At 45.6% G+C, this 120,279-nt stretch overlaps 19 protein-coding genes across 23 annotated transcripts; 9 read left to right on the top strand and 10 right to left on the bottom strand.

Moving 5' to 3' along the window:
* Positions 1–4,752: 4,752 nt before the first annotated feature.
* LOC4332578 (kinesin-like protein KIN-14F) lies at positions 4,753–10,873 on the top strand. The gene is made up of 19 exons (NM_001417596.1): positions 4,753–5,096; positions 5,225–5,391; positions 5,500–5,646; positions 5,800–6,042; positions 6,132–6,203; positions 6,334–6,402; positions 6,532–6,627; positions 6,783–6,893; positions 6,979–7,060; positions 7,152–7,247; positions 7,363–7,536; positions 7,614–7,720; positions 7,846–8,024; positions 8,145–8,306; positions 8,395–8,648; positions 8,742–8,905; positions 8,990–9,178; positions 9,352–9,848; positions 10,463–10,873. Exons 1-19 carry the CDS (start codon positions 4,976–4,978, stop codon positions 10,593–10,595), a joined length of 3,063 nt encoding a protein of 1,020 aa, NP_001404525.1. The 5' UTR covers positions 4,753–4,975; the 3' UTR covers positions 10,596–10,873.
* Positions 10,874–15,343: 4,470 nt separating this feature from the next.
* On the top strand, positions 15,344–19,053 carry LOC4332577 (probable protein phosphatase 2C 33). The gene is made up of 7 exons (NM_001402142.1): positions 15,344–15,845; positions 15,951–16,122; positions 16,223–16,440; positions 16,547–16,654; positions 16,743–16,868; positions 16,969–17,207; positions 18,394–19,053. Exons 1-7 carry the CDS (start codon positions 15,633–15,635, stop codon positions 18,614–18,616), a joined length of 1,299 nt encoding a protein of 432 aa, NP_001389071.1. The 5' UTR covers positions 15,344–15,632; the 3' UTR covers positions 18,617–19,053.
* Positions 19,054–19,667: 614 nt separating this feature from the next.
* On the bottom strand, positions 19,668–23,003 carry LOC4332576 (calmodulin-binding protein 60 D). The gene is made up of 8 exons (XM_015773942.3): positions 22,772–23,003; positions 22,579–22,660; positions 22,427–22,479; positions 21,526–22,013; positions 21,266–21,426; positions 20,945–21,142; positions 20,585–20,750; positions 19,668–20,486 (listed from the first exon to the last, which is right to left on the bottom strand). Exons 1-8 carry the CDS (start codon positions 22,870–22,872, stop codon positions 20,230–20,232), a joined length of 1,506 nt encoding a protein of 501 aa, XP_015629428.1. The 5' UTR covers positions 22,873–23,003; the 3' UTR covers positions 19,668–20,229.
* Positions 23,004–24,963: 1,960 nt separating this feature from the next.
* On the bottom strand, positions 24,964–25,757 carry LOC136355778 (putative zinc finger CCCH domain-containing protein 21). The gene has a single exon (XM_066308771.1). It carries the CDS (start codon positions 25,505–25,507, stop codon positions 25,172–25,174), a length of 336 nt encoding a protein of 111 aa, XP_066164868.1. The 5' UTR covers positions 25,508–25,757; the 3' UTR covers positions 24,964–25,171.
* A 118-nt stretch (positions 25,758–25,875) lies between these two features.
* LOC112938307 (putative zinc finger CCCH domain-containing protein 21) lies at positions 25,876–27,129 on the bottom strand. Its single transcript, XM_026024293.2, has one exon. The coding sequence runs from the start codon at positions 27,098–27,100 to the stop codon at positions 26,102–26,104; it is 999 nt and encodes a 332-aa protein (XP_025880078.2). The 5' UTR covers positions 27,101–27,129; the 3' UTR covers positions 25,876–26,101.
* A 1,361-nt stretch (positions 27,130–28,490) lies between these two features.
* Positions 28,491–33,601, bottom strand: LOC4332575 (exonuclease DPD1, chloroplastic/mitochondrial). Of its 2 annotated transcripts, none has more exons than XM_015777671.3 (4): positions 33,509–33,601; positions 29,985–30,611; positions 29,350–29,555; positions 28,491–28,987 (listed from the first exon to the last, which is right to left on the bottom strand). In XM_015777671.3, the coding sequence occupies exons 2-4, from the start codon at positions 30,509–30,511 to the stop codon at positions 28,779–28,781; spliced, it is 942 nt and encodes a 313-aa protein (XP_015633157.1). In that variant the 5' UTR covers positions 30,512–30,611; positions 33,509–33,601; the 3' UTR covers positions 28,491–28,778. The 2 variants fall into 2 exon arrangements, with proteins under 2 accessions (XP_015633157.1, XP_015633158.1); XM_015777672.3 differs by lacking the exon at positions 33,509–33,601 and adding an exon at positions 30,939–31,171.
* On the bottom strand, positions 31,156–33,917 carry LOC136351110 (pentatricopeptide repeat-containing protein At5g50990). Of its 2 annotated transcripts, none has more exons than XM_066308770.1 (2): positions 33,509–33,917; positions 31,156–33,260 (listed from the first exon to the last, which is right to left on the bottom strand). In XM_066308770.1, exon 2 carries the CDS (start codon positions 32,908–32,910, stop codon positions 31,243–31,245), a length of 1,668 nt encoding a protein of 555 aa, XP_066164867.1. In that variant the 5' UTR covers positions 32,911–33,260; positions 33,509–33,917; the 3' UTR covers positions 31,156–31,242. The 2 variants fall into 2 exon arrangements, with proteins under 2 accessions (XP_066164867.1, XP_066164866.1); XM_066308769.1 differs by having other exon boundaries at positions 31,156–32,939; positions 33,509–33,601.
* A 5,307-nt stretch (positions 33,918–39,224) lies between these two features.
* Positions 39,225–41,605, bottom strand: LOC4332574 (COBRA-like protein 7). The gene has a single exon (XM_015772481.3). It carries the CDS (start codon positions 41,578–41,580, stop codon positions 39,565–39,567), a length of 2,016 nt encoding a protein of 671 aa, XP_015627967.1. The 5' UTR covers positions 41,581–41,605; the 3' UTR covers positions 39,225–39,564.
* Positions 41,606–48,492: 6,887 nt separating this feature from the next.
* On the top strand, positions 48,493–49,023 carry LOC9271674 (formin-like protein 3). The gene has a single exon (XM_015774522.3). It carries the CDS (start codon positions 48,493–48,495, stop codon positions 49,021–49,023), a length of 531 nt encoding a protein of 176 aa, XP_015630008.1.
* Positions 49,024–54,742: 5,719 nt separating this feature from the next.
* LOC4332572 (probable galacturonosyltransferase-like 7) lies at positions 54,743–56,776 on the bottom strand. Its single transcript, XM_015777620.3, has one exon. It carries the CDS (start codon positions 56,167–56,169, stop codon positions 55,063–55,065), a length of 1,107 nt encoding a protein of 368 aa, XP_015633106.1. The 5' UTR covers positions 56,170–56,776; the 3' UTR covers positions 54,743–55,062.
* A 7,252-nt stretch (positions 56,777–64,028) lies between these two features.
* On the top strand, positions 64,029–65,543 carry LOC4332571 (uncharacterized). Of its 2 annotated transcripts, none has more exons than XM_015773375.3 (2): positions 64,029–64,148; positions 64,332–65,543. In XM_015773375.3, exons 1-2 carry the CDS (start codon positions 64,053–64,055, stop codon positions 65,091–65,093), a joined length of 858 nt encoding a protein of 285 aa, XP_015628861.1. In that variant the 5' UTR covers positions 64,029–64,052; the 3' UTR covers positions 65,094–65,543. The 2 variants fall into 2 exon arrangements, with proteins under 2 accessions (XP_015628861.1, XP_015628862.1); XM_015773376.3 differs by having other exon boundaries at positions 64,055–64,153.
* Positions 65,544–67,557: 2,014 nt separating this feature from the next.
* On the top strand, positions 67,558–69,045 carry LOC4332570 (uncharacterized). Its single transcript, XM_015773039.3, has 5 exons — positions 67,558–67,820; positions 67,940–68,018; positions 68,104–68,174; positions 68,319–68,375; positions 68,502–69,045. Exons 1-5 carry the CDS (start codon positions 67,680–67,682, stop codon positions 68,652–68,654), a joined length of 501 nt encoding a protein of 166 aa, XP_015628525.1. The 5' UTR covers positions 67,558–67,679; the 3' UTR covers positions 68,655–69,045.
* A 4,865-nt stretch (positions 69,046–73,910) lies between these two features.
* LOC4332569 (probable pectinesterase/pectinesterase inhibitor 21) lies at positions 73,911–76,299 on the top strand. The gene is made up of 2 exons (XM_015774644.3): positions 73,911–75,801; positions 76,092–76,299. The coding sequence occupies exon 1, from the start codon at positions 74,062–74,064 to the stop codon at positions 75,757–75,759; it is 1,698 nt and encodes a 565-aa protein (XP_015630130.1). The 5' UTR covers positions 73,911–74,061; the 3' UTR covers positions 75,760–75,801; positions 76,092–76,299.
* A 1,231-nt stretch (positions 76,300–77,530) lies between these two features.
* On the bottom strand, positions 77,531–78,524 carry LOC4332568 (pathogenesis-related protein 1). The gene is made up of 2 exons (XM_015775619.3): positions 78,245–78,524; positions 77,531–78,076 (listed from the first exon to the last, which is right to left on the bottom strand). The coding sequence occupies exons 1-2, from the start codon at positions 78,429–78,431 to the stop codon at positions 77,781–77,783; spliced, it is 483 nt and encodes a 160-aa protein (XP_015631105.1). The 5' UTR covers positions 78,432–78,524; the 3' UTR covers positions 77,531–77,780.
* A 431-nt stretch (positions 78,525–78,955) lies between these two features.
* On the bottom strand, positions 78,956–84,523 carry LOC4332567 (uncharacterized). The gene is made up of 12 exons (XM_015775617.3): positions 84,342–84,523; positions 84,086–84,235; positions 83,883–83,998; positions 83,557–83,711; positions 82,725–82,813; positions 82,061–82,595; positions 81,765–81,932; positions 80,935–81,113; positions 80,734–80,813; positions 80,528–80,636; positions 79,438–79,512; positions 78,956–79,342 (listed from the first exon to the last, which is right to left on the bottom strand). The coding sequence occupies exons 1-12, from the start codon at positions 84,435–84,437 to the stop codon at positions 79,181–79,183; spliced, it is 1,914 nt and encodes a 637-aa protein (XP_015631103.1). The 5' UTR covers positions 84,438–84,523; the 3' UTR covers positions 78,956–79,180.
* A 59-nt stretch (positions 84,524–84,582) lies between these two features.
* Positions 84,583–89,004, top strand: LOC4332566 (uncharacterized). 2 transcript variants are annotated; one of them, XR_010739936.1, is made up of 11 exons: positions 84,583–84,938; positions 85,044–85,127; positions 85,216–85,349; positions 85,422–85,519; positions 86,075–86,163; positions 86,251–86,344; positions 86,421–86,578; positions 86,669–86,739; positions 86,925–87,039; positions 87,621–87,841; positions 88,509–89,004. XR_010739936.1 is itself a non-coding variant. In XM_066308412.1 (10 exons), exons 1-10 carry the CDS (start codon positions 84,690–84,692, stop codon positions 87,786–87,788), a joined length of 1,260 nt encoding a protein of 419 aa, XP_066164509.1. In that variant the 5' UTR covers positions 84,583–84,689; the 3' UTR covers positions 87,789–88,166. The 2 variants fall into 2 exon arrangements, 1 of the variants encoding a protein (XP_066164509.1); XM_066308412.1 differs by lacking the exon at positions 88,509–89,004 and having other exon boundaries at positions 87,621–88,166.
* A 2,236-nt stretch (positions 89,005–91,240) lies between these two features.
* LOC4332564 (probable xyloglucan 6-xylosyltransferase 1) lies at positions 91,241–93,385 on the top strand. Its single transcript, NM_001417595.1, has one exon. It carries the CDS (start codon positions 91,741–91,743, stop codon positions 93,085–93,087), a length of 1,347 nt encoding a protein of 448 aa, NP_001404524.1. The 5' UTR covers positions 91,241–91,740; the 3' UTR covers positions 93,088–93,385.
* A 1,108-nt stretch (positions 93,386–94,493) lies between these two features.
* LOC4332563 (probable LL-diaminopimelate aminotransferase, chloroplastic) lies at positions 94,494–97,908 on the bottom strand. Its single transcript, NM_001402141.1, has 10 exons — positions 97,749–97,908; positions 97,564–97,652; positions 97,242–97,309; positions 97,015–97,131; positions 96,654–96,716; positions 96,142–96,246; positions 96,014–96,064; positions 95,519–95,839; positions 95,212–95,418; positions 94,494–95,133 (listed from the first exon to the last, which is right to left on the bottom strand). Exons 1-10 carry the CDS (start codon positions 97,826–97,828, stop codon positions 94,840–94,842), a joined length of 1,395 nt encoding a protein of 464 aa, NP_001389070.1. The 5' UTR covers positions 97,829–97,908; the 3' UTR covers positions 94,494–94,839.
* Positions 97,909–109,414: 11,506 nt separating this feature from the next.
* LOC4332562 (uncharacterized) lies at positions 109,415–114,702 on the top strand. The gene is made up of 2 exons (XM_015775921.3): positions 109,415–109,752; positions 112,714–114,702. The coding sequence occupies exons 1-2, from the start codon at positions 109,732–109,734 to the stop codon at positions 114,523–114,525; spliced, it is 1,833 nt and encodes a 610-aa protein (XP_015631407.1). The 5' UTR covers positions 109,415–109,731; the 3' UTR covers positions 114,526–114,702.
* Positions 114,703–120,279: the final 5,577 nt, after the last annotated feature.

The raw sequence follows: 120,279 nt of genomic DNA, 5'->3' as shown, positions 1-120,279 counted from the left end.
GAAATGGACCCCCATAATCTGCACCTAACGCCGGAAATTGAGAACAAATTAAAAGGGACGGCGACCATTGCCAGTAGTGCACTTTTAGGCACGATGCTATGCCAACAAATGATTCATAGGAAACAACATTATGGGTATAGGCTTGTAGCACACTATTAATTAGTTTGGGGGTTGTTACATCTAAAGAAAAATGAACAGAAAAAAAAATCAAGGAGTTGCCCTAGGTTTTTACGTTTTCGCTGTCCTCGGTTCTTCGCATATGAACAGAGTATGCGGGTTGGACGATTATCAAAAGCAGTTTATAATTTTTTGGTTCTACTAGGTGGGGAAAAAAAATTCCGCCTTCTTCCAAGTTCCAACTACTACCAATCAGGACCTCATAGTTTTTTTCAAGAGCAATCTTCTTTTACGGTCTGCCGTGTCAAATTCACCTGGTTATGTTGCTACTCATTGTTAAAGTCATCGGTGGTTCAGTACTAGGACTAACCAATCCCAGCTTTGGACATGATTAGAGAAATGCCCATTTCCAGGTCGGACACCTTGTTTACCATGTCCTTTACATTTTTCTTTCCTTTTCTTTGTATAGATGCTTTTCATTGCTTTCTACTGGACGCTCGATTGCTCTCGGCCCCTTGACCCACTACTGTTGTTGTTTACCCACACAAGTCCAGACCACCATTCACCAGTTCACCACGCGTCGCAAGTCGCTACAGGAAGAAGAAGATCCGAAGCTCCCACCATGCGCTCTGACACGGCGGGCCCCACGCCCGCCACCACCACCGCCGGTAGCTTTCATGGGACGGCAACCACCTCGCCTCCCATTTTTTCTCCTTACCTCCGGCTCACGGAGGCCGGCCTCCCTCCCAAAGACGCGCGCCGGCTGGGGCCGATCTCTGTGGTGGGGCCATCGCTTTCGTCGCGCGGGCCCGCGGCGGAAGCGGAGCCAAGCCGAGCGGGCGGCGGAGTGGGAGTGGGAGCGTGCCGTGCCGTGCGATGCGAGCCCCGGTTTAAATTGTGGGCGACCGTTGGAGAGGAGATTAGCGGAGCGAGAGCGTGCGTGGGGCCGCAGGCGATCAGGTCCGACGGGGATTCGACTACTCCCCCGTTTTGGAGCTTTTGGGTTACAAATTTGACCGAGTGCAATCTAAATACTTCTCCTGGTTTTTCTTTATAAAAATATTTTCGGGGCTGTTTGATTCTCTACCTTACCAAAACACTGGTAGTAGCAAACTTTTGACATGTTTTGGTACTACAATTTTTTTTGGTAGGGTAGAGATTTATTATACATATTTGGATTACTACCAATATGATGCCAAATATTGATGATATAGAGAAGAAGGTTCTAAATTAGTGACAAATTAATCATTGACATTACCAATAATTTGGCTTCAATACAAACCCATACTATTACTATTCAAGGTACCAATAAAATTGGTAAGGCACATTTTGGTACCAATCCAAAATGGCCCTTCATTCCTGCCACTTGCATGCCTTAGCGCAGTTTCCTACAGTATACAACACAACATGTAAATATATTGTACCGTGAAAGTTGGTACTAATGTTTTATATTCAGTAATAGTAGTAAGTGTAAGGCAATAACTCGTATTGTTATATATTCACAAACATTTGTCATTTTTTACATAACTGATATTTACCAACAAAACGGGTATTGTATTTACCGACAGAACTAAGAATTTTACTCTTATTACAATGTTCAAGTAACAAAAACATCCCTAGTGTCTCCCATTGATGGTTTTCTCATCACAACATATTGCAAACGGCAAAAAATCTGTTTTTCTTTGGAACAAACAATAGTACTGATTATTTTTTTCAAAGAAGCCCTAAGAAGAAAATGGAAAAAAGTTCGGTAAAAAACATGCTATATGTAACAATTACTATTGCAACCTATAGTACTCCACTTAATTTGATCACATATACTAGGCATTAGCTAGTCCTTTATTGGGACAACGTCCCATGATCCCATCTTATAAATGCAGTACTTCACTTCAGATCATGCTTGAAATTTAAGGCAAAGTACATGAGAAGTCCGTGACACACTGACACTTGACCTATCGGCGAAGAAATGTTGTGAACCGATACACTTCGTTTTTAAAGCTGATGGGTCAAGACAAATTTGCAATGTGTCCGAAGAAATTTGCACTCCGTTGGTTGTTACATGAATTAATCGAACTCCTTGTACTGAACTGTTAATGTTGTTAGTTGACAGGACGAACGAAAATTCACCAAAACATACAACATGCAGGTACTACTACTACTACTACTACTCCAGTATCTAGGAATATTCATTACCAAACAAAAAGAAAAAAAAGAAGAAAAACCGGTGTTACAGAAAGAGAAGTGGCAATATGCACTACTGTGTGGGGGTGGCCTGGTGGATCAAGGCAAGGTCAAACATGGTGAGTTGGTGATCCCGAGACAAATTGTACAACAAAGTTAGTTAGTGATGACCACGTAGGTACGGCTGAATGGAACATTTCACCTCTCTTCTTTTTTTCCCTCCAAACCAGTAATATCAATATGGAGTCACTTTACTTGCCAAAAACATCGTTCTGTGCATAACCTTCACGACCCCTTGTCATTTGAGACAGTCGTTTTCAGAGAATGCATGAATGTTGGAGTTAGCGGAAATGACGGAGTAGTTTCACACATAATAGCAGATAAAAAGGTAAAAAAAAAAGAACTTATTATAAGTTTGAAGAAATGCTGAAATTGAATGCACTCGATTTTTTTTTAGAAAAAAACATTCCCACGCTAGTCTCTTTAAAATCCACTAGCAATTCTACTTTAATACTAGGCTATTTTAGTTTTACACCTGCAAGTATGTGAAGTGAGATTAGCTAAATTGGATGGGTTACAGTGGGATCTGCTCACCTGGGTTCAAGTTTACAACTAATTATTCTTTTAGTGGCATGTAACGTACCTATCGATAGCGAGACATCTGTGGTGACTTTGTCAATCTCAAGATATCCTGGCACAATATTTTAGAAGTGCTCGTAGAGACAGGGTGTGAGTGTACGCATGTTTGAGTGTTTGTGTTTATACCGTATAAGTATGATTTGCTAGGAGGTGCTCATAGCGTAAATCTCAAAATATAACGGTGCAGTCTTTTGAAAAGTGCTCATAGTGGTAGAATGTACATGTGTGCGTTTATATGGGTGGTATACACCTGTTTGAGCGCCTACATTTGTACGTATAAGTATGATTCACTACAAGATGACATATATGTTTTCAGGAACTATAATACCTTGCAAAATCCTCTTAGGAGGCTATATGAACAAATGTAATTGGTTAAATTCAATAAAGCTTCCATTGTCTTTAGAAAATATGAACAATATTGTAAAGTTTAGAGAGTTAAATGGACATTTTTAAAGTTTATGGTGATTAGATTATTAACTTAAAGCTAAAGTTTAGAAGTGGTATATGGACATTTTCCAATATAAAATATACTAGTACAGCAATAATCAAACACATATGCGAAGTGAGCATAGCTTGACTGGTTAGGTTCCTTGTGGTGGAACCAGCCCACCTGGGTTCAAATCCTAGACGGGTGCCGGCCTTGTGAGTGCCTGCGTTTTGTATTGTGTTTCTAAAAAAATAAAATAATCAAACACATATACATAACACATTTCACCAAATGGTGCATTTTTTAAGAAAAACTTTTCGTATTAAAAGATTAAAACAACTCAAAATTTTAACTTTGTACTAGCTAGCAGTTAGTTAATCGTATACTAATTGAGTGTCTTTCCTGATAAGCTAAGCGGCTAATCACCAAAATGCCGAAACGAACGCGGTTTATCTCTAAAATATTTTTGCATTGTTTTTAGCTACTTCACCGATTATTTTCACGTCTTAGTTGCTCCACGTAGTCTAAACCAAACCTTAAGTTTCATAGTGATCAATGCTATATTTGAATAAAGCACATAATTGTATTTTAAAAAAGAAAATACCATGTGCAGCGTGGACCAATCTTTATCATTTCGTTATGAAAAAAAAATTAACAACAGAAAAAAAAACAAGCGGCCCGTACTGTAGTTAGGGAGCACCGGAGCAGAGTACACTTTACTCAAACAAAACGCTCTGTTTTGTATTGTGTTTCTCAAAAAAATAAAATAATCAAACACATATACATAACACATTTCACCAAATGGTGCATTTTTTAAGAAAAACTTTTCGTATTAAAAGATTAAAACAACTCAAAATTTTAACTTTGTACTAGCTAGCAGTTAGTTAATCGTATACTAATTGAGTGTCTTTCCTGATAAGCTAAGCGGCTAATCACCAAAATGCCGAAACGAACACGGTTTATCTCTAAAATATTTTTGCATTGTTTTTAGCTACTTCACCGATTATTTTCACGTCTTAGTTGCTCCACGTAGTCTAAACCAAGCCTTAAGTTTCATAGTGATCAATGTTATATTTGAATAAAGCACATAATTGTATTTTAAAAAAGAAAATACCATGTGCAGCGTGGACCAATCTTTATCATTTCGTTATGAAAAAAAATTAACAACAGAAAAAAAAACAAGCGGCCGCCGTACTGTAGTTAGGGAGCACCGGAGCAGAGTACACTTTACTCAAACAAAACGCCAGAGCGGCGAAAACAAAGAAAAAAGAGCAGAAGATGAGAAGACAAAAAAGGGGAGGAAATGAAAACTGAAATCCACTTCCACTAACCACAATTTTTAAGCCCGAAGCAGCCGAAAGAAAAGCGCGCATACACGCAGCGCAGGCATTGGCGCATCGCAAAATCGCAATGCATTGCAGCTAACCACAAAGCTCCCACCTCTCCGTCTCCTCCCCCCTCCATTATAACCACCCCCACAAAACCACCACGCATCGCCCCATTAATGGACTCGCCACCTCCCTAATTCCACCGTCCATTTCAAACCAGACAGACCAGCGGAGCGGAGCGGAGCAGCTGCAGCGGCGAGGCGGCACCGCGCGCGAGCCACGGATGGCGGAGGCGGCGGCGCTCTTCTCGCTCTCCGCGGCCGCCGTGGTGGAGGACGTGCTGCGGCAGCACGGGTGCCGCCTCAGCGACCGCGACCTCGCCTCCCGCAGGGCGGAGGAAGCCGGTGCGTGTGTCGTGTCGTGTCGTGTCGCTTCGCGTGTTCTGCGTGGAATCGTGGTGGTCTTTTGCCAATTTGCCACCCGCTATCGGCTGGCTTCGCTCGCTCACGCGACATTGTTTGGTTCCGTGCAGCGGCGAGGCGGAACGAGGCGGCGGGGTGGCTGCGCCGCACGGTGGGGGCGGTGGCCGCGCGCGACCTGCCGGAGGAGCCGTCGGAGGAGGAGTTCCGGCTCGGCCTCCGCAACGGCCAGATCCTCTGCGGCGCGCTCAACAGGGTCCACCCGGGCGCCGTCCCCAAGGCATGCGCACACGTTGTGTTCGTTAATTTGATTCGCTCCCGCTGCGCTGTTTGCCACTGTAGCGTGATGGTTGGTTGCTGTGATGTTGCGCGCGCGCGCGCCCCGCAGGTGGTGGTGAACACGGCGGCGGACTCCGTGCTGCAGCCGGACGGCGCGGCGCTGTCGGCGTTCCAGTACTTCGAGAACGTGCGCAACTTCCTCGTGGCGGCGCAGGAGATCGGCCTGCCGTGTTTCGAGGCCTCCGATTTGGAGCAGGTTCGTGTCGGAGCGCGCCACCCGGCCCCCATGCGCCGTTGCTTGCAGCTGCAGCAAAGCGGCCATCACCCTCATCGTCGATTGCTTTAGGCACACTCTCTTGTGGAGCCTGTGATTTTGACGCGCGCCTTTTTTTTGCCTTTCTGGGCGCAGGGAGGGAAGAGCGCCAGGGTGGTGAACTGCGTACTGGCATTGAAGTCGTACGGTGACTGGAAACAATGTGGTGGCACCGGGCCATGGAAATACGGGGGGAATTTGAAGCCGTCGGCTTCCGGCAAGTCGTTCGTGAGGAAGAACTCCGAGCCATTCCGGAGGTGCCAATCGATGAACGAGGGCGAGGTGCCTTACGAGGAGGCTGGATTCAGCGGTGATTATCATCTTGATTCCGGTGACATGGTTAGCTCCGTGCTTCAATTTTGAAGCTGCTTTGTATTTGTCTTGTTTTGCTAGACGATATGCGGCTAAACGGTTAATGCTTCGTGCAGTCGACGTCACGCCCTTTGAAAATGTTGGTTAGTGCAGTTTTGTCCGACAAGAGGCCCGACGAAGTTCCACAGGTAGGCCAATCAGGTTCCCCATTTTTTAGTAAGCTGTTTACTGGTTCAATGGGATACATGCAAGCAGCTTTCCCTTTCATGTGATGCTTTACCGGTTCCTTGGAGTTTTTATGCTATTGTTTGCCTGCAGCTCTTGGAGTCCATGCTGAGTAAACTCGTCGAGGAATTCGAGAATCGATTGACTAGCCAACATGAATTGGTAGATATCATCTTTGTACACTTCTTATCTGTTGTTTTTGAAATCGTTTTCTGCGTGACATATGGCAATATGTAGACTGGGCCGCCTGGAAATGATATAAACAATCAAATTTTTAATTCATTGGAACAGGTGAAGGCGGCTCTGAAAAATGGTACAGATGGCACCAAATCCTTCTCGAAATCAAAGGTTCTGGTTGAAGCCACCCCAAATTCTAATGAGAAAAAGGCAAGCTATAAATTTGCTCTTATTTAGTATGTTCAAAATATTTGTTTTCAACCGCTGTAGGAATCTCTGTTGCAATCACAAAAATAGATAGGTGTAGGTTGCTAGCAGCTACTATTTTTAGTTTCCAACCAACATTTCTTTTGCTTCCTCTATAGATGGATACGATAGAGGTTTACTCCAAACATAGACAAACCAAAAAGGAAGCATATGGAGAAGTTACACTGAAGCAATATTCAATGCTACAACTACAGTCAAAGCATGTTGAGGTATTATTTTAATTATTCATTTTATTTTTCATTGTCTTGGTGGTGATTAAATATTTATATTACTGCTTGTGGTTCTTTTCTTTAGGAACTCAAGGCTGATATTAGAGCTACAAAAGCTGGCATGGAGTTTATGCAAATGAAGTACTCCGAGGACATCAACATCTTAGGTAAAATGGGCATGCCCGAGGTGCTTAATTAAACTAACTATTTTAATATAACGCTAATAAACAAAGTATGCATTTGCAAATTTTATTCCAGGAAGGCATCTGTTTAGCCTTGCACATGCTGCCTCAGGTTATCATATAGTTCTTGAAGAAAATCGCAAGCTGTACAACCAAGTGCAAGATCTTAAAGGTATGCTTGTTATATCGAATATTCATGCCAAGTGTTTCTGGACCAATTAAGGATAAAAATGTGCTGTGAGAAGCAGAAAGAAAGCATGTATTTTGATTATTTTCCATGTTTATAGGGAGTATCAGGGTATATTGTAGAGTACGACCCTTTTTACCTGGACAAGTAAGTTCTTGTGCTGTGGGTTCAATTGATGAGGGCAATATAACCATCATCACTCCTTCCAAGTCTGGAAAGGAAGGTCGAAAGACTTTTAGCTTCAACAAGGTGTTTGGCCCTTCAGCAACACAAGGTTTTCTACCTGTCCATTTCTCAATTTTTTTTCGAGCTCTTGAATGGAAGAAGATCGAATGGTTTTTTGTCGTGCAGATGAGGTGTTCTTAGATACCCAGCCCCTTATTCGCTCAGTACTTGATGGATACAACGTTTGCATCTTTGCTTATGGCCAGACCGGTTCAGGGAAGACATATACAATGGTGAGTACAGTAACAATATTTGGTCAATATATATGACTGATATCAATTAATAGTGTTTCTAAAGCATATACTACCATGGATTCCCTTCATGTACCATTAACATCTTCTCTATTTCTTTTATGTAGAGTGGGCCCAAGAACATGACTGAGCAAACCCAGGGTGTAAATTATCGGGCACTAAGTGATCTATTTAAGCTTGCCGAACAAAGGAAAGGAGCATTCATTTATGATATTGCTGTGCAAATGATAGAGATTTATAATGAGCAAGTCAGGGACCTCCTTGTCAATGATGGTCTGAACAAAAGATATCCTCACAACAGCATGTTTCTATCAAATTGTGCCACTTTATTTGTGTTATAAATTGCTTTCACAAGTAAATTATTTTGTACTGCTGAAGTAAATAGTCTTCCTTAACAAGTATATACATTAGAGATTCGAAATAATTCTCAGAATGGACTTAATGTGCCGGATGCAAGCCTTGTCTGTGTCGCATCAACAATGGACGTGATGGAATTGATGAATGTTGGGCAGAAGAACCGTGCAGTCGGCGCCACTGCACTAAATGACCGGAGCAGTCGTTCCCACAGGTAACCCAACCTTTTCTGTGTAAAAAAATCACATGAAATAATTTGAATTGATAAATGAACATAATGAAATATTCTCTTAATCTTGCAGTTGCTTAACTGTACATGTTCAAGGAAGAGATTTGACATCAGGGACCATTCTTCGTGGCTGCATGCACTTAGTTGATCTCGCAGGCAGTGAGCGGGTTGATAAGTCAGAGGTCACTGGAGAAAGGTTAAAAGAAGCACAACATATAAACAAATCATTGTCGGCTTTAGGGGATGTGATTGCTTCACTTGCCCAAAAGAGTGCGCATGTACCTTACAGGAATAGTAAATTAACACAACTCCTGCAAGATTCTCTTGGTAAGATTTAACCTTCTTGCAATTTCTTAATGTGCTGTCACTGACTGCTGAGTATAATTTATATTTCCTCGAATTTTAACAATGCGTCTACAGGAGGTCAGGCCAAAACCTTGATGTTTGTTCATATAAGCCCAGAAAGTGATGCTTTAGGAGAAAGCATAAGCACATTGAAGTTTGCCGAGCGTGTATCCACTGTTGAACTTGGCGCTGCTCGGTTGAACAAAGAGTCTGGAGAAGTTAAAGAACTTAAGGAGCAGGTTTGTTTCTGCTACTATGCTTTGTATCATATTTTCTCACTGCATTTGTTGTTTAAGGTATGCATATATTCTATCTCTATCCAGATTGCTCGACTCAAATCATCATTAGCAATGAAAGATTCAGGATCAGAGCAAAACATTAACCGTGACCCTGAGGCATTTAACATGAAGATGCCTTCACCTGGCTTTTCAAATAGGCGACAGGGTAGTTGTGAGTTGGTGTCTAGCCAAACTAACTTCAGACAACCAATGGAGGACGTTGGAAACATAGAGGTACTAATGCCTTGCATTATTTCTTCTATAAACCTTTCTACGATTCATATTTGTTTGACATTTACAAGTTACACAAGTGATATTAGCAAATTATGATAATACAACTGTCCTTTCAGCGGCCATGCTGTTGTTAACGTTTTTGTCCCATCATGTTTGATCTGGTTTTTATACAGGTTAGAGCCAATCCAACATTAAGACAGAAGAAACCAAGCTTTGATCTCCAGGACTTATTAGCGTCAAATGATTCCCCATCATGGCCAGATAGCATTTCAAGGGCAAATTTTCAAATGGGAGAAGAAAGAGTGACTATTGGTGGGGAATGGATCGATAAGGTTGTAGTGAACAACAATAACTCAGTAGGTGATTGGGAAGGCGACAGTGCAGCTTTACCTGACTTCTTTTACCAAAGGTACCATTCAGGTACAAGAGATAAGCAATACCTGAGAAATAACTCAAGAAAAAAGGACGGAAATGAGTTTGAGCAGCAAAGACCAAGATTTTATTCCACAAATACTGATGATTCTGATGACATTGACATTGCAACAAGTGATTCCTCAGAATCAGATGCACTATGGCAGTTCAATGTCCAAAGCATCAATAGTTCAATTAGCGAGAATGGTTCAAAGATCAAGAAACCACAAACGAAGCTAAGAGAGAGCTCAGATACCAGGTAACCATTTTTTTTACATTAACAACTTTTTTTTACAACAAACATTATTTTTTAAGAATAACAGGGCTAATAACTCCCTTGTCCCGTTTTTGTTGAAGTAAAATCATCCTACACTGTTTTAGCACCCACAATACTCATGGTATAAAGCAGATATAAATAATTTAACTATGATGAACTGAACTTGAATAAACAGTCATATGGACTTGGATATTAGCGTATTACTTGGGACTACACTAATTGTGAATTGTGGGTTATGACTAATAGTGCATGGATGGAAAATTATCTTTATGTTGTTATTTAAAGATATAGTTCACCTCATGCATAATAGTGATTGCTGTGAATTTCAAGATTGTGGTCTGCTAAGGCTAGTCACAGAGTTGCTAATTCTCTGAAATTTAATTAGTATGAAAAATGTGTACTGGAAGTACATATCTATTAAATATTAATCCCATTAACTTTTGGTTCTTTTATATTTGGTTGATACTAATATTTATTTAAAAAGAAAAATATATAATCTAAACTATAACATACTAAACTATTCGCATAAGATATATCATTTTACTCCATGAAAGGCTGATTAAGATATTCCATGCTTCCATGTATTTACTCATCAGGACACCACTCCATTCTCAAATACCATCTGCTTCGAGAAAAACCTCCAATGGAAATAGATCTGGACGGCAACCTTTAAGTGGTAGCGATAGCAGAAGGCTCTCATCAAATGGTAGACATGCTGGTACAAAGTAGGGACTACTACAATGATCATGTGCATTTTTTTTTCTTGGCTTTCTTTCAGTGTTTGTCATGAGAGATTGCGAGGTTTTTCTCGAGTACAGCAATGAGTGACAATAAACCCAATTGATTGTCTCAGTGTGGTGAGTTGTGATCTCAACAACTGGTGTGTGAGGCCATTAACCTTTTTTTTTATTTGGCCTATCAGGCTATGTTGAGTTCTTGCTAATTCTTTGTGTATTGTTCATAATATATATAATGAAGAGAAAAGAAAGAGAATTGGTTGATCAAAAGCGGGTGCATAATTTCTCTCTTTGAACGCTTTTATCTTTTGATAAAGGTTCTTTCCAATGTCCTTCGTTTATTATTCTCCAGTATTCTAACAAGTACAGCTTTTGCTTTGGTTGGAATTCTCTTCCACGGGTCCACGCTCCATGAAGTTCATGTTCATGTTCTTGTACATTGATATTGATTTATGTCAGCTATCGTGTCATACAGTGACACTGCTAGCCAAACTTGTGCTGCTGATCATCCTGGAAACCTGGAAACATGTTTTTGCTGCAGAGGTGATGGTCCTGAAGTCTTGCCTTTTGCTTAAGTTCTGGAAGTGCTCGTTGGATTGTACATACCACTTCATTCATTCCTGTAAGTGACCATGCAGAATCATGTCTGTTGTAGCTGTGGTGCATACCATCTAATACATTGCAGTGACATGTTTTACAATTTTACTGTCCAACATATATCTGAGCTTTAGACAGAATGACTACAGTATAGTAGCTTTACTTTTTCTTTTTTTTTTGAAGGGAGTTGAGCTTACCTCTTAGTGCAATAAATGTTACTCCCTCCATTTCATATTACTATAATTTATAAGTCGTTTGACTTTTTTCCTAATCAAACTTATTTGACCAAGTTTATAGAAAAATATAATAGTATTTTCAACACAAAACAAACATATTATCAAGTATATTCAATGCTAGATTTAATAAAACTAATTTGATATTCTGGATGTTGCTAAATTTTTCTATAAACTTAATCAAACTTAACAAATTTTGATTAGGAAATAGTCAAACGACTTATAATATGAAACGGAGGGAGCAACACATTTGTTGGAGGAGAAGAGCATTGCTTGGAGGAAATTCATTATGCAGTCTTGGAGTTCCATGGAAAAAAGACCTTAGCCGAGCCCCACAAGACCAAAATCCCAACTATGGCATGAAATGAGAGAAGGGAAAGACGAGGAGGAAGAAGATAAACATGGTCTTTTACATATAGGTCTCATGGCATTATTTATTTATGAGTAAATTTCAGAAAACTGCAACTTTAGTGACAAAATTATCAGTTTGTTGTAACAATAGCGTGGGAAATTATCACAAAACTGTAACTTTTACGTTATATGCTGCTACAGTACATATAGGTGACAACTGTAGCAGCATATAATATAAAAGTTGCAGTTTTGTAATAATTTCTCACGCTATTGTTACAGTAAACTAAAACATGTCGCTAATGTTGCAACAAACTGATAGTTTTGTCACTAAAGTTGTAGTTTTCTAAAATTTACTATTTATTTATTTATTTTATTGATTGTAATGCAACCCAAGTGCCACGTAGGTGCCAGATGATACCAGTGTGAACTGCATAGGAAGGTAAAATGAAGAATTGGTATTGATAATTGAGGGAGGTTGTATACATGATTTTTCGATTGCGAGGAAACTCAGATTGTAATATAGACTTTCTTTTTCTAATACTCACCAGGAATCTTTGGCCCAGTTAGTCTAGCTACAAAGCACTGCCTAGTAGTTCAAGGCCAGAGACTGGTCCACTAAGCGTTGTGCCCAGCTACATAATCATGGTTCAATGCCCAATGAGGCCTTTTCGGAAACTTAGAGCATAATCTAGCAATTTTCGGCGACTATGCAACACGCTGTGCATGCATGAAGAAGGATCGAGTTCAGTTAAGATTCAAGAGCACCGATCTTACAAGAAAACCATCCGCGTATTCAACGGGCAAGTAGACAACAACTACGCAAAGTCTAATTAAGCAGCGGCGACCCAAAGCCCATGTTTGCCAGCCGAGGCCAACTCACCGCAGGGAAAAGGTGAGCTGTCCTACCACCAACAAAGCCACGCCGCGCGACCGTAGAAAGAAAAGCCTACGCGGCTACGCCGTTTCACCGACGACTGGACCTCTCCTTCACGGCCTCGTCTCACCCAACCCTAGTTCCTTTTAGGACGAAAACGGAATGAATACGGAAGTATAATGCTCATATCATATTTGTTTTTATATTTCTTTAAATACGAATACGGACAACTCAAAATAGAAACAAATACAGATTACTTCGAATACGAATAAAAATCGAATATGATCGGACACGAATACGGAAACAATTTTTTCTCGGAACACGAAAAATCAAATCAATTTCTAATATAAACAAATATCAACATATATAATTAGTTCATTTTATTTAAAATGTAGTATAATTTATAAATATTTATTTAAAAAATTAAATAATATTAATAGTGTGGACTAGTATTAAGAGATGAACTTCTATTAAAATCTAAAAATGTATATTGAAAGTCATAGAGTTATAAAGATTTGGGGTATGTCTCATGGCTTCTGCGGATATCCGAATAGCATTGTTAGTCGGATATCCGAGTTATTATCCGTATCCGGCGGAAACCCTGATACCATATCTGTATTCGTATCCGGGAGGAAATATCCGTATTCGTATCTGTATCCGAGCTATCTGAAAATTATCCAAACCGAAAGATATTTGTATTCGCTTTTCTCTGAAGCAGCGAAAACTATTCGCTCTGTTTCTAATAGGGTTGTGATTTTGTTCTCTCTTGTTCACCTTAAGTTGAGTAATCACCGCCACAAAATGTTTCAGGCGATTTTGTTTGCATGATCGTTTGGACTTGGGGAATGTTGTAAAGTGAAGATTTGTTTCGCTACTCTCTCTATTTTTTAGCGTACCTTTTAAACTGCTAGACGATATGTTTTATGTTAAAACTTTTTATAAAAAATCGTTTTAAAAAATAAAATAAATTATAATTCATAATTTAATTTTGAAAAATACTCAATTAATTAGGTTTTTCATTTTACATGCCACTAATTAGCCATTTTCAACCTGTGGTTGTTAGAACAGCCCTTAGGTTAATGGATAAAAGCATGCTAGTTGTGTTTTTACAGCCCGTTGTGTCAAAAACTCGGAGGTCATGAGCAAATTTGCATTTTTTGGGATTTGAATTTTAGAATTAATTTGTTAATTTTTTCATTGCTTTCATTACCTAGACTTCCTTTTGGACAACTAAGAATTAAAATGTAAAAATATAACCTTAATTATTTTTGCTACTTTGATAATCTATTTTCGATTTATAGACTGTAGCAAAAAGAAAAAAGCTTTTCAAGCAGTGATCTGGGTTCACCAGCTGTACTCACCACTAAGGCTATGTTCTTCTCCTAGTTTTCCCTCTTTTATTTTCCGCGCGCACACTTTGTTTTTTTTACCAGGGCGCACACGCTTTGTAGAAAAATTCTATATGAAAGTTGTTTTTAAAAAATCATATTAATTTATTTTTTAGGAAAAAATAGTTATTAATTAATTAATTATGTAATAATATATATTTCGTTTTGCGTGTCGGGAGGAGGGCAGCACCTAACTCATGCTCCTACTAGTTTTTGTTATATTTCTTGTTCATTGAATTTTCTCATAGAAAGGGACATTATGCTTGATCTGGTGGTGTTTGGATCAGGGACTTAACTTTAGTCTCTATATTTAGACACTAATTTAGAGTATTAAATATAGACTACTTACAAAACTAATTATATAAATGAAAGCTAATTTGTGAGACAAATTTTTTAAGCCTAATTAATCCATAATTAGAGAATGTTTACTGTAGCATCACATAGGCTAATCATGGATTAATTAGGCTCAATAGATTCATCTCACGAATTAGTCCAAGATTATGGATGAGTTTTATTAATAGTCTACGTTTAATATTTATAATTAGTGTCCAAACATTCGATGGAATAGGGATCTAATTATAAATATTAAACGTAGAATATTAATAAAAACCCATCCATAATCTTGAACTAATTCGTGAGACGAATCTATTGAGCCTAATTAATCCATGATTAGCCTATGTGATGCTACCGTAAACATTCTCTAATGCTAAAGTTCTTGGATCCAAACACCACCTAGCATGCATAGGACGAGGCATTTAATTTTACTTATAACGAGACGTGCCAAAAAATGATATCCACATAACGGCATAAAACTAAACAGCTGCATATGAATGTAAAGACTAAATAAAATAATTGCACCAAATCTTAAGTTTTTAAATGCATTTTTGGAAAAGCTTACTACTGGTACTACTATTCTTGTACTCATATGTGGAGTTGTGGACTTGCAAGCAATAGCACATGGGTCCATAACACCTGACACCAAAACCACCTGTGGTCAGTCAAACATATCCATTTTAGCAGCTGGCAACCATACATTCAAACATGCTTAAAAAATCTTAAAAACATTACTAGTAGTCCTCAGAACCGGACAACCTGCGGCTAAATCCACAATATGAACACACTTTTCTTTAATCCAACTCAGATTTCTTAATCCAAAAGTTGCTAACCACTATCGACCAGCTGGCCTCGCTGCTGCTGCAAGCTTGCAGAAATGCAGGCATTTGGCAAGCACATTTGCACCGAGGCCCCCTATTTCACCTACGAATTACAAAAAGATCCCACCTCTTCTACTATCGTCAGCTAATTAAATCGTTGTTCCTCAGTTCGGTACTTCTTCTTCCTTCACTCTCCCCACCAAATTCCCCCAAATCGCAGCTGTTCGCCACCCGCATTGCGCCGCCATTGCCTCCAAATCCGAGTACTCCTTGAGTAATCTCAGATCCATCTCGGGTTCCTCCCGCCGTTGGCAGCAGCCGGAGCTTTTTTCCGCGGAAGAAATGGCGCCGTTTCGGTGAGTTCTTGGCAGTTTGGGATGATGCTTGGTGGGTAGGAGGACTAGGAGTGCGGCGGCTCGGGGAGAGGCTGCGATGGAGAGCGCCGCCGGGGAGGAGGGGAAGGCTGCCCCGTCGCTTCCCCTGGCGACCCTGATCGGCCGCGAGCTCCGCGGCGGCGGCTCCGAGCGGCCGCTCGTCCGGTACGGCCACTTCGGCTTCGCCAAGCGCGGCGAGGACTACTTCCTCGTCAAGCCCGACTGCCTCCGCGTCCCGGGCGACCCTTCCTCCGCCTTCTCCGTCTTCGCCGTACGTGCCCTCCCCCCGTGTCGCGTTTCTGGTCTCGTCTCGGGATTCCGTGATGCTGATGGCGTGTCGGGTTTTGTTCTTGTTCTTGGATCTGCGGTTTGGCAGGTGTTCGACGGACACAATGGCGTGTCGGCGGCGGTGTTCAGCAAGGAGCACCTGCTGGAGCACGTGATGAGCGCCGTGCCGCAGGGCATCGGCCGCGACGACTGGCTGCAGGCGCTGCCGCGCGCGCTGGTCGCGGGCTTCGTGAAGACGGACATCGACTTCCAACGCAAGGGTGAGAGAGATCCTCGCAATGCCGTTGAAACTTGAAAGCCTGGACCATCGCCGCTGTGAAGATGTTAACTTTGGGGGATGTTGTGTGAGTGTGATTGCAGGGGAGGCATCAGGGACGACAGCGACGCTGGTCGTCGTCGATGGGTTCACGGTCACGGTGGCGTCTGTTGGGGACTCCAGGTGCATATTGGACACGCAGGGCGGTGTGATCTCGCTGCTAACCGTGGACCATCGTCTCGAGGAGAATGTAGAGGAGCGGGAGCGCGTCACCGCGAGTGGAGGGGAGGTCAGCCGGCTCAACCTGTGTGGTGGACAGGAGGTAAGCTGCTAGTAAATATTCTTGGAAAGAACTTCAAGGATACATTCAATGCTGTCAAAGCATTTCTCATTATGGGTTTTGATGTGAAATCTTGCTGTTGTTTTAGGTGGGACCTCTCAGATGCTGGCCAGGTGGATTGTGCCTTTCAAGATCGATTGGGGATACTGACGTTGGGGAGTTCATTGTGCCAATTCCACATGTCAAGCAAGTGAAGGTGAAATTTTAAGAGTTTGATCAAATGCAAGGAGTAGCTTATCGCAATGAACTTAACTGTGTATGCTTTTCATTCTGGGAAATTGTAGCTATCAAATGCTGGAGGGAGGCTAATAATTGCATCAGATGGAATTTGGGATGCACTGTCCTCAGAAGCTGCTGCTCAGGCATGCCGAGGATTGCCTGCAGAGCTGGCTGCAAAGCTTGTCGTGAAGGTAGTTTCACGTGTGGTTTCAGTTTCTTGTTTATATCTTACTTTATATGGAATGCTTCACTATCTTGATCATCCAACTGAGATCCATTCATATTGTACAGCAAGCACTGAAGACAAGTGGGCTGAAAGATGACACCACCTGTGTGGTTGTTGATATCATCCCATCTGATCATTCTTCAACACCTCCATCACTATCTCCAAAGAAAAACCAGAACAAGTTGAGATCTCTTCTTTTTGGTAGGAGGTCACATAGTTCTGTTGGAAAGCTTGGAAACAAGTCTGCTTCATTTGACTCTGTGGAGGAATTATTTGAAGAGGGTTCCGCAATGTTGGATGAAAGGCATGCATCATTTTCCTGTTGCAGTTCATTTTGTTATCCCCTGTTTAGTACCTTACTATGCATTATTAATCACTCGGTTGATTGTCATCTGTGTATTTGTTATCGTCATTGATTCCTTTATGATTTTTCCCTTATCACATGTCCCTGGCTTGGTTTTATAACATATGATATATTTTTGAAATGGGGAACAATTGGGGGTCCCCAGCCTCCACTAACCACTAATTGAACTTTTCCATCCTAAGTTCCTGATGCATGGTTGTCTTTTTCTTGATCAGTTGTCCAATATCATTTGTGGCTTTTTTTTCATGAAAAAACAGTATAGTAAAACTACATGAATACTTCATAATTTTCTTTAGTTAGTGGTGTGTTTCCACTCCCGATTGTGGCTCATTAGTTGAACTCAATGCAATAGAATCCTGGCTTGTCAATTATATCTTGTGGGCTTGGCAACATGATAATATGTACTCATACTAAGACCTCCCTGTTGCTATTGCCACTTCTTTGGTTTCTGTTGTTCCTTTGTGTGGCTTATGGCACATAAGGAAATTGCTGACGAATTAACTTTTGAAACATTTTTTTTGTTATTATGTTGCATTGCATAAATATTTATGATATTGTAGTTAGACCAAAGCAAAAGGGATTGAGTAGCTAGCTTGGTAAGGATAGATTGGCATACCTTGATATGGTTGATATGATTTGGAGACAACCTCTCTTTCAATGCAGAAGTCATGTAACTTCTACTTTGCTTCATGCAGTTCCAGAACTTTTGTGACCTTCAAGAATGAAATATCACTTCTGTTAGTTTGCGTTTATGTTGCAGCCTAAGTTACTATGTCATATTTGAGTTGTATGCTACTAGAGTCCTAGACTATACAGCACCATCCTACTATTTTATCTTCTCAATTGATGGTCCAAGTTCCCCAGGTTGGATAGTGCTTGAATGAACATATTGCACCAGTAGTTAGAAGAATTTTACTTGAGCTATGCCATGGATAATATGTTTTCTGTTGAATTGTTTTCCTCATTATCACACGCTTCTTTATCACATTGTCCAATTAACTGTTGATAACTAAGATATATTACTGATTGATGTTCTGTTTGTCGAGGAAGCCCACTCTGTTGTTACCTCGTCTCTGCATTTGAGGCTATTGAACAGAACCTTAACAGCCTATTTATACTTTTGCAGGTTGGGTAGGAATTTTCCATCAAAAGCAAACTCGTCCCCATCTCGCTGTGCAATCTGCCAAGTGGATCAAGCACCTTTTGAAGATTTAGTGACAGATAATGGAGGTGGTTGCTGTTCTGCCCCATCGACACCATGGGTTGGCCCTTATCTTTGTTCAGATTGTAGGAAAAAGAAGGATGCAATGGAAGGTAAAAGATCTAGTCGCTCAACAGCGTGCAGGTGAAATTGCCAATAGGACTAACTGGTCCTTGTTCGTGCAAACTGGTCTCCTGGTTCGGTTGTCTGCCACATGTAAAAAGAGGATAATAATCTGTTTGCTGCTGGATCCAAGTATTATTGGTGAAACTAACTGCAATCTAGCCTGAACTGAACAAATTGGGCTACTAACAATCTTGGGAGTCTATCAACAGCGCAGATGAAAATTTCTGTTTGCACTGGGAAGATAGCTCACAGGATTTCAACCCCGTAGTTTTTTTTTTTTTTGAACCTTAGTATGTAAAGTGAAATGTCTAGCTTAACAATGTTTGTAAGAGATGGCAATTGGCAAGGCTCCTTGTTCTACCTTGGAATGTATATGCTTGTGGAGCCGAACAGACTAATTTATTTATCTCATGCTATCCTAATCAATGGTAATGTCTTTCGGTGTTCTACGTGGACTGATTTTCATTGTATTAGGCTTTTGGGCATCTGGTGTTTCCTTTACCTTCTAAGTTCCTGTGGAATTTATCCACTATGAACGGGCATGGCATATCCCTAATCTGTGTTGGATTATGATATTAGGGATATGCCGGCATGTTGCTGGTTTCTCTTTAGCATGTGTCGAGGAACGCATTCACGGGGATGTGAATGTGATGTTGTGTGTAACTATGTACATGTGCATCTATCGTGTAATCGAGAAATCTATCGTGTAATCGAGAAAAAAATCTACGTTGGATTCCGGACTTCTGATTCTAGAACTACGGCATTTTCGCTGTCATTGATATTGATCAATTGCACCTCTCCTTGAAGCCTTGAACGTCTCTCTCTCTCTCTCTCTCTCTCTCTCTCTCTGCAGAATTGTCAACAAATGAATTATTACTGCTTTACAAAAGGGGAGTGTATTATGTGCGCACAAGGTGCACTGGCCCTGCACACTAACTGAAAATACCTTGTATATGTACAGGATATGTTCCCTTACGAAGGAGGACGCCTTGCTGGTTCACTGCGAATGATTGATGAATGCATTTATATGGCACAGCATTTTCGGTTGGCAAGTACTGTACAAGATACAAGGGTGGGTTGGGGACTCATCATGCCGGCCAATTGCCATGGTCTATAAATAGCTGAAACGCCAAAGTAGGTGCTTACATAATCCAAGTACTGCCAGCTATGGACCCATCCAAACTCATTACACCACATAGCATATCTATCCACCGACGAGCCTATTTCATTTTGCTGTTCTTGCAAATGAATTGGAAAAAAAAAACTGAGAGAGCACTAAAGAAAAGACGATGAGACAAAGAAGCACCTTTTACACAAAGGAGATCCAGGGTTTAGCACTAAAAAAAATCTCCAGACCAGTGCTTTCTTGTCATTTTACATGCCACAAAACAGCACAGATTAGATCACATACCCTACCAAATTATACCCACTTATTGTCTTCTCTGCATCATCATCTCTCTCTCTATATATCCCACCCAAAACAACTTTGTGAGTGTTAGCAGACAAACAGTTAGATGGACCCCACGCCACTACCCTCGAGCTTAGCTTAGCTACAATGGCGGCGCCATTACTCGGCTCCATGCAAAGAGACGGAGGCTTGCATTGCACATTGCTGCACACGCACGCGTCTCGTCCTCACAATCTGGCGCCGCTGCTGGAGAGCAGCAGCCCGCACGGCTGGGAGCCGCTGAACTGCACGTCGAAAGGGTCCCTCGCGTCGACGAAGCCGCCCGCTCCGAACGACGACGCTATCCATGGCAGCTCGCCGCTACCACCCTGGTGTTGGTGGTGGCTGCCGCCGGCTGTCTGGAGGACGTCTTCCAGCGCCTCGTTGAGCGGCTGGTACTGGAGCGGATTCAGCAAGCAGTCCTGTGAAGAGCTCGGCAGCTCACCTGTACACCAAACAGTGGCGAGTTCTTTCTCTGTCAGTGTTGGATGATCTATGAGGGCTTTGACCTAGCTAAGACACCTGATGGAAAGCAATGGGCACCTTGAGGTAGGTTCAGAATCTGTGCGTTCTCTGAAGCCGGCATCTGCACGGACTGGGACTGGATGGTGGTTGGTGATGACTGGCTGGTGCACTGGGACTGCACCTTGAATTCCACTATGCGGTTGGGGAACTTGTAGGCGTCTTGCTGCAACTTCACCACCAGCGCCTGCAAATTAATTAGCAATATTAATTGGGTGACAAGACAATTATACTGCCATGCATCTGAATCAATTAGTAACTACTTTTGGACGCTGTCCAGGTGCTGCTCATAATGAGGATGTCCTTTCATCTGTGCATCAGGCATCTTTCGATGCCATTGATGGCAACTTGCAAGTCTTTCTCAGAATTTCAGGTGTTTACCTTCTGTGTTGGAGTAAGAGCATTCAGAGTGAAGCAGTGGCTTCCAACGATCACACCGACAACCTCATGGATGCAGTTGAAGAGAAGGATTATCCCATGCCCGCTGCAGTAGGAGTAAAGCTTGTCGTCCAGAACGCACTCCCGTGCATGCTCAACGGTTGCTTCCCACATCTTGTTTGACATTCCACTGCCAAGTAACTGAAAAATGGACATGCAGTTCAGGATGAGAATATATGCATGGAAGCTACATTAAAGTTGGACAGAGAAGTTTATCTAAAAAAATAGAAGTTTTTATTGTAAAAGGGATGATTAATTTCTTACACTACGTAGTCCATATTGATCCATCACCAAGTTCCGGAGGAAGTCTTGAACAGTGTGAATTCCAAAGTCTGCAAGCTTCTTGTGGAAAACGCCGTCTTTCCCAATTTTCTCCAAACGCCAAACGTCATCAGCTAGTGCAGGAGGATGATGCTTCTTGTAAACTGAAACATGAAAATTTTATCATTAATTTCTTCTTTAACACTGCAAGGATAGAACTGACGAACAGGTTGAGCATGAAATGAATACCAATAAGGACATACCTTCCCCACGGTGATCCTTCACGAGAAAAGGATTGCTGACAGCTTCCTGCACTCTTTCTTCGATGGAGCTGGCCCGAGAGATCCTCGCACCAAGTCTGAACTTCCTGCTCCTTATCCAGCTAGAGTTGTCCGTGAAAGAAATGTCGCGGATAGATGCAACACCTTTCTCAAGCACAATGATCACCTCGCCGGATAACAGTGGCCTCTTGCCTTCCCTTTCAAAGACTATGCTCTCGCTGAACTCCTTCTCGGTGTACTCCAAGCGCTCGTCAGCGTTGAAATCGCCATCAAGAACGAGGAGCTCAACCTTCATGGAGGACAGCGGGCCGGAGGTGATCGTCTGGTTACTGACAGCGTCGGTGAGAACAATTCGGAGAGGCTGCTTGTTCTCCCCTTCCACTCTGTTGCCTGTGAAGAGGGTCAGAGGCAGGTTGCCCTGGAACTGCAGCTTGTATCGTTTACTGCTTGTCTTTAGCTGAAGGGGAAGCCTGACGAATGCAGGACAAACATCAAGTCAGGACACATTCCAACCACAAAAACAGGAACATCTGAGTGGGCATTTTTGGTAAAACTGATATAGCAGTCAAAAGGTGAAGGACAGCACTGAACTGACAGCATGCATTCAGAAATTAGTATAAGCGACAGCTTGAAGGAATTTTAGCATGAGCTGAGAATTGAGGTTCAGAATGTTTCATACGATAGTGACATTGGAAGTTCCAGAAGAATTAAATTTCAGAGATAACATGGAGAAAATATAAACAGGGTCTTGAACTCGTAGATGCTCTATGTTGTCATTAGTAGTGCCACAGCAATAAACTTCTGTAAATGGAAACAAAAAGGAAGTACTACTAGTCTACTAGTACTATGAAACACTGAATGCAAATAGAATGTAGAGGCCAACCTGTGTGCCGAATCAATGTGGCGGATAAGAACATTCTGCACCTCTTCCTGCACCTGAATTCAGGAGAGTGACACCATGAGAATTTAGAATTCAGCAGAATCTAACTCGACAGGCAGCTAACCGTATAGTAGCTGCTACAGAATGTTGCTTACAACTCTGCGCAGAAACGGCTCCAGCTTGGGCAGATGCCTCTGCATGTACTGCGCGCCAATGGCCTCCTGCATCGAGCTATTACTGCACAATGAAAACGACAAGGGACAAAACGTCAGTCAGTCAGTCAGAACCCAACTCATGAATCCCAAGAACTTAACCGAAATGCCCAAATGCAATGCCATTTTCACTCACTTGATGAAAGTTCGCCGGCGCTTGGCCTCCGGGGAGGCGAGCTCGTCCTCGTCGCCGTCGACCACCTCTTCCTCCACCTCCAAAACCCTCTTCAAGTCCATCAGCGCAATGCAGCTCGAATCAACAAGCTACACTACACTACACTACACTACCCTGCACTGCACCAGACTTCAGTTGAGTTGAGTTCACCTGAGATGAACAAAACCGCCGTAAAACCCTGGGGAGAAACCACGTCGGCTATAAATAGCGGGGGCAAGAGGAGAGGAAGCAGCGTGGAAGCTTCTCCCCACGGGCGGCGGCAGGAGAGGGGGGGTCGGTCTCGTCACGGACACGCTCCCGGTAGGAGGAGATGACGAGCTAGGCCTCCCCGGCAAAAAGATCGCAAAGCGGCGAGCTCCTCATCAGAATCCCTAGAAATGCCAAGATTCGGCCACACCCACCCTCCCTCCTCCCCGCCTTTTCTCCTCCTCCCCCTCACCTCGGCTCCTCTCTTTCAGTGCCGCCACCAAAAAGGGCGCGGAATTTTGTCAGAAAGCGGCAAAGCGGGGGGGCGAGGTCAGAGCGCCCCGGAGTTGTTCGATGGAATGGGCATACGCCCGGGCCATCGGGGTGCGGGCCGTGCTGGTGCACGGCTGGATTTGGAGAAGCTTCGAGGAAGCAGAGAACGGCCATGGTGGTGGTGGTGGTGGTGGCTACTACGGGGAGGATGGGTGGTAGTAGGCTTTCGTGGGGGGATGAAAGATGGGTACAAAGGGGAGCTTTTCGCGGCCTCGCGCGCGCGGTGCAACACCGTAGAGAGGGAAGAAAGGAGATTTGAGGAGGAGAAAGCGCAAAGCAGAGGATGAAAAAAACAGAGTGCGGGGTTGCGATTCTTCTCCTCCATCTCTCGGGCGTTCGTGTGCGTTCGTACGTGTGCTGGTTTTGCATGGCGAGAATATGGAGGAGATGAGGTGATAGGAGCCTTTGCGTTTACTTTTTTTTTTCTTTTCCACTTTATCTCTCCTTTGCTCCATTCAGCGGTGGAAATGTGAGAATAAAATCGAACGAACACTGTTGATCAGTTCATGATTGGTTCTACTGAAAATTGCTGTGTTGGAACTTGGAACGGAAGAAGAATGGTGCGAGTTCAGTAAGTCAGTTCAACGATCAGGGCGTGTATTGTCTTAGTAATTTGTTTTGTCCTGAGCAACAGAGTATCAGCATCACTAATCTGATCCTCTATCTAGGCACTGCCTATCTGCCTCTTCTAGTCTTCTTCTCTGCAGATTTCCTGATGTGAAGTCTGCAGGTATGCAGTGGCCGACTGGCCATGCAGACGTGCAGGCGCAGGCATCCAAATGGATTTCTCATTTCTATCATCCCCCCAAATTCCCGAAAAGGAATCCTAGAAAGTGCGAAACCAGGGCATCTGCAGGCAGGCACACACAGACTCACACACACTTCCCCAGGATAACGAAGCAGACGACATGGCGGCAGAGGGGAGAGCCTCTCATCCGCCTCTACCGTCGCCTTTGCCCCTAAAAACTGAAAAGCGGCTTACATCATGCTCCTCCTCCTCTAGGGCTTTCCTTTTTTTTTCTCTTGCCACACACTGCCATTGCTGTCTTCAAATCTCCAGGAAAGCAATTCAAACAAAGGCGAGGCATCCTAGCTCTCCCCTCGTCCATGTGGGAAGAAAGGGCAGGTCTTTAAGCACACGATGCTGATTCTCCCCTCGCCCGCTTTGGGCGCGCGCTCGGCCCTTTGCTGTCCCTGGGCTCGCGCTTGGTATCCGAGGCTGCTGCTGATGCTGATGCTGCTGACTCGGTGTCGTCATGAGCTAAGCCGGCTAGGAGACATGGCCGACACACAGGTGTGCACAAAGAATGCTAAGTGCTATACCCTGATGTTCCTAGCAAACTGGAGGGAGCCCTGGAGGTCTGTAGAATTACTGTGTTGCTTACTTCCCTTTGTTTTTTTTACTGTTTATGATTCGCCAGCTTCGTGCATCGAGTTGATCCTTTTACATGTACAGACACGGGCAAAGAGGTGGCTATAGGCTACTGAATTTGCTATGCAAACAGCTTTCCGGTCGACCTGATCCGGCACATGCAGATGCAGCAACGCTGCTAACCTACTCCCCATGGTGGCAGAAGCATCGAAACATGCAGGGGCACGCGCAGGATAAAAACAGGAAGGATCCAGGCTTTACATAGAGCCCAACCCAGTATGGCAGTATCCATGTGATGGGATGATAAGAAGCCCAGGGCTATATAGGCAAAGCATATCACATACGGCCCATTTGGCCCATCACGTGGCTAGACACTACCACGGCCCAAACGAGCTACAAGCAACGAGGCTTAAACATGAACAGCTTATGGGCTCAGGGAGGCGGCAAGGCGTGTTTACCTTGAACGCGGCCTAGTAGCAGAAGGACTCGGCGGCGGCGGCGCGGAGCGGGGAGTGGCGGAAGTGGCAGCGGTGGCCGTAGGGGCAGCCGGAGGCGGCGGCGAACATCTGGCAGGGGAGGGTCTTGTAGCGCGGGTGGCGGATGACGGGGCGCAGCTCCTGCAGGCCGTGCGCGAACCGGCAGCGCGCGCCGTAGGGGCACGCGCCGCGCTCCCACTTGTTGCACAGCTCCGTCTTCGCCGCGCCCTGCCTGTACGCCTCCACCTCCACCTCGCCGCCGCCCTTGTCCTCCTCATCCTCCTCATCCCCTGCTGCCGCTGCCTCCTTCGGTGAACATTGATTCCCCATCACAAAAATCAAACAGTTGGGGTGCGAAATCTTAAAGAAGTTTCTCCAGATTCAGTAATTAGACTTTCAGAAATATTGACAAGGCTGAAAGTTATTGCAAATGCAACTTAGAATTGAATTCAACACACTTTGATGCTTTGTATCATTGCTAACACAGATTGCCAGAACACGTGTAGTTTTGCAAGTTAAATGTTGACATTGTTACCATCTAATCAGTAATCACAGGGATGAACCAATTTGCAGGAATTATTAGAAATCTGAATTATCTGTGAGGGTTCGTGTGCAAATATCCAACGAGATTCACTAACTAGACTTTCAGAATTAAGAGATTGACTGCTACCGCATTTGCAAATCTAGAATCGAGCATATCCAATTCAACATTGCTTCCTATCATTGCTAAATCACAAACAAGGCATCAAATTACCAAAGCATGTGTGGTTTGCAAAGTTTAATGCTGACAATGTCACCATCTAATCACATATGAACCAACTCTAAATTATCTGTGAGGATTAATGCTGGCATTCTCACCATCTAATCACATATGAACCAACTCTGAATTATCTGTGAGGGTTCGTGTGCAAATGTCTGACGAGCTTAACAAGCAAGGAATTGGGGGCTCACCTCCATCGCCTGAGAAGCGCGAACACGGAGGCGCTGTGGCCTGGCCTGCCCCTGCGGCGGCTTCTGAGAGAGGTAGCCCGGCGAACGAATGGAGATGCTCTTCGGTGCGCCCCCCTGTGCTGCTTCGTCCTCCTCTAGCTTCGGCGGAGCCATGGCGGATGCCTGCTTCCGCTGCTCGGACTCGAGCTCCTCGAGAAGGAGGGAGAGGTGGAGGTTCTCGGCGGCGAGACGGAGGCGCTCGCGGTGGAGGTCTGAGAGCTCGGCCGCGGCGTCGCGCAGGCGGAGGAAGCAGTCGTCGTAGCGCTCGGCGATCGCGCGCAGGAGCATCTCCGCCTCGCGCACCTCGCGCTCTCGCTCCGCCGAGGCCCCGAGAGGCGAGCTGTAGCCACCGCTCCGGCCGTCGGAGACGCAGGATGAGGGCGACGTGAGTGGCTTCTCCAGAGATGATGCCCATGGCAGAGAAGGGAAGCCGTCAGCGTTGCCGACGCCGCGGCTGTCGGAGACGCACGATGAGGGCGACGTGAGTAGCCTCTCCAGAGACGACGCCCATGGCAGAGAGGGGAAGCCGCCAACGTTGCCGACGCCGCGGTTGTCGGAGACGCACGTTGGGGGCGAGATGAGCAGCTTCTCAGGCGGGAACGCGCTTGTCGGCGAGCCGAAGCCACCGCCGCGGCCGTCGGAGATGCACGAGGAGGGCGACTCGAGCGGCTTCTCCAGAGTTGACGCCCATGTCAGAGAGCTGAAGTCGCCAGCGTCGCGGCAGTAGGGGATCTGCTTCTGCAGCGGGGACGACGCCCGTGCCGGTGAGTTGTAGCCACCACCACCACCTCCGCCGCCATCGGAGACGCTCGATGTAGGCGAGCGGAGCAGCGCCTCCACCGTCGACACCCACGTCGGGGATCCAGAACCGCCGCCCTCGAAGGAGAAGCAGGACGACCTCGCCGGCGAGACGAAGCTGAGCTCCCCCTCCATCGCCTCGCCCGCGCCACCCGAGATCCCAAGCTGCAAATGGAGCAGCAGAAGAGAGATGAGGCTAGGGTTTGGATCGATTCATCGAGAGGGAGACGACGAGCTCGCGGCGGTTACCTTCATGTGGTCGTTGGGTTGGGGAATTGGAGGGAAGCGGGAGGCTAGCTGCGGTTTGAGACTCGGGGGAAGTGACTCGATTGCCCCCGCCTTATATAGAAGTTCAGAACACGCTTCACCGCGGAAACTTTGCAATTGACCATCGCAATGATCTGTAATGAGATAAAAATGTTTGTTTGCAGTTAAAACCCTTGTTGTGGTATTGTCATAGTATATTTTAACTCTGAATAAGCATGCTATTAATTAATAGCAAAGGGTGAATACCCAATATGATCCTTGAACTTTCGCTTAAGGATCAATTTAGTCCCTGACATTTTGTATTGTCCAAACAAGTACCTTAAGTTCATTGTGTGATTCAATATAGTCCTTTGACCCTCTAAACATGCCATGTGTACATGCCACATCATCTATGCATGCAAATTCAATATTTAAATGTCCTTTACACCCTTATGTTTTCATAGGAAATAAAGGAAAACTATTGAGAAAACACACAAAAAAAAAAGCTTTTGACCATTGGCAAAAATATATAGCATTGATAGATAAAAAAATTAACATTTTTCTTTGTTTTATGATTGCTTCTTCTTATTTTACTTTTCTTTATTTGATAGAAAATTGAAGGTTAAAATGGACATTTAAATGTTATCTTACATGCACGAATGACGTGGCATGTCCACGTAGCGTTTTAAGTGGCTCTAAGGACTATATTAAGCCGCATGATAATCTTTAGAGTCTTGGTTGGACATTATAAAACATGAAGGACTAATTCGACCCATGAACAAAAGTTGAAGGACTGAACTGGCTATTCACCCAATAGCAAAGGTTTTCGCTTACAGCCAGTGGCGGAGCAAACGCCCAGCTATGTCCCAGTAAATTAATCCTAATTACCTTGCTATTGCTAATCATTTTAATTACTAAGTCACTGACAGAAGCAGTAGTATAGTGTACATACATAATTAACATGCTTAGAACAAACTACAACTAACAAAGCAAATGCTCACCCCAAAATAATCTATAGATTTGTATATAATTAGGTACATTTTATAATTTATTGTTAGGCTTGCCCAGTCCCATAAAATTTCTAGATACGCCACTCTGCTTACAGCCCAGCATGGATGAAAATGAATTGACAAATCACTGAGCTCCTGACTCCGCTAGTCCGCTTGCGGAGATTACTCCGCTAGTACTCCTACTCAACAAGGGCAGAATAAATTTCTCTTTGTTACTTCTACATGTCAGTCTATCACACAGGAGCTCATAAAATTGTCTGGAACAGGAGTACCACAGTGACTACAGATAGTCAAGAACGTTTCATTTCTTCCAGGTTGGAAACCAGGACATGTTTTGGTCTTTACAACTTTGAATAAATGTACGTCTAATCAATGTTTCAAGGGGCAACAAGTATCAGTACTAAACTAAAAATGATTAATATCACGGTAACGATCAGGCCTGCCTTATTCTGTTGTCGGAATAACATATGAGCTGGGATCTGAAACAACAGCACTGGATACAAGGACAATGAAACAATCCAGGTTTCTGTGTGATCCTTTCGGCGAGGCAACTGCAGTCATTTTCCAGGGCGAGGGATTGAAAGATCGGAAACCCGGAATGACCTCTCAAGGAGCTGAGGAACAGTTAGTTTCAGCTCGAAGGTCAACTTCTGGAGAACATAGCAGAGGGTGATCACATCCTGCATTGCTCGATGAGCGCTCCCTGCCAATGGGATCTTGTAGTGCTCCCTCAGATTGTCTAAAGATACAGATTTCAGTTTTTCCCCTGCAAATAAAATAACAGGAAGGTTTTACTTTCAGTCACCTGCTTTGCTCCCATATTATGCCTTCTCTCTTGCAGTAAAAAAGAAAAAAAGAAAAAGAATCCAGTGATAAAAACTGAACTTTCTTTAGAGAAGACCTAATATTGCTAACTTAACTTTATTTTTGCCTCAGGATTCAACATAACAATTAAAATCACATGAATGCTTATGAAAAGTTGGAAGTTGAATAGCAAAACTAGTTTGTTTTGCTAGTTACACTGTAATATCAGGGTGAACTGTATATAGCTCTAATCTCTAGCAGTGCAAATTAGTCAGAAAAGTTAAGTTCATGCAAGTAAACAGAACACTTGACAAAAGAACGTACCATCAGAACCAATCAATTGCCTTGCAATTGGAAGTGTATCTACAAATAGCCAGTCACCAGGCATCTCTATTTTACTCCGTTGGAATTCATACATGAGAAATGGTACATCAAAGCTACGTCCATTATGAGCGACCCACAGAACTGGTTTATCAGCCATTTGACGACTCAAAACATACTGTAATAGAAGAGGGATAAACTCCCGAAATCTGCATAGCCAGAAAAAAGAACTTCTATAATTATTACAGAACATAAAAAGTCCAACGTAATCAAGTTTTGGCATCCTAGTGCTCAATGACTGAAGCTTATACTAAAGGGAGATGATTAAAAGAGGCACCTATCCCAGAAAAAGGAAATGGAATTTTGATATCAGTTCACATTTCTTCTAGCACCGAATTTTCGGAATATCTAGAAGAGGGAACCTTTTTTTCAGAAGACAGCATCACAATAAAAAAATGGCAGGTCAATGGTTGCAAGCAAGGAAAGATACAATATCTAGTTTGCAACTAGTCCACTGTTCTCTCGGATGCCCTTTTACAGTTTTACTTCCATACTTTCCTTATTGCATGAAAAGTACAGTTTGCATAAGAAGAAATAATTTAACAATATCAGCTGAGCATCTGTTGAAAATGTCATACCTTGGTATATCAGGTTTGCAGACCATGCTGCTGCTAATACCATGAACATATGCATTTTTTATCTCTCTCTCAGGATTTATGAGTGTCTGGATAGTGCTATTCTTTCCTCCCATAAGATCCCGAACAGCAAACTCAATGATTCTTTCATAGCGGCGTGAGAAGCCTGTAGTTTCAATATCAAAAACAAGGATAGTTGCAGGCCAATCGGTCTTCACTCCGGAAACCTTTTGTGGAATATTGTAGCATTGAAGTGATTTAAGATGCTCAAGATCTGACTGTTTGAGCACTTCAATCGATGACTCAACCGATTCACTATGCAAATGACGGCTGGTTTTGAATGACTGCTTACTTTCTTTTCTTGTACTTCTTGCTAGTATTGTCGTACTGATTGGTCGAGTTTTATTTCCTCTGTTCTGAAGTACAGTTCTATAGATTAATCCGCATTTAAGCAAACCGGTACTAGAACAGCTTCCTATTGAATTCCTTAGTTGATGGAAGTTCCCACAGAAAATATAATATAAAGACATTGCACAAACAGTGTAAATGGGGCATCAAAGGTATTCCTACACCTATTTATTTGTAGAAACTTGATATTACTGAATACAGAATGTCCCCTCACTGTTAATCCTGAAACAATAAACAAAGAATAACTTTAGTTGGAAAAATTAAACTAGTCGGAGAAGAGATGTACAAGAATACAACCAAACAGAAAAGAAAGCAGCCATCATATGCTGTGAGCCTGTGACACATCAACTCCACGAAAGCAACCAAAAAAGTGCGAAGATGGCAGAAGTGCAGAAAATGCCATACTCCAGTAAAAATTTTCCATGACACACATGGAAAGCCATAAGAGCATCAAAGTCAATTAGAAAATACAAAAAAATCCAGAAGATAATATTTTGATCTTTCTATTGTGGGTGACAGGCTTCAAGTCTGTAGGATACTTGTACATACTTGGTGGGTGCGTGTATAGTACACAATTTCATGTATGTGTGCGCTGGTTTACCCATATTTCCATTGTTTCATGTCACCTGCTGTGCAGACAAAATGATAATACCATGTATTATAGGGGTCATATATTGGCATAGTCACATAGACCACCCATGACTCCACAAGGGAATGTAGTTATATCCACTGGTTCTACTTGTACCTCCTGTCAGAACTGTTGATATGATGCTAAACAAATCAATTCTGTAGTTCTCCAAACAGTACTGACCAACAGTCTTTACAGGAGCAGCATCTGTCTCCAAAACAGGAATTACCAATAATCTTTACAGGAGCAGCATCCACCTTCAAAACGGTGAAATCGAACTCTATCCCTCATAATTATAACACGACAAAGTACCTTCGAGACTATCTTCATCCATTCATGACAATCACTGCAAGTCTGCAGATTCTTTGACACCATTATCTCTGTCCTTGGCATTGTCTTAAGGATACTATATGCCACCGCTAGCTTCTCACTGTGGACGGTAAGGTTTTCTTCTCTTTCCTCCTCAGAGACATCTTTGGACACTAGTTCAGTCAATGGAATATATCCTTCACTCTTGGCCTTGTTTGATAACCGATGCAACACTTTATAAATGCCATCAGTGTCAGGATGAGATCGGTCACCAGCTTTAAATTCATGGGTGCTCCTCCCTAACTCAACCCAACTCAAGCCCTTGCTCTTCCTAATTCCCTTTTTCTTCCTCTCTTTCCATACTTCCTCTGAATCTTCCCATCTATTCGCAGATGAGTAGATGTTTGAAAGAAGGGTATAGTCACCACTGCCCTGGAACGCTATCTCCTTGACGGTGATCTCACCTAGTTTAGTTTGCCGGTACCTGCAACAAGCACTGAGTAATGCCCTCCATATCACAGCATCAGGTTTCACATTCATTGTCTTTACCAAGTCATATGCTTCATCCAGTAGCCCAGCTCGTGACAAAGTATCCACCATTGCACCATAATGTTCAATCCTCGGAGTGATAGAATACTTTGTAGTCATTGCTTCAAAGTATTGACGAGCCTCTTCAACCATGCCGGAATGGCTGCATGCTGTCAAGAGTGCAACAAATGTAACCCCATCAGGAACAAGACCTTCACTTTCCATCTCACGGAAGAACATCACCGCATCAGATCCAAGACCATGTGCTGCCAGGCCACCAATCATTGTGTTCCATACAGAGACATGGTTTCTCTTAATTGTCATGAATATCCCAATTGCCACGTCAATTCTTCCACATTTTGCATACATATCAACAAGTGATGAACTTAAAATATGGTTCATTTCCAATCCCAGTTCAGCCATTAGTTGATGAACCCACATACCATAACAACGGGCACCAGCTTGAGCACAAGCTGATAGGACTGAGGAGAATGAGAAGCCATCAGGCACTAGACCTGAATTGACCAACTTGCTGAAAATATTCATTGCATCTTTCAGGCACGAGTTCCTTGCTGTACCTGCAATCATTGAATTCCATGAGACCAAATCCTTGACAGGCATCCTCTTGAAAATCTGATATGCCTTGTCTATCTGTCCACACTTCAAGAATCCCATGAGCATCAAATTTCCATAAAAGGGTTCGGCACTCCACTCCAGCATTAGCCAAAATAGTTTGCAAGCTTCCATCACGCGACCATGATCAATGTATAATTTGAAGAGATGAGTTACTATACGTTGATTAGATAGCAGGCCAAGTTTAACGAGATGGGAATGGATTTCCATGATAGCATAGATATTTGAACATTTTGCACAAGCCTTGAGAAGGAGCACATATGTTCTGTAATCAGGGCAGAAAGCAGTGAAACGAAGCATACTGTTGTAATCTGTCAGTGACTTTTCCGGAGATCCTTTCTCCAAAGAAGCTCGGAGGATGGCATTAGTGTATGGAAAGATGGCTCTAACTGGATATCTCCTCAAACAGTTTGTGTAGGACATTGTGCAAATAAGCTTCTCAAATGCGATCACTACAATGCAGACACAAAATAGGCAATTTCACCAGGCAGGTAAGTGTATAAACATTTTCTGCAACCTAATGTAATTCACAGAATACCATCAACGAGACAACGATAACCAGGCAACATGGATAAGATGAAATTCAAACATCATGCTGAAAATTCACCCTGCTTTGAGTAGTGAACATGCTTGGTTCACACAAGATGATTGCAAACCCATTCCAAATCACAACTCACAACACTTGATTACCAAACTTATTCACGGTTCACACATCAAGTAGCCAACCCCGGATCTAGATCATGACCAGCGTACATTGCTATGAAGGGGACATGCTGAAAGAAACACAGAAAAAAAAAACCCAGAATTTTTCAGGACCGCTAAAACTAGGAAAAGGGAAGATACACACAACAATCAAAATGCACGAAAAAAAAAAGGAGCACCACCAGAGCTAATTACAGATCAAACAAACAAGAAGGCCTCCAATGCCCCAACGCAGCACAGGTGCTCGACGGAATGCCTGAACAGAGACTAACCAAAGCAACACAAGCCAATGCCCACCGGCAGCGAAGGGATGACGCACCTGAGCACCCCGCAGGGCCGAGCAAGATCCACCGAGGCGGCGGCGACCACCGGGTTCCGGGATCACGGAAGAAAGAAGAAGGCAGGACGAAGCAAGAGATGGGAAAGCGACTGAAGCAAGGTATATGCCCAACCCACCCACGGAGATGCGCGGAGCGGAAGCGTGGGGTGTGCTCAGGAACGGACACCCATGGGCGCCGCAGGGGTGGGGGTGGTGGTTGGGGGCGGAGGAGGAGGAGGCGCCCGCTGTTGCCGGATCAACCGCACCGCCAACGTGGGCGCGTGGGGCGCGGGGGATGGGTGGGGGGGAGGGAGGAGAGGAGAGGAGAGAGTGGCGCTTCCGCCGCAAGTGGCAAAGCGAATACGGCGTGTGTGCGCTTCAGAAAATGGAGAGAGGTTTTTCTGGCTTCGAAATGGTTGGCTGGTTTTCGGTTTGCTTCAAGGCACGGCGCTCTGCACGTGGTCCGTGCCGTTTTGGTTCTCTCTCCAGATGTGGGCTTCTTGTTGGGCTGGGCTTTTGAGGTTGGGGGATTTGGGTGGGGAATAAGTTCACTTTGGGTACTTCTATTTGTCGTCCAGTCCGATTTACGGACCCTGGTCACAAAACGACGGGTCCCCAACTTACGAAACCGTTTAAATGAGGTCCCTCAGTAGTATTGTGTCCGGTTTTAGCTGAGGTGGCGCCTATGAGGCTCCTTTTGACTATGTCTTTGTCCAACGTATCATTGATGTAGTGCTTACGTGATAATTAGATAAAAAAAATAATAAAACCCGTGGGACCCATATGTCAGTTTCACACAAAAAATAAAAAAGGTGGGCCCTATGTGGACCCACACATCATCCTCAGAGCATCTCCAGCGTGAAAGTAAAATCGATTTAAGGCGGAGAAAAGCGAACCATACACATTGTGGCAGCCGACTCATGGTGTCAGAAAAAAAAATCGAACTCTAAGTTGAAGTCGAACTCTAGGGAGAAAAAATATTTGTTGTCCATACATACATAGAAATTAGACACACTGATTGATTGATGGATTCTTTTTATGGCCCCACAAATTGATTTCACACTGCAGCTATCGATTTCACTCTCCATTCGACTTCGATCAATACAATGGTCGAACCAAACACTGTGGTTGCTCTCACTACCATCTTCTCTCTATCTTCTATGTCTATCCTCTCTCTCCCTCTTCTCTCTCTCCAGCCGGCGGAGCGTGGTGGGCGGCAACCGGAGCAGGCGAAGTCACAGCGATGGCCGGAGGGACGCGGGGCACCACCGGCGAGAGGAGAGGAGCCGCCCGCGGCCCGTCGCTGCTCCGCCCTCAGCTCCGCCCACTGCTGAGATGGTTGTCCTCACCGGCGGCCACTCCATCGGCAAGGCCAAGTGCTTCTTCATCGAGGTCGACATGGCCCCATTGACATGACCTACTGATCCAACATCACCGCCTTCTGCAACGGCTAGGACGGCTACATGGGAGCCGTCCCACTTGATCCCATCACCCCCAACCTCGTCAATCCCAACTTCTTCGACCTCGTCATGGCCAAGAAGATGCCGCTCACCGTCGACCACCTCATGGGGATGGACCGAGGACGTCATCCGGATCAGCTCGCTAAACCTCGAGGAGATGATGGGCTCCTTTGAGCCGGCCAACGAAAGGCCCCTTCCATCGTCTCGAAGTCCAGGAAGGTGGCAGCAGGCGGCGCCATGGAGGAAAGAATGGCGGCCGGTGAGGCGAAGACGGTTGCTACGGACACTGAGAGGAAGCCAACCAGGACGGCGCCGACTGTGAGGAGGACAACGTCGGCTGAGGAGAAGACCCCTCCTAGCGTCTACAGGTCGGCAAGCTCTGCCCTTTTTCCTCGCCGGCCACTACTCGTCCTCCCACCCTTCCAGCCGCCGCCGCATGGATCCCGGAGGAGGAGGAGATGGGGAGGCCACCGCTGGGTCGCCGCATTGGGGAGGAGACAGCGAGATTGGGGAGGAGGACTGGAGGAGACGTGGGTCCCACCGTAAATAATTTATTTTTAATCGAACAATCACTTGCATGGGGGTCCTAGGTTTTTTTGCCATGTCAAACGCCACGTAGGCGTCACGTCAGCTAAAACCAGGGACTATACCGCGCGAGAGATCTTGTTTGCACGGTTTTTGTAAGTTGGGGGATGTGTTGTATCTGGTTTTGTGCTGCAGGGACGAAAATGAGACTGAGCGACAAATAGAGGGACCTAAAGTGAACTTATTCCTTTGGGTGGACGCCGAATTCATCTCGTTTCGTCTCTAATTCTTTCTCTGCGGCAATAATAAGGATTGGTGTTGCACAGAACAACCGCATAGTAGCGGCTGCCGGCTGGTACCCAACGGCTAAGTCGACGCGCCACCGCCTCTCGAGTCTTGACTAGGTTTCTGAGCTTCTACGCAATACTTTATGCATCCCATATTAAATTTGTTTTAGCTTCTTTCATTATCATAAAATAACTTTATTTGTTAAGTAATCATTGCATTGAAGTTGTGAAAGTAGGGAATAATTATATTGAGAATAGATAAAGTGATGAATGGTTGCATTGTGATTTGATAAAGTAGTGGTTTTCTAATCTTTTTTTATTGATATGTGTTTGATGGGTGAAAAATGAACATATTTTGGGACGGATATACTATTTGGAAAACTATAAATTGTAGAAAACTAAGAAATTGTAGGGAAAAAATAGAAAATAGAAAAGATAACAGGATGTTAGGAGCCATGCGTGATATTTTGGCATGACCTTTGCTATGCTTTGAAAATTAAAATAACATAAAAAACTACTCTACAAAATCCCATGGAAATGGGATAAGTAGATAACGATTCAGTCTTATTCGAGCCTTCGTTATCCTCCCCTCCTTCCCCTTTTTTCCCCTCTCCTCCTCTCCACAAAGAGCTTCCCTATGTAGACATGGCAATGGTGGAGCAAGCCCCCAAGAACGGATCTAGAGGCATGGGCCCTCTTCACTGCTTTGATCCAGTCCGAGCGCATGTCGGCAACAAGGATAGTGGACGGCACCAATCTCGTGGCCTCCTCCATCTCATGCTTTTGAGGCATGGCGACACCCATTGGAATCTAGCTCTCATGGTAACCAGGGGCAATCAGAAGAAGTGAAGCCATTAGGAAGGACGTTGATTGGCGTGGGCTTCTCAACCTCCTCCTTCTAGGCATGTTGTCGAGAGTGATGGAAGGGTGTGACCAATGAAGCTTCTAGATATGGTGTTTTCATTGGCAGCGACATGACGGTGAGCCATCATGCTTCTCGTTGGAGTTTGTGCAGGTACGTTACATGATATATCGTTCGTAGCGGTACAATAGGTATCATACATAGTACCCTAGGTACCAGGATGGCAGGATTAGTACTTGCGAGGTAGCAAGTACCAAGCATCAGCGTCTCCTCTCATATTCTCCTTTTTTCTCGACTTGACCCTTGTTCCTTACTACTGCTGTCGCGCTGGCTCAAGGCGCGAGGACGCAAGCACGAGGAGTAGGGGCAGGATGACGTTAGCCTCCATAAAAGTATCTCGTTCGAATGGTATCATGTGCTCGTCTTGAAATAAAGTAGGAATCACATTTTTCCCTCAAGCGGACTTTAATGGGCTTCATGAATAGTGTTCACTATTGGCCTAGCCCATCTGTCTATTTTTTCTAATTTTAGTCTCAGTTTCAGTTCGGCTGCAATACATGGAGTTAACTTAGTACATTTCATAGAACCTTATTATCAGATAGAACTACAAACTCGGTATTACTTATATGATTTTTTTTATTTTTTTATTTTTTTTTCAAATCTAAATTCGAACTAATTTACCAAATTTTACCGGCAGTTTCCGCTGCTGGTAAGATAAACCTTGGTGGAGAACTGGAGACTGCCGATTTGCAATTGTGGGACTCCTCGTTGTTGGAAAAGCTGAGGCATAGCAAAGATCGCATTGACTTGAGATTTGCTCTAGTTTGGTTCTCTTTGCGTCCACTTAGAAATCAAGAATCAAATACCGTTCTCGCTGAAGGAAAGATCAACGAGAAAAGCAGAAGCTAACAAACACTGTACTTTTCAAAACGACCATAATCAGCTACTTTCAGAAGTTTCCAGTGGAATATTGCCCCTAGCACGTTTACATCACCGTCACTTTGATTTGTGATCACTGGCCAGTGTGAACCCCATCACTTGACCTAATAAGTCAAAGTAAAAGCTAAAATTTAAATTTTCAAACTAAATTTTAAAATTGATTTTAAGATATTTTCAACGTATTTTTTTAATATTGGTTTTTAAATCGCTACGAACAAATATATTATTTTTTATTTTCTAATAAGCCAAAACGGCTTATTGGGAAATACTTTGTATGAGCACCCGATGAGACTCTAACTCGCGGCATAGGGGACTTTTTTTTTGGGGAGGATGTTCTGGGTTTTGACTCCATCAAGAAGTCTATGTTTACTCGTAGCATTAACGCCAGGACGTCTGAGTTCTTAAGGAGAAAGATCAGCTAGAACCAGAACATCCCGCATGTGTTAAAAGAAAGTCAACCAAATGATGCTCAGCTTGCACCAACGGTAGCGCAGGATTTGCAGCATCATGCTCCGCATGAATGAATCAATAAAAAAAATATTTATTCCTCAAATCACTTTTCAGCATGTTAGTGCCATCAGTCCTGGCTACATCTAGCAGTACATCACTTCGTCAAATTCGTACCGTCATGCCAGATCATTTTGGTTGCTGGACCTTCGATTTCCATATTGCTGAGCAATGCAGCTACATCATTTTGTCAATCCACCCAATTACATTGCCTCCTGTTTTCACAACTAGTAGATGACTAAAACATGAAACAGTGGTACCGTGTGGACAAGCTCTCACGTGAAGAATCATAGTAGGTTTTGAACACATCAGCTTTTGACAACATCAACAGCCTGTACAGTTAGAAAATGTCAGCAATCGGTAGTCCCCAGGGTTAACGCAGTCTATATCTAAAACACGGTGTTTGTTGCGTTCCACCACCTGGCACGAACAAACCACCCCAATCCTGCATGCATATAAGCATAAAACAAACACATGATCGTGCGTGCCAGTTATGTTATCTCAGGTTTGACATGGACATATAACACATTGATATTGCGTGCAGAGATGATAATACGCTACTCCTCCTCAGCTGCAACTCGGAACAAGTCTGGACTCTCTGGATGGAGGAGATGGTCAGAACCAAAAGGACGTTGCTGTTAACTGAAGTGTGCGATGTCATAAGATTACTAGAGAAAACAATATCTATCCTGTATACCAGTATCGTCCGTTTCTTTGATTCGGCCAATGCTCATAAAGAAGGGCATAAGATTGTCAGCTGCAAGTTGCTTTCAAGAAAGCGAAAGGCTTCTTGCTGTTTGAAACCTGAACGTTGCAAAAAAACTATAGGCTTGCAAAGTTGCCAAATGGTTTGAAATTACATTGGCACTGAAGCTGTGGTCCCCAGCTAACCCAACGGCCATTTCGAGCGTTATCCTCCAAACATGTTTTGAAGTTTGTATACAAGAAGCATACGAACATTCATTTAGTTCGTATTTAATACTGTAGAGATCTGATTAAGAAGCATCCAATGTTGCTCCCACTTGCAAGAGCAACAGTTTCAGAATTACTAGTACCATGTATCGTATGGTATGACAATAAACTGAAGAGAGCAGCTTAGCTTCAGAAAAGCAGACAGAAAATGAGCAGACATACGGTTTGATGGCAAAATGTATTTTGTATATAACATAACTAAACATAAGACATTCCTGGCAACTACACCAACTTAAATCAGAGATGTACAATATCACTCATCTTGATGTAAACATGTAGTAATAAATATCATCAGGATTCAGGAAAGTGATCCTGATGCTATGTTGCAAGTCTGCAACAATGTTTCCTCCCCCTATGTGTTCATCTCGCCGCACAATTGCTGCCAGATTCTGCTACATAGCAACCATTACGCATCTAGTAAACCGCCAGAAACAAAAAGGTTTCTTACAAATGGCGTCGATCCAACCACCTGAAAGAATGAAAGAATCGGAGCAACGGCCAGGATTATTGCTGAAGCAATACGAAGGCCGAAGCAGCCAGGACCAAAACCAGTGAGAGGACACTGCTGAGATGGGTCCTGAATCCACTATTGCTCATTGGAATCCTCTGAGGCATTGCACACTCGTCGCCGTTGAAGAAGACCTTTGAAGGGAAACCATCTCCAGCAACAACATTGATGCCAGGAGTCAGCTTCTTGGTGAATGAGAGCACTGACTGCTGCTTCCCAGGCACAAGGTAGTCTGATCCACTCATGTTGGTCTGCTTCACCAGGTAATTGAGCCCCTCAAGACCTTGCATGAAGATGGTGTTCTTGCCAACTGATGTGCTATTGAAAGAGTACGCCTTCTCAAAACCATCATAAGCCTTGTCCATGACAATAGCAGCAAACCAGTTTGCCAAGTCGACATTGTCCCAATTGAACAATGTCATCCGAGCGCTCCAGCCCTTGTTGTAGTCTGTAGATATGTGCCAATTGATGCTCACGCCACAGTAATCACCACAAGGCATTGGCTTAGGCACATTGTAGTGCTTCAACTCGGCCCATGCCAATGCCTTCTGTGTGCGATTGTCGAATGGCACAAGCAGCGCCTCGGGTGGCAGGAGCATGGATTGAGCAGTCGTGCTGCAAGTAGGACCCCGCTGGTTCGACGGACACCCACAGGCGCAGGTGTTGCAGGGGATCACTGAATCATTGTAGTATGCCGAGAAGGTTACACAGCACTTCGGCTTCGCCCCCTTACTCGTGGTAATGTTGCAAACCACCTGCCATGTCGCGATCGCCAGAGTCGTTGAATCAAGCCCGCTTGGATCAGGGAACTCTGTGGGACTGACGGGCACCGGCTGGCCACAGGTGTAGTCTGGGTTCAGTGATGATGCACCGGCGATCTTGAAATTGGCCGGTGGGAAGAGCTTTGTCCGGTTCAGGTCCGGTGGCATCTTGAACACCTGCAATTGGAAGGCTGATTTTGACTGCGTCTCATCCATGGACTTCGGCAGGATTGTGCCATTCCTGCAGCAATGGTCAATCTTCCCAATCTGAGTGTCATTGTACCTGGACAGAGGCAGGTCAAGGATCACCGGCTTCTTGTCGCAGTTGAGCACCTGGGAGAAATCAAGGCTCTGATAGTACTGCCCTGCCGCCCCATAGATGCAGCCGGTCGTGTCCTTCTCCGATGGGTACGCACCCTTCATCGAGTAGATGAACTCGCCGCGCCGCCACTCCCAGGAAAGCCGCCAGTTGTCGAGGCGGCCGAGCTTGGCGTTGTTGTCGAGCGTGACGAGCGCGAGGTAGCTCGAGGGGTAGGCCTGGAGCACGTCGTAGGTGATGACGAGGTCGCCGGTGCCGCGGGGGAGGAAGTTCTTGGTCGGGTCGGTGGCGTTGGCGTTGATGACGGTGGCGTTGGCCTCCGCCTCCGGGGTGAGGACGCAGCAGGTGGAGAGCACCCCGGAGGAAACATTGGTCTCCTGGGGGCACCTGTACGCCGGGTCGTCGAGCGACAGCGCCGTGGGGAGCGGCACGAACGGCCCTGGCCCGGCGAAGAGCGTGCCGACGATGCCGACCTTGGCCTGGATCTGCGAGATGTCCCCCGCGGTGGCGATCGGGGTGAGGAGGTCGGTCTGCGGGTAGCCGGAGAACGACGTCGCGTTGCCGGCGTCCTGGGTGGTGTTGTACGGCATCTCGCCGCCGCCGGTGAGCACGGCGCCATCGACGCCGACGAGGATCTCCCCGTACCCGAACGTCACGAGCATCGCCCACGACTTGAGCGGGCGCGTCCCGGAGTTGAGCACGGTGGCGTTGGCCCTGAACGAGTAGGGCTGCTTGTTCCTGTCCGCCACGTAGGGCCGGATCTTGGCGCGGCCCTCGAAGTTGTAGGTGAGCAGGATGCCGTTGCAGTCCGGCGTGGGCGCCGGTGCCGCCGCCGCCGCCGCGGGGGTCGGCGACGGCACCTGCCCCTGCGCCGCCGCCATCCCCGCGACCAGCACCAGAACCCCAAATACAACAACAATACACCCCGCCATGGCCGAATCAGGAGCTAGCGAATGCGGGAATTTGGGGGGAGGGATGCGAGGTAGAAGAAGAAGAAGAATCGATTGGAAAACCGCGTGCACACACACAGCTGGGGATTTGGGGGAAGGTGGTGGTGGCCTGGTGGGTTTGAACTGGGGGAGCGGCGCCGCGTGCGTCAGCAGCTTGCTGGCTGCTTCCTTCGTCTCCGTGTTTTCCCCTTGCTAATAAAAACTCAAAAAGAAAAAAAAAACTGTGTGGTTTTTGAACAAAAGGGCGTGGAAAGCGACGCCGGCCGAGAGAGACGAGGAGCGTGGAGCCGATGAGGCGATGATTAACTGGGCGACTTCTCACTGACGAGTGGGCCCGTGGAGCGGAGACTGCTCAAACGGTAGGGTTTTTCTTCTTCGGGCCGCGTGGCGAGACACGGGGTGAGCCGTCCGATGCTAGCTAGGGCAGGAACGGACGGTCAGATATCAGGCTGGCGTTTGATCTTGGGATGGATGGGTGGGCCCACGCATGTGCCGATGAGACGTTTTGTTTGGCAAGGTCGGGTGACCCCACCGCCCACACATGTGAGGTTCGTGCAGGGTGCTCTCCTGCTAGCTAGCACAACTGCGCAAGGTCGGTTGATGACTCGGTGAATCAAGCAGAGCAGAGGGTTCATGAGGATTTCGGCATTTCGCGATGGTTCCGGTGTGAAGGAAAAATGGAAAATTGATGTGGGGTCGAAAACGAAGCAAAATGCGTAGCTAATCAAGCAGTTTTTGCTAACAAATCGATGAGGATTATTGCGCATGAGTTGTTAGTTGTTACTCGTCCAGGCTTCCATCTATTGCGGTGAATAAAAAAGCTAAAGAGTAATTGACTAACATAAATAAGCAACACGGAGAACAAGTCCATAGTAGGAGTATTATCTATGCACGCCTGCTAATAACGACGTGTTCGCACGGGGGTCGGTGGCTCGACGTTGATCGAGTTGACGTGAGATTTTCTCCTCGTACCGGAGCCAAGCAGGAACGTCGCGTGCGGCGTGCACGTACGAAGTCGAACCGGTCTGCCTGTGACCCAGCCAGATGTGAGGACCTGTCGCGGTTTGTACCCGTACGTCTCGATGATGCCTCAGCTCAGCGAGCAGCCGAGCACTCGGCGGAGCCAGCTGATGAGCTGAATCCCGGCCCGAACAGGTGCCGCGATCCCTTCACTTTTGTACCGTCAATAGTTTATTGGTTCATTCCGCTAGTTTGCCGCGACATGTGGACGTGGTCTCACGTTCATCGCCGTGATTGCCGTTGATTCCGTCTCTGTGTGCAACATGCAGAGGGTGCTTGTCTCCGTGGTCGTCGCAACCTAGGTAGGACAAGTGTATCAGGCCAAATTAGGTCGGTCCCAACCCATAGCGTCCATAAACAGTGTCTATGATGCCATGTTAATAAGACATCACAATAGAAACTACACTCTATAACCCATGGTTTATTAAAGTAGGCTACTAATAAATACATCATCTCTCTTCTCTACCAATCATATTTATTCTTCATCTATTATGAAAACACTATTCTCTCCCAGTCTAGTGCACAGGTTCTCGTGTTGAAGTTGTGCCTTGCATGAGACCCAGTTTCTTCCTCTCTTCACTCTCTCTCTTAATTAATATAGTGCAACATAAGCTAAAAGTTCTACATGACAATGTAGTTAATACTGTAGACACCATCCTAGGTGGAGGGTTGGGACTGCCCTTAGCCCCGAAATGAGCAAGGAAAGCAAAGGTTCCGTCTCCCTCTTCCTTATCTTTTACTCTTTGATTAAATCGTCTCCCTCAATCATAAAATTACCATAACGTCTCATTAATTTTTGAAAATTGGTACAAATTATCTCTTTTGATGGTTTTTGAAAGCGGATTATGCTAACTTGATAGGTTAATCACGGTTGACATACTTGAATCAGTAGGTGAGTCCCACATGTTAATGATTTACACCTCATCCCATCTTCTTTGTCACCCCTCTCTCTCTCCTCACTTCCCTCTTCCCTTGCCGACATGGGTAGTCTCGCTGGGCGTCACGCTAAACACGAGCTCGTGAGCCTTTGTTTGCTCTTCTTTCTTGTCAATTTGTCTCAAATCCTTTTGTTTTCTGGTCTTTCGAGATGAGAACTTAAAAATACTCCATAGATGCAACCCATCTAGTCAGCTCGCCAATGACCTGTCATGGTCACTAACCATGAGCTCAATGGAGTGCTCTCGCTGTGGTGTTGGTCGTCTGCATCATGTGACATCCTAGGCTAATTGGGATGTGGCATATATGGCCCATGACTGTTGTGTGCAATTGATTAGTATCTACTTACTAATTGAGCAAGAGTGGAACCAACTTATAAAGGCTTATTTCTTCAACCATATTACTCCTGAATTAACTCTTTTATAGGAAGCGATGACGAAAGCGTAAGTGGGGTGGTATGTGTAAGTGGGACTTGTCTGTCAGATGGATTGGGCTACGTGGTTGTTGAGGACAGGGTTGTTACAAATGATATTATAGCCGACCCTAGCGGTTGTGCATATGGGTTAATGTGCGAGCATATGAGTATATGATGCATGGCGCATGTGACCTCTGTGCGAGACATATGGCGCCGACGCTGGACGCACGAACATCCGCTGAGAGGGGGCACGTTCCTGGACATTTGTATATATACCTGTGTGGCTATGTAGGTAAGTTGAACCATCAGAAATGTAGGCTCCTTTGCAAGAGATGTACTTGACATACCGGCCTAATTGGGATGTGACATGTGTGGTCCATGAATCCTCTATGCACTTGATTAGTAGCACCTTGCTAGTAGAGCGAGTTGAATCCAATTCAAATATGGGTGGTGCCTGATCAATAAAATACTTAGGTTTAGGGCACTGGTACAACTCGACAAATTCAAACCCCGCATAAGTTGGGACAAGAGAATAACAAGGCTCAAATTAGTATCACCTTGCTAATTGAGCAATAGTGAATCAACTTATCCCTCCAACCATATTATTCCCAAATTAACCTTTTACACGAAGTGATCATGAAGTGCAAATGGGTTGATATGCGTAAGTGGTCCCGCGCTGTCGGAAGGGTCGGGTTGTGGTTCTAGAGGGCGGGTTATTATGCATCAGGTGGTGATTGGCGGCTCAAGGGTGGCATCAACATCATGGTTGTCAAGCAACTCTGCTAGGCGCCTATTCCATAACGGGAGTTTCGCAACAAGGTAGTCGCGATCACCACTCTCCATCACAAGAACCTCACATCGCTTCGTGCCTATTTCTACAGCGGGCAATAGTGCTATGCACACCGCGCCCCTAGGCTCAACGTTGTAAGTTGTGGACGGCCATCGGCGACACGTAGCATGGCAAGATTTGTGCGGACAGCCTCGGGGGAAAGATGACGGGGCGGCACGCGTGGTAGCGAGGACCATCATCATCACAAGCGCTACGTGTCCCCACTATCACCGTCCGCTTCTGCCCACCAACCACTCACTCTTCTGTGGTGATTGCGACACCAGGGCGACGTGTCAAGACTAAGAGAGGAGTTGTGAGGCTAATAAGTGGGTCCCTCCATTTTTTTACCCTTTCTCACATATATGTGGGGAGACTTTCTATTTTCAATTCCTTTAGTGCCTAGGCTGCCACAACAGTATACTTGGACCAAGTCAGCATAAACTACTTTACAAACCATTAAAGGAGTCAATCTGTATTGGTTTTTTATGTCGGGAGAGGTATTATACCCGGTTTTACGGATGAGGGATGTGATTTGATCAAGTATAAGATTTCCAGGATGGAAAATTAGACTTATTCCGGAAAGATATGCGGATAGGAAATATACGTGGGCCAAAAGTTATGTTCAGAAAGGGCCAGCTTTTTACAAGGCCCAGTTCGTAGCAGGCCCAGTCATCTCCACGTATGCATCTTATATGGGCTGTTCAACCAATTTGGGCTACTCATCCATAAGTCGTATACTTCCATAAGCCTAGACCTTGCCGCCACTGCCAACGGCTGAAACTCATGGGCCTCGGCGATATTCCTGTTCCTCGAGATGGATATGTTCTTGTACGATTTTGCAAGGACACAAAAGGCTCAATTCACGAGAATATTTAACTATTTGGCACTTTTAGCCTGCGTTAGTTCCCGCCGTTCTCAACTCCCCTCCTCGTTTTCCGCGCGCACACTTTTCAAACTGCTAAACGGTGTGTTTTTTTTAAAAAAAAATTATATACAAAAGTTGCTTAAAAATCATATTAATCCTTTTTTCTAAAAAAAGCTACAACTTAATTAATCTCGCGCTAAACGTTGCTTCGTTTTGTGTGCCGGGGAGTGAGCAAGTTTAAGAGCAAGTATAATAGTAGGCTATAAACCGGCTAAATGCTGAGTTGAGGAGAAAAGAGAGGAGAGAGAGAAGAAGCGGGCTGTAAACTTACAGCCGGCTTGGACATAAGAACCAAGAAACACTATGAGAGAGACAAGTGGATCATGTATTAATTGTAAAGAGCTAACTATTATATGGGTAGGCCAAGAGAGGACTACAAAGAACCTTATAGACAATAGGTCGGCTGTATTATTAGCCTTGCTCTTAGATAGTATAGCTAACTACTGGCTCCAAATCAACTATAGCTAATCTAATAGCTCATTCATAAAATAGTTAACTATAAAAATATACTACACCATTAATACTCGGTCCCACCTCTCATACACACGTAACATTTCGGAGTCCGTGTTGCAGCTGGCTACAAATCTGTAGCCCCCTTTCTTCTCTCTCTTCTCTTTTCTTCTCGATATGTGGTTATAGTTGAATTATAGTCTGCTATTGTATCTGCTCTAAGTGTGGTACTTAACTATACTTGCAACATGCATGTCATAAACACATTATTTTCAAATAGTTAAACGCTAAATCTAAGAGTGGTAAATAGTTAAATATTCTCGGTTCACGTGTGCTTGGTTCATTGTGAGTTCTGTTCTACAAGAAAATTTATTTACATGTAGAAACTTTTGATGTAGCAACATTTGAATCAAACTCGAAGTTGGACGTACAAACTTTTGGTTTGTAAACTTCTAGTGCATAATTTTCGATCAGTGAAAAGGTAGAACACGGTGAAAAACAACAAGCACGAACGTTCAGGAATTAGCCCTTTCTGTCTACGTCCTTTTGTTGTGTACATGTTCCATTCCGTTTTTCCTGGACCTTCACGTTGCTGACACTGGGACGCTTGCTGGCTGGCTGGCTGCTACTCTCAAACTATGCAATCTGAACAAACTGCACATGGACCTGTTGCTTGTTGGGTTACTATATTTATGGTCGTACTGATGCCTAGTACTGCTCCAACCGAAGAAGTTGACCAGTCAACCATCCCTCGTCATCCATCCTATATACCCCAGCTCCTACAGAAAAATGGTGAAGCTGATCGTACAAAAAGAAAGCTCACTGCCAGAACCAATGTTTGCCTTTCTATTCTCAATATTTGACGCTTGTTTTTCCTACAACTCAAAATCCACTCAAATTTTGCTGTTTCAAGCAATGCACATTATTATTTCGGTTAGCGAGCCCGGTCCAACAAGCAACTGAACCTACCGAATGAATGCTTGATGCTAACACCTTCATCGCAAAATATAATAACTTTTGATTATAAATCTGGATATAAAGTTATCTAAATTCATAGTTAAAAATACTTATATTTTTGAGATGGAGGGAGTACGTTTGTCGTGGCAGCTAAAATAATTTAGCTAAAATAATTTGCCGCTGCACTGCAGACGCGCGCGGTTCGTCGCCGGCCGCACCCGTACAGGCAGGCGTACGCCTCGCCGCCCGGCATTTGTCCTCCCGCGCCTTGGATCCGCGCATCCCCCTGTCGGTGATCGCGCACGCGGGGCTGCTCGCTGTTGCAACAGCAGCAGCAGCCAGCAAGGGCCCCCTTCTCAACCGCGCGCACGACGCACGCGAGGGGACACAAATCGTCTCGCACTCGCAGCCTCCGTCCCCTGACGACGCGCCACGGTGCCACACGGGTTTCACTTCCGTCTCGCCGGCAGTGTCGGTTGCCTGATTAATTGCCTCGGCGTGGGCTGGACACTAATAGGTGCGCTACGCGCTGCACGTTGCCAGTATCAACACAAGATCTGGCCTGCATGCAGCAGCTCGCCTCCTCGCCTCTGTTCCGCGCTCTTCATCAGTCGGGATGGCGCTGTCACGCTGTCGGTTGATCGGTCACCGATCACGCAGTTTTATTAAGGTTTGTTCCCAGCTAGTATACTTTTTCCTACTATATATATGCACAGGAGTAGCTAGTGGCTGACTCCTGACTAGCTGTACAACGTACATGTTGGTAATGATGGGTTAGCGTACGCAAAATGTTGGCTTCTGCATGGCTCGTGAGTGCCTCCAAGCATTCACCACCGGCCGGCCCTGCCGGCTTCATGTGACGCTCAACAACAATTTAGCGAGGGGCGCGGTGAGCCGTGACACGAACGTCGCAGCTGTGTCGTCGAGACTGCATTGCGTGACAAAAAGGCTTAAACACTTCGCTTGGTTGCTACAAAACGAAGTAGGTGGCCGGGCCTGGCCCGTCGGCGTCGGCGTCGACAACCTGCCTGTGATTGCTCGGTAATATTAACTTGATCGCTTGCACAGATGTGCCATGACATCGCGCGTCACCTTTTTATTTTTCTCTATTTTTCTAGTAAGTGAGAGAGCGATCAGCTGTACGAATCTTGCTCAGGAAAACCCCTGCTATGGCCAGCAATGTTATCACGAGTATGAAATGGTGAAAGGAACGCCTCAACTTAAACCATACGCCCTAATTAGTACTCCTATTTCTTTAAGACTGCCTTGGTCGGCTCACTCGGTCTTCAATATAATGGTCGGCTCCCCTCATTGGCCAAAGATGGCCAGCCAAAATTGCCTTGCTAATCATGGGCCCCACGCATGGGCCCACCCATTTCTCACTCCGTCCGCCTCTCCTCAAGCGTGCCGCCCTTCTGCGCGCCGCCAACACCGTTCCTCCGCCGCGCCGTCATTGCCACCGGCCTCTGCCGCAAGCGCCGCTCCCGTCGGCCGACCACCTCCCTCGTCGTTGCCATCGGCCTCCGCGCAAGCGCCGTTCCCGCCAGCCGACCACCTCCCTCGCTGCTACCTTCCCATCGCTGCATGCGCCGCACCCGCCGGCCGACCGCCTCCCTCGTCGCTGCCTTCCCATCGCCACACAGCCGCTCCCGCCGGCCGACCGTCTCCCTCGCCGCCGCCTTCCCATCTCCGCCGCATAGGCTCCACAGCGCCTTCGCTGGCCGACCGCCCCCCTCGCCGCCTTCCCTTCTCCACCACGCGCGGCTCCACAACGCCTCCGACGCGTGCGCCGCTCCCGCCGGCAGACCGCCTCCCTCGCTGCCGCCTTCCCTTCTCCGCCACGCGGGCTCCACAGCACCTCCGCCACCGCACGGGTTCAGCCGGCGGAGATGAGAGGAGAAGAAGAAGAAGAAGAAGAACAAGAAGAAGAAGAGAGAGAGAGAGAGAGAGGGGGGTGGAGAAGAAGGGTGAAAAAACTGACACGTGGGACCCACAGTTACAGTGGAGAACTGTAATAGAGAGGCTGTTGGAGTGAAAGGCAGATTTGACTATCCAAATTTTTGTCAAGGTGGCTAAATGCATATTTGGAGAGTGAGATTTGGAGATGTTGTTGGAGATGCTATAAGAGTTTGTAATTTTGCTGAAACTTTTCTCACATTTCGCAAAAATGAACTTCTCGATCCACATAGAAACAACATTTCGCTAGAATTTCGAATGGACTACGGCCATTTCAAATAGAGAAATTTTACAGTTCTTGAGAAAATATCTAAAGGTATTAATATTTTACACTAGAAATTCGGATACATTAAGATAAGATACTTAGTACTTAGAGATAACAAGATTTTACACTAGAAATTTTGGTACATATGATACTTAGTAGCTAGAGGTACCAAATTTTACACTAGAAAATGTGGTACTTCTCGGTACATTATCAAGGACGGTAAATCTACCCTTTCGAAAAATGAGAAATATGTTTTTTTAAATCCTATAAACAGTTTGATATCAAGTGGAATTAAATCAGTTCAATAAAAAAAATGATACTACCAACCACCCCCAAAAAATGATACTACCTTCATCAAAAAGTAGTTGTTTATGTAAAATTCCTTATACTTTGGAACTGGTAATATTTGGTTTAATATTTTTCTACATTTCTCTACGCATTCCCATAATTTTCCACCTTTCCCCATCCCTTTTCCTAATTTTGTACTATATTTTTGCCACATATTTTAAAGTTCTCCTCATTTCTCCTGCATTTTCTAATTTTTTTTCTCACATTTTTTGGGCGATATGTCTGTTTGTAGGAAAACATAATTGAATTTAATTTGGGCTATTGATCCCCTCGTTTATCGCCTCATGTTTATTTTTTTCTAACTAATACTTCCAAATTTCTAGGATTTTAATCGAATTTCATACCTGATTACTTGATTCACAGTCGCTGAAAATTTATATTCACATTTTGTTTCTTTTCAACTTACATTGAAATTCTTAATTTTTGCTCAAATATTTCACAAGACTCGTCAACTTGCTAGGGCTCACATTTCAATCGCCAAACGAGATTGTAAACCCTGGTGGATACACACACGTCGTCCTGTTTAGCGATCAACAGTTCTGGGTCCATTTACAACTCGCAGCCGATGATCTCATCATCGACGGTCGCGATAGATGCAGATGGTGATATAGCCGTACACAAAAGAAATGGACAGCGAGAGGAAATGGGTCCCCTTCAACTGCAATCCAGCAATCTCAGCATCAACACAGAGATGATAGAGTCGATACATGGACCCTACTACTGTTCTCTTGCAGCTGCCAGGCGTATGAGTTCGATCCCCATGGACTAATTAAGCCGTTATCAGGTGAGTAGGTGGCCTTTGATCCATTTGTTCTTCCAGAAATATCTGTCAAATCTTGCAACACGCAATTCTCATCCTCTCTGATCCTGTATAGTTTGTCACATACCAACCATTTTCGGCTAGGATATACACGACCATACTGCAGGGTCGTATGTGTGTCATGGTCCCCTGCAGTTAGTCCAAAGCGGCCAAAGGGTCCCCCTTGGCTCGAGAGAATGCTTTAGTGTATAGTATTGACATTTGAGACACGTAGGAATTAAGCCAATATCCACTTGCATTTGGGGAAGGATTGGGATTTACGAAGGGGATTAGGGGAGTGTGAGGCAATCAAAGCGATTAGGATAAGAGACGTTGCATTGCATTGCATATTTGCATGTGCAAGCGGCAGCGCAGTGGAAGATGGCGGAGACCGCGGCGGCAAAGCGATACAGCCTTGGATAAGCTGGCTTCACAGCCTGGAACCCTGGAGGACTCCTGCTGCCACTGCAAGTGACTTGGAGTAGGAGCCCCCCTTCCCGAGGCAGAGTACGTAGGGACGACCACGTATAAGAGCAAGATAATAGTGGGCTATAAGCAAGCTATATGCTTATGTGGAAGAGAGAGATAAACAAAAGTAGGGTGTATTGGCTCTCATGTAAGAGCTCACTATACACAAGCTACAAGAAATATGCATTAAATTCATACTGAGAGAAAGAGAGAGGATGAAGAAAATAAAAATGATCTTATAGCCAACCTACTATACATGTTAGCTTTAACATTGACTAATAATAAGCAGTGAGCTATACTATTAAACTTGCTCTAAGAGCAAGGTCAATATTACAGCTCACTACTAGCTCTAAATCATCTATAGCCAATGTAATAGCCAATTCATACAATAGTTGCTTACTATACTATTAATATCTGGTCCCACCTGTCATATACACATTACGTTTGGAGTCTGTGCTGCAGCTGGCTACAAATCTGTAGCCCGCTGCTCTTCTCTCTCTTTATTTATCTCTTTAAAATATATTTATAGATGGCTTATAACCTGCTATTACCTGCTCTGACAAGCTCACCAATATTTCAGGCTCATTTGTATCACATAATGTCATAAATTTCATAGAACACAGGCTAATATCTATAGTATAATAAACGATTTAAGATTTTTTTTCTTTTCGGTTTGTACTCGCTAACAAAATTCCAGTGATGGTTGGTAGGGAGACCTAGATAAGAGTTCTGGCTTTGTCATGTTTAGTTCTGTGGAGAGCAGGTACACCAAAATGTTCCAGCCTTATCCGCATACGTGCAATGCAGATCATGTAGCAGGGGCCTAACCTAACTTGTCCTGGATGTATCTACGTCCTTCTTATCAGCGGTCCATGGCATAAACGGGACATGAATGGCGGTATGCTAATGCGTGGGGGCGGATTGATGATACCTTTGATATGAACAAGAGATTTTCTCTCCATTAGATTGCAATCACAGATTTGGGTGAATTACAAATGGCGACCATTGCTAAGGACGAGGGTGATGATAAGCCTTGGATGGAATCATTGGAGCATGGAAGGTGCCTGTTGCATCTATGATGGCAATATATTCGACCTTTTTTGGAGCAAAAGAATGGATGGCTGATGGACGGCAAGGACAAGCAAAGCATGCGGATTACGTTGCAATATTGCACAGGGAATACGCTGGAATTTACCCAAACATATTGCTGCATGCCTCGTCACCCGACCTATAGGCAGCATGATTGCACGTTTTACAATAGTTGGGAATGTCCTTGCCATTGTTCACCGTACACCTCCAGGCATAATTCAGCAGCGACATTCGATCCAAAGCGACCAAGCAGCCCAGGATGGAAAATCTTTAACAGCCACAGATCGATAAACAGGAATGTACCCCCCAGCCACGGAACATGGCTACCGCGCGCGAACCCTGAAACAGCATCGACCGTTCTTTCCTGGCAGATCCACCCAACGCAACAGCATGTGTTCCTATCCCCACATTTTGGAATCCCTCTCTTGTGGGCAACCAACCTAGCCCGGCTAATGAAGAAGGGTCAACTATCCAAACTCCAAAGGTCATACTTCCCCCGTGGTCCAGGTCCTTCCGTCCATACGTTGATGCAACTGCACATCATGCTAAATGATGGTAAAATCTAGGCAAAAAACCGAACACCCCTCACCGAGCCGGCCGCGCCGCCGCGGCCTCCTCGACGACAGAAACAAACGGCACGGCGGCCGCGCGCGCGCGCACCTACCTACCACTACCAGCACGCGCGTCACGACGCATCACGTTGGAGTATTACGCTTCGGCGGCAGCGGCAACAAAAACTACTAGATCGTGAACCTCCTTTTCACTCGCGGTCGCGGAGGCGACCGGGCACGGCGACGCGGACATGCCAACCGACGGGGAACGAGGCGGGAGAGAAGACCGCGCGTCCCATGATGTGAGCTGCCGCCGCGTGACATGCCAATGCCAATGGCATCAGGCGGCGAGGAGAGACTACTAGCGAGAGGACCACGGCGCGCAGTTCGCTCTCAATCAAGGGCGGCCGCCCCCTCCATGGCCGTCTCCATCCGTTCCGTCGTCCATCGTGGGCGAGCAATAGCGTATCACAATACGGCACTCCACAGTCCACAGGGGTCAGGAGAAAGACAGCACCGGTATTCTGTACTGCGCAGTAGTACATTTTTAGGGTTTCCGCGGAAAGGACACAACATTTTGTTGAGGGCCTTTTTCTACCGAGAGGAGAAAGAGACACAGTTTCGCCGGAGGTACGGCATAAAGGTGGTGTGGCTTTTTCGGTGATGATACTACAATACAGCAACTGGCATTGTTAACCTAAAGTGTACAAAAGACAGAAACAAAGAAAGAAATACGGCTCCCCTCTTCTCTAACAATATTACTACCAACAGAAATCAGCATCGTCTGCAATTAAGAATGAGCTTGATTGAAGAGCATGAATGGAACGACAAGGACATTAGGCGCGACGGACTCTCTAGTACGAAAACACACACACACACAACTAGTCAATCAGGTGCTGATTAGCTTTAGCTTTACGAATAAAATCGAGTAGTAATCAGCAGCAGAAGCACGTACCTGTCAGAACCCCCACCAAAGGAAAGAAAAAAACATTTATACGGCACAACACCTCGATCGCAAGGCACGCAACGGAGTAGATTCATCACAGCGAATCCGATTTACGAACAGACTCCAATTCCAACTCCAAGCACAGCAAGAATCCAAGCAGGCGATTAAGCCACGGGTAAAGTCAGAAAAGAACCCCGTCGGTTAGACCATCACTTTCGCGCGAGCCACACCCGCGCCCGGCCCGGCTCGCCCGCGGCCTGGCACGGGCGGAGACCGACGCGTGTGGCGGGCGCGCCGAGCTGGGACGTGCCCTTCACCATGGCCCCACCTGCCAGCGACGAGGACGATTCCATGTACCAAATGACACGAAATGTTTCTTCTACAATCTTCGCAGCCTCGCGGTCGCGGGGGGAGATATATATTTATATTTTTTGGTTGGACGCATTTAGCGGAGGGCGACAAGTCGATGCTAAGTGCGAGCTGGCAAGGAAAGTGAGATGATCAATAAAAAAAAAACAAAAGGTTCTTGACGCCTCTACTATAGAGTTGTGGTGAAGATGAGGTGAGATGAGCCTGAGGGGGTGTTTTGTTTGTGCGAAAAGAAAAGGAGGAGAAAAGAACATTAAAGAAAAGAAATCTTTGATGGCATATGGCATTGGCAATGTGAGAGGAGGAGCACAATAATGATTTTGCAAAAGAATAAAGCGGCGAGAGAGGGTGTGTGAGTGTGCCGAAGTGGTGAGGCCCCGCCGGAAAGGACCCCAGAAAAAGAAATGATCTTGGGCGGTAGCTCACAGGTCCCGTGTTGGCCGCCCCCACCGGCCATCTATCTCCGTCTCTCCCCTCCTCCCCTTTAATCCTCGAGAGCTTAACGGCAACGCCCCCCTCTATAATTATCACCTGCAAGTGCTTAATGTCGAAATGCTTGTTAGTGTCAGTTCGTGCACGGCCACAAAGACGTGGATTCCAAGTTACTCTTGTCCGCGATTGCGATTTAGGATCGTCTTTGCGACTTAGACTTTGTTAGTGTAAAACCTGTCAATGGCGGCAGTGATGGTGTGCGGTGCTGCATTGGATCGGCTGACCCTTCTTGGTGATGGATGGGTGGATCAATTGCGAGAGTGAAGCTGAAGCTGAAGCCAACAAACAGATTGAGAGGGGAGAAAGAGGAGCGACTGAAGAAGAACACATGCTGCTGCAATGTCTATTTTTCTGTGCTTTTTATTTATGATGATGCTGAGGCTGCAAGCCTTCCAAACCTGTAGAGTAGGATACAAATGACCTCTTTTTTTAGTAACAAAACGATCAAAAAAAGTGGAAGAAGAGATCACTAATACCAACAAGAACAATCTAACACAAGGCATTTAATCGAACAGAACAAAAGAAAGAAGAAATGAAGAAAAAATAAACATGTAGGTGTTTGAACAGGTAATGGTGGAGAAGAATTGAGAACTCAGAAATTTGTACGGGGTCGGCGAAAGAAGGAAAAGAATCATCTTTAGTGTTGCGGTTACCGGGACCCTTCCGCGGCGGAGTCGGCCGGGCCGTACAGGTCGAACGGCGCCCAGAGCGCGTCGAGCGGGCACGGCCGCCCGGCGCCGAGCCGCGCCCACGGCTTGCCGGATCCGGACCAATGCAGCAGGCTCACCGGCCCCGGGTGGAGGTCGCGGCAGCTGCCGAACACGTTGTCGCCGCCGAGGCCGTGCTGGTTCCACCGGTGCTCGATCGGCGCCACGTGCCCCGCGAACACCAGCAGGAAGGGCGGCAACGACCCGAGCTCGTAGATGCGCCCCGCCGGCGACTTCTGTATCTCCATCCACCGCTCGATGCGCCGCGTGTAGCCCGTCCGCCGCCACCTGGCGAGGTCGAGCACCATGACGCCCGTGTTGAAGTAGCACGGCCGGCGCCCCGCGAACGTCCCGGCGAACTGCTTGTCCGACCAGAACCTGTCGGTGAAGTACTTGGTGAAGTTCGCGTGGCAGTACTCCGGCGCGCCGACGGTGCGGCCGCCGAGGTCGGTGCGCCAGAGCTTGGCGACATCGTCGACGACGACGAGGTCGGAGTCGAGGTAGATGACCCGGCGCACGCAGGGCTCGAGGAGATCGGCCAGATAGTTGCGGGCGTAGTTGAGCGGCTGCTCCAGGGCCTGCCTCACCGACGTGGAGATGAGGCCGCGGACGCGGTCGGGGTCGAAGTAGTAGACCTTGAACTGGAGCTGCGGGAACACGGCGCGGACGAGGTCGCCGAGCGCCGGGTCGGAGACGAGGAAGTGGAAGAAGACGCTCTCGGGGCACGTGGCGTGCTGCACGACGGAGTGGACCGCGGCGACGGAGCCCCTGAGGTACTCCTCGTCCAGCGTAATCGCGATGTGGACGAGCGATGGGTCGCAGACATTGCCGGTGGCGTTGCCGCAGTCAGCGGCATTGCGGAACGCGGGGGCGCGACGGAAGGCGAGGCCCCTGGCGCCCCCCGCGATCTGGCCAGGGAAGCGGACGTGGCTGTCAAACTGCGACGACCGGATGGCCTCGGCGGGCGGGAAGGACTGCAGCGACGGGGACAGCACCACCATCACCATGGCGGCGGAGAAGAACCCGGACACCCGCGCCGCCCACAGCATGGCGCTCCCCTTTCCCCCGCGCGGCCACCTCTTCCTCCCACCGCCGCCGCCGCGGCTGCTGGGCCTCGTCCACCCCAAGACGCCGTGCAGGCGCGCGATGGCGTCGTCCAGCGGCAGCGCGGCCGCCAGGTTGTTGTATCCCCCAGCACCAAAGAGAGAAAAAAAAAACCCACGCGACGACGACGGAAGAAGCGGCGGTCTCACCTCACCTCAATTGCATCGCCTCGCGCTGCCCCGGCCGGTGGATCGGCGGGTGGAGTGGGGGAGAAGCGAGGGGGAATCCATGCGAAGCGGGGCGAGGTAATGGGGGAACAGCAGCAGCAGCAGGAGGAGGCGGCACCCACCAACCCACCACCGCGGCGGCAGGCAGGCGATTTTCTTCTTCCCCCCTCCTCCCTCCCGCACGCCTGCGCACTCTCCTCTCCTGCCCGTGGCTGCTGCTCCCCTTGCTTATTGTATCCGCCGATGCTGCTGCTCCCGCTGCCGCTTCGGTTTTGTTTATTCTCGCGCTGCGATTTTGGGGATTCGGGCGCTCGCTCGCTCGCTCCCTCGCCTCGCCTCTGCTGCCTCTCCCACCTTCCTTTTTTCCTCCAGGCTCTGAGAAGCCAAGCGGGCTAGCGAAGTGGAAGGGGAGAGGTGAGGTGGTGCCTCTGGGCGGCAGCGGCCGTAATAGTCACCGTCAAGCGGATCGCTTCTTTTACTGCTCTTTAGCTCAGTCAGCTCCAGTTTCGTGTTTGTTTTTGTTCCGTACTAACAAGAAAAAATGGAGTATATTTCGCGCGACATTTGGGAGTTGTTGTGAATTTCGGTTTAATCTGGTTCCGCTCAACACGTTTTCTTTGAGATATTTATCGTTTAATTGAGATAAGGAGATGAATCAGGAAAGTACTTATCGTGAAAGATATCCTGCCGAATTAGTATGGGGTTTGGAGAGAGAATTTAGGATCTGATATCAATTCAACCCTAAAACGACCGTATCAAATTTCCAGCTACTCTTCTTTCTCGCAAATACTTCTTTTTTTCTCTTCCAGAGTTCCGGTTCCATTTGTAGGCGAGTAACATGATTAACACTACACGTTCAGGCAGCGAGTTATTGCTGAGAAGTCGTCGTCAAATGCACGAAAGGAAAAATATGAACAGTACGACCCCTACAAAGTAAACGGCGCCTTGACAGTAAATAAAAGAGAGAGAGAGCAAGATGTTAACATGACAGAGAGTGTGGTTGATCCACTCACCTTGCGATCGTAACCATCTTGACTATCCTTAACTCGTGCAGAAATGAGAACTAAAAAGGTGAGAACATGTGTAGTACTGATCAAGGACATTTTTAATCCCAAAATCAAAAACCCGTTCCTAAGGTAAGTGCACGCTGATCACGATCGGCCAACAGAAACAAGGCCACATGTCGCGAGAAAAAGGAAAAGCTTACATATATATACCTAAAGTCCTAATAAATCAACTGCGTTTGCAACCATCTCTGGGAGAAAAAACGCCGGTAAAATCTCAACGATTTCTTAACTATTATCCGCTCCTGAACTATCCTCGCGTCGACCGTTGACTATCCACCGGAGCCGACGACGCCCCGCTCACGACGAGAGAGCGATAACGTCGCCGCTTCGAATTTTGAAGGCCATTTTTTTTTTCACCAGCTGCTGCCCACGACGACGTCTTTGGCCTTGGCCGCTTCCCTCCCCGACGTCCCAACGTGCGCGCGCGCGCGACGCCGCCGCGGCCTTCCACGTTTTAGCCGTTGCGTTTCGCGGAGGCGCCGTGTCACTGCCAGGTGGGGTCACAGATTGCGCCGCAGAGCGAGCGAGCGGCGCGCGCTGCGCTGGTGGCTGGCGTCACTACCGGTGCCAGGCTGTAAGCATGGGCTCCGCGGTGGCCGCCTCGAGATTGGTGACGCGGACGCTTGGGGGCCTCCAGAGCCCGACACGTGTCCACAGGGTGAGCTTTTTGTTCATTGATTGATTCCTCTCTCTCTCTGCTGCGACGTGCTAGATTGTCTTTCCGTGTTGTATACTTGTATCTACGGGGGCATTGAATTGTGCTACGGATAGAATCATAGAAGAAGAGAAAAAAAGGATGGAGAATTCAAAGACAGTAGGCTTCTGCAATCTGCACTACAGCTGGCTTCGACAACGCCATTACCTGTCGCTCTAGGGTTGCAAAGCTGCCACGAACGATTTTTTTTGACAGGGCCTTGTCTTTTCTACGATCGAAACCCCCAAATATTTCCGCTTGTAATATGTGCAAGCAGAATTTTTTTGGTAGGCCTACGATCATGATGCTTCTAAGTATACAGCCTTATCCGGTCCGTTTTGATCATAAGGCCATGATGATGGCAGCACTAACTACTCCTAATTGGCAATGACAACTGATAGGATTACTAGTAATTGGCATCGGCTCGGACAGAGTTTCAGACTTTCAGTTCATTGCACCAACTGAATGTCTGAATCCAACAACCTTCCATGTGGTGGCCCTGATTGGTTTCACGCAGGAGCTCATCCATTTACATGGTCCTTGAGGTCCTGAGGACCCTTGACCTTGAGGCGAGGTTTTGAGCTGTTCAACTCTGCAAATGATCCCTTGACTTTACGCAAGGCAATTTGCAAAGCTCACTTAATTAGTAGGAGTACTAGCATATAATTTCATATTCTGTTCATCTAATTGATGATTGGGCTGAGGGAGAAATGAAAAGCAGAGGCTGGCAGAGCACTCGTTGAGATCAGCAGTGGTATGCCCAGGAATAAAGCAACAGGGTGTGCGTGCACATGGTGAGTTCTTGGGTGCAAAGGTAGGTACATATCCTTTGGCATTGGGGAGGCAGCAGCTCCGGTCTCCTAGATTGCCAAACAACCAAAAGAAAAAAACATGCAGGAGTAGCACGATTCTACTTGGCAATTAGCTGGTCTTGCCTTTCAGCTAAAGAAAAACTGCATGGCGAGATGCTTTGTTTTTCCTGAAAACGTAGATGCGAAATCCTGAGCATCTTACTGATTTGTGTTCTCTGAAAAATATACTCCTTCCGGGCTCGTTGTGCTTCTGCTTTCCTTCAATCATTGAAAACTTGACGGCGGAAAATGTTGTTTATACGGAAAACTTTAATGGGCCTTTTTAATTTGGTCAAGGGGTTGTCAAATATCACTTGGTTGATAAACGTGTGCTTGAGGGCTGGGCCTCATTTGGTGATCCACTGCTTCTACTCGGAGCCACACAGAATTTGCCTCGTCCTCATCCAAACAGGCATCGTCGTCGTCGTCTTCTCCGCACTCGCCGACTACTGCCGTCAGAATAGGAGCACGTTTGCCCAAAAAGCCCCTTCCCCTTTTCTTCGTGGTGATTTGTGACCAGCCTCTCAATCCATGGCATGGATTCCATGCCTGTATCAGAATCTTAAGATCGGAACTGGTTTTAGGGTTTTTCGCGATGGCATGTCGCAAAAGTCGTCGAGGGCAATGCGGGTTGAGCCAATGGCGATATCGGTGACCAAGAAACTGAAACAAAATTGTTGGCCCAGTCAAACTCCCTTTAGCTTTAGCTAATCCAGCCCAGCCTAACCCTCACCGTCCATTAAACCAAATTCGGGATGGAACTCATTTCCCAACCCAGTTGTGGCCCACTGGAAAGCTAGCCCGCCCTCGTCAGTCGTCACCACGTGGTTGATACGGCAGCATTTGCGAGATGCAAACGTGAACATCTAAATAAACTAGCTGGTGGCCCGCGTAATTGCGCGGCTAGCACCCAAACGAAATCATATATTTTTCAATATGATTTTACTTAAAATTTATTAAAAACTATCTCGTTATTTTAAAACTTTGAAAGACCAAACCTTATTATCCTTGTATTTCTAATTATATAGTTTTTAAAAGTCACACCAGCTGCTACCCCTTACTTCTGTCATATCCTTCTTTTTTTTCTTACTCGATCTACCACTATTTCTATTTATTCTCCTTGCAACCTTTAAAACTTGGATCTTATAGTTTTTAGAGTTTATTGTCTCATTGGGTTTCGTTTTTATAATTTGTAGAAGTCCTGTCAAACGCTGCCATTATACTCTTCTACGACCTCTTCATTGGAAATCGAACATAACTATCGTTGGAATTCATTTTTTATTTTCTAGAAGTCCCGCCAACCATCGGCGGCTCTGCAACTATACTCCTATTCACCCCGCCCGCTACTTCTCCTTTTTATTGTCATTGAGATTTTAAAAATCAAATATGATTATCAATGGGGTTTATTTTTTTACTTTCTAGAAGTCCCGGCAACCGCCTTGCCCGTTTGCTTTACGGCCTGCCCGTCGTCCCTCATTTTAATCGTCATTAGGATTCTATTTGGTGTTTTATTAACAATTTTTATATGTCGTATTGTCACGCCCCGAACTAGTCCCGACCGGAACTAGCCCGTGACGCTCCAAATTAACCTGTTAATCGATACCGGTCCCAGGAAACAGTGCTGGTATCACAGGAAGACAGAATATCACAGCAATAGAGGTTTGTTTATTATAGAGTAGGAGTACAGTCATGTTGGGCTGCGGACAGATCCCGAGCTCACAACTGCATTACAAAAGGGAAGCGGAAGCCAAGACTTGGACCAAACATCACAGGCGCTGACGGAGCGTGGGGCTCCTCACCAGGAGACCGCGCAGGCCCCCCTTTACCGGTTCGGCCGGGGGCGCTAAGTGAGGTTCTTCGCCCTCGATCTGAGGAACGTCAGCGAGAGAAGAAATGCGCAAGACACGGGCGACGTAGACAGGTTCGGGCCGCTGAGAAGCGTAACACCCTACTCCTGTGTTCTGGTGGATCTGTGAGTGAAGGAATACAGAGAGCCGGAGAGCGAGAGAGAGTTCAGGCTCTAGCCCCGTTCGCCCCCTCTCTTCTCCTCTTTTTTTCCTCTCCCTTTTCTTCCTAGGCCTGGGCCTCCTTTTTTTCTGGTCAAGGGTCACCACAAGGGCCTCTCGCCACCTAAGAAAGGAAACATGCTTTTACAATGAGGGCTAGTCTACAGCCGGAAGTGACCTCTGACAAGCAGAGCGCACGTCTCCTGCTCTGCTCGCCCCTTTTTCGGTGGACGCCCATTTCAACCTTCATTTAATGGCCAGCGACTTCCTTGCCATACTTGCGCTGAAGCCTGGAATGGATCTGACCGGGACTGACATACCAACTCCAGGAGTTAGCACGCCGGCTCCGGCTAGGGACGAGAGCCAGGAAGCTCTCATCATTCCGACGGGACAGGGCGAGGCGTGTGACAGGCCGCCTGTTGCCACCTAACCCGCGATCTGACCGGTATGTGACCGGTCACACACCGCGACTGGTCACGGACCGGATAAGCGTGCGCTGCGCCGCATTAAATGCGGCGTGGCGCGCTCGTCCAACCTGCTATAAATGCGGTTAGGTGAGCCCGCTGTGCTCACCTAACCCACACACGTGGCGCCAAAACCACAAGGGGTCGGGGCACCCCAGCCCTCGGGGCCGAAACGGGAGCGGCCCGACCCCTCGGGGAGACAGAGGGAGGGGTGGCCACGACCGTCGGGCCCGACCCCCCCCCCCCCGAGGGGGTCAGGCCACGTGGGTGACCGCGGCTACCCAAGCCTCTAGTCACGATACCCCCGGCCCCATGTCACCGACAGGCGCGACTTGGGAACTAGGCCGAAACCCTAAAACTCATCGTAGCCGGCTTGCTCCTGGAAGAACTCCTCGTCAGCGGGATCCGCTTCATCTTCTTCAGCAACTGGGGGGATTATTTATATAGAGCAAGGGTGAGTACGGGAGTACTCTGCAAGCCACGGGAAATAAGTGTTTAATGCAGGCTTCAAGGAAAGGCTGTTGTTTTTGCAATTGATTTTATTTGAACTCTTTTCTGAAATCAACTAAGTGAGTGCTTCTCAAACGACACGGATGAGACAATGCGTCTCGTCCGGTCGGAGTATGTGCAATGTATCAGTCTTTTGAATTGATTCAAGGTTGGCACCCGGCCAACAACTTTCAAACGGCCACCCGGGCCAACAACTTTCAAACGGCCACCCGGGCCTAGCTGATCCCATCAGCTGCAGATTTTCCAAACATCGATCCCCTTTCCACAACAGCAATTTCATAAGGCAGTAGTCAAACAAAACTACGCTAGGAATCACCTCACATCCGCCCATGACCGTGGGCACGGCTGTTCGAACAGTTTGTTCACCTCCGCAGAGGGGGTACACTTTACCCACACGATATTACTAACCCGGATCACCCAGCCCGTGGGGATCAGCCACGTCGGGAGACCTCCAAGCTTTCATGACAAGGCATTTCGAAAGCCGACACAGGTTTACCATATGCCGACGAGAGGGGTCCCAGACCAACAACAGGTTAGGTCCCAGACCATACTGTGCCAGGAAGCCCGGGGGTCCTCCCCGACACCACCCCGGCGAATCCACATGTCTCTCGGCATCAAGGCTCCCCTGATAAGCTAGTTACTCAGCCAGGGGTGTCCCATTCCACCCATGTGGTCGTACTTGTCTTAAGTTCGGATGAAATTCCAAGGAAACGGTCCTTAAGTGCAAGAGCGGGAAACCGTACACCCGGTACGTTCCCCGGTCCGCGGTTTTGGAAATTCATTTAGTTCACAAGCACCGACCCAGGTGTCGGGTTTTCCAAGTCTTTTGTAAAACCCAAGTTTTACCCAAGAAGTTACTCAGATTTTAGGTTTGAAGGCGACCGTCGATACTTGTGCAGAGTGCACGATTTCCGAGGCGTGACTAGGTGGTTACAAGGAAACATGGTATAACAATTAACAGAGGAAGGATCAAATGCAACAAATAGGTAGGTCCTCCAATCTGCCTTGCAGACGGGACAAGCAGATTAAGTGTGATCCTATCAATGCATAATATTTTTCAAGCAACATAATTAAGTTCAAATATAGGCTCAAGATATTCAAAGGTGGCTTGCCTCGCTCGAGATCTTGAGCTTGATCCTCGAAATCCTCGCACTGCGGGTCTTCGGGCTCCGAAACTACACGCAAAATGGGACAACTCAACAAACGGCGAAAATAAAGCCCTATTAATGACCTCTAAGCGTGCCATTAGATAGATCTCGAGATTTGAGGAATTTTGGAAGTTGAACGGAGTCAAACGGATTTACGGTTGGGAAGATATTGAATTTATAAGATTATTGGATTTTTGGCCGCTAGCACACCGGGTCGTTTTGGCCACTAGCCGGGCGCCAGCTCGCCGGTGTGCTAGGAGTTGTATAGGAGTTGTATATGATTCAAATTTACTTTGTAAATCTACTATTGTACTACCTCCACCCCCCCTAAAACACCTTATTTTTGGCCATGCATCTTGACTTAGGGACCGCTGGAGTAGAAATTACAAATACTGTATCCATAATTATATTTCAATTATATATACTTGCACAAAATTTTAAGGGAAAATCCCCTAGTTATTTTATTAGTTTGATAAATTTGTGCAAAATATCGAACGCAACATAATAAGATTTCCAATTCAAAATTTATCATCAACGTCAAAGATTTATTATCGAAGGAAGTAAGACCAAAACATATTAGCAATAACATTATTGGTGAGGATAATTGTATAAGTATTTGTCAACTTTGTAATTCTCTACCCTTAAAATATAGGCAGCCTAAAATATATAGGAAGCCTGTAAAACCAGAAAAGAAATCTAATTTGGAAAAAAAAAGTACAGTAGAAGGATAGAAAGCCCTAATCTTCATGGGCCTATTCTCTTGGCCCAGCTTAGTAGAGAAGGAAGCACTTAGGGGCTGTTTGGGAAAATTATAAGTCCCTATAATAGGGACTTATATTTTTTTAAGAGGGACTAAAATTTAGCTCCATTTTATCCCCAACAACCAAACACCATCTTAAGCTGGCGCCTCTCCCCGAGGAGATGGAGAAGTGCCCACCGCTTCCGCGTGCTCCGCCGCAGCAGGTTGCAGCGCAACCGGCGACGCCGACGAGACGAGACGATCGAACGAAGGCCAAGGTGAGGTCGTAGCAACCACCCCTTCTCGACCCGCGCCATGATTTTCTTTTTCTCTTTTAGTGTTCTTTATTTATTCGTCTTCTTCATGGTTTATTTGATCTTTGAAAACCTAATTATTTGTCTCGTTCGCGGACGCCTCCGACCTCATCGGACCTGATTTGTCTCGAAATTTCTGGGCCGCAGCAACCTACGGTTCTCCCCGACGGCAAGATGGAGGCGAAGCTGGACCGCATCGCGGAGCAGCTGAAGGCGCTGCCCTTGCTCAGCCAGGTGGTCGAGGGGCACCAACATCGCCTCGAGGAGCTGTCCAAGCAGATCGCCGTTGCGGCGGCGCTGGTGGAGGACGTGAAGAAGGAGCAGGCGGCGGCGGCGGCGTCGCGCGCCGCCAGGATCGACGGCTACTCGGGAGGGTTCTTTCGTCTGGCGAAGCTGAAGTTCCCCACTTTCAGCGGGACGTTCCCGCGCCTGTGGATCACCAAGTGCACGCGCTACTTCGAGTTCTACGGCATGCCAATGAAGATGTGGGTTTCCTGGGCTTCGATGCACATGGAGGGGATGGCTGAGCTGTGGATGATGACCTATGAGAAGCGCCATGAGCGTGATTGGGGTCGGTTCTGTGAGGCCGTGGAGGAGAGATTTGGGCCCTATGATCACAAGCAGAAGCTCACGGCACTCTTGGATCTGAGGCAGGAGGGGATCATGACAGTGAGCGAGTACAGAGACCAGTTCGAGGAGCGCTTGTACCATGCCAAGCTGTTCGATCCAGTCTCCAGCAACTGCTTCGACGTGGCATTATTCATAAGAGGCCTGCGAGAAGAGATCAGAGATAGGATGTGGCAGCAAACTCCTGCTACCGTGGATGCTGCTGCCCAATCGGCTCTGGTGCAAGAGGCGTTGTATAACTTGGAAATGCAGAGAGCTCAGAGGGACCCGTATAAAGAATGAGATGCCGGCCTCTGTCGATTTGCTCCGGTGAACTGTGGGAGTAGTGCTACTGTGTTGTTTTTATCATGTCGATGGTCTTTGGTTCGATTATGCTGATTAGTTTGAGGAAGGTCCTTGGGAATTTTGGGATTCAGTTATTTCTAGCATGTCGATGGTCTTTGGTTCGATTGTGGTGCTCAGTCTGAAGAAGGTCCTTAGGATTTTTGGGATTCAGTTATGCGTTGCTTCTGAAGATCTTGGTTAGTTGGTTAGATGCGAATTTTCATTTATCTCTTTGAATGGCAATTCTGGGGTTGAGTAATTGCTTTTGCTTAATGCCAAACTTTAATTAGGTGATCTTTATGTTTAGCTCTCCTGTTTCTATAGGTTTTTATATCGCAATTATCTTAGGCAGGTCGGATCATTATATATTCTATATTTATTTTCATGCATGTTCCTTTGAGCTGTGCACATCCTTTGGGTGTAGATGCCGGTTATCTTAAAAAAAAAATGTTCCTTTGAGCGGGGCAGTGCCTACTTCCGTGAAACTGTCAAAGATCATCTGGTTCTCTGATGTTTCGGTCAAAATCAAACCATGCTTAATAGTTCCCTTGCTTTCTAATAATCTTCGAATGCTATATGCAGGTCCGAATATTGCGTAACTTGATGATTGTGCTGTTCCGATTTAATTGTTTAGAGATGGATTTCTTCAATTTCGGAGGAATTATGATCCTAGGTGTCCGGAGCCTAATGCCTGAATAATGTATCAATCCTTCCTACTGTTGTAGGAGTAGCTGGTTCCCCATGTGGCTGGCTAATTTTTCTTGTGATAATTTTGGTACAATTCACTGCAAGAGGCTTAGCTTCAAACTATATTTACTATCAACTCTCACGCATTTCGTTATTTTGGTTTGAAAATATTCAACGGTGTACTCCCTTCGTCCCAAAATAAATTAATCTTAAATATGATGTTATATTTTCTAGTACAACAAATTTGTACAAAGATATCTTAAAATTTGTTATATTATAAAATATCACATCATATCTATAGATTCGTTTATTTTTAGGACGGATGAAGTATATTGTTCTACAAGTACTCCACTTGATAACTGACATTGAATATCGCTGGAGGAAGGTGGGCTGTTTGCAATGGTCATGGGAGTTTGATGACTGACATTGAATATCGATGTCATTCACAGTTTACAATGGTTATGGAGTAATTAACTGTAACAGTGAATAGGAGATGTGATATAAATTCTGTTCCATCTATTCTGGAGTTGGATATGTGATCTTCCCACATTGTGAAGATTCTCACACCTTATGTTCTGTGGATTAATCAAGTGTTCTGGTTCAGATTTGGATATTTTTGCTTGTACTCTGAACTTGGGATGTAAGTGGACATTGTTTCGCGGGTTAGCATATGTAAGACTGTAAAGACTGTAAGGTCTTTCGGTTAAACCCTCACATGGAGATTGAGGCTAATTTATTCCATACAAGTACGTACTGAGTATGGAACTAATCCTCTCAGTACGTATTATTTTCTTAGTTGTACTCTTTTCCCTGCCGCCTGTATCATTCCAAACACATAGGATTTTTTTTCAACCATGCCTAGCCAGGCATAGCTCATTGAATTATCATACTACTCTTAACTTGCAGATCTCTATCATGCTTCCCAGGCCTGTTGATCATGCTTATTGGGAATGCTTTTCATTACAAGTTGTTTCACCATACTTTTATGTAGAACTGCGAGCTATTTAACCCTCTTTGAAACAATAGGGATGGTATAACACATGATTTTTTTTCTTAAAAGAATCATGGTGTTCGTAACTGTTAGCTATCACAGACACAATCACACAACGATGGTAAAACACATGATGTTGGCAAGAATGCCTATACAAAAAAAAAAAGCAAAACATAAGGGAAACCATTTGGACGGACCGAATGAAAACATACGAATTGGATGAAAAGAGACTTTCCAAGAGGTTGAACTTCATGCTAACTTTGGACCTATTCCAAAGGAAACTCATAAAATTCAATGGTATCAAATCCTTTGTTCCAAAGAACTATTTAGGAAAAAAAAATATCCTTTAAGATCCATTTTTTAATTTAAAAAGTCCTTTATATATCCTCTTTCAAAATGAGCCTCAGCTGGTAGCAAAGGCCCACAACCAATTTTATCCTGAAGGCCTGAACCGAGGGAAAATGGGCCTAATGCCCCGACGAGCCCAAATCTTCAAAGCCCACGCAGCGTAATTCACGGCTCTAGAAGGCAGACGCGCCGCGAGAGAGAATCCCAAACTCGTAAATACTCGCGAACCCCGAGGGCGAAGCCCGAAACGGGCGTCGAAAATATCTCGCATCGGCACGAGCTCTCGAACCTTCACCTGGCCCCAACCCCCGACGACCAAAAACTCTATTTAGATATTTTCCCACGCATCCGTCTCCTCCTCGCGGAATAATAACCTTTTTTTTTCTTTTTCCAAGCGCCCTTCAAACCCATCTCCTCTCCCCTCTCCCTCCCAATTCGATGCAGCCGCGGTAGCAATTCGCATCGCCCCGCCCTCCTCGCCGCGCGGATTCGCTCGCCGCCCCCGCCACCGCACCCCCATGGACGCCTCCGCCGGATCCGGCAATGCCTCCGGTGGCGCCGGCGCCGGCGCGTCCGCGTGCTGCTACTACTCCCTGCTCGGCATCCGGAAGAACGCGTCCGCCACCGACGTGCGCGCCGCCTACCGGAGGCTCGCCATGGTACGTCCCCCGCCTCCGCTCTCTTCTCCCCCGTCGGCCGCGCCCGCGCCCGCGCCCGCGCCGGCGCGCGTAGGTGATGGATTGTGTTGTGAATTGGATCCTTTTTTTTGCGCGCGCAGAAGTGGCACCCGGACCGGTGCGTGAGCGACCCCGGCGAGGCCAATCGGCGGTTCCAGCGGATCCAAGAGGCGTACTCCGGTAAGGCTCACCCGCTCGGCCGCCCCCAGTTTGCGCTCGCTACGTGTATGATCGAACGAAATCCTTTTTTGCGCGGTTGCTGCAGTTCTGTCCGACAAGGGGAAGCGAGCCATGTACGACGCCGGGCTGTTCGATCCCCTCGACGACGACGACCAGGTGAAACCTCGATTATTTTTTTTCTTGCGTAGCAACCAATATTATCATTCTTTTTTAAAAAAAAATTTGGGGCTAATAGTGCAATAAAATATATTAGTATATAATATTCTTTATTAAAATTCTGCCCTGTTTTTCGACGGCCAGGATTTCTCCGATTTCATGCAGGAGATGCTGGTGATGATGGATAACGTGAAAAACGAGGTAGGCGCAATTGAGCACGCAACCACTTTCTCTACCAATTCGTATCGTAATCGCCACAATTATCACCTTTAAAAAAAGGCTTAGTTATCATACTTAAGCGATGACCGGTGATCTCGCCGCGTGCAGAAGCCGGACACACTCGAGGACCTGCAGAAGATGCTGCAAGACATCGTCAGCGGCGACGGCGGAAGCCGCGGCGGCGGCGTCGGTGGCCGCGTGCCGTCGGACGGCACACGGAGGACGCGCGTCGCGCCCTACCCGGCGCAGTCGCGCAGGTGACCGGCGCGCCGGTGTACGAGACGTGCACACGCCTCTAAGTGATGAAAAGAGAGACAAGCAGAAGAAGAGAGGAAGCAAACGGGAAAGAAAAACCAATAAAATTTGGCAGAATTTGTTTCCCTTTTTTTTAGGTCATCAGATGATTGACTCCGTTTAGTTCGCTGGGTTGGGTTGGGTCGGGTGTGCCGTTCGATTCCGGCCGCGTCACCCAAGAATTGGTGCGTGCGTGGCCAAAGATTCCAATATCTTGTCGACATTTCGTCCTGAATTTCACTCTCTTGTTGATGTGTTCATCATGCGTCCTCTTCTGCCTTCCTGTGTCATTGTCCCTGTCCTACTCCCACAGTGTATTCCCAATTTGTTACACTACTGGTGCTACTATTGATGTGTCTCTAGTGATCTCTGCCTCTCGGGCTGGCATCTTTTGGCATCTTGCAGCAATTAGAAATGGTTTCTTTTCCTCGACGCCGTGTGGATGTTGCCATCAGTTGATGTTTCTAGCGACTCTCTCTACTCTTGACGATTGCAAATTGACGTTTATTTTTGTGTGTTTTGTGCGCGCGCGCGCGCGTCAAGATCGTGTGGGCGATGGATGTGCACTGGAGGTGTTCTGGAGTGCTCTTTTGCAGCCGTACGACCGAAAACGATACGCCGCTGCCGCCTTCAACGCTCGCTAACAAGACGCCGTTGGATTGGACGATCGCACGATCGCGCTTGTGTGGTGGTGTCGTGGGATTGCCCCGCTCGTGGCTGGTGGGCCGGGCGCCTTTTCCGGCGAGCAAAGTTGCGGTTGCTGCTGGGCCTGCCGGGTCGCCTGGACCAGAGGATTTTTTCGGCGATTTTTGCTGGCTCCGGAGAGATGGGAATCCGGAATGGCCGGTCGGGGGGGCGATCATGCGAGCCGGGGCATCTCGTGCATGGCAGATTGTTTGTAGACGTAGTTTAGTACTGTAGCAGTTTGGAAAAGAGGCCATCTGGTGGTCCATCGAAAAAAATCTTGCGGGTGGATGTGTTTCCCCCTCTCGATTTCGTTTTGGAAAAGGGGAAAAAAAGGACAGAGTGAGTCGAGATGTTTCTTGTACGAGTACTGGGACATTCTTTCGGCTCCCTCCCTGCATGTCATGGGTATTGTTTATTGAGAGGTGCACACAGCGGTGGTGCTACTCGAAGTATCCGTACACGGGAGTAAAATATCTCCCGTTGGGAGATTTGTCAGATAACAATCCGGCAATCTACCGGTCGATTTTTTTCCCTCTATTTCTTTAATCTTTTGGGAGTTAGTAGTATAATTAAGCAAGCTGGTGTCGTGTTTTGGCGCCACTCTCTTCCATTTTGGTAATGCGGCAGGGAAGCCGTAATCAGACGTTCACCTTTGTTACTACTCTGTCCGTATCACAATATAAGTAATTCTAATATTTTTCACATTTATATTGATGTTATATCTAAAATTTATTAACATCAATATATATATATATATATATAATGTTAGAATGATATTGTGAAACGGAGGAAGTACCATCAAACTTACGTGATGCTTGACGTATAATCGATCCGTTGGCTTTAAGCTTATTGATGGTTTTTTTTTAAGAGAGCACAGCCCTTGACATTTCCCCAAGTATTCCAACTTTTGGGTGAATTGACCCGTCCCATTTTGCGTCTCGGAGGGCTGAGGTCGCTGTCTCCGTAGAGTACAACTTGTACAGGCCGAGGCCGTGTATGCTAGCCTCCCCTTTTGATCTGCACGAGAACGTACGTGACGTGATACATCATCGTCGACACGTTTTAAGAGGCTAACCACTTGCTTGCTGGACTTATCTATGTTTTCAGTTTTTCATCGACACTTCAACAGTAAGGCTGAGTAAAAAGGTGGCCTCCTTTCCTCCTTGTTCTACTAGCTAGTCCCTGAGTTATGGGCCTTTCGAGTTCTTCCACTCCCACCCCATACTAGTAAAAATATGGAATAAGACGAGTCTGATATGTATCCCTCAACTACCAAACCGATTCGTTTTGCCTCCTAACCGGCCTGAACGATGGTTTCATCCTACGCAACGTACTGGGAGGCGCCTAGCCGTCTACAAATTCGGACGCCCGATTTAAAATTGGACATTGTTTCACCCTTTATAAAAATAACAAGCATAGTGGCCCGCGCAGATTGCGCGGCTAGCATCATTATATTTTCTCTCATATAATAGCATATATGTTTTCTCATTATATTATTCAAATATATTAAAATGACAACATAATTTTAAATTTTACAATAACTTTACAAAACTACTAATGTGTAATATTTATATTATATTTTATATACGTGTTAGTTATTAATTATTTTTAATATCAAATTTTAGTTATTTGTAAATTATATATATTCCTATATGGACTCTAGACTCGTCTTTTAATATTTCTTTTTTTAATTCATTTTTATTTATGAATTTTTATTATTTCTAATTGTATTTCTATGTGGACTCTAAACTCATCTTTCAATATTCTTTAATTTTTAATTTCGAATTTCAGTTGCTTCTAAATTATATTCCAATATTTGTATTCCTATATTGACCTTAAATTCTTCTTCCAATGTTTTTCTTAATTTTGAATTTTAGTTATTTGTAAATTGTATTTTTATACAGACTCTAAACTCTACTTTTAATTTTATTATGTTTATTCCAAATTTTAGTTAGTTTTAAATTCCTATATGGACTCTATACTCTACTTCTAATATTCCTTATTTTTTTAATTCCGAATTTCTATTTTTTTTTCTAAATTGTATTTCTATATATACTCTATACTTTACTTCTAATATTCCTTATTTTTAATTCCGAATTTATATTATTTCCTAATTGTATTTCTATATGTACTCTATACTCTACTTCTAATATTCCTTATTTTTAATTCCGAATTTCAGTTATTTCCTAATTGTATTTCTATATGAACTCTATACTCTACTTCTAATATTTCTTTTTTTTTAATTCTGAATTTCAGTTATTTCCTAATTGTATTTCTATATGGACTCTAGTCTCCTCTTCTAATATTCCTTTTTTTCATTCCGAATTTCAGTTATTTCCTAATTGTATTTCTATATAGACAGATTCTAGTCTCCTCTTCTAATATTCCTTTTTTTAATTCTGAATTTCAACTATTTCTAAATTGTATTTCTATATGGACTCTAGTCTCCTCTTCTAATATTCCTTATTTTTTAATTCCGAATTTCAGCTATTTTTAAATTGTATTTCTATATGGACTCTGTCTTTTCTTTTTCTCCGATTAATGTGAGAATTTCTAGGCCATGAGAGCGAACTTGGAGGTTCCTTTTTCTATTCCTTTAATTATATATTTAATTCCAAATTTCTTTGTAAATTGTATTTCTATATGGACTCTAGTCTCCTCTTCTAATATTTCTTATTTTTAATTCCGAATTTCAGCTATTTTTAAATTGTATTTCTATATGGACTCTGTATTTTCTTTTTCTCCGATTAATGTGAGAATTTCTAGGCCATGAGAGCGAACGTGGAGGCTCCTTTTTCTATTCCTTAAATTATATATTTAATTCTGAATTTCTATTTTTTCCTAATTGTATTTCTATATGGATTATATAGTCTACTTCTAATATTCCTTATTTTTAATTCCGAATTTCAGTTATTTCCTAATTGTATTTCTATATGGAGTCTATACTCTACTTCTAATATTTCTTATTTTTAATTCCGAATTTCAGGTATTTTCTAATTGTATTTCTATATGGACTCTAGTCTCCTCTTCTAATATTCCTTATTTTTTAATTCCGAATTTCAGCTATTTGTAAATTGTATTTCTATATGGACTCTAGTCCCCTCTTCTAATATTCCTTATTTTTAATTCCGAATTTCAGCTATTTGTAAATTGTATTTCTATATGGACTCTGTTTTTTCTTTTTCTCCGATTAATGTGAGAATTTCTAGGCCATGAGAGCGAACGTGGAGGCTCCTTTTTCTATTCCTTTAATTATATAATAGATGTTTCAGCACTTAGAAAAAAAATGTTACAGTTCTTAAAAAAAAGTGAAACATAGTGAGATAGTTAGATGAAACAATTTAATTCAATATATACAATAAACGATTTAAGTCATTGAAACACTTAAACCTTGTATACATCAAAACAAACCCCGTGTATTTGAAAATATTAAACACTATCTAAAATCCACTTCAAACATTTGATACACACACACAAAGAAACATCACAAGTACACTAACTGAAACATTGTTTTTGAACCATTGAAACATCAACAAAACCTGTGTGTCGAAAATAGAAATATAGAACACTATCGAAATATCCACTGACATTTGATCCAAACACAAAAGAACATCACGAGTATACTAGCTTGAAACACAGAAAAAAAAACACACAGAACCTAGTATGGACTGCATCTTCCTTCTCTCCGATGAACACAGGCTTGCTCGCGTAGGTCTTCTCCACCACTCCCATCATCGGATCTGTAGGAGGAGAAGGGGGAGGGCGGCGGAGATGAGGAGAGAGTGCTCCTGGGGGAGAGAGGGAGCCGGCGAGCCTACACCACCACCGCCGCCGCCATCACCTCACCGCACGTGTGTCGTCCTCCGCGTCGGCCGCCACCACGGGGACGAAGCCGCCGTCAACGTCCAGGAAGACAAAAAGCGGCGGCAGATCCAACGGAGAAAACGACGCTGGCGAGATTGACGGGAGAGGAGACTGTGCGGGTGAGGTCGGCTGGGGAGAGACGGCGGCGCAAGCGAGAGAGCTCGTGGGAGAGGAGGCGGCGCCGAACGGGGGAGAGGAGGCGAGCCGAGCGAGGTGTGGGGAGCCAAGTGACGTGGAATGAGACGTGCGAGCGCCGGATATTTTTCTCTCTCATCGGGCACCCGTGCATAAGCATTATCGGACACATTGGCGTGGCCTTCATTCAACATGGCGCCTACATGCAGCTCCACCAATAGCAGCTCCAGGAGCTTCACCCTTGGTAGTGGCCGACGGCAGTACGGCACAACAAAATTTCAGAGCCGATAGCACAACAAAATTTCAGATGGTTGCCTGCATGCAACTAGAAAATCCCCACGAGCAAAGCAAAAACAAACTGGCGGCATCCGTCGTGTGGCTCTCCATTCACCTCGGCCTGTGGCGACCTCCGACGCCCATGCGCAACCACCGTCGTTTTTCGCCATGTCCAAAGTTAGCGCGGGCTCGTATAAGAGATGCCACCGCCGCCGCCGCCGCCGCCGCCTCCTCCTCCTCTTCCTCCTCCTCCTCCTCGTTGCTCCAATTTTTAGACCGAATAAACCGGACCCCTTCCGCTGGTAGGGGACGACGCATCGATCGATCCCGACGCCTTTGCGCGCGCGCGCAAAATCGATCATTTGATACATATCTCGCGTGAATCGTCGACTGGTGGTTGCATTGTGTTGCAATGAGCAAAGGCGCGATCATCGGCGCGTCGACCGTGCTGGTGGTGGCGGTGGTGGCGGCGGTGTGCGTGGTGTCGTTCAAGAACGGGTCGAGCAATGCCAAGGAGGACGGCGAGCTGTCGACGTCGGTGAAGTCGATCAAGTCGTTCTGCCAGCCGGTGGACTACCGGGAGACGTGCGAGACCACGCTGGAGCAGACGGCGGGCAACGCGACGAACCCGACGGACCTCGCCAAGGCCATCTTCAAGGCGACGTCGGAGCGGATCGAGAAGGCGGTGAGGGAGTCCGCCGTGCTCAACGACCTCAAGAACGACCCGCGCACGTCCGACGCGCTCAAGGACTGCGAGGAGCTGCTCGACTACGCCATCGACGACCTCAAGACGACGTTCGACAAGCTCGGCGGGTTCCAGACGAGCAACTTCAAGCGCGCCGTGGACGACGTCAAGACGTGGCTCAGCTCGGCGCTGACGTACCAGGAGACGTGCCTCGACGGGTTCGAGAACTCTACGTCGACGGAGGCGTCGGAGAAGATGCGCAAGGCGCTCAAGAGCTCGCAGGAGCTGACGGAGAACATCCTCGCCATCGTGGACCAGTTCGCCGACACGCTGGCGAACCTGGACATCACCGGATTCAGCCGCCGGCTGCTCGGCGACGACGGCGTGCCCGTGTGGATGTCCAACGCGAAGCGCCGGCTGCTGGAGGCGACCCCGGGCTCCAAGGAGTTCAAGCCGGACGTGACGGTGGCGGCGGACGGCAGCGGCGACTTCAAGACCATCAATGAGGCGCTGGCCAAGGTGCCGGTCAAGAGCACGGGGACGTACGTGATGTACGTGAAGGCCGGGACGTACAAGGAGTACGTGTCGGTGGCGCGCAACGTGACGAACCTGGTGATGATCGGCGACGGCGCCACCAAGACCATCATCACGGGGAACAAGAGCTTCATGCTCAACATCACCACCAAGGACACGGCCACCATGGAGGCGATCGGCAACGGGTTCTTCATGCGCGGCATCGGCGTGGAGAACACGGCCGGGTCCAAGAACCACCAGGCGGTGGCGCTCCGCGTGCAGAGCGACCAGTCGGCGTTCTACGAGTGCCAGTTCGACGGGCACCAGGACACGCTCTACACCCACACCAGCAGGCAGTACTACCGCGACTGCACCATCACCGGCACCATCGACTTCATCTTCGGCAACGCGCAGGTGGTGCTCCAGAACTGCCGGATCCAGGTGCGCCGGTGCATGGACAACCAGCAGAACATCGTGACGGCGCAGGGGCGCAAGGAGAAGCACTCCGCGGGCGGCACGGTGATCCACAACTGCACCATCGAGCCGCACGAGGACTTCAAGGCCGACGCCGCCAAGTTCAAGACGTTCCTCGGCCGCCCGTGGAAGGAGTACTCGCGGACGCTCTACATCCAGTCCGACATCGGCGGGTTCATCGACCCGCAGGGGTGGCTGCCGTGGCTCGGCGACTTCGGCCTCAACACCTGCTACTACGCCGAGGTGGAGAACCGCGGCGACGGCGCCGACATGAGCAAGCGCGCCAAGTGGAGAGGGGTCAAGACGGTCACGTACCAGCAGGCGCAGCAGAAGTACACCGTCGAGAGGTTCATCCAGGGACAGACGTGGCTCCCAAAGTTCGGCGTGCCGTTCATCCCCGGCCTGTTGCCGCAGGAGCAGTCAGGGAGGATACACTGATCCATCGTGCGTCGTCTCGTCGGCCTATATATATGCTAGCGGGTAATTGTTTGCATCATGTTGCTGTCGTCGTCAACTCCTGTGATCTCTATAGCGTTCTCTGCTGTACTCTAATCCATAGAAATGCATTCTTTTCTCCATAGAATTTGCGTACGCGTAGTACATTGCATATACTAGTACTACTTAATTATATTTACGTGTTGTACGGGTTGTTACGAATCGATTATTGTTTTTACTGATCGACAAATGGTGAAACTAATAGATAAGGTTTGACAGAGTTTTACTTCTTCTGTTTCTGAAACGTACTCAAACTTTTGCTAGTTTTAATGCAGGAGATGAACTTGCAAACTGCAAGTTGTACTAGCTGCCAAGGGGAGTGGATTTTAACTCTGAAGGGAACGTTACCGTTGTTTGCATGCCATTTAAAATAGTTTAAACATTGAGATGATATATTAACATGTGATATATTTCTCTACAAACATGTAACATAAAATCCAACTTTTACATATCACAATGAAAAAACAAAGTTGATTGTGAATATACGTTAACTAACTATGGTAAATTTAGTTCTACAAAATGAATTAAGTTGTAGTTTTCTAAAATCATCAGCTATTGTTATAAATTTTTAAATGACTTGTTTAAATTGTGCTAACCGGTAATTAACAAATACAATCATAGTTTTTTTTAGAGAAAGGCCCAGAGAGCCCAGCTTTTTACTGAAAGCGTAAGGTTTGGTTCGATACAAAGCGTTGGGGACTCCAGCTTTCGAACACGGTAACACCGCACACAACTCTCAACAGGGACTCATGGGAATAATTAACTATTTGTCACTTTTGAATGGGTAATTAAAAATTTGTTACTATACTCACATATTATAGATACATGAGGGATTATGAATTGCAAATAGTTAAATGTCCCGGACTCAGGCCGCAGGCCAAACAAACAAGCATACTACCCTAAATCCAACAACACACACAAAACAATCATAATTTTTATAAAATTTGCTCTGGTTAATTTAGACATGCAAAATAATTTAGAATGTGCTGCAAAATAATTTTGAAAGTTAATTTGAATGCAATAAATGGATTAGACGACAAGGAAACATCATTTGTATCTTGTATCAGTATGAAAAACGATTTTTCCTTCTAACTAGTAACTAGTACAGCAGTATACTATTAGAATTTTAAAAGATAGAGTAGTAACTAGTAAGGAAGGTTTATTTCTTCTCGTCTGTATTTGCATGCCATCTAAATCATATTTTTTAAAAAAAATAACAAGAAAGAAAAATATATGATATATCACTATATAAAGGGGTAAGTTTAAATTCAACTTACGCTACATAGCCAAATTTATTAATTTTTCTACTTTGATTTTTTTTTCCGGGACAGCTGAAGGAAGGTCATCCAATTTCATTAAGGTTTGGGAAATGATCTATACTTACATATTTATGTACTGATATCTCACATATTTATCTATCTTATTAAAACATTAAAATGAGAGGGACATCCTTTCTCCGGGGGAAAAAAATCCACCTCCCTAGTGTAGTACTACATGATAGGTAGAAATGGTGGCAACCAATAGTTATTGATACAAAAATCAATTTTCGACGGCCTCACCAGACTGATTACTGATATGCTATCTAATCCTCATTGAAAAGGAGTGAAATGTAATCATGTTCAGTGAAACTTTCTATGAGGAAGCAGAAGACAGTGAGCTGATATCTTCCAAAGCAGAGTACTTCACAGTTCACAGATAGTAGCTTCCGAGCTCATTATCTTTTATAGTATGTTTTTATTCCCACGCAAAACCAACAGGTAGATGCTAGATAGATACATAACATAGCCGGTGTTGACAGCATCATGTCAAACAAAACCATTCTCCGACAGCAACCAAACCACACACCAAGCTTCTCGCTGCTCACTTCTCAATCACTGCTTGGAAGCAGCTTTATTTCGATCATACACACTCGCAAAGATCAAATATTATCAAACATATTTTGGGGGCATAGGCATGATGACGATTTAGTTGTAAGCGTCCGGGTTGGCGATGAGGTAGGCCTCGGCGGTCTTGAAGATGCCGGTGAGGGACTCCTTAGCCTTGGTGATCTCGTCCTTCACCTCCACTCCGGGGAGGAGCTTGTACGTGGACTCCACCTTCACGACGCTCCCGCCGTTCGCCGCCGGCTCCACCTTGATGTGCGACGTCGCCGTCTCGATCGCCTTGCCGATGCCGCCGCCCTCCACCAGCGTCGACTTGCACTCGCACTTGTCCACGTCCAGGAACTCCAGCCTCTCCTTCATGTGGCTGAATGGCATGGCTGCAGAAAGAACAGCAGGTGAATGTAATTATGAACGTGTTGGGGATTGAACACGGGACGGACGTCATAGTTGAAACCACACACCCCTTGCCACCGCACTATCAAGTGCATCTCGGGGATGATGGAATATTGAGCTTAGTGGACGGCGGTATATATATATATATATACCTGAGGTGAAGTTGAACTGCCTGACGCTGCCGACGCTGCCGTCGCCGTCGACGGGGTGGGCGCTGGCGACGATGTGGGAGGCGATCTTGGGGGCAAGGGTGTGCCAGTCCATGACGGCGGCGCGGAACAGGCGCGGCGCGGCCACCGGCGACTCGATCTCGTGGGTCCAGCTGTTGGTGGATGCCATTGCCGTGACGAGCAGCTGCAAATGCAAATGCAGAGATGATCCGAGCTAAAGAGATCACTTGCTTTGCCGCTGCTCTGCTCTGCTTGAGTGGATGCCGGAGAGAGTGGCAGCTAGCGGTTTAAATAGGTAGCGCCAAAGGTGGGGGGTTGGTGAGCCCTGGCCTGAATGGGTCTGGTACTCTGGTGTCTGGTGAGCACCGGCCGGCGACGGTTCAAATTGGATGGCGCCGACGGTTCGTTTATCTCTTTACTAGGCCGGGGGGGTTGGAAGGACACGTCAGGAGGCCCCAGTTAGCATGTCGTTTTTGTCAATGTTTAGTTGAAGGCGAAGAAAGTTTCGCCGGGTTGGCTACACGGTCGTTGTAGTCAACGTGATGTTGTGATCACCATCTGTTGGATCATGGACTACTTGTTGGGTTGGTGTGATCAAAGTGATGCAGTGATCACCAATCTAAATCTTGGACTAAAGTTATTGGGTTGGTGTGATAAAAAAGCAGGCATTAACACTTGAGAGAACCCATCAAGTAGTTAACCACGGCATATGAGCTTTAGCTCGGTCTTAATGCCGTGTTGTGGTAAAAGGTGAAGGCAGGGGAGAAACACCGAGGTGAAATTCAGAGGATGCTTCGCCTCGTCAAAATTCTGCGCAACCCTTCGGGGTTGCTTAGTCATACAAACCTGACTACGGGGTAATCAAGTTTGAATATAAAACAACACATCATAAGAATGCTACGCTTAGTCTCAGTGTTTCTATTCAGCGTCGTCATCACTTGTTTGAGACGAATCAGCGTCTTCACCATACACCGTTTCATCAATTTCATCATCTTCCTCCTCTTCATCAGACTGAGCAGCCGCTGAATCCTGCATCTCCTCTGATGGAAGCTCAGAAACATCGTTTGGATCCTTGACGATCTACAAAAGTGAAGTACGCACATGATCATTAAATCATCATTAACTTATACACTAAGAATATTGACTCATTACGCAGTATTATTAATGGTTAAAACCTGAGCCATGAGCAATCGAAGACGACCAGAAAGCTTCAGTAAATCTTCAGCTGCTTTGTATCTTTCCCCACACATCTGCAAACGAAAAATGGTTTCTTTCAATCTCTTCAACTTTGGTTTTGTTTGTTTCGCATGGTAAACTCATAGTTGCAATTCCCCGAAGAAGAAAAAAGAAGAAAAACACATAGCTGTAATGGTTCATTTCAATTTTTTGTTTTGTATGTTCGACATGGTAAGACATGGTAAGCTCATAGTTGCGGTGGTTCAGTTCGACCTTTGAATTTTCAGTTCTTTTTCTTGACGTAGTAAACACACAGTTATAGTCTCAGTTTTTTTCCAAGTAATATTGATCAAAATCTGACCATGTTGTTGAAATTGGGAAGTGTTTCATTTGTAAATACTGGGCATGCAATATACTTTAGTAAATTTATTATAAGTTTGGGCAGCCAAATTGACAACCCCAGATTTGACATAACAGAAATTGGCCAGCATTGGTGGGGGCAACTTGATCAAATCAGTCATGGTACATAAAATAAAGATATCTATAATTTACTAGCACTGCATAGCATGACATCTTCCCAATCTAGATACACAGCATGCTTATTTCTTTAACTTTCTATGTGCTTTGCTCAATACTGCACATGACTTTTTAATTGATGTTATGAAGTGTCAATACAACATTGTTTGAGTTGTCAGGAGATATCTAAAATGGGAATCCATTGTTCAATGACGACTTGAGAACTCTCATGGGAAAACAACTACATTAGCATCCACTAGAGTGGATCAAATGGCTCAGATTGTGACTTGGCAAGTTCTCATCAAAGGTGAGTTCTTGCCATCATTGTTACTTGTACTTTTATCAGAAAAATAGGTCACGAAACTATATTCTGAAATACCCTGCCTGCATTGGTGGTCTTTAAATTAGAATCAGAATATGTTATCCACATTCTGCAGTCATTTAAGGCAATAGTTGCTAATAGCTTAACCCCCCAACTCCACTACAACACAGCATGATGACAACCACAACAGTAACATGTTTCAAATAATCTGCATAGCACACAAGAGATAGTACTGGTAACACATATAATACCTTCTCAAGGTCGCTAATTATTTTTTTAGATTTCTCAAAGGGGATAAAACGACCATGGATAATTAATAAGCAGTATATCCACCGCAAAACAACCTCTGCACTACCAGATCTGTAGAGAATAAATCAGCAATTGGTAAGCATACAAGGATAAAAACGAATGAAAATGCGTTGTGGGGGAACAAACATGGGAAAAGAGTCATGGACACCTTGTTTTCCATGAAGATACTAATTTTTCTAAAAGTTCGCAAGCATCTCCAGGCTTCAAGGATCTTAGATGTGCTCGAATCTGTTGAACCATATCAATGCATCAGGTTTCATCAGTTGTATATATACTGTAATGTGTAAACATGCAAACAGTTATATGGTGGAAGTACAGAACATTTGACTGAAATTCAGTTCTCACAAACCTTCTTGTTGGGTAAATTAGCATCGATTTTACTGCTGCTGCCAAATAGATCAGATAAAATACTAGTGGGTATGCTAGGATGACCTTCCATGCCCTGATCAACTCTAGAATCAATAACTCCACACTTCCGCATCATGTCTTCGATGCATACACTGTCATCTTCAATTCTTTGCATAGGAGCTAGACAAGCAAAAGGGTTTTTGAGCAAATAGTGAAGATCAATTTAACAGAAATACATGTTAAATATAACAAAATTTGTGTTTAATGTTAAAACTATAGTAAAACCTATAACAACTGAGAGACTAGAATTATTGCTCATAGCAGTTGTTACATTCTTGCCATGAAAACCACAAGGGTATAGGCCCCTGCAATAAATTGCTCCCACAGAGTTAAAAGTCTCTAGAGAAAGATCATATGGACACATAACGTCACTTATCTTCCTTTGAGATGGAGTTGGAGGCAAATGGGTGTGCTCTACACCCATTTCCCCACTCCCGAAAACATGTTTGTTGTTTGAAGGATCTTTTGTAAAAGACCAGGTTATTTTGCATGCGTATTCGTAGGCTAGGTAGATTGATCTCATGCACTCATGTATATAATTATTAGAATGGATTATAATAATAATTTTCATTTGTAACTTATAAGATGTTATAGTATATTTATTTGAAGTTTGCCCAAACATGCGGAAGCACACATATATGTACTATACAAACTTATGTGGTTCCACACTTCCACTAGCTAACTGTGCCAGTTATGTACCAGTTCGTATCTACACTGCCATGAGAACAAAAGAATTATGACTACTGAAGATGCTACAAACAGATGATTTACCTCTTTTCTCAATCAATTTTGTAGAACTAAGGTCACTATGAGGTGCAGACTGGATGTCACCACTGGATTCTGTTGCATTATGTTTCCTTTTCTTTTCCTGCGTATGGAGCTGTGGGAGAGGAAGGATTGCATCTTCTGCATTAGCACGGTCTAGAGCCGTTATAATTCCTACAAGAAAACAATTGAGATTTAGCCCAAGAGTAACCATTGACAATAGTTGAGCGTTCTGCAATGGAGGCAAGGGACCAAACAGAAGTGCAGGATTATGTGTATATCTATAGATACCAGCAGTATACCTTGCTTTTTAGCAGATTGGCCTTTCTGAGGCTTTGTGGGTTGAATCATGGGTAAGAGAACTCCATCATCAGATACACCCAAACTAATATCCATGCCATAACGAACCAACAGTTTGTCAAAAGACGGTTTCACCACAGATCCATAAGCCAGCAGAACATGTGCAGAATTAGGGCCATCTATTCCTTGCAGTTTTGCGGCAAATATTGCAAAACCTTGCTTAGATCTTGAAAGAGAGGAATCAGACAATGCAATTTTAGTGGGCTTCTTATTACGCAGGTCATCCATATTAGTCCCAGACCAAAAGTAGCAGACACCAATCTCAGAAATAGCCAACACATGTATTTCTCCTTCTGTATCATTAATGTCTGAACATTTACAGTCCACAAAGATCGCTGGATGCTCCATAGAGAGTATACAGCTTGAACTCTGAGTTTTACCACTACCCAACTTCCAAATGGCAACATAGCGTTCCCCAACTCCAGATGACAGAACATATTGGCTATCACCACTAAAAACCATGCTCCTCACAGCTACCTAAAAATGTTAATTTTAGGGTAGCCAATAGCAGAAGGTTAGCATTTTAGGACAAAATAATACGAGCAGAAAGATAAACAATCTCAGAAGTAGAACACACTTAAAGGACGAGGAAGCAAAGACACTCACTGGATGGCCAGAGAATTTTTGAATCTTCTTGTTATCAGAAGCATCAAAGGTCCTCAACTGGCCAGCAGCTGTTGCTAAAATCTCCCCATCTAATAAAATGAAGCAAAAGCAGTATTTGTTACTTTGAAGTTTGAGCTAGGGTGGACATGGTTCAGATAGAGACTAGATGTAAGTGCAACATACTCATACGCATGTTTTGTTACAGCACAAGACATATAATCAATATAGATATTAGATCCTAAAAGGCCTAAGCAAACTACAAATATCAGCAAAGAGAATATTTCTATACATACATCTTATTAATTGATAAATAAAGATTTTAAGCTTCAAATTCATGCAACAAGCTAAATCCATATGCATAATCAATACACCATATTTCAAGGAAGAACTCTGGGCTTTTTTTTATTCAATTCGTGTGTCCGACAGGTATACCTATGTTACATTTCCATCTCTACTTCGAGAAGAACATTAATGTTACATGTGAAAAGGGAACATCTCAAGAGGCACTTAGAACTCCTAGGCCATAAATTAGCCAACAGCGGGGCATCAACACAATAGCACGGCAAAATAAGTTGAAAATGTTATTCATTACAAAGGTTACAGAAAACACTCAACACTTCAACTATTATTAGTGTCCCTCAGGGCAATCAAGTTACAGTTGACAAATATTAAAGAAGACAGTTTAATATCCTAAAACATCAATATAGGTAAACCAGATGACCAACGGGCACACAACATAGGAAGTAAAGTAGTGTATGCATAGTTAGCAAATGGGGAGTTCAGTGGGGGTGAAACCAGACATAAAACCAGCGGCGTAATTTCATGGGCATACCTGGTGACACAGCTAATGCAGAAATTGCTTTTGATGAAGATTTAAATTTCTCTACAACAGAGCCATCTGAGGCATTGATCCTACAGACCATGCCATCAGTGCCTCCGGTGTACAAACTTCGCCCATGCTTCGAGTAGGCTACAGCTGTGACACCCCTGAACACATAAAAACAAGCACTCCAATGTAAGAGAACACATCTAGCTAAAGCTTGCGGAGATTAACATAGAAATTCCAAACATGTTCAAAGCGACAATCAAGGGTTCAATGAGCTTGGAGTATAGTTTAACAAATGAAGCCACGAGTTCCCATGGAAGCACCAAACGTACCCAGGGTGGCAATCAGTGACCCTCCACTTCCACTGCCCTGCGGCGACATCAAGTGCAAGGACATCTCCACTGCCAGTGCCAAGCACCAGCAGCGAACTCCCTGCCTTCCGCTTCTTCTGCAAGGCAAAAACACGAGCACACGATAGGCACACGGTACCACAACACCAACCGTAGAAGCTCGAAAATTCGGGGGCAATGCTCACCTTGCTCGATAGCTGTACCCACTTCATGCAGGTGTAGTCCAGTGCGAGGTGACCGCGCTTCGCCCCGGGGGCGCGCGCGCCGCCGCCCACCTCCACCGGCGGGATATCAGCGAACTCGGTCTGAAGGTGGCCGCGCACGGCGTCCCATACCTGCAATGGAGGTGGAAAGGATCGAGTTAGCCCATGGCATCATCAGTAACCGTGCAGCTCCCGGCGGTTTGGAGGATGGGCGGGCGGAAAGCTTCGAGCTCCATGCCTTGATGCGGCCGTCGCCAGAGGAGAGGGCGAGGAAGTCCGCGGCGGGGCTGAAGGAGGTGAGCAGGTCGCGGATGGTGGCGGCCGCGGGCGCCATGGCCGCCGGCTCGCGCGCGCGGCGGCGGCGGGAGAGGAAGGGGGAGGAGAGGGGTTTAGGTGGCTGCGCGGCGAAAGGTTTTGCTCGGTCGGTGTCTGTCGGTCGGTTTCGTTTTGTAGCCCCGCATCGGACGGCTGAGATTCCCGAGAGGAGGCTAGCTAGGGTTTTTCGCCCAAACCATTTCCCCGTCTCGACTCTCAAGTGCGAGTCGCCGAACACGCACGCATTTTTGCCCCCACGCCGCCGCCGAGGATGGAGTCCAACGCCGAGAAGCTTCGTGGTCTCACCATCACCTCGCTGGATGAGGAAGACGACGAGCCCGAACTGCCCCACCGATCCCCACCCGCCAGCGGCGGCGGCGGAGGCGGCGGCGCGGGCTACGAGGACGACGATGAGGAGGAGGAGGAAGAGGCGGAGGTGACGCTTGGTTTTCTGGAGAAGCCGAAGCACCCGGGCCTCCTCCTCCGCCACCTGTTCCCTAGCAAGGCCGGAGGCATCCCGGTGCGTACGGATTGCACGCGTTTTTGATGAACTTCACTCGCTAAATTGGTACAATTCGTCGACCAGGTGTTGATGTTGTGGTTTGTGTGAATTGCTGTATTGCAGGCGTGGTTGGATCCTGTGAACTTGCCATCGGGGAACTCGCGTTGCTGCGGCTTCTGCGGCGAGCCCCTGCAGTTCGTCCTCCAGGTGTTTGCTTTGTGGATAGTGCAGTTGTAGCTGACTACTTGTTGTTTGGGTGTGAAATCAATCACAAATAGGATTCAATTTTGTGCAGATATATGCACCGATTGAGGACAATGCGGCATCATTTCACCGCACTTTGTTCATGTTCATGTGCCCGTCAATGGCATGCTTACTCCGAGACCAGCACGACCAGTGGAAACATAGACAAGGCAATCCGTGTAGAAGGTGAATTGAAGTTCTACAGCTGTTTTGCTAATAGCCTATTGTTGTGCTGATTTTGACTGCTGTGGGTTACAGCGTGAAGGTTTTCCGGTGCCAGCTTCCCCGTAGTAATGCCTTCTACTCAAGTGAACCACCAAAGCACAATGATTCTGACAAGCCACTATGTCCAGGAGGTAGTTTTCTTTTCTTCTTTGGATGGCAGCTTGGCATTCCTTTCCATGTTTGGTCTTTTTCTTAATGATTCTAAGTATCAAAATGATGTGTTTCCTGCATTATGTGTATGGATCATCGGTCCTCACTTATCTAGCTGTTGTATAAATATCTGATTGATAATGACTTGTGACTTGATCGAATCTTCCATGTGATAAATTCTTAAAGCTTCATCCTCATTATTTTTTCTACTGTTGCAAAAACTTTTCTCAGCATGTCAGGTACTGCCTACATTATGTTCTAAAGTTAATAAGCATTTCTTCTGTTTTTCCCAGCTTTTTTTTGGTCTAGATAATCATTCTGTTCATTTGCAGAGACCCTGTGTAAGATTTATGTGTTATGCTAGTTGCTGAATTTTCTTGTGTGACATGCTTTCATAGGCAACATTTTTCTTTTTCAGCCTTGTTAAACTGTTTTAACTTTTATTAATAGGTGGCCATTTTTCATGGTTGAACTCTTTGTTTTAATTGATAGTCAAATAATATAGATTTCTTTCAATTATTCAACTATGCTGTCAGCTCCTGTCTGCCATTGGTGCGGTACATGGAAAGGTGATAAACTCTGTAGTAGCTGCAAGAAAGCACGCTACTGCTCTGAGAAGCATCAGGTATTTATAAGTCATTTTCCCGCTAATCGTTAATCTATATATGCCCTAAAGCATGCTTTGTTGAACTATTTTTTTTCTATTTGTCAGACACTGCACTGGCGCTCTGGCCATAAGAGTGATTGCCTACAGTTAATCAGTTCTTCTGAAGCTTCAAGCTCTATTTTTCCTGCTGTAGGAAAAGGTGATTGTATTTGAGTGCTTGATAAGCTTGTAAACATTGAATCATATCTCTTTTTTATAGTTTCATCTCTTTGCAGTTCCTGCTAGCAAATCTTGGCCAGAATATGAGATTGCAATCGACTATGAGGGTGCTTTCAATTCTGACAGTTGTGATGAGAGTAACTCAAAGTCCTTGGTGATGCAAAGACCTGGTAAACCAGATGATATGATGCAGTCATGGATGGATCAATTTGAGGTTTTAACCCTACATCCTCTCTCTCTCTCTTTTCTTTTTTTTTTCTTATCTGTTCATCTTTGTTTTTGTTAACCACTATTATTTTTGTAGGCTGATGCTGACAACAAATGCTGGGCGTCTTTTCAAGAGCGGGTCTCAAGAGCACCAAAGCAAGTATTGAGGTGAGATTGCATCAGTTGCTTGGATTCTTTTTTATATTTGGTGGTATACTGATCAGCCTTTGCCTGGTCAGAATAGTAGCATTGTGTAGTTAATGTTCTAATTAGCCTTTTTTAGTGCCCTTGCATATTTTTTTCTCAAAATATTATGTTACAGGAATTTGAATAAACTTGCTTACATTATGCAGATACTGTCGAGAAGAGAATGCCAAACCTCTATGGGCGTTATCGGCTGGTTGTCCATCAAATGCCGATATCCCATCATGTAGCTACTGTAGAGGTCCACTATGCTATGAATTTCAGGTTGGTCTTTTTTTTTTCTGGGGCAAATTCCGTCACTGAAATATAGTGGGTATACACTTATATCCAGTTGCACATTGCAACACAAGTAATAAATTTGCAAACCCTACTCCCTCATGCCAAATATCTTGCCCTTATATCTTTGCTGTATGAATTATTCGCTGGGTACATACTGTGCATATTGTCAGACACCAATGCATCAATTTTAGAGTCAAGACCCAAAAGTTAATGGCTGCTAGCTCAACTGCCTGTTAACCAGTTGTGATACCAGGCCAGACTGAGCCAAGATATACCCGACGGTGGCTCTTTGTTATTACTGGCTTGTGCTGGTATCCAATAAACCATGGCTTAGTGGGAATTCATACCCTGCTCAAAATAGTACTGTAAATGAGATTATCAAATACTTCTGCAGCCTTTATGTTGAGTTTGGTATTTTCTTTCAAATCCCATCAGTTCAAATTATTTCTTCTACTTAGTCAGTGAAGACCTACCATCCCTAAGGTGTACGACAGTAAGGGGCAAACAGGCACCCACCCCCTTTTTCACACAGACATGCTTACATATCACACTAATTTGTACTGCAGATAATGCCACAGCTGCTTTATTACTTTGGTGTGAAAAATGAGCCAGACTCTCTTGATTGGGCAACAATTGTTGTGTACACATGTAAAGGATCATGCGATCAAAATGTCAGCTACAAGGAGGAATTTGCATGGGTTCAGTTATACCCTACAACAACCACAAGGTCATGATAATGTTTATGGTTTATTTGCCCCCACAGAGTAAGCTTTGTAATGGCCTACAGGTGCGGAACATCTCCATTTGTTTTCTCCGTTGAACGCTAATAATCACTCTGTGTATTTTCCTCAAGTCTTAATGTAGGCTTAGCAATTCATGAACAAGGACAAATTTGCATGTTTGTGCGTTTCCTCTGTTTACTGTTTGTTCGCTGTGAACTGTAAAATATTGTATCAGAAATGCGATTAGTTTCATCTAATGCACCATGATGATAGACTTTGGTGATAGGATGTTCCAGAAAGTGAGAACTGACTGCACGAAGCCCAATCTTTTACATTTTCCTAAAACTACTGAAGTAGCAATTCTTGCAGTAAAAATGTATATTTTTGTTACATTTTGGTCCATTTGTCATGTGTGGACGCTATTGCTGATTAGCAGTATGGGTTCAGACTTGTGTATTTTGCGGTGATCACTGAATTCACGGCTTCTCTGTCATATACATCTGCATTGAATGGCCTTGTTGCTTTCAATAACAATTCGTCCAAAAATAAATCCATGAATATTTTCTCATGTGACATTTTCCTTAAGCTGATAGCCCAGTTGGTTGGTCCCTCTGCCTGGTATTATGCTGGATAGGTTCGTTTTAGCTGGCGTGTACCTTGTGGCTGTGCTAGTCTGCACTATGCTAATGATAACTCCTAGTGATTTAACAGCATATTCTCTTGTGTTGATAGGGAGCTGGCTGAGATCATCTGCACTCATTTTTGACGTGAAGTCGGGAGCTCAACTGATCAAGACGAGATAGATTTGTTTTCCTCTACTGGGGATTTTTTAGTGGGGTGTGGTTTCGATGATTCCAGGTCAGTTGGTCGTGCAATGTTGAGCAGCGTAGGGCCGTGGTCCCAAATGCTTTGTGCTCGCTACATTGGCTTTGATCTGCTAGACCACTAGGGCCCATTTAGCGCATTTGATAACAAATATATGTGTTCCTTGTGGTCACCACCGTGCTTGGTTTAGTATATCTTTAGTGTTCGTTAAGAATCTTTATTTGTTTTCAGCAAAGATCTGTAGTCACTAGTCCAATTTGGCGTTTTGCTTGTATGGTCCGATGGGGAAAAACATACTTTCTTTTTTTCATTTTTCTTCATGGCTTTTTCATTTCGGTATGGGTACTGTATACACTGATACACATACATCCACAGTAGACTATATATACTCCAATTTTTTATCCGTTGAAAAATGGTTAACATGTTCCGTAGTTTTATATATACGCTTTAGCCATGATGCAGTATTATAGCCATGATACAGTACTAGTCGTCCTGGCCGACTTGTGTATGGAGAGTTTCCGCCCTATGTACCCACCCGGCGAGCTACTTGTCCATGTGCGAACTCGTCGCCGCCGCTCGTTGATTGGGTGGTGCCTGGTCCGGTCGTGGCTGCACGTCTCACTCTCGTTCGACCGCTGCCTTCTGCTGCCGTGCGTTGCCTGCACGACCCCTGTTTCTGCCCATGTTCCCTATAGTACTCACAACCATCAAGAACATGCTAATGTGCAGCCTTTTTCCCGTCGTCCTGAGGAAGCTCGAGCCAAAAGGAAACGGCAAAAGGAGGTCAAGTATCAACGCGACGCGCCCATGTTTGCTTGCCGATTCCACGGCCGGCTCGTCCGCGGAAAAAAAAGGCACACGCGTTGGCGCTGCCTCTGCCGCGCTTAATTTGGTGCTCGCGATGAATGATACGGCGCACGCAGGCGAAAGCATTTGGCGAGCAGGAGGAGCACGGGAGGTATCGTATCGATCGGCTGGAAAGGTCCGAGGTGGTAGTGAAGTGGAGAGCGCCGGATCCACCGGCACTTTTTTGTGTAGTTTTACCGCTGCGGATGCAGGCGACGCCGTGGTCTAGCAAGTGGCCGGCAAATAAATGGGTTTAGTTTGGTTGATTGCTTAATTTATTAATTGGTTTGGCTTCAGATACGTGCAAGTTCTTGGGCGGCACTGGCCCCAGCTTCCCGTGTTGACGGCGACCGGTACTGGCCGCTTTACAATAATCGCCGCTGATCAAGGGTCCATGAAGAAGACCAGTGCTGAAATTTGGAATCAGCTCAGAGATCCATCAGTGCGTGAACATGCTAATTCACGCACTCTCAGCTGTCTGTCTCTCGCTCCAACACCGAGTTCTCTGGGTCAGATCGGATCTGCATCTCCCTGTGCGGAATTCGTTCAAGTGGCAGTGATTACTGGTTACTTGCCCCTCGTTCTAGCGTCTCTGTTGTTGAAGTCTGTTTTCGAGGCGTTCCATATCTCTGTACTACTAGTACAGTAGTACACGTAGTACCCAGGTTAACAATTTTGACGAAAACCGGTTGCATTTCACAAAATTTTGAGATTTCGACGAGGCTCGAAGGTAAAAACCATCTGAGACCTATTTGAATGATAGAAAAGGAAAAAAATCTTATAAATAGTATGATATTCGTAGAACCTATTGGGATATAATTTTTTGAAAAAATTAATGTGTTCCGTGTATTTACTGGAATTTATAGTAGGAAAAAAAGAATAACGAATTAAAAAAGGAAAACAATTTCAGTTACCTCTTTTTCTAATTACCAATTGAAATTTCGATGATTTCACTCGGAATTTCACCAAAGCCGACCGATTTTCATAAGTTTATCGGTAAACTCTAGGTATTTGTATTCAAATATTTGTTTACGAAATTTGGTCGAAATCTACCGGTTTTTCATCGGATTTCACGAAAAACGTTATTCCGTCATAGCCCGAAACGGAAGGCCATCTCGGAACCGTAAACATGCGTAGTACATTATATTTGAGAGAAACCTGGTCCAATGTGATGTTACATGGTTGAAAAATAAAACTACTACTGTTTGGCGCTACTTACCAACCCAAACTAAACAAAAGGAAAAGGCATAATAACTGGGCTTCTAGAGGAGTAATTTGGCTTACATACCCTGATGTCCACTTTAATCTTTAAAAAAAACATCGTTATGGCCATCGCCATCACACACCAGTGATTAGCTCCTCAACCGACAACTCCACCTCCGGCAGCTACATCGCCGAAACTAGTACCACGCCACTGACAGGTGGGTCAGTGTCGACGCAATGGCCCACCCGTCAGCGACGCGGAGGAACAGCCCGCTTCGTTTGAGCGAGGTGGTGGCACGGCCGTTGATGGGGACGCGTGTTTAAACGTTGGAGAAAAGTCACCGCGTCATGTGCAATCGCCTCGCGACGTCGCTTGCCCCTGGGCTGGTTACAACTGGCCGCCACTGGTTAATTAACCCCCCGTTTATAACCGAGCAAAAAAAAAAGCCAGAGAAAATTACCATACAAAACCCGTAGGGCCCCACGCGGGTGGCCCCACCGGTCATACGCCCACGCGAGAGGATCAAGTCAAATTACCGGGCGACAGCGGGGAAAGGAGTAGAAGCATCGCATCTCGCAACGCGTTGGCTGGCTATTCCCCTCCCCTTTTACCACCACCACCTTCCCCTTCGGCCTTCTCCTTCTCCTCCTCCTTCCTCCTCCTTGCAGCGGCCGGGTCAGGGGGTTGATTCGATTTCGATTCCGATTTCGCGTCTCCCCAGATTTCCCCTTCCATTCCGCCTCCCGATCGCTCAGACAGCCACCGCAATCCGCTCTCCGAGGCCAACGTGCGCGCTTCGCTCGCTCGCGGGTCGCGGCACCACTCCGCCTCGCCCTTTCTCTTATTAATTCGCCTCCAACTCCGCGGTTCAAAACCTCCTCGGCTTCTTCCTCCACCACCACCACCACCACCACCACTCCGCGCCGCCGACGCCGCCGCCGTCGCCGTAGACGCGGTATACCGGTGATTCCTTGCCTGCATTTTTGATTTGCTGCTTTTGGGTTGGGGGAGGAGGGTTTGTTTGTTTATTTGTTTGTTTGATCGGTGTGGGGGGATCGGAGGAAGGGGCAGGAGAGGGAGGGGGGCAAAATGTGGGTGGCGGAGCGGGTGGTGGGGGAGCGGCGGATGCGGGAGATCCAGCGGTTCGCGAGGAACGCGAAGCTCACCGTAGTGTGCCTGCTGCTCACCGTCGTCGTGCTCCGCGGCACCGTCGGGGCGGGCAAGTTCGGCACGCCGCAGCAGGACCTCATCGAGCTCCGCCACCGCTTCATCTCGCACCCGCACCGCGCGCTGGCGGAGCACCACGACGCGCTGTCGAGGGGCGGCGGCTCGTCGTCCTCCTCCGGGCGCGCGGCCCAGCGGGACGACGAGCCGGACCCGCCGCCGAGGACGCTCCGGGACCCGCCCTACACGCTGGGCCCCAAGATCTCCGACTGGGACGAGCAGCGGGCCGCGTGGCACCGCCGCCACCCGGAGACGCCGCCCTTCGTCAACGACGTCAAGCCGCGGGTGCTGCTCGTCACGGGCTCCTCGCCCAAGCCGTGCGAGAACCCCGTCGGCGACCACTACCTCCTCAAGTCCATCAAGAACAAGATGGACTACTGCCGCGTCCACGGCCTCGAGATCTTCTACAACATGGCGCTGCTCGACGCCGAGATGGCCGGATTCTGGGCCAAGCTCCCGCTCCTCCGCGCGCTGCTCCTCGCGCACCCGGAGATCGAGTTCCTCTGGTGGATGGACTCCGACGCCATGTTCTCCGACATGGCATTCGAGCTGCCATGGGAGCGGTACGGCCCCTACAACCTCATCATGCACGGCTGGGATGAGATGGTCTACGACGACAAGAACTGGATTGGCCTCAACACAGGCAGCTTCTTGCTGCGCAACTGCCAATGGTCGCTTGATTTCCTTGATACATGGGCACCAATGGGACCAAAGGGCCCTGTCCGTATTGAGGCCGGGAAGGTTTTGACCAAGTACTTGAAGGATCGGCCGGTGTTTGAGGCTGATGATCAGTCGGCCATGGTATACATCCTTGCTACAGAGCGTGAGAAATGGGGTGACAAGGTGTACCTTGAGAATGGGTATTACCTCCATGGATATTGGGGTATCTTGGTTGATAGGTATGAGGAAATGCTTGAGAATTACCATCCAGGACTTGGTGATCACCGGTGGCCACTGGTCACTCACTTTGTCGGATGCAAGCCGTGTGGGAAGTTTGGGGATTACCCTGTGGAGAGGTGCCTCAAGCAGATGGAGCGTGCTTTCAATTTTGGGGATAATCAGATCTTGCAAATGTATGGGTTTACACACAAGTCGCTTGGCAGCAGGAAGGTGAAGAGGATCAGGAATGAGACTAGCAACCCACTTGATGTCAAGGATGAACTAGGGTTGCTCCACCCAGCATTCAAGGCCATGAAGACTACTTCTACGTGATAAGTGATAATTAGAGTACAATGCCACGCGTTATTTCGTTCATTGTAGATCCTTTTGGGTCTAAAATCTTAAAAAGGTGTTCTTTTTGTAGACTTGGGTTGACAAGGGAGTTTGGGTTGGGATCAAACATCAAAGGATGGATATCTATGTTGTAATGTGAAATTTTAGGAGAACAATGGTATGTTTATTGCTGGCATAATTTATGTCTTACACTTCTAGAAATTGAGTTAGTGAAGGGAACTCTGTTAATTGATCACCACTATATATTTCTATAGAATTTCATATTTCTTATTCGATGAATAGTATTCTTCCGGTGATATTCAATGAATGGTTTAGATTTTTCTTTTGTCACAAGTGTTTTGGTTATGTCTTACTCAAAAGAATTTTTCATGTGCTTATTGGTACCTTCAGAAGGATATGGTTGTCGGCCTCTCTGCTCGCTATTAGTGGTAGTTAGGTAGCAAGATATCCAGTTTGTCACATATGAGAGGCTCGGAGCTCTCCAAAGTGTGCTTGGCTGTAACCTACTTTTCAGTTTCTATATTCCTGTTTCGTCCTAGCGTTCATCGTTATCCATTGTTTGTTTAAATCATTGAAGAGGGCCTGATGCAATACATCAATTCGTCAGCTGTCATCTTTATTCGTGGATTGATGTAAACTTGTTTGTGATGTATTCTTGTAACTGTTATTCAAGTCAGCATCCCACCATTACGAAAAATGACTGTTGTTGACAATATTCACAATTGTGTCATGTTAACCTGCCTCTAATTCTTGTTGTAAGCAACCTTTTCTGATGTCATATAAGTACTTGTCTTTGCAGTTTGCACAGAAGCGTCCCCCTGAAGATTTAGCTATTTTCTAGTGAGTTTTACAGTTTGATAGATACGAAGAGTATTTCTCTATCAAAGTACATACGAAGAGTAAATGATATGTCGTTGTGGAGCTTTGTTAAGTACTTAAGTGCACTGTGGGATTTCTTCGGCAGAATTTCTGCATGCTGATAGTGATACTGTGAATTTCTGCATCCTGATACTGATACTGTGAAACTCGGTAGATTTTGGCGCGTGCCGTATGAACACTATTGCAGCTGTAGATCTGGGAAATGTGATATTTCGGGGGAATCATATCACATGGTCAGTAAATTAAGATCGTGTAAGTTCTTGACCTGAAGAAGTCAACGATTTGCTTCTCTCCATGCTCATAGATTTCGGTTAATAGAGTTCATTCTCCAATGAGTTCTCTCGCATCTAGGTAGCTGAGTACAATTCATATTTGATAGTACTTTCTACACTGGTACTCTGGTAGTCTGGTAAAATAGAGTATTACTGTACCTTCTTCCTGTACGAGAGTAGAAAACTGAATTGGTCTGAGCAATGTTCTCTACTCTTAATTTTGTTGCAACCAGTGACTCAAGTGTGCCTAACGTTTCAATGCATCCAGGGAGATATCACTGAGCCTTATACGGCAGCAGCAAATTAAGCAGAGTAGTAGAAACGAACTTAGCAAAAGGAGATAAATAAGCTTGCGATTCACTCAGGTGCATCAGGGCTAAACAACAAGAGAAGTTCAGAATGTAAAATGGCTCTGAATGGATAAATACCGAGCGGAACAGAACAACTGCCTATAAAGTATTAGGTTTCAATTCTAACATCTACTGATAGCCCGACAGAGTAAATTTTGTCTTCGAACTCTGCTTGGTTTTATTTGATATGGCTCCCCAAGAGGTTGAGAATATAAAGGCCGGATCACTGCTCATTTGTACAGCTGCTTCAGTCTTCTCGCAGCTTCAATAATGTTCTCTCTGTGCCCAAATGCACTGACCCTTACGAAGCCTTCACCACCGGGCCCAAATCCGCTACCAGGAGTAGTAACCACATGTGCCTTCTCAAGAATTTCGGCGAAGACATCCCAAGAATTACGGCCAGGGAAGTGCACCCACACATATGGAGCATTCTTGGCACCGTAGACGTTGAATCCAAGTGATGTAAATGTGTCAACAATAATTTTAGTATTTTCCTTGTAGAAGCCGACAACGTCACTCATGGCCTGCATAGGAACAAAGAGATGAAATGAAGCATTGCCAAAAGAGCCACATGAAGATTTTCAGAAACTCTGAAACGCTACCTTTAGACCCTCTGGAGATAGACAACCTAAACCACCGGCTTGAGAAATGTTTGATGCACCATTGAAGCAAGTGCAGACTATGCGGTTGAAATCTTTAGCAACAGGATGCCCATCTGAGAAAAGGAGCTCCTTAGGAACCACAGTCCAACCCAAACGCACACCAGTGAATCCAGCATATTTGGAGAAAGATGCTGTTTCAATGGCAACCTACACACAAGAAAACACATGACAGGTGTGGATTTAAGTATTTGCAGAAAATCCATAAATTTCCATATGTGGTAGGAAGGGCTTAAATCCCAAAGCCTACCTCCTTTGCTCCAGGAATTTCAAAGATAGATTTTGGGCTGTCATCTGATATGTACATGGCATAAGCAGAATCATAAACTATAATGGATCCATTGTCCTTTGCAAATTTGACTAATTTGGTTAATTGGTCCCGAGATGCAGCAGCACCAGTAGGATTGTTGGGTGAACAAAAGAAGATTATATCTGTTCGTGGAACACTTGACAGATCAGGGAAAAACCCATTTTCAGGACTGCATTTCATGTACTCAATATTTCCATACTTCTGAACATCCTCCTGATATAAACCAGTTTGCCCCATGATAACACTTGAATCAACATAGGCCTATAAAAATGGAACACATGTTGGAATACACATCAGACAAGTGTGAAAGTAATAGTTAGTAATAAGAAGCAGTATGATAGAAATGAAAAAAAAGGAGCACATGACCATAAACATCAGTTTAAGAATGGAATCATGCACTAGGAAGGGTTAACATCAAGTGAAGAATTTTCATACAGGATATGATGGATCTTGAACTGCAATCTTCACATTAGATCCAAAAAGGACCTGAAAATTGGAAGAAATGTAAGGGACATTATAGCATGAATGATAAACTGAAAGGGAGGATAGGATTATTTCAGAACCTGCAGACGAGAAATGTCACATTTTGCACCATCAGAGACGAATATATCTGTTTCTTCAATACCAAGATCCGCATAGTAGGTTGCAGCAATAGCTGCCCTTAGTTTCTGTGCAGAAAATTAATGTATAATTTCAGAATGATGAACATAAACGGCTTATGATAGTGAAGCTATATGAAATGTATGCAATGTCAAGACTAATATATTTGAATGGGGCAGTAAAAGAAAAGTAAGAATCCACTCATCAAGAAAATGTGGCAGATGTTTGATCTTTGTGACAGCTATTAGTGCAAGAAGTTAATAGTTCAAAAAACTAATTCGATGAACCACACCAGCAGATGCCATAAGGTGTTACTGAACCTCATGGATTAGCACAAAGATCTATCCTGCTCCAATTATTCTAGAATATTCTACACAAACTTTAAAATCATATATGAAGCAAAATAGTTATGTACAATCTTGTCAACTGAATGCTGATGTATTGGCAGAAAATGCTAGTAAAGTGATAAGCATACCTTTTCACCCTGTTCAGCTCCATAACCACTATAACCATCAACTGTGGATAAAGCATGTGCTCTCTGCATTTACAAATAGACCCATCAAAGATCAATGTTTATTTGAAAAAAAATAACTATAATACAAAAAATGCAAAAAAAAAAGAAAAAAGAAAAGAAGATGATGATTTCTTAGTTTACTCCTAGGAAGATGCACAGCCTGTCTGACAAAATCATTTACATTGAACCATAAGAACTGTGTGCCATGCAATGCCGAACTTCTTTTTTCAATAAGAAATTTAACTACGATCTTGACAAACTGCAACATAAATCATCTGAAGCTACACAACCGGTGTTTATTATATTAAGAGCAACGATGTACCTTTGCCATGGCATTAGTTATGACGTCTGGAATGGGCTCTGTAGTGTCACCGATCCCAAGGCTTATAATCTTCGCATCAGGAAACTTCAGCAGGTGAGCTGCCCTTCTCCTGGCAATCTGCTCCACAGTTGGCAAAGAACCAATATCAACATGCAATTTCAATAAAACAGCATCAACGAAGACAGGGAGGGAAAGAAGAGAGAGGAAATGGTTGGAACAAAACAAACCTCAGGAAACAGATAGCCAGCTTGCAGCTTGGCCATATTGGCATTTCGTGGTACTTTCGTCTTGAAAGCTTCAAAACGAAAGCTGAATCTTTCAGTAAACTTACTACCACAGTGCTAGTGATAGTATCAGTAACTTTCTGGTTGTTCCTAAACTGCGTGTGATAGCATCAGCGGAGGCAATATCGAGCTCATTGCATTCGATTGCACACCTCCAACGATAACTACTATAGCAAAAACCTACTAAGCGGCAGTGAGCAGTTTGGGAGCAACCATAAATGAGTTGCTAGGAGGGAGAGGGAGAGGGAAAGGGAGAGGACGGTACAAGTTTCGGTGGCCGGAGGGCTGCTGACGCATCGGACGTTGACGGCCGCCGCCCTCCTCGCCGGACGGAGGCGGTCGGGCTTCGATGCCCTGTAAACAATCACGCCCAAACAGAGTGAGAACCACAGCACAACGAATCAATCAACGAAGCGCGAGCGCGCGCGCGCGCGGAGATGACTGGATTACTTGACGGAGGAGAAGGACGACGGCGAGACGAACGACGAGACGGTGGCGGCCGCGGCCCCGGCGGCGGGGGAGGCGGCCATCGCTCTTGGGCAGCGGAGGAAGAGGTGGCGGCGGCGCGGGTCGGATTAGGAAAGGGCTCGCTGGTGGATGCCTCGCTGATGGAGTTGAGAGGCTTTGGAGAGAGACGGCTGGGTGATTCCTGGACTCATGGGCTGGGCCTACTACACGAGCAGCCCACGCGGCAGCACCGCTTTTCCGTGGGCTGATGAGCTGATCCATGTAGCGAGTTGTTGCCTTGGTTGCAAACGTGAACGACATGGCAACGTGTACGTTTACTTACCCGCTCTGTACTTAAATAAATCAATCAAAAATTTTATGTAACAGTCTTAAAATAAATTAATTTAATATGAGATATTGATATATTATTACAGTACTATCCTAAAATAAACCAACCAGAATAGGATGTAATCGTCTCTCAAAATAAATCAACCTAATATGAGATATACCAATTTAAAATAAAATGTAACAGTATCTTAAAATAAACTAACATAGTACTATAAGATATGACACTTTCTTGTAGTAGATCAGTGTTATGAATATAGACAGTCAAAGCACAGCTGTCTGTGTTGTCAACTCATAGACAGTGCAGGATACGGTGCCGCGCGCGCTCGCTCGACCAATGTCTCTCGGAGTCTCGCTGTCTCGGTCTTGGATATGCCAGTGCTCGGTGGAGAAGACGGACACATGAACGACCATCCAAACTCCAGATCACGCGCGTTCGCCGCCATGGACGCGCAGCGAAGCTACACTGGATGGCCGCTCACGTGCCCTGCTTCTCCACCCTGCACAAGTACACCAACATATATATACGTCGATCGCAAGCTCAATGTACTATCGACTAGCAGTAGCTTAGCCAATTTATAGAGGGGGTCAGGGGGAGTTGCATCAGGGGCAGTATGCACGGATGAACTCAGGTGACGGCAGATTTCGTGCTTTTGTGCCTAGAAGCAGGAGGAAAACAAGGGCTAAGTGCCTGTAGGACGCAGGGCTTTTTGGCACAAGTGGCGAGAGTTGTTTTGGCTTCATACATGCAGTCGAGCGCGAGGACGCGCGTGCCCGCGGGGCTAAACGATGGACGGCGTCGTGTTCCTCTCGCCACGCGCCGTGGCGGTTGCGGCGACCCTTGGTGGTTTCCCCCCCTCAATTCCGGTGGATTGGAGATGGCCGAGACAGCTCCCCGGAAAGCAAGGAGGGATTAGCAATCAGCAATACCGCGATCATCTGTGCTGCCTCATGTGAGAATTCATGTGTGCCTTTCAGCTCAGCACACGAGCAAAATTGGTGGCCCGTTTCTTGGGTTTATAAGCTGGGCCGTCCATTAGCATCCGGCTCAACAATGTGCAGGCCCAATTAAGATGAGCCTGTCCCTGCGAAATAGCAAAAGAATTAAGTTCACTTTGTTCAGGGACCGCCTATGCATCACTCGGGTTCACCCAGATTTTTTCTTCCCTTGGATTTACGTCCAACATACTAGAAAATAAAATAACTAATACAAATTTACTTACACGACATTTTTATCAAAATTACAGTGTACTTACATGTCATATCAACTAAATTTACATATGTAATTTTAGTTATATAGGACTGTAATTTTATATTTGAAATAAAATAACTAATGCAAATTTACTTACACAATATTTTAATAAAAAATACAGTGCACTTACATGTCATATCAACTAAATTTACATATGTAATTTTAGTTATATAAGAATGTAATTTTATATTTTAAAGAAAATAATAAGTACATATTTACTTACACATTATTTTTATCAAAATTAAAGTGCACTTACATGTCAAATCAACTAAATTTACAAATGTAATTTTAGTTATATAGGACTGTAATTTTATATTTTAAAGAAAATAATAAGTACATATTTACTTACACAATATTTTTATCAAAATTACAGTGCACTTACATGTTAAATCAACTGAATTTACAAATGTGAATTTAGTTAAATAGGATTGTAATTAATATCAACTGAATTTACATATACAATTTTAGTTAAATAGGACTGTAATTTTATATTTTATTTTAGCTATATAGGATATTTACACGTAGCTAGGATGTAAATTTCTTGTGAATCGTGATCAGCGGCAAACGTGGGACCTACGAGGTCTCATCTCCACCTCACGACAACATCGACGCAGAATCGTGTACTGATCTCGGCGCATAATTGTAGGGGCAAAAATCTGTCAAATATCAACGAAAAAATCACCCGTGTGATGTTTAGCAAAATCGGTTCAACTTTAGGTGGCTTCATTGGTCACTTAGTCTGATTTTCATTCTTTTTTTTCCGGGGAAAGGGAGGTATATTACTCAGCCATAGTGTCAACACCGGCGAGATGTGAGATAAAATTACAATAATTATCCAGCCAGAAAGCCGACAAGGACTCACACCTACCCTTGTAAAAAAAAAAACAAGATACAACTAATCTCCCAACTTCTGAAACCAGGACAATGCAAACCAGAGAGCTAAAATGAACTTATTCCAATACCAAACGCTGAGGACACACCCCGTGTATTTTCGTAAGATTCGTTTCATTTGGAAGCGAATCGTACATACTACTCGCTAATACCTCTCTGCAGCTAATACTACTCGCCAACGGCTCGTTCTACACGCCACACCTATGTACTGCGTCTAGACTGGAATCATTTCTGGACGTCAATGCATTGATCCGTGCCAACTCTCGCGTCCCAGTCGTCGGAGCAGCAGGCACGGCATGGTCTCAGGCAGCCTGCCACCGAGGGAAAATGGTAAAAGGGACAGCGAAAACTCAAGGCCAAGGCAGCGGGTCGGTCGAGTCGCCGCTCGTTTCGCCGGCTCGCCTACGATTCGCTGAACCACAAGCAGAAAGTATGTATCAGAGCAGTATAATAGCAGAGGCTACATTTGAATAAGATAAAAAAGAAAAGAGAATAGCAGTGGGATACAGATTTATAGTCAGCTGCAATACAGACTCTAAGTATGTATGATAGGTAGAACCACATATTAATTGTGTAATATATATTTATAGGTAACTATTGTATTAATTGACTATTAAGCTAACTATAGATAATTTGAAGCTGTCAGTTAACTATACTCTTGAGCTTGCTCTCAGCCAGCATGGCATCATGCCGTGCTAATTAGTCGTCGGATTCGTTAATTGCCCGGGATGGCCGGGGAGACAGCTACAGCTATGGATCGATGGGGGTGGTAAGCGGTCAATCTGTGCGGGCAGAACAAAAGCGGAAGTGTGGAACGACGCGTGAGATTGCAAGTCTAGCTCGGCTCCTCTCCGCTTGGACAAAATCGGCAGACGTTTCTAGCCGGGCAGGTGGTGCTGGTGCCTGCTTGTTTTGTTTAGTCAAGACGGGTGGACGCATGGTGCGCTCGTAGTGCGGTGTGTTCCTCCCTCATATGGGCTTCGCGGACCGAGCAAAAGTCCACTTAGACTCTCTTAATTGTTCACCGAATCTAATTCGTGACCCTTAACTAGAAAACCGGGTAAGACGACTCCTCGAATTAGTGAAACCAGTCAAATTTGACTCCTCCGGCGGTATTGGAGAGTGGTTTTGCTGACGTGGCGCTGATGTGGCGGTGCTAACCCGGTTTTCATGCCACGTGGCGCTTACGTGGCATTAGAGTTAAAACAAATATCTATGGGACTCATCTGTCATTCAACCCAAAATTATTGTGGGACCCACTGGCCCACATTTCATCATTTCTCCATCCTTTCTTTCTCCTCCCTCTCTCTCCCTTCTCTCTTTTTTCTCCCCATTCTCTCTCTCCCTTCCAAATCGGCGGCGGCGGCGGCCTGTCATGCCCAGAAATTCACGAACCAAAATTTCTAAGCTGAATGTGCATTAAACCCTTGTCCAGGACCAGCCAGGATACACAAACGACAATTGTTGACATACAGATCCACGTCTTACAAAAATATAAAAGATTACAAATGCAGCAGAAAAAGATAAAAGCGAGTTAAGCCTGAAGACTTGATTCCTGCAGCGGGGCGATTTCACTCCACAGGCATCCTTGATGGCAGTGACGAAACAAACTTCTTCGAGACATCTTCAACTGAAAAGAACTTCAACTCTGGTGTGAGGGAAAAGAGAGCAAGACTGAGTACTACCCACTGTACTCAGCAAATCATACCGGAAGAGGAGGTATGATGCAGGATATATCCAAGGGAGGCTAAAGGCTCATTTGCATAAAGCTAGCATTTAACAACAGTAGTTGAAAGCAGTAAAACAGGGTAGTAATTAATCAATATTAACCAATCACTGTCCAACGCTACAACACGTTGCAACAGGCCCAACCAACCACCTGAACTACACCAGTTCATTAGCTAACTAGGGTGAGACTAATCACAGTGAATCTGGTCGACCGTCCATAACCGTGGGCACGGCTATTCGAATAGTTTTACTCTGATCAGAGGTGTGCAACTGTACCCACAAGATACAGCCCCACGACACGTTACCGTGCGCTGACATGCCACCACGACATACCGGAAAGAGGCCGTGACAGGACCCTTCGCATAACCCCTTTAACCAATCGCACCACACCTTAGGGTTCGCCCCCGTCCCCAGCAGGCAACGGGCAGCCCCCCTTTCGTGCCACGGTGAATCCGGAAGCCGATCAACCGGACACCCCGGCCGACCCAACTCCATCACGCCCACCCTCGCCTGGGTACATCGGCTAGAAGAAAGCTACACTACAAGCCCAGCCGTTGCCCACGCTGGCTTGTGGTAAGTACGATAAATTCTTTCAGGGCATCCCGCAAACCGGTCCTTAATCGCCATGGGCACGACTAGTAAAACCATGCACCCACAGCCCACCATGTAGTGTATTTTAATTAACTAACACCCTTGCGGTGGCACTAATCCAAAGCTATTGCCAATAATCAAAGTCTATACATTAATGTGATTCCCCCATTGTGTACTAGTTGAACTAAGCATGGCTAAGCATTCCCTAAACCAACATCTAAGCATTTTAATACCCAAGTTATCAATGGCATAAGGTAAACAAGATATGGCTGAGTAGTAGGACCCATCCCACATGATATTGTAAAACAATGCAATATTTAATAGAAATGCGAGACATTTGTAAATTGGGTACAATATGATCAATCGTAATGCATAACTTGCCTTGCTCTCGCACTGATGAGACCATAGCAACGTCTTCGAGGAACCGCGGATCGACGAAACGGCCGAAATCTACGCGACAAACAAAGAACACAAGCAAAACACACTATAAGTCTACTGAAACAGGAAACAAAACCATTTTTAATGGATTCTACGCATTTTTATGAATTTACTGAGACTTGAATGGACTTAATCGGAGCTCGGATGAATTAGATATGAATTTTAGAAGATTAAATGTGTTTTTACTATAAAAGAAAAGGCCTTAATGGATTTTATTGCGCAATAAAGCATCCCAGGGCTGACGTCATCAGGGGTGCGTCGACATGCGGGCCCCACTCGGTAGCGGCTCAAGGGGCCGGTCCATCGTGGACCGGCACCACGCGGGTGGTCCACCGCCGGTCCACGGGACCGACGGCCCAGATCGGCCCCGAGCCGATCGGGCGGTGGCGGGAGAAGCGGCCGCCGGGCGCGGCTCGGCTCCAAAGCCGGCCGGCTAGCCATGGCTAGTGGCGGCAGCATGCGGTCGCCGGCGATGGCAACCGGCGGCGCAGGAGGCGGCGGCGGCGGCCGAAGGCGACGGTGCACGGCCGAAGCGGCGGCTCGGCCCGGCTCGGCGCTAGGAGGGAGAGGAAGGGGAAAAGAGGGGAGGAGTGCCTCACCGCGAGTTGGCCGGCGTGGGGGAAGACGACGGCGAACGGCGACGGCGAGCGACCGGGGAACGGCGACGATGGGCGGACGAGCTCCGAGACCTCCTAGGGAACAAGATGGGAGGGATTAGAGGGAGAGAGGTGGTACACGGCGGGCGGAAACCATGGCCGAAGGTGGCGGTAGTGGTGCTCACCGGCGTGAGGTGGACAGCGATCTCTGGCGACGGATTGCGACGGACGAGGGGTGGACAAGGCGGACCTCGGCCGCGCGAGCCCGACGACGGCGGCGGCGTGGTGCGGCGGCGGCCCTAGCGGCTGCTAGAGGCGGCCGAAACGGTGGAGACGGCGGTGGCGAGTGGGCGCACGGTGCGGGCGCGGTGGAGAGCTCGGGAGCGGCCGATGGAAAAAGAAAAAAGGAGGAGGAGAATGCGGGGATGGTTTATATGGGCTCGGGAGGGGCGGACGAGGCCGGGAGGCGGCCGGATTTCTCGCCGACGTGAGGGAGGTGGGGAGAGAGAGTGGGGAGAGGATTCGAATCGAATCCTGCCCCTTCTCGGGTGCGCGCGAGGGCGGGAAACGGCGGGACGTGGGTGGCGACGTGGGGAGGGGCGTGGGGCGCGGAGTGGGCGCGGGAGGAGCGGGGAAAGCGGCGGTGGCGTGGCGGTTTCGGCGGCGGTTGCCACCGCCGGCTGGAGGTGGAAGAAGGGGCCGACAGGTGGGCCCCACCTGTCGGTGACCCGGAGAGAGGAGGGAGGGATTGGGCCGGCCCAGGAAGGAGGAAGGGCGCGGGAGGAAGTGGGCCGACGGCCCAACAAGAGGAAAAAGAGAGGAAAAAGGAAGAAAAAGAAGAGAAAAGAAAAAAAAAAAGGATTTTCCAGGGATTATTTATTGTGGTTTAATGTTTTTAATTGGTTAAAATTATTTATTGAGCTCTGAAAAATTCCACTAAATCCTGTTAGCATATTTTGACATGTAGAATCCAAGAAAAATTCCACATGCCGATTCTGATTATTAGTTGCATTTATTAATTTAGGGATTCATCTCTAGGTTAATTTAAACAATTTCTTCGGACGATTTATTTAACAAATTTTAAAGCAAGGAGGGGAACTTCAGGGCGTGACACGGCCGGGGGGCCATGGCGGCGGCGAGGTTGGGGTCATCGACGGGGAGAGGCGAGGACGCGGTTAAGCATAAGCCCGGCGCCCTCGATGGTGCATGGAGAGGAAGCCGCTAGTGGCGGCGCCGGCGATGATAGAGTTCCACAGATCCTCCTTCTAGTGCATGAAAACCATGGTGCAGTTGAAGGCGGAGAAGAGGTCGCCCCACACCGCAAAGCTGTCACCCACCCGCCGCGTTCATCCGCACGGCCTGCGCGCCGCCAACGAAGCACTCGCTGTTGGGGGAGTTGTAGGTGCCCTTGAGAAAGTGGAAGAGGGAGCCCCTAACTGCGCCCATCCCGAACGCCCCGCCCACGTCGTCGGCTGCACGGGTCGGACCGGGCGCCGCATTAGAGGGGGTGGAGTGGGAGCGGCGGCGGGCCGGCTTGGAGACGGGGCAGGCGGTGGCACGGTCGTCGCCTGCACGCCGCCGTCACCGCTCTAGCCCTCGTCCGCGCGCCGCCGTCGCCACTCTGGCCCCTGGCCGCCTCCACCGCTGATCTGGAAGGGAAAGAGAGAATGGGGAGAAAAAAAGAGAAGGGAGAGAGAGGGAGGAGGAAGAAATGATGAAGGATGACATGTGGGCCCCACGTGTCAGTGGGTCCCACAATAATTTTGTGTTGAATGACATATGAGTCCCATATATATATTTTTTAACTCTAATGCCACGTAAGCGCCACGTGGCATGAAGACCGGGTTAGCACCACCACATCAGCGCCACGTCAGCAAAACCACCCTCCAATACCGCCGGAGAAGTCAAATTGCACTGGTTTCACTAATTCGGGGAGTCGTCTTACCCGGTTTTCTAGTTAAGGGTCACGAATTAGATCCGGTAAATAATTAAGGGAGTCTAAGTGGACTTTTTCCGAAGCATAATGGTGTAAAGGACTAAAGGTCACTCCCCATTGTGTCGTCCAAATAATGGAACCAAACCATGGGTGGACTGTGCACTAGCCGCGGGCCGGGCAGCTCAGTTCGACGGGTTTGAGAGCAGCGGCGATCAGTACCCTTAGCAAGTACTTCCTTCGTTTCAGATTGTAAGTCATTTTAGCATTTCCCACATTCATATTGATGTTCATGAATCTAGACATATATATCTATCTGGATTCATTAACATCAATATAAATATGAGAAATGTTAGAATGACTTACATTGTGAAATGGATGGAGTAGCAATAGCCACCCGCCCATCCATCTTTCGAGTTGTTGCACAGCCATGTTATATTCACGTGCTAGTGAGTAGGGGTGAATAACTGAATATTGTCACGAAAAGTTTCGATTGACCGACGCTTCGTTTCCATTTTTACCAACCGAGCAACGTGAAAATGGTTGCCGATAGAAACGAGAAGGGAAATGGTAAAAAATATGAAATTGGAATTTTCTTTTCATACCGACTGTTCTCGACTTTTACCACATTCTTATGGCAATAATTGTTTTTTATATTATGGTAATTAATATTTATAGTCTATTTCTTTATTTGATCCATAGTTTAGAGATCTATCAACTTCTCAGCTAAATCTCTAACTTTGGGTAAGGTTAAAAGAGACAAATTATAACTTAACGTAACTTTGAATTTATTTCATCATATTATATAGTGAAAAGTTAAATATACGATTTTACAGTTCAATATTTTTGATATTTATTATTGGCTTCCGATCAATACCGATATGTTTCCGTCTGTATGGTATGTTTCCAGTTTTCCGATATTTCTAATATCGTTTTCGCTTCTGACTTTACCATATTTGATTTTGTTTTTTTATAAAATACGATTATTAAAATGGTTGAGACCTTTTTCAACTATTTTCATCACTATAGTGAACGATCATTGATCAACTGAGTGTGACGACAAAGAAAAAAAAAACAGTTGAAAGAAGGAAGAGAAAAAGACCCGGTCCGTCCCCCATAGAAGGCAAAGCTACTGTTTGATTTCACAACACCAGTAGTAGACTAGTAGTGCTATTGCTTTGTGGTCTTCTTTTTTTTTCATTTTTAATTTTTTAAAAAATATTTACAGAAATATTATATCAACAAAAATATTTACAAAAATAGACCCTTCCGCCCTTCACTTGGGCGGCAAGCTAACGTGGTAGACTACTGGTGTTGCAAGGAGTGAAATGCAATTATTCAGTGCCAAAAAAAGTATTTGGCTAGTTTTTTTTTCATCTGTGGGCGGCAAGGGGCCGAGATAAAAAAAATACTAGCAAAATTGTATTGAAGCTCTGTTGATAACACTTAAAAAATTATTTATTGGTAAAACTTGTTAATAATATTTTAAAAATTGTATTGAAGTTGGTTGTTTTGCAATTTCATATTTTAAGTAAGAGTTTATGTTGTAACTTTTTCGTCGTATTAGTGTACGAAATTGATATTGGTCTATCGTAGTCTTGGTCATAGAAACATTATATACACAGAAACAAGGAGAATTATGTCATGTAAAGAAATAGTAGTAGAATTTAAACATGATACATCTGGTTCCACTGGGGCGCCAGGGTCAATTTTTATAAATTTTTTCACCGATATAATATTTATGTAAATATTAAAAATTTAAAAAATTCCAACTTCTTTGGTCCTTTTTCCGTGCCATGACTTGAGGCTCTGTTGGGTTGGCCTTTGGTCGAAAGGAAGACCAGGGCATGTTTCGTGCACTCTTTCAGTGTACGAGATACAGTAAAGGTATCAACAGTATCATTCTCCCAATCTCCCCTTGTTCGGTTCTGTGATGTCATATAATATGTTTCCTATATATCATTAGAACGAGAAAAACAAGATGATCTACGCGTCAATGTTTGGAGTCATTTCTGCCTGTCCGTACCGTTGATGTAGAACACGCAACAACAACAACAACAAAACAACAGCTGGTTAATTTTAATTTACATCGTGTGACATCGACAAATGGGCCGGTTATCTGAACTCTGATGAAGCGAGGAGGTGTGAACGGTGAACCGGACAGCCACGATCGATATATGAAAAAAAATGGTCGGATCGGATTGTGACGTGGTTGTAACGAAGCGAGCCCGCGTGCCGTGTGCTGCAACCGGCGCGCGCCCGCGCGTCGTTTTCGCTGGCCACGCGATACCCCCGGAGCTCACGCTGTACTACGTGCTTCCATGCTGGTGCAAGCCACTGCCTCAGCAACTACGAGCTCAAGGCAGTGGGCATATATATGGCCATCAAATTGCCTGATCGGCATTTCAACTTTCGGCGGCCCACCGCTCTGCTTGATAATGGCAGCCGCGGTGAGACCCGCTGATTTGCTTTGCTGTTCCCTCGTTATTTTATTACATCTAAATAGTTATAAATTTTTTAAAAGATTAAAAAGATATATTAACATGTGATATATCACTCCACAAACATGTAACTTAGAATTCAATTTATACATGTCTTAACGATAGTTAAGGTATGATTCTTGTAACATGTAGAAGTTGAATTTTAAGTTACATGTTTTTGGAGTATATCACATTATGCACTTCTCAAGTTTTTTTTTAAAAAAAATATTCAAAACTATTTGAGTGACATGCAAACAATAAGTGATATCTATCATAGTAGGGATAAAAAGGGTACGGAAACAATTCCGGATTCCGAGCCTGTTTTCGGAAACAGAATCAGCTAGTCGGAATTTCTCGAAAACGGAATCGAATTCGAAAATATTTTCTCGAAAACGGAATTGAATATGATAATAGCAGTTTCCGTTGGAGCTCGGAAACGATCAGAAACTTTCCGAATAGTTTGTTGGAATTTCCAAAATTACAAAGGCCAATAGAATACAATAGTCCATATTTCTTCTCCAGCCCAACCGAATTCGTGGTACCTACCAGACTACCCTAACCCTAGAGACTTAGAGAGAAGAGAGATATATGTACACTTAGAGGACGAGAGAGACCACGACTCTGCGAGTTGGGTGGCGGAGCGGCGCATCCAGATCTCACGTTGCCGTGTCTCCGCCGGGCTGCCATCTCGTGCCATCCCCACCACCTCTCGCCGTTTTTGCCTCCATGGTGTTTGGCTGTATTTATTTATCAAAAGTATTTATCTCTTAAACACGGATCATTTATTTTATAGATTTTGTTTTGTGATGTACTATTAAGTTTTAATAACTGGGCATGATATAACTGTGTTTTATGATAAATTATTCACTGTTGACACTTAAGGATTTGACTTTACAGTGTAAAGCTTAGTTTAAGGGGTTTTATTTATTCCGATAAATTTTCGTTACTGTATTCGCACCGGTTCATTTTCGCTCCGTTTTTAATTTCGATAATATTTGATTCTGTTTTCGTGTCCGGGGTTTTCGATTCTGAAAAAATAAATATGAAAACGAAAATAATAAAGATGGTTTCTGTCCGTTTCGTTTCCGTATCGTTTTCATCCCTACCCTCGGGGTTTAGAATAGAATAGTTTCCCGTCGCCCGTGCATCACTATATCGCACCTCGGTTTCACCCTCTCGCAGCAAACTTTGGAGTTTCTCATCATCTCATGGCGTCTATCAGGTAGGGACTACAGTCCATTCTTATCAGGTATCGCCATCTCGCGCTTGACGACCTGATCCAATCGTCCTCGGACCGTTCGATCGATGACCCTGGAAAAATCAAGGCCGTTCCGCGACCGATGCTCAAAGCCTCAAAGCCCCAAACCTGATTGCTCTTGTCTAAAATCTACCCCACCCGCCTTCTCTGACTTCCTGACGAGCAGCGTCCTCTTCTCCTCCCAGTCCCAGCTTCCCCTCTGAACACGAAAAAAAGAAGACTCCTTTTGGTCAATAAATCGAAATAACCTCGGAAAACCAGGGAATTTAACCGTGCCCACACCCATCTGTTCCCTTCCAGCATCCACAACCTCTTCAACCGCTTGCCTGCTCTTGTGAGGTAGCTAGGCAAAGATCAAGAGGCAGTAGAGGTGTGGAGGCCTTGGACAGTTGGATTCTTGGAGGGAAAAGAAGGAAGAACTTGCATACCAGTGGAATTCTTCAGGCTGGTCATGGAGATGCAGCTTTGGAGGAGATGGGTCGGCGTGGAGCTCAGGTACGTGCTATACTGCTATACTATGCGCTCTGCAATTTGTTCTATCTTATTCATATCTCCTTTAGTTCTCGAATTCGCTCTCAACCTTTGTATCTCATGGATTGGTTACTCTGTTCTTGTTACGATTTTCTGCATGCTAGCCTTTTCTCCATTTCTACTCTTTTTTTTCTAACGGCAATGTTAATCGTCCCCATTTGTTCTTGCGATTGATCATCAAACCGATCATCGCCTGAACAGAAGCAGCGCTTTCAGTAGTACGCGAGGCCTAGGCACGGCGGTGGTTTGATTTTGCAACCACTGTACTACTGCTACTATCTTTTAGTAGATAAAACCGTCATTTTGATTTGGTAACTGAAATCTGATCGTAACTGTTTCCAAACGAAACCTGTTTGGAACAGCGACCCCGTTAGCACTTAGCAGTGTTAGATTTTTCTTGGCATTCCGTGGAGCCGTGCTGAGTGCTTCCGCTGTTGGGTTCAGCTTTCCTCTTTTCCTTTGACGTTCTTTTCTCGCTACATTTTGTTTGGAGTCCTACACATCGTTGGCTCAGCACCATGTTGATAGTGACGCCCAATGTTTGTTAAACAAAGTACCAGTACTTGTAAATTCAGCCGCCCACCACAGGAGGGAAAAATCCTTGCATATGGTGACATTTGCTACAAGTAACATGGCTGACAACCCAAACCAAGTTGTGTTTAGCTTTTACTAGTTGGTAGTAGTAGTCTTTGTGCTTTCTTCTAGATGGTTCAGACTCTTCAGAGTTTTTTTTTTCTCTTTTTTGGAATCATAACCAAAAGAACATGCCTTGGATGCCTCTTGAATCTTGAATTCTTGATGAGTCGAGTAAACTAGAGGCTCCTATGTTTCCTGTAGCAGTAGCGTATTGTTCAGAACATTACTGCCACTACGCACTGTGATCTGCCCGGTTTCCACGTAGTATGTTTCGCCGTGGTCCTATGCAGAAATAAAATCCAATTTACTGAGGTGCACCCAACACAGTACCACTACCATCTCAGCAATCGAGAATCGTTTTGCATCATATCCGTTTCTAGATTGACCCACAATGATTTCTAGTCATGGTCCTTGCATCCACATTCCACAAAGGTGTTGCAGATGAAACATCTGGTTATCTCACGATCACAGACAAACCGCACAACCCTCTTCAATACATTGGAGCAATCAGTGGGGTCAACTTCTTCTCTTCCAATTACATGGATTACACGCACAAAACCGCGTATGCGCCCATTACGTTAAAAAAAACATGGACCAACGATAAATTTTATTTGAAAATACACCAACGTGTGGTAATATTCAGAAACACCAGAATTTAAACCCTATTAAGTGAAGTCATGCACCTATGGCTTAACTATCTCACCACATAGTTTTGTGCGATCAACTTTTGGTTCCTCTCGATATTTGTCTTAGAGTGAACTTAAAAAACAAAACTCGGTTTGTTTAGCATCCAAGATACAGAACTCCAAATTTTACAATTCACTCTATTATAATTTATTTTAATGAACCCCATATTTTAGAGCAAAATATTTTGCAAGACCAATACAAGCCTAGATGTTACATTTAACAAATATATTTGTGCATAATACTCGGAAAGAATAACATAAGAGTTATCAATAGCTCTGGATGAAATACCTAGACACTATAAACTAATATTTGAAACACCTTACTGGAGAAATGCCTGAATAGAAAACATGTTAAAATAAAGATATATGAATAGACACGCGTATGCAAAACATATTATTAAAGAAACGCAGGAAACTATATGAATGATTATTTGATGGTGTATAGAAAAAACATGGGAATGTTAAGTATTAAATCAACAGTAAATAAAATTTTGAGGGCTAATTCGAAATACAGGATAAAAACACACACATCAATAGAGGAAATGTAGGACTATGATAGGATCAACATGGAAACAAAGGAATTTTATAGGGCTGGTTGTTTGGAACAGAGGGTTGTCTTGAACATATGATTTAGCTTCTATCCTATGCTAGCTAGAGGTTGCGGTGAATTCATGCGTTTTCATGGTAATGCTATAATATCCCTCCATAATTCGTTTGAGCAATTCCTTCTACGTGAACAGTGGCAGATCCAAAGGATCATTAATCCCACAAAAATCATGTGAAAACCCTTCGTTCCAAAGGACCACCAGATGGTTTTAATCCATACAATCTAGGGTCAAGAAAAAGTAAAACATATCTTCCAATCGTGCTTCGTTTCTATCGTACGCATAGTAAAAAAAATAAGTTTAAGGTGGATGTTAATTTTCTTAGAATTCTATTTAAATCATGGTCACAAGAAATATTTCTATGTCTTTCCTATGAGTTTTTAATGGTTGAACTGTACTAGTTCCTATAGGATTCCTGTTCTTACTTTTTTCCCCTCCATTTTTCCAATCAATCAAAGAAGCCCTAAGTAAAAAAGAGAGAATTTGTGCCTTTCTGGTCATAGAATTACTACTCCTTTTAGATAATCAAATTTATTACACCTAGCCATTAAACAAGTAGGTCAACCATGTTTGACCTTGTGGCAGACGTAAGTACGAGTAGTACTCCCTCCACCTCTAAATATTTAACACTATTAATTTTTTAAAATATGTTTGTTGTTCGTCTTATTAAAAACTTTTGTGAAATATGTAAAACTATATGTATATATAAATACTTTAACAATGAATCAAATGATAGAAAAAAATAAAAATTACTTAAATTTTTTAAATAAGACGAACAGTTAAATATATTTTAAAAAAAAGTTAACGACGTAAAATTTTAGAGACGAAGGGAGTATTAATTAATCCTGTTTCAAAAGTCCGTCAAAGCAATGGTCAGTCAGAATAGACGAGCACAGATTTGGTCATTCTGGTTGTGCTGCACTGTGTTGACATTTTTTGCACTCTTCTGACTTCTCTACTGACCCGAAGAAACTGCCACGTATCCAAACTCTTTGCAGTTGCAGGCGCTAGTTCTTAGCGCGCGCAAACCACATGCTGTTCTGAAGTCTCCAAGCGCGCGCTGCTGTCTGGAACAAGAGCCGGGAGCAGATATGGTCCCGGACGGCGGCGAGGGGCATGAGATCGTCGAGGTCGCCGGCGAGCCCGGCGCGCCGTCGTCGACAATGCGGCTGATGGACTTCATACCCATCTACATCCCGACGGTGGAGACGGGCGCGCTGAGCCGGAGCGTGCGCAAGCGGCGGTTCTTGGACTTCCTCCGCGCCCACCCGTCCAGGGACTGGTTCCTCCGGTCAACCTTCGTCGGCCGCCTCCGCCACCGGGGCCAGGGCCAGGCGGCGTCGGGGGATGACGAGGAGGTGGACTCCGGCGGCGGTCGCCGGCGGCCGCGGAGGCGGTTCCGCGTGCCGTTCGTGAGGAAGATCAAGTGGGGGAAGCTGTGGAGCTACGCGGTGAGCTGGTGCAGGAAGCCCGAGAACTTCGCCATGATCATCTGGCTGGCGTTCGTCGCCGCCGGGCTGCTGATGCTGTTCATGCTCATGACCGGCATGCTCGACTCCGCCATCCCCGACGACGAGCAGCGGAAGAAGTGGACGGAGGTGATCAACCAGATCCTCAACGCGCTCTTCACCATCATGTGCCTGTACCAGCACCCCAAGATCTTCCACCACCTCGTGCTGCTCCTCCGGTGGCGCCCCGGCGCCGGCGCCGACCGCGAGGAGATCCGCAAGGTGTACTGCAAGGACGGCGCGCCGCGGCCGCACGACCGCGCGCACATGCTCGTCGTGGTGGTGCTGCTTCACGCCACCTGCTTGGCGCAGTACTTCTGCTGCGCTCTCTTCTGGAGCTACGCGCGCAAGGAACGGCCGGACTGGGCTCTCAACATCGGCTACGGCCTTGGCACCGGCTGCCCCGTCATCGCCGGCCTCTACGCGGCGTACGGCCCGCTGGGACGGAAGCAGCACGAGGATTCCGACGAGGAGTCAGCGGCGGCGCAGGCCGGCGGCGGAAACCGGCCGGCGGAGAACGACCGTGAGGTGGAGATCAAGATATACAACCGGCGCGTGGTGGTGAGCAGCCCGGAGTGGAGCGGCGGGCTGTTCGACTGCTGCGACGACGGGACGGTGTGCGCGCTGTCGGCGACGTGCACGTTCTGCGTGTTCGGGTGGAACATGGAGCGGCTCGGGTTCGGAAACATGTACGTGCACGCCTTCACCTTCATCCTGCTCTGCGTCGCGCCGTTCCTCATCTTCAGCGTGACGGCGCTCAACGTCCACGACGACGACATCCGCGACACCGTCGTCTCCGTGGGCGTGCTCCTGGGCCTCTGCGGCTTCCTCTACGGCGGCTTCTGGCGGACGCAGATGCGGAAGCGGTACAAGCTCCCGGCCTCCGGCTGCGGGTGCGGGTGCGAGTGCGGCGCCGGCGGACAGGGGCACGCGTGCCGCGCGGCGGTGAGCGACTGCGCCAAGTGGCTCTTCTGCTGGAGCTGCGCGCTGGCGCAGGAGGTGCGGACGGCCAACTTCTACGACGTGGAGGACGACCGGTTCGTGTTCCACGGCGCCCGCAACGAGGACGGGCGCGCCGTGCTGGTGCCGCTTCCGCGGGAGGCCTCCACCGCCACGGCGCACTCGCGGAGCATGTCGTGCCCGCCCAAGATCGACGCCGTGGCGGCGCTGAGCGGCGCGAGCCCGCTGGGCGTGCAGATGGCAGCCATCAACATGGAGAGGTCGGCCACGTACAGCGGCGAGCACCACCCCGCCGCCATGCGTCCGCCTGTGCCCCCGCTGATGCAAATGGACCAGGAATAGTGGCAGCGGCAGCAGCACGCGCGCCCTAGCTACACCGTGGCCATGTATACGGTAGTATTAATTCTATGATACGTACGGTAGTATTAATTCTATGATACGTATAAGGTCGTCGTCTACACGTACTGCAGGTTGTATTAGACTATTAGCTGGTTTTTATACATACGGATTCGTTTGTTTGATAGTAAAAGAGGACGGGTAATTTCGCTTGAAATTGAATTAGACACGGGGTGATCGAGGTTAGCAATGACATCCGTGACGGTACGGGAAGCCGGGAAGGATTGTTGTGATAACGGCTACTGGGCCATCACCATGGGCCTTTTAATCACTGTGACATGTCTGGATCTGTGTGGACACAAGGGCCGAATAGGAGTTGAGGCTCAGATTGGACCTATTTCGGCCTGACGCAGGGGCGGAGGTAGAGTATGGAGGGGTTCCAGAAATTTTTTTAAGCTATACTTCACATATTTTTATCATGTGTACACCTCTCTTATTGTAAACTTAGACACCCGCATCAACTTAAACTTGATTTAAAGTAAAGTAAATTAAGTAAGAGGCACCCTCCCTCATTTCGTTCTAGCTTCGCCCCTAGCCTAACGAGGAAAAACCAAAGGCCGAATCGAACCGAAATATCGGTAGTCGGTTCCTCCTTCGGTGGGGTTGGGGGGGTGTCTGAGGAAGGGGTGGACATAAAATCACCGAAAACCTTTTATTTTTCCTATATATCGGTCTTTGGCTTTTCCATCGGTTTCTCTTCTCTAACAACCAAAAAATTCGTACAAACCGATCAATTTCTATGATCCCATTCCCCTACGTGAAAAACACAATGTCCAGGCCTTTGACCAATGGAAAAAAAATCCATTAATACCATCCATCTCTCACTAACCCCTACAGCCCATAGCCTATGCAGCCCATCTGACTACCAACGTGGCCCAATATGTTGCTACGCTACTTGCAGGACTTCAGCCTACGGCATGGTAGAACAAGTACGCACTCCCTCCGTAATACAAAATAACAACCTAATACCGGATGAAATGTATTCTAATACTATAAATTTTGAACATGCCCCCTATCTACTCGTAGTACTAGGATACGTCCCATCCGGTATTAGGTTGTTATATTTTAGGATGGAGGGAGTACATTTTTTCAGCTTACTCAATAAACTGACAAACCGAACCGAGTAAGTTATGTTAATTTGGCTCAGTTTATGTTTTTGTTACAAACAATTCCGCTTGGTTTTGTTGAGAACCGAATTTTTAGAAAACCGAAGAAACCGAAGCCCACCCATAGTCTGAGTTCGCTGATTTTATCATTGATGAATTATACCGAAAGCACATAAACGGCATTTTGGATAATTTTTCAGCCTTTAACGGGACTGATTCCTTAATTCTAAGAGCAGATCCAATGTGAGGCCAATCAAGCATTTGCAAAAAAGAAAAGAAGATCAAACAGAGCACACCGTAAGAGTCGAATGATGTGTGCCAGACTGCCAGTGAAAAATCAACTTCAAAAATGAAGTTGAACACAAGCCAATATAAATATTCTCCATCCGGTTGTGCTGCAGCGGGAGGCAGACGTAGGGGGACCGTTATTTTCTTTACGTGCGTGAATCTCACAAATCGATCACTATGATGCAGAGATTGAGCCGAAATTGTGTTTTGCTTGCATGAATCGAACTCATCGCATGTCTCGCAGCAAAATTAGAGGTGCCCTAAGAGCCTAGTGTTTTTTTTTATTCTCACTTGAATCCAATAATATGAAAGCAACTAGGCAAATATGATGGCAATCTGAAAATTAGAGCATCCATTTATGAAAAAAAAATTATAATTTTCTTAAGAAAAACAAAATGGAGAAAATATGAAGTGTGATATTAAAAGAATGTTAGTGATATCAAAGATTGTGCATTGTTTTTCATCTTTCTGAGCTTATGTTAATGGGAGAGCACACTCGTTCGTGAGTGTACATGTGTAGCGTACAGAAAAAAAAATGAATCAATCCAAAATTTATGGAGAGTGGAAAGAGAAACCTGACAGTTTTTTTTTGTTTTCTTTAAAAAAGACAAGACAAAATCCATTAACAGCATAATTGGTGGGTTAAACTAATTTCGTGTTAAATTTCTTCCTCTTAAATAGGCTACTCCTTCCGGCCATAAATATTTTATGTTTAAGACTATACTTGTTTAAGCTTTTTAAAAAGTTAACCATCAATATTTTCTCAGTTACTTAATTTAAAAACAAAAGGAACAATATAGGTAAGATTCGCTTGTAAAATACTATCATAGTATCATAAGTTTATTAAAATTTATAAAGTTAATCTTATATATAGTGAATTGTTATAGTTTTAAAAAGTTTCTTCAATCCTTGTTCTAAGCACCAAATAATTTATAAGTGGAGGAAGTATATGGTGTGAACAGATTTTATCCATTCACAATATTGTTATATGGTTTAACAATGGCAATGCTATGCAACGTGCCAAAAATAATACAGCCACCATGTAAGTCCACATACTTCCGGCCTCTAGCTAGTACTACTAGTGCTACGAAGGAAAAGGCTAAACACACATCCACCGGGCGTGCAGAGATTTCACGTGTCTGGTACTCTGTTCGCTGCTTACACCGACGTCAACCGACCATCTGACCTATCAACCGCCATATTGTCAACAAAATGCTGAACTGAAAGCCTGAACTGACGGCCAATTTAACTGCTACAGGCTAAAACCGATGCAGACAAAACCGACCTAATTACAGCATTCAGCAACACGAAACAGACTGTGCCCATCTAGCAACCGACCTCTCTCTCAACCACACGCGCGCGCAAATGCACGCACGACAACGGGCTTGTTTGGTTTGGTGCCAAATTATGCCCTACCAATTCATTGGTAATTTTGAATAGTGCTTCTATATGTTTGGATTGGTGCCAAATTTTACCAACACCAGTTCTTAGATAGTACAAAATTTATCCACCCAAATTTGATAGTGCCAAAAGTTGCCTAAACTTTGATACTACCAAGATTTTGGTAGGACACCAAACCAAACTGGCCCAACATTTTCACCGAGCTAATGGAAAAAAAGAAGGATTTCTTCTGTGGTGACAAACGCCGCGACACCAATCATCAACCATGTGTCCATGTCTTGCTCTGTCGCAGTGCTGCTCGATCCAGACCTCCGGCGCAACGATCTTCAGAGAAAGTGGAGGTTGGTGCGAGCGACGCAGAGACGACGAACATAATGCATATATTTTTCTTCCTCGATATCGCGAACGTGGTGACGCCACTGGAAATTTGGAAAAACGGAAGTGGCCACCCACCACCCGCACGATCCAAGGTTAGCATCACCACACAAATTCATCAGCGATGGCGAGTAGCCCCCACCCCCAACGAGAGTTACTAGTAACAGTTCTTGACCTTAATTGGCTAATGGGATGCTTATGGGGCACTTTGGATACTCATCTCGGAGCTTTACCTAACAAGCGAAAGCGATGCGTGTGTAGAAATCTGGCTTGCATGTTACCAGCAGCCTCGATCGCGTACCTAATTACTTTTTCTCGATTAAGCTAGACTCCTCGTTTATTACTTGGCAGGCAATGAGGCAAGTGAGTAGGCGAGCTTTTTGACGAGGGGGAACAGGGGAGCTGATGTGACGAGGCCGTGCGTGCGTGCGTGCGTGCCGTTCCTAGCCTGCATCGAGCAAGCGATCTAAAATGCAGATTTGTGAGTTGATTAGTGGGAAAGGACGCGCACTAACGGCATATATGGGATTATCTTCTGCTGCGTCGTTCTAAAGAAAGACAGTGTCAACGTGTCTTGTCTCGGCTTTCTTTATGTTTTTCTATTTGTAGCTGACACTGAATCACTCACTCATCAGTGATAATGTTCTCGATTGGTTGAGATAGCTGACCACTTATGATCAGCGATGTGATGTAGTTGCGCAAGTAAATGACAAGAGGTTTTACAGGAACTGCCTCTGCTCGAATTTTTTTCTGCATGTTTTCTTTTTTCATGAAATTGATGATTAGTTCCTTCTTGACGTTGAATGGAAAGTCTGCTCTTCGGTAGTGCTTGTGCTAAACTTGCTGCGCTAGTAACAGGATCTGCATCTGTTCGAAGTGAACTGTGTGTTTTTCTTCATTAGATTTGTAGTATCTAAGTAGTATCAAATCTGAAAAATCGACATCACTTGCGGCGGCTTTGCAAGGTGTTTGGTGTTGACTGAACTTTGAGAGGCTATGGTGGAAGTCGCACTACTATTCTACACTTTTACAGGGCAGAGAAATCGAAATCTAATCCATTTTGGCCGAGCCGCAAGCAGACGCCGCTATTACTGTCGTGATAGGCATCGCATCAAATATCCTGCAAAGATTTGCGCCCGTGAAACGAACGGATATTACTGGCTTGACGTGGCTAATTGAATCCAGGTCGGATGCTCGCTATCCGCGGTATGAACAAACCGTAAAGGTAAGAGAGCTCACGGGATAAAAGGCCAAAAGGGAAGCTAGCAAAAGTCCAAAAGCAACAAGTGATATTCTGATGGTAAAGTGGAACAACATGGTTGATTTCTTTCGTTTTCGAAATCGACTTGTTTGGATAGAAGCAGAGTAATAATTGTGAAAAATATAGCATTTGATTCAAAGAACCGTTGCGACCTTGTTTTTCTCTGTTAGCTGATCCCTACTTTGGCTGCTTCCACTAATATGGCATAGACGATAGAAAACAATTTACACCATTATAAATTTGAGAAGTGCTGGACATTGCAGACCATTTTGATTTGAAGCTCTACTAAAATGTTAGTAATGCTAAATCATAGACAAATTTTTGATACCACTAAAATATTGATAAAGTAGATTATACCTCAATGCAATAGATTTTACTAAGGCTGGTTTCAATCTTAATGGCTACAAAGTGCTATTCAATGATACAAAATAATTGGTAAAGCAAGAATTGACGTTAAGCCAAAATGGCTCTGTAAAACAGGCAAAAGCAGTCGCGGGTGACAAATTTTAGTCAGAGATCAATTCTCTTGTTAACAATTTTCGTTGCTTTCCGAATGACACAGTAAAACGAGCTCATATAGTACATTCACAGTAAGTATCCATCCTTATTTTTTTCCCTCTGTTACTAAGGTCAGGGATTTGCTATGAATTCTGTCTCTTTGCACGTTGGTTAGAAAACATATTTTCAGCTGTATGTGGGATACATATACGCAGATACAGTGTGCAAGCGTATGCTTCATTCTGTGTAATTGGAAAAGGAAAATCACACTGCGGCATGCGTGAACATGGTCCTGTCAAACCGGTGAGGCACAACCACAACCTAAACAAGCTGGTGCGTCCGGAGAAGAAATTTTTAGCCAGCAAGTTCCACGTTGTTTGAAAAAGATGCCTAAGCTTGCGCCCATGCCAGTAGTATTTCTTTACCCCACCCGATATTATTTCGTTCTTGGAGCCGCGCATATATTTATCTGCAACATGCGCACGTCCACGTAACCAACCAACAACCAGTGCGAGCGCGTGTGTGTCTCGCATTGGTTCCCTCGCTGACAGCGCACTGCAGTGTACTACGTGCTCCCGACCGGTCCATGGATGGGGATGCAGTTGTTGCAGCGTGAGCCGGGAGGCAGGTGAGGTGAAGCCTCCCCCGGTCGCCACGCCACCAACAGACGCGGTAGCGCCACCCCACGCGACGCGAGCGATTCATCAGAATCAGATGAGATCGAGCCACGAAACTGCCCCCCGTGTGTGTGGGGGCGCGCGTGACACGGCC

Source organism: Oryza sativa, chromosome 3 (genome assembly GCF_034140825.1).
Source record: "Oryza sativa Japonica Group chromosome 3, ASM3414082v1".
Classification (NCBI taxonomy): Eukaryota; Viridiplantae; Streptophyta; class Magnoliopsida; order Poales; family Poaceae; genus Oryza; species Oryza sativa.
This window is presented reverse-complemented; position numbering and strand designations above follow the sequence as displayed.

Bases quoted from the DNA above. Each gene is read 5' to 3' on its own strand.
- LOC4332578 (NM_001417596.1), top strand. From the start codon at position 4,976: ATGGCGGAGGCGGCGGCGCTCTTCTCGCTCTCCGCGGCCGCCGTGGTG. The intron at 5,097-5,224 runs GTGCGTGTGTCG...GGTTCCGTGCAG, and splicing joins CCGCAGGGCGGAGGAAGCCG to CGGCGAGGCGGAACGAGGCG. The intron at 8,649-8,741 runs GTAAGATTTAAC...ATGCGTCTACAG, and splicing joins ACTCCTGCAAGATTCTCTTG to GAGGTCAGGCCAAAACCTTG.
- LOC4332577 (NM_001402142.1), top strand. From the start codon at position 15,633: ATGGAGAGCGCCGCCGGGGAGGAGGGGAAGGCTGCCCCGTCGCTTCCC. The intron at 16,655-16,742 runs GTGAAATTTTAA...GGGAAATTGTAG, and splicing joins CACATGTCAAGCAAGTGAAG to CTATCAAATGCTGGAGGGAG. The intron at 16,869-16,968 runs GTAGTTTCACGT...CATATTGTACAG, and splicing joins CTGCAAAGCTTGTCGTGAAG to CAAGCACTGAAGACAAGTGG.
- LOC4332576 (XM_015773942.3), bottom strand. From the start codon at position 22,872: ATGGACTTGAAGAGGGTTTTGGAGGTGGAGGAAGAGGTGGTCGACGGC. The intron at 22,480-22,578 runs GTAAGCAACATT...TCCTGAATTCAG, and splicing joins AGCCGTTTCTGCGCAGAGTT to GTGCAGGAAGAGGTGCAGAA. The intron at 20,487-20,584 runs GTGCCCATTGCT...TTTGGTGTACAG, and splicing joins GATTCTGAACCTACCTCAAG to GTGAGCTGCCGAGCTCTTCA.
- LOC136355778 (XM_066308771.1), bottom strand. From the start codon at position 25,507: ATGGGGAATCAATGTTCACCGAAGGAGGCAGCGGCAGCAGGGGATGAG.
- LOC112938307 (XM_026024293.2), bottom strand. From the start codon at position 27,100: ATGGAGGGGGAGCTCAGCTTCGTCTCGCCGGCGAGGTCGTCCTGCTTC.
- LOC4332575 (XM_015777671.3), bottom strand. From the start codon at position 30,511: ATGTCTTTATATTATATTTTCTGTGGGAACTTCCATCAACTAAGGAAT. The intron at 29,556-29,984 runs GTATGACATTTT...CTGGCTATGCAG, and splicing joins TGCAAACCTGATATACCAAG to ATTTCGGGAGTTTATCCCTC. The intron at 28,988-29,349 runs GTACGTTCTTTT...TTTTATTTGCAG, and splicing joins GCAATTGATTGGTTCTGATG to GGGAAAAACTGAAATCTGTA.
- LOC136351110 (XM_066308770.1), bottom strand. From the start codon at position 32,910: ATGTCCTACACAAACTGTTTGAGGAGATATCCAGTTAGAGCCATCTTT.
- LOC4332574 (XM_015772481.3), bottom strand. From the start codon at position 41,580: ATGGCGGGGTGTATTGTTGTTGTATTTGGGGTTCTGGTGCTGGTCGCG.
- LOC9271674 (XM_015774522.3), top strand. From the start codon at position 48,493: ATGGGCCCACCCATTTCTCACTCCGTCCGCCTCTCCTCAAGCGTGCCG.
- LOC4332572 (XM_015777620.3), bottom strand. From the start codon at position 56,169: ATGCTGTGGGCGGCGCGGGTGTCCGGGTTCTTCTCCGCCGCCATGGTG.
- LOC4332571 (XM_015773375.3), top strand. From the start codon at position 64,053: ATGGAGAAGTGCCCACCGCTTCCGCGTGCTCCGCCGCAGCAGGTTGCA. The intron at 64,149-64,331 runs GTGAGGTCGTAG...TCTGGGCCGCAG, and splicing joins ACGATCGAACGAAGGCCAAG to CAACCTACGGTTCTCCCCGA.
- LOC4332570 (XM_015773039.3), top strand. From the start codon at position 67,680: ATGGACGCCTCCGCCGGATCCGGCAATGCCTCCGGTGGCGCCGGCGCC. The intron at 67,821-67,939 runs GTACGTCCCCCG...TTGCGCGCGCAG, and splicing joins CCTACCGGAGGCTCGCCATG to AAGTGGCACCCGGACCGGTG. The intron at 68,175-68,318 runs GTGAAACCTCGA...TTCGACGGCCAG, and splicing joins CCCTCGACGACGACGACCAG to GATTTCTCCGATTTCATGCA.
- LOC4332569 (XM_015774644.3), top strand. From the start codon at position 74,062: ATGAGCAAAGGCGCGATCATCGGCGCGTCGACCGTGCTGGTGGTGGCG.
- LOC4332568 (XM_015775619.3), bottom strand. From the start codon at position 78,431: ATGGCATCCACCAACAGCTGGACCCACGAGATCGAGTCGCCGGTGGCC. The intron at 78,077-78,244 runs GTATATATATAT...TTCTTTCTGCAG, and splicing joins GCAGTTCAACTTCACCTCAG to CCATGCCATTCAGCCACATG.
- LOC4332567 (XM_015775617.3), bottom strand. From the start codon at position 84,437: ATGGCGCCCGCGGCCGCCACCATCCGCGACCTGCTCACCTCCTTCAGC. The intron at 84,236-84,341 runs GCATGGAGCTCG...CCTCCATTGCAG, and splicing joins CTGGCGACGGCCGCATCAAG to GTATGGGACGCCGTGCGCGG. The intron at 81,114-81,764 runs GTAAATCATCTG...TTGCTTGTCTAG, and splicing joins AAAATTGATTGAGAAAAGAG to CTCCTATGCAAAGAATTGAA.
- LOC4332566 (XM_066308412.1), top strand. From the start codon at position 84,690: ATGGAGTCCAACGCCGAGAAGCTTCGTGGTCTCACCATCACCTCGCTG. The intron at 85,520-86,074 runs GTAGTTTTCTTT...CTATGCTGTCAG, and splicing joins CAAGCCACTATGTCCAGGAG to CTCCTGTCTGCCATTGGTGC. The intron at 86,740-86,924 runs GTGAGATTGCAT...TACATTATGCAG, and splicing joins GCACCAAAGCAAGTATTGAG to ATACTGTCGAGAAGAGAATG.
- LOC4332564 (NM_001417595.1), top strand. From the start codon at position 91,741: ATGTGGGTGGCGGAGCGGGTGGTGGGGGAGCGGCGGATGCGGGAGATC.
- LOC4332563 (NM_001402141.1), bottom strand. From the start codon at position 97,828: ATGGCCGCCTCCCCCGCCGCCGGGGCCGCGGCCGCCACCGTCTCGTCG. The intron at 96,247-96,653 runs GTATGCTTATCA...TTTTCTGCACAG, and splicing joins GAGCTGAACAGGGTGAAAAG to AAACTAAGGGCAGCTATTGC. The intron at 95,419-95,518 runs GTAGGCTTTGGG...TCTTGTGTGTAG, and splicing joins AAATTCCTGGAGCAAAGGAG to GTTGCCATTGAAACAGCATC.
- LOC4332562 (XM_015775921.3), top strand. From the start codon at position 109,732: ATGGGTCGGCGTGGAGCTCAG. The intron at 109,753-112,713 runs GTACGTGCTATA...AACTCTTTGCAG, and splicing joins TGGGTCGGCGTGGAGCTCAG to TTGCAGGCGCTAGTTCTTAG.